The sequence below is a fragment of the Malus domestica genome, chromosome 05 (genome assembly GCF_042453785.1).
Source record: "Malus domestica chromosome 05, GDT2T_hap1".
In the NCBI taxonomy this organism is placed as follows: Eukaryota; Viridiplantae; Streptophyta; class Magnoliopsida; order Rosales; family Rosaceae; genus Malus; species Malus domestica.
In genome coordinates, this window is record NC_091665.1 from 15,570,141 (window position 1) to 15,714,319 (window position 144,179).

The 144,179-nt window shown below is 37.7% G+C and overlaps 6 protein-coding genes, 2 long non-coding RNA genes and 2 pseudogenes across 16 annotated transcripts in view; 6 read left to right on the forward strand and 4 right to left on the reverse strand.

Moving 5' to 3' along the window:
- Positions 1 to 10, reverse strand: part of LOC139196085 (uncharacterized) — an 818-nt gene extending 808 nt beyond the window's left edge. Inside the window, exon 1 of the mRNA XM_070821748.1 lies at positions 1 to 10. This exon is cut by the window's left edge and continues 437 nt beyond it. Coding sequence (XP_070677849.1) covers positions 1 to 10 — 10 coding nt within the window.
- Positions 11 to 430: 420 nt separating this feature from the next.
- On the reverse strand, positions 431 to 1,750 carry LOC114825073 (uncharacterized). The gene has a single exon (XM_029103412.1). It carries the CDS (start codon positions 1,748 to 1,750, stop codon positions 431 to 433), a length of 1,320 nt encoding a protein of 439 aa, XP_028959245.1.
- Positions 1,751 to 15,806: 14,056 nt separating this feature from the next.
- LOC114825213 (methyl jasmonate esterase 1-like) lies at positions 15,807 to 17,976 on the forward strand. Its single transcript, XM_029103637.2, has 3 exons — positions 15,807 to 16,371; positions 17,349 to 17,480; positions 17,562 to 17,976. The coding sequence occupies exons 1-3, from the start codon at positions 15,916 to 15,918 to the stop codon at positions 17,844 to 17,846; spliced, it is 873 nt and encodes a 290-aa protein (XP_028959470.1). The 5' UTR covers positions 15,807 to 15,915; the 3' UTR covers positions 17,847 to 17,976.
- Positions 17,977 to 31,096: 13,120 nt separating this feature from the next.
- Positions 31,097 to 33,036, reverse strand: LOC103437335 (uncharacterized). 2 transcript variants are annotated; one of them, XR_011581287.1, is made up of 5 exons: positions 32,312 to 33,036; positions 31,827 to 31,930; positions 31,676 to 31,723; positions 31,452 to 31,578; positions 31,097 to 31,294 (listed from the first exon to the last, which is right to left on the reverse strand). It is a non-coding gene; the product is annotated as an uncharacterized lncRNA (long non-coding RNA). The 2 variants fall into 2 exon arrangements; XR_011581286.1 differs by lacking the exon at positions 31,097 to 31,294 and having other exon boundaries at positions 31,352 to 31,578; positions 32,312 to 32,452.
- A 21,923-nt stretch (positions 33,037 to 54,959) lies between these two features.
- Positions 54,960 to 62,655, forward strand: LOC114823310 (kinesin-like protein KIN-12D; annotated as a pseudogene).
- An 803-nt stretch (positions 62,656 to 63,458) lies between these two features.
- On the forward strand, positions 63,459 to 65,029 carry LOC139196086 (kinesin-like protein KIN-12D; annotated as a pseudogene).
- Positions 65,030 to 69,708: 4,679 nt separating this feature from the next.
- On the forward strand, positions 69,709 to 79,869 carry LOC114823311 (probable N-acetyl-gamma-glutamyl-phosphate reductase, chloroplastic). Of its 3 annotated transcripts, XR_011581290.1 has the most exons (15): positions 69,731 to 69,901; positions 70,069 to 70,209; positions 70,423 to 70,530; positions 70,666 to 70,752; positions 70,850 to 70,900; positions 71,013 to 71,084; positions 71,327 to 71,446; positions 71,628 to 71,688; positions 71,790 to 71,870; positions 72,167 to 72,246; positions 72,342 to 72,431; positions 77,952 to 78,269; positions 78,837 to 78,965; positions 79,087 to 79,239; positions 79,570 to 79,869. XR_011581290.1 is itself a non-coding variant. In XM_029098798.2 (14 exons), the coding sequence occupies exons 1-13, from the start codon at positions 69,848 to 69,850 to the stop codon at positions 79,192 to 79,194; spliced, it is 1,182 nt and encodes a 393-aa protein (XP_028954631.1). In that variant the 5' UTR covers positions 69,709 to 69,847; the 3' UTR covers positions 79,195 to 79,239; positions 79,570 to 79,869. The 3 variants fall into 3 exon arrangements, 2 of the variants coding, with proteins under 2 accessions (XP_028954631.1, XP_028954632.1); XM_029098798.2 differs by lacking the exon at positions 77,952 to 78,269 and having other exon boundaries at positions 69,709 to 69,901; XM_029098799.2 differs by lacking the exon at positions 77,952 to 78,269 and having other exon boundaries at positions 79,087 to 79,216.
- Positions 79,870 to 81,641: 1,772 nt separating this feature from the next.
- On the forward strand, positions 81,642 to 84,625 carry LOC114823309 (uncharacterized). 4 transcript variants are annotated; one of them, XM_070822294.1, is made up of 4 exons: positions 81,642 to 81,958; positions 82,913 to 83,344; positions 83,706 to 83,972; positions 84,283 to 84,625. In XM_070822294.1, the coding sequence occupies exons 1-3, from the start codon at positions 81,851 to 81,853 to the stop codon at positions 83,946 to 83,948; spliced, it is 783 nt and encodes a 260-aa protein (XP_070678395.1). In that variant the 5' UTR covers positions 81,642 to 81,850; the 3' UTR covers positions 83,949 to 83,972; positions 84,283 to 84,625. The 4 variants fall into 4 exon arrangements, with proteins under 4 accessions (XP_070678395.1, XP_070678396.1, XP_070678397.1 ...); XM_070822295.1 differs by having other exon boundaries at positions 81,644 to 81,958; positions 84,265 to 84,625; XM_070822296.1 differs by having other exon boundaries at positions 81,653 to 81,958; positions 82,955 to 83,344.
- Positions 84,626 to 115,086: 30,461 nt separating this feature from the next.
- Positions 115,087 to 121,510, forward strand: LOC114823308 (uncharacterized). The gene is made up of 7 exons (XM_070822298.1): positions 115,087 to 115,522; positions 116,384 to 116,457; positions 116,544 to 116,729; positions 116,834 to 116,929; positions 117,023 to 117,094; positions 118,168 to 118,284; positions 120,293 to 121,510. The coding sequence occupies exons 1-7, from the start codon at positions 115,312 to 115,314 to the stop codon at positions 121,157 to 121,159; spliced, it is 1,623 nt and encodes a 540-aa protein (XP_070678399.1). The 5' UTR covers positions 115,087 to 115,311; the 3' UTR covers positions 121,160 to 121,510.
- A 59-nt stretch (positions 121,511 to 121,569) lies between these two features.
- On the reverse strand, positions 121,570 to 130,138 carry LOC114823307 (uncharacterized). Of its 3 annotated transcripts, none has more exons than XR_011581293.1 (8): positions 129,751 to 130,138; positions 129,437 to 129,574; positions 128,760 to 128,818; positions 124,610 to 124,844; positions 124,486 to 124,538; positions 124,296 to 124,388; positions 122,913 to 123,403; positions 121,570 to 122,068 (listed from the first exon to the last, which is right to left on the reverse strand). It is a non-coding gene; the product is annotated as an uncharacterized lncRNA (long non-coding RNA). The 3 variants fall into 3 exon arrangements; XR_011581291.1 differs by having other exon boundaries at positions 122,913 to 123,796; XR_011581292.1 differs by lacking the exon at positions 128,760 to 128,818 and having other exon boundaries at positions 122,913 to 123,796.
- Between the last annotated feature and the right edge of the window lie 14,041 nt (positions 130,139 to 144,179).

Genomic DNA, 144,179 nt, shown 5'->3' on the forward strand with positions numbered 1-144,179 from the left:
TGCTCACCATGTTAATCTTCAACAAAATGTGATACCAAATAACCAAACTTAATACAAAATCAAAACTGGAAAGTTCTACTGATGCTAAACATCCTGCATCCCTACTCAATTGGGGATTCTCAGTAATTTCCACCAATGTAAACAAAGCATTTCTAACTTGGGCTACTTAGGATTTAATTGCTTTAACACTTTCAATGTGACTTTCCCATCGAGTAGTTGACAATGACTTCAAAGCTAAACCATCAATATGTTTAAGCAAAATATTCCAATGCTTTGTAGAGTTGGAAAACTCTGTATATATGTATTGACATGCTCCAAAAAAAGATTTTTCTTTAAGACATGAACTTGCCATATCACAAACTATTAAATTAAGACAATGAGAACCACATGGCATGTAAAAGGCTCTGGGATTTATGTCTAGTAATATTTTCTAGACACCTTGGTGTTTCCCTTTCATGTTAGATCCACTATCATAATCTTGTCCCCTCACATTATCAATATCAAGATCAAGAGACTTTAGGACATCTTGCAACTCATTAAAAAGTCTTTGTCCTGATGTATCTTCCACACTTAAAAACTCCATGAAATACTCCCTTATATTTATTGACCTACTTGACAAGTCAACACATCTCAAAATTAAAGTCATCTGTTCCACATAACTTGCATCAAAAGTACAATCAAGAATGACTAAAAAAAATTTGGCTTCTTTTACCTTTTTAATGATTGCGGTTTTGACTTTTGAAGCTAAAGTAGCTATAAACTCATTTTGGATTTTGTGGCTCAAATAGTGATGATGAATCTCTTTATTCTCAATGAGTTGAAAATGCTTTTGCATTATTGGATCAAACTCCACAATCATTTCAAGTAAACCTAAGAAGTTGCCATTAGAGTCTTCGTAAGGTCTTTCATTTGTTCCATGAAATGCTAAGCTACGTATGGGAAGACATTTCACAACAACAATAATTCTGAGCATCACTTGTTTCCAATGATTTGTCTCTTTCTTGATTCGCATTTGAAATTCTTTATCAATTGTCTGATTTTTTGTCAATCTACTTTTCAACTCAAACCAAGTTCTCGAATTAGTGAAATGCTCTTTACTCTTTTCATGTTGGTCAAGCTTCACACCAAGATGTCTCCAATCATTAATTCCATCTTTTGCTATCTCACTTTTTGAGGCAATTGTTTTAAACAATTTACAACAAAAGCAAAAGACTTTATCCAACTCTTTTGAGTACACGAGCCATTTCCTATCATAAATTTCACCTGTTAGTAATTTTCGATCATAGTAGTGTGAGGAAAATTTTCTAGAGAGTTTGTCCTTAGGATAAGTGAGATTAGTTTCTCGAATTGGTCCCTTTTCTACAAGTAAATCTCTCATTTCTTTATTAAGATCATCCCAAACTCTTGGATCATAAATATTTAAATGGATAATAGGTTCAGGAGATTCAATATTTTCCTCTACACCAATATGATCATCATCAACATTTAAATCCACATCACCACCATTTTCATGGTCTTGAGACTCATCACCAACATTTTCTTCCAAATCACTACCATTTTCATGGTCATGAGACTCTCCAACAACATTTTGTGACTCTTCACCAACATCATTTTCTCTCAAATTTTTAACTAACTCATTCTTTGTAGAGAAAAATTTATTAAGAGATCCGTTTAAACTTATGGCAATTTCGTTATCCTTTGCCTTTTTTTTCCTTTTCATATTACCAGAGAGTTGTTTCCTAAAAGACATGGCTTCGATAATTTGTTTACAAAAATTACCTACACATGATATAACAAAAATATCCTATCAAAATTATCATTCCAACACATATTATATATTTTAAAAACACTAACACAAAGTCTAACATATTATAAAAAATTGGGTTTGAAATAAAATCAAATAATTCAATTAGTCAAGAATTCAATTCATCAACAACAATTCTATATCACTTGCAAAATTTTATATTAAATTATGAATTGATAATTCAAATTTTAAAAATTAATTTACCTCAAAACTCAAAGGGGTTGGTGGTGAGTGAATGCTCTTGCACTTGAGCAACCAATGCCCAATGTTCTGTGACTGCTGTCTGCCTGCGTGCAACAGCTTGCTATTGAACTTTTGAAAAGGGAGTCAGGAACTGAGGAACGGCAGGGAGGAAGTGGGAGAAGTGGGGAACAAAGGGAGGGGTGGCTTGGGTGGGAATTAGGGTTGTAAGGTTATAGGAAATCGGGAAAGGGTTGTAAAATGGGGACCAAGTGGTCCCTCTAATAGTCAAATGTTTGATTGTTTTTTTTTTTTTTTTTGGCTATAACTCCCAAAACCTGGACCTAGTGGTCCCAAATCCCAAAACCTGGACCGAATGGTCCCAAAACCTGGGCCCTTTTTAAAAATTTCTTGGGCTCTTGCCCTCCAGCCCCTATTTGGGCTCTGGACTTTTTTTTATATTTTTAATTTATATATATGTATACACCTAGTTATTTGGGGTTTTTTTTTTTTGGTGCCCCCTTCAATTTGGGGGCCTAGACAGCTGCCACTGTGGCACTGGGCCTGGGCCGGCCCTGACCATCACTCATGGAAAAGATTTGTGGTTAATGTTGGTGATCTAATGAATGTCTAATTTTAGGGTTGTTGACCCTAAATTGAACAGTCTTACCGTTGAATTACAACGATTGTTGACCTTACTGTTGACCTTTGACTAAGGGTTGACTTTTAATTAACACGTCCCGAATCTATCTAGAATGTTGTAGTTGAAGTGTACAACCTAGAATTATGCGTTTTTTATTGGTAGAATTCAAACACGAGACTTGTGCTTTGTTTTAGGCAGTAATTGTAGGTATTGCCTTGATCTTTGTGCTAGGGTGTTGTATATTTGAAATGTTTATGAAACGTGAGGGCTAGTAGAGGATTGTTAACACATTGTAATGGGGAGTTGTGACGTCACACTTGTATTATGTCTAGTTCCTTTGAGTTGTTCTAAACTAAGTTCTTATAATTTTACACATTTTCGTTAAGTTGGTCAGGAATCGGGTTTCGTTTAGGTTTCGTTGAGTTGGTCCAGAACCCAACCATGCTCTGTTAGGATTCCGTTGAGTTGGCTCAGAATCTCGCTCCCTATTCGGTTCCGTTGCGTTGGCCTGGAATTCCATTCCCTATTCAGTTCTGTTGAGTTGGTCTGAAACCCTACTTCGTTCAGATTTCATTGAGTTATTTCAAAATCTTGTTTCCAATCTGTTTCTGTTGAGTTGGTCCGGAACCCTCCTCCATTTGGATTCTATTGGACTACTTCGGAATTCTGCTTCCGATTCAGTTCCATTCAAAATTGTTGAGAACTTTACATCTTATGGATTCCATTAAGTTGGTCTAGAATCCCACTCCCTACTTTCTAGCTTCATTAAGTTGGTCTAGAGCTAGATCCCTAGAAATATTTAGGTTCCTTTGAGTCAATCCAGAATGCATAACTTAAATATTTAAAATTTCCACCATTTATATAAAAACACGTGGTGAACCACTTATGTTCCAGTCACAATGAAAATTTTCTCCTTTTGGTGACACATCACTTAGTTTGCAAATTTTGTCTCCTAGCATTACCCCTTTTTATTATAGGAAAATTAACAAAAAGGGTTTTAAAATTTAAATCTTTACTAAAAGCATCATAACAACTTTATTTAATAGTTAGAATGAAATCTATTATCAAATCAGCCCAATTAAATTAGCCAGAAAAAAAAAAAGTAAACTATCTAGTTTCTGCTTTAGCCAAACAACAAACCTTGACCCCATTTAATCTCTCTCTCTCTCTCTCCGCCTGATCTTAGTTTAGTCTTTGTTTCCAATTCAATTCCAATTCCACCATTTTTGGCACGTCCCAATCCCAACATATGTCCAAGATCGACACGTCACTTCACCACATCCCTGTTTATTTATCATGTCTCACCTTCGAGACAAGACCAATACACAAACAATGACTCACAAGCAGTCCTTTTCTTTTATTTCATGGTTGCATCTAACATTTGCATTAGACTGCCTGCATACTATAAGAAGGGATAAAGTCATTCGTAGTTCACCATTCATTACACTCCGATGTTTATCACAATACATTCTAACAGAAAGGCATAACATTCCTCAATCAATTATTGGAACTTGACAAGCATGAACTACTAGATTCAGGCTACATAACAAACCTATATGACATTCAAGATTTCCATTTCATCAATCATATAATCACTATGTTTTCAACATAATACCGCAATCCATAGCACATAACATATCAAAGAACCAACGAAGTGCAATATTATTCTCTAGCCAAATTGATCAACTAATCTGATCATAATAATAACAATCATATCCAATATCATTCAACAATCACGTCAATTAATCAATTCCATGAATAAAAAAAAATGAACGATATAAACATTTAACTACGTCAATCAATCAACAAGATCACATATCATTTCACGAAATTTAATTAGGAAATCTACATAATTCCCTACCTGGATTCCAAGTAATAACATGGTAAATCTAATTTATAATCATAATGTCTATTGTGAGCAAGGACGGGGATTGCGGATCACTTAATGGAATCCAACTAAAATATGGTCACCTATTGAAATGTACCAAGTACAACTAATCCTCATAAACCTAAATAGGCAGTATCACCCATCACAGATATACCAAGTACGACCACCCCTAGAATGTGTATGGTTCTCCATTGCGGATATACCAAGCCGAACCATAAGCATAATCTAATCATGCAGGCAGTGATCACCCATTGTGGATATACCAAGCATGATCAACCCTAAAATACATATGGTCCCCCATCACGGATATACCAAGCAGAACCATATCCTAACTCTAGGTAGTGATCACCCATCGTGGATATACCAAGAATGATCACTCCTAGAATGCGTATGGTCCCCTATAGCGGATAAACCAAGCAGAACCATATGCATAGTCTAATAACGTAAGCACTGATCACCCATCGCGGATATACCAAGCAGGACTGTATCCTGTAACTCTAGGTAGTGATCACCTATTAATGATATACCAAGCATGATCACTCCTGTAATGTGTATGGTCCTCCATTGTGGATAAATCAAACAAAATCATAGGCATATCTAATTGTGTAGGTAGTAATCACCCATCGCAGATATATCAAGCATGATCACCCCTGAAATATGTATGGTACCCTATCGCGAATATACCAAGCAGGACCATCCATGTACCACTGCTACATAGTGCAGTCAATTCAACACACAACCTATCCATACCTCAACCCCTATGATTTACAATGTAGACACATGCACAAACAATTTCTCATGACCACTATCTTGTCATATAAGCATATAAGTTCTACAAATTACTTTTAATAAGATTCCAGGCCTGCACTTCTATACCAACAATTGTACATTTCATTCATATCATCTAGAAATTCAATAAACATGTATAACACAATAAGGTATTACTTGCACATAAATAGAGGTTCACATGTATCGTACGTACAAATTTTTTTTATAACAACTCCTTAACATATTATCAACAAAAAGAATATATATCAACACCTTATTATTTATAGGATAAGTGTCAGTACATACGTACACATAAAGCCAGCTTGGAGCAAAAGCTATCAAAACGGGTGATTAGCGAAGGAAAGATAGGTCCATTCACAAACATTATTGGTTGGTTCACTCCTCTCGCGGGAACGACGACAACCTAATTATCAGCTGAACTACGTAATCAAAGAATCCACAAAGGCATGGAATTAGTAAAATTGCCCCTTGTTGTGTTGGGAATGGTCTGTTAGCTTCAAATCTAACTTGTCTTAACTCTTTAGTCTCTGTCCCGTTGCAATATGTACGAAGGTATGGAAGTGTGGGTATATACGTACACATAGGTACGAAGGCTTAAGTGTCCGTACACACACACACACACACACACACACACACACACACAGAGGCACATATATATATATATATATACACACACACACATACACACACACACTTAAACCTTCATACCTATATATATAAGAATGGTACGAAGGTTTAAGTGTCCGTACACACACACACACATATATATATACACACTTAAACCTTCATACCTATACACATAGGTGATACGAAAATTAACTTAACACACAAATTAAACCCTATTTTGACAATTGTAGTATATGTATAAGTAGGGATCGTTCTAGACCAGGGATTAGGAGGGCTTGCTAATAACCTCTAAACTGACTCAAAAACATAAAAACAAAGTTAAAAACGTTTGAATAGATTCAAGGGACTCAAAACAGGTTCAAAAGACTTAAAACAACTTAAAAACACTCAAAACTGCCTAAAAACACTTGTTGGGCAATTTCTGACTCTAAACACAACTTTGAACGAAAATTGGGTTTTGGCTTCACCTAAAACAATCAAAAACACAAACAAAACAAATTTGAAACAAGAAACTAAGAGGGAGGTTTTGATTTGGATGAAGTTGAAACAAACAAACAAGTATGAAAAACTAGACAAATTGTAAAACAAATTTGAGAAATAAGATGATGGATGGGATAGCTAGAGGCTTTTTCTCCACACATGACTTGTATGCAAACAACTCAATTTCCAGTTACTACTTCATTGAATTATGAACGACAATGCCCTAAATTAACTGTGACATCACTACTTAACCTTCAAAGTTTTCTTGTTTTATTGGATTGGATGACATCTTTCGACAACCCAAAACATTCGTCAAAAGTTCCCTCCATGACATCATAATAGAGATACAATCAAAGATCATTACGTTTAATGAAAATCATAACCATTGACAAAGTACTTGCAACTATGACATCATGTCACTCATGCTAGAATTAAACTTAACGCGATCGTTTATAAGCGACATTCACTACTTATGAATATAAGTTTGTAACGATTATGTGAAACTTTCTTATATTCTAGCATCGGATTTATGCATGCCAATTAAGTGTCGACCCTTAATCAACAAATACAAATAAGTTATCAATCAAATAGTTAAGCCAAATGCATTCATGATTCAAGAGTTCATAATTGGAATTTATCAAATCATATTGCACACATAATCAAGGCTTTGAAATCACCCCTAGCTAAGAGGGGTTTAGCCACTCATATTCACAACAAAAGGAAAGATAATGAATTTAAACATAGTAAATAAAGAACAAGTTACAACTAAAACGCTCCAATCTTCAAGCTTGAAACGCCAAGGACCTTCTTTTTCACCACCTTGTTACGGCTTAAGTGTCTAAGGATGTGTATGGATATATGGAAGGGAATGGCTGAATGTGTTTAGGTTGGATGGAGGTCATGGCAAGGAAAGGGAAATGAAAGTGCTTGAGAAAATGAATGGATGTTTATGGATGAAGGTTGTATTGAAATGGTGATGAATGATCAAGCAAAAACTAAACTCTATGGCTACCACTCACACTTCCTTTTATAGAGGAAGTGCACGGCAAGGAGGGGAAAATGATGGTGTGTGCAATGATTCAAGGGTGAAAATGAAGTAATGGTGCAAAGCATGGGGGGTAAAATGGAGTGGTGTTGCAGCAATGAGTGCATGGAGTGGTGTTGAAATGATTCAAAGGTGAAAGTTAAGTGATGATGCAAAGCATGGGGGATAAAATGGAGTGGTGTTGCAGCTATGAATGCAAGTAAGGAATATAATGGCACATATAATATTATACCTTTTTTAGTCATTTCACATAGTCACAGCTGTTTTACATAAAAGTTTACCAAACACTATAATACTGTTTTTTTTCTTTCCAAAAGCACTTTTACAAAAAAAATTTACCAAACACTCTGTTGCTTTATTTTACAGCTGCTTATTCTCACAACACAATAGAAACAGCACAGCAATACCAAACCAGCCCTTAGTTGTATATTGTATTTTGTGTTCTTACAAATACCTCTTTTTATGAACCAGAAGTTGATAAGTAAATTCGAACATGCAGTTTTGAATTTAGTGCCTTTGAAACCCGAAGTTTTCATAAAACAATACACCTATGAAAACCCAAATTTTCCTGTAAATCATGTCTCAGGACTCGAATGTTCTAACTTTGATGCTTTTGGATATTTTATTTTCCATAGCACCAATCACAATCTTGTTCCCTCCATTCAGTGGATTGTCGAACTAGTTTGATTTCATTAATTTGTACGATTCTTGACAGAAATGTGGGTACAAGACGTGAATCTCCACTTGACTATCAAGAAGCTGAGAAACAATTGAAGCCAATAATGGCATGGAAGAGCTGAATAAGCCTCCGCCATGATCTTCACTCGAAGACTTATGCCCAAAGCATTACAAACAGAAATAGCTCCTAAACGAGGATTTCATGGCTCTTTGGCTTGCTTATACGGACCGTCTAATCATGAAAGACATTGCCTAAAGTACATCATGATTACGTCCATGAATGAGTACAATTCTAAAGTTTATAAATCCGATCGAATTTTGACTGGAGAATATTTTTCTCGTCCTTCCTTGTTTCTAACTCGCTCTCAAAGCAACAATGTAGAGAACGGAAGTTTACCAAAATTCTAGGATCTGATTACTACCACACTTGTGAGAGAAAGTTACCCCATCAATTTAGCTGGGAGGTACCGAATGGTAGAGACCTAGTTTCGGTTGGAGTCTACCGAATGGCAGGGATGCATCGACATGCTTGCTCTGCTTCAGCAAAGTAGCATCGAACGGTATTGCTATGCTTTGGTAGAGGCCTACCGAACAAACCCCTCCAGCTTCGACTAGAACCCATGTATGGGTCTGTCTCTCTCACAATCCAATTTAAAGTTTGTTTTCGCAACATATGTTAGAATCAGGGCCTACCAAGGTGTGGCATCATGCTCGAAACGTGATCCTTGGCACCTAAGACCTAAAACTTCAAGAATAAGGGATATTGTTACTGAACCTCAACCCTGTAGAATCTACTTTTGTCTTGATGGAAGAGATCATTGGTTATGCACCTGTTCGTGCCCCTACCAATGCTGTTAAGGAGTACCATTCTCGTAGTCAATATGTGACACTAATTTTGCTCCACCAAACATCGTTGGAAGAACAGAATGTTGACATAAATGACCTTGTTGGCCGAATCCCTTTAGTAACTTTGGTTTACTTGGTGAACAATTTTCCATGTTATTGGATTCAAGTTTGGTGTTTGTTTTAGTTATGGATAATCTTATGGATATTGTCCTCAAATATGAGTTAATTGAATCATGTTTCCAATGCATGTGATCAAATTCAATTAAACACATGATTAGGTACGAATATGGGAAAGTTAGTTGTCTGGATGAATGCAACACTACGCACTCTAACTTTATACCTAAATCACATCTCTATCAACGACTTCAAGTCTATCTAACTTGATTAAGGGCATTGGCAGGCTCCTCGTTGTATGAATGATACTACATCACCGTTTAAGAGACCTTATATTCTCCTTGTTCTGGAAGAACATTGTTGAGTTTTGAGGATATTTGAGAGAACAATAATCATGAATGAAACCACTAAAGAAAATAGAGTGAAATATCTTTGTACCACCTCTAAAAATGAACCTGAAGCTTTATTTTGGGGCTAATGGGCTGCTTCCCAACTTGGACGTGCCACATGGTGTTAGCCTAGTGCTTGGTGATTCGAGCAGTTTACTTGCCTTGACATGACCGTTTGAGACACTTAGGTTGAACAATGATACCACAACACATCTCCTTACCTGAAGTAAGGATCTTGTGCTGACATGCACATTTTGCAAAGCCTGCTCGTGGGGAAAATTGATTTTCTAAATCATCCCTCGCAATGATATGAACGACCCTCTTTTCACAATGGATTCAAGGGAATAATGTGGACTAATCCAACCAAAATGAGGACCATATAAATACTTATGGTTTTGATTGATGAATCAACAAACTGGTCACATGTTTGTCCACACACATTGCTGCTAAACCTTCTAGTCGATTTTAAGGGTTCACCACCTTAATTATCCTATAAAGTATGAAAGACTGGATAATGCTGAAGAGTTTATATCAATAGTTTTCGATAAAGTATTGCGCATGTCTTTTGAGTTTATAATTGAACATCAAATTCTCATGTTCACCTCAATACAGCCTCGTAGAGTGATCATAAAGCGCAATTTCATTGATCGCCCAAACCTTGGTAAACTCACCAAGCTTTCAGTTTTTACCTAAAGTTATGCAATCTTGTATGCAACTATGTTAGTCTACCTTGAGGCTTATTGCCACCCAACAATTTTCAACATTATAATTGGTTATTGGGTATGAACCCGACGTTTCGTACTTACACATTTTGGGTGTGCATTCCATGTGCCAAGTTGCTCGCCGCAACGTACCAATATGGGTCCTCAAAGAAGGATGTGAATCTTTGTCGATTATGATTCTTCTTCACACTAGCTATCTTAAAGCCCTTGCAAGTGATCTCTTTACCCGCTCATTTGTGGATTGTCACTTCAATGAGACACTATTCATGCCGTTAAGGAGAGATAAGAACGTCAACGTTCCTGTAAAATGGTGCAAATTTGCATGGATGTTGCCCATTATGTCTCATATTGATTCTCGTACCGTACAACTATGATAAACAAGTGTGATGTATTATAGCTTTCAGAATGTTACTCCAAACACATTCCTTTGATCTAACTAAAGTGACGAGATCATATACCAGCTACAAACATGCTTGTAAGGATAAACATATTTAATAGACGTCAAGTCAACGTCCCTGAAGGGTGTGCCACCCATGTTGGACGGTTTGGCCGCCCATGTTAGATGGTTCGGTACCCGGCGAATAGCCAATCAATCTGTCTCGACCTGAAGCATGACAGATCACTTGGTTCATAGGATTTACTTCCCTAGAAGTGGAAGATCATGACAAAACATGAATATATACTCGATCGTTATCTCAAATCATTTTCATCTCATGAGATTAATTTGGATTACTCCCGAGACTTGAAGTTCTTGGTCCAATATACTAGTTTGGATGAGTTAATGGAATTGTAAAGAGATTATCATCGATGATGTTTTCACTTATATGGGAGCTATCGACATAAATGAAAAATGACAATATCAAACCGCGTTTCGTTGATTAGTGACAACGTAGAACTGATTGGACAACCGAAATCATAATCCTAGTTAAATTCCTTACCAAAGTGTGTCTAGACTTGTAGTTCCTACACTGCCCGAGGTAACTCTATTGTGTTACTAGTGTAAAAGAAAGTGTAATACGATGAATGAAATAGTGCAATATGATGCATGCCTTATGGCACAAGGTTTCTCTCAAACGTCATATGATTGTTTGCAGCGTTATGAAATGTGGTTAGTGTTTATCCATGGAGATATTGATACAGAAATTGACATGTAAGTTCCCGAAGAGTTACATGGATCGGTTCAAATAGTTCCAAACCACGGAACACCCTATCAATTCTTTTGAGGCGTTTACTTACGGACTGAAGCAATCTGGCAAATATGGTATATCCGTCTAAGTGATTATTTGATTAGTTAGGGATATGAATTATGCTCTTGTGTGTTAAACTATGAATTCTTATTCTGAATTGCTAGAGTTACCATTTATTTCATTGCCATGAATCTCACTAAGACTTTGAAAGAGCTTAAGAAAACTACCTCGCACCTAAAGATGGAATTTGAGGTGAAGGATCTTGGGAAAACTCGTTTATGCCTTGACGTGAAGTTCAAGTGTTGTTTTGACAGTACTTTGGTCTGCTAGTCGAACTTTACCCCGAAAGTGTTACCTTTAAGTATACCTGTAATCTTTCATACGCTATATGCAAATGAGACCCTTGAAGAGGTTATGAAACCCAAAATTCCATAGTTCAACTTTGCGCTGTGTTGTACTTAGCTCATTGTGTTAGACAAGACATGTCATTCGCAGTTGATCTATTGGTAATGGTGCAGCATCGCGCCTACACGTAGCCACTAAATTGGTATTAAGGACATATTATCATTACCCTGAAAGGTGCGACAGATTTGGGCTAATCTCAATGCATCATGAGCGGATCTGACCCCATTGATCCTCGAAATGATGTGATAGGATTTTTACTACTTATGTGAACGGGCTTAAATCTCCTATTTTACTTGCAAGAATCACAAGGTTATTGTAGTATAAACGGATTTTGCAAGGTCATCTCCACAGGGATTATTAAATAATTCGAACTAATCAGATTCCATTTAATTATTGTAAAGTAGAAATTGAAGTGATTGATTTTATAACCTAATTAAAATAAAAACGAATTTAATGAATTAAAATAAACAATCTGCAATATTAGGACTAGAGAGAAGAAAACAGTTCTGAGAAAATCAAATTAAGAAAGCACTAGGGTTTCACCATCACCTAGCAATCCTACGAATTTTTACCCATTACTTATGATCTATACATGCTACTTTGAAGGTTAGATTTTCCTAATTCATATTCTACTTGGAACCTCCAACATAGAACGTATATCTAACATGCAACCCGTCCAGACGTTCGGATCAAATCTAAACATGAAATACTCATTATGCTTTATGAAAATCCTTTGAAAAACCATGCAATCCTTAAGACGTGATATTCATCTTAAGAGATTACAATTATTAATCACAAGAAGCCAGTGTCAATTTCAGGGAACCTTCCGACCAAAATTGCATCAAATTACTTTTCTAAAAATCCTAATGGTGATCAGGCATTAAAACAATTAGATAGTTTTTATCTTGGTGATTAACAATTCAAGGTACGCATGCAATCAATCATAAGCAATTAAATAAAAATCACATATTCATGTTAAGGCTCAAGGCTTCGCCCTAGCAATAGAAATTAGTTCCGCATATTCATAATTGAAATCATAGAAAATATATTCAAGAAAAGGATTGAAAGCACCTTCAAGTAAAAAGTCTTCAAAACCCTAACAATTCTCTCTGTCTCCAAAATTGCATAAAAGAAAGCGTAGTCTAAAACTGTAGACGGCTCAGCAATATATTTTCCAAGCCACCCCCCAAAAACCCTAGGAAACATAACCCTAAATTAAATGATAAAATTCGTCTAAAATCTGAACAGCCACGTTTTGGCCCATAAGCTGCTCCAAAACTGGCCCAATATAGCTGGATTTAATGTTTGGAATATTCTGAACACTTTTCCAGAAGGCCACGAACCCATCCGAGGTCATTTTGGGCTCCAAAAACGCAATTTAAGCCCAAAAACGTCACTTTCCAGCACTGCGCACTGCTTCTTTATTTCATCGCCAGAAAATAACCGCTTGGTGGAAAATTCCCAAATTTTGATACGATCAAGCTAAGTGACTCACGAACGTCCTCCAACTGGAATTACTCCAAAATTCGTCCATTTGGTCCTGTTTTGCTCCAGAGGAAGTTGAAAGTCCTATATTGAAAATACAATTCAAAGTATCAAAATTCTTCCAATATATTAACCAAAATATACTAAGATTAGGGTAAAATATATAATATAAAATATACTCATCATGATGCATTCCTTGTTTGTTATGCTGACGCAGGTTACTTATCAAACCCACACAAGGTACGTCCCCGAATGATTATATCTTTACCATTAAGTATATCACAATATCTTGGAGGTCCATGCTATGACTTTAGTTGTGAAATGTTCGAATCGTTCCAAGACTCACCTTACTTCACTATGCTACACGTGAGACATGGTTGAGAGCTCTTGTTGAGCATATTCGAAGAACGTACTGTTTTCATTCATCGTTAAGTCCTAACAATGATCCCTAAAGACTATACAGCATTTATCCACCTGACCAAGACATGATAGATCAACGAAGTCAACATCAAGAAGCATCGTGTCTACACCACATTAGCAAAGCATCAGGATATTGAAGTCATGCAAGCCAATCCCAGATAACCTTGTTGACCTCTACACGACGTCACTGTCGAGGTCCACCTTCCGAAAGCTTGTCCAAGGAATTGGTATGCCTAACTATTCATATGCAATGCTTGTAGTTCTCATTTGGAAGTTTTGTCAAACTCATGGGGAGTATCTAGAAGTATACTCACTTGATCTTAATGTATTATTTTTCCCTACATAATATTAATGTACTATTTTTCCCTACAATTAGGAGCACTTTTCCTACTATTTTTTTGCTACCTAACTAGGTTTTGACGAGGTACCCATCTTAGACTGATCATACCCTTGTGAGCTTTTCTACTTGCGTCCAAAAGACGTATAGTTTTGATTACATGCAACTTCTCACTTTTCTCCTTAGTCTATGCATTTTTATCCCACTTGGGTTTTACCATAGTAAGGTCTTGTGAGTTTTACCATTTATGCATTCTTCCATTGTTTTGAGACTCACATTCGTTCATTATGCCGACGACTTCATCAACTGAACTTACTTTATCGTTGAAGACCTGATGCACCATTTGTTTGAATATTTACACACTCAAGGGGGAGTGTTGTAGTCCTATTAAATTAGGAATGTGATCGTGTAAATCCTAAAGTATTTGGGATATCTTTAGAAGGTTCTCTAGGGTTAGATATTATCCTATTAGAGTTGTAATCCTATTAGGGTAAGGAATTTACCTTCCATACTACTATAAATAAAGGCACAATGGGGTGAGATAACACGCACCTCACAATTACACATCTCTCTTTCTCTCTATTGCCGCCGCACCCCCTCTCTCTGTCCTTTTTATTGTTCAATAAATTAGGCCTACAACAATAAGAGAAATTAAATCTGGCATTCATTATAAATATTGACCTGGACATAGTCAAAAGACTTATCTTAGATAAGGTTTTAGTCTAAAAGTAAAGTTTTTCAAGGCTTAAAATCTAGTTTCAGGTGAGAGAAAATCAATGGAGATCGAATCCGCACCACAGTGCATAGGCTAAAAGGTTGTGTGAAAATTATCTCCCTATGAAAATATCAAATGTATCAACGGGGTGGTTTTGTGCTGATTTATTTTGCTGACCTAGGCTTAACTAAATTGGGTAGAGAAGTGTGTTCTCATTCTAGTGTAAAAAAGTGCTTGTATTAAAACAAAACGTGAACGGCTGGCTTTCAAAGTTTTTTTCACAAATAAAATCCTTTTGAAATCCTTTCATAGATATCATCTATAAAGAATAAGACTTCCTCCTACAGGTAAATGAACGTATTCCCATTTTTTGTGAATAACTTATCTTCAATGTATAAATTTTATAATTGGAACACAGTTGATGGCAGTGACCGAAAGGTTTTACATTCCGTACTACCTCAATCAAACCCTATCAAGCCCTTCTAAGTATAGGCCATACAACTGCGGCCGGAAGGCTCTGTAATTTCAGTGTTGAAACATCCATGATTCATCACTTCAGGATTTTAATTGAATAACAGAAGCAATATTTTATTTGGACTACCTTGTGTTCCAAGCATGAAAGGATACAAAAATACGGATTTGGATCCCATTCGGATCTTCTTTGTGAGGATCTCATCATATCTGTTAATTGTACATCGTATGGCCCGATATCATTTTGAATTTTTTTTTTAAAAAAATTAGACACAAACAATACCTAATGATATGTGGCCACATAATGTATGATAAACGGATATGATGTGAGAATCCTTACAAAGAGAATATGGAAAGGATCGTCATCCCAAAAATACTACACATAAGCGCGGATCAATTATTTGACCATCCTACGAGATATGGCATTGAAATTTTGCTCTCACCATCTTCCACATTTTCAAGCTTTTGGCATCAGCAACATTAACAATTACAAGACCAAATGCTTGTTTATTCAAGTAGTAACCTCTAAGTCTCGGGAGATGCAATTTTAAATTTATCAGTCAAATTCAACAGAAGTTTTTGGTCCAACCCAAACTCTCTTTACTTTTTGAACTTAATAATATAAATACACAACAATGAATCTGTTTGTCAATCAATTTGGTGGTGACCAAACCAGCAACACAAACACATATGGATCAACGAAAGCCAAATTTGATTACATCAATCTCTACTTTTCTCATCGTTCTTCTTCTCTGTGTAGCAAATGAAATCGAGTCGGCACCTACAAATCCAAGCAAGCAGCAGCACTTTGTGTTAGTTCATGGGTCATGCTTCGGTGCTTGGTCTTGGTACAAGCTTGTAACCCTAGTTAGATCATCCGGTCACAACGTCACTGCCCTAGACCTAGCTGCTTCCGGGGTCGACCCACTGCAGGCAAAGAATCTGCGATCGATTTCCGACTACTTGAAGCCCTTGAGGGATTTCATGGAAGCTATTGATGGAAAGGTGATTCTTGTTGGTCACAGTCTTGGTGGGTTGGCCATTTCTCAAGCCATGGAAAGATTTCCAGGTAAGATATCTGTAGCTGTTTTTGTCACTGCCCTGATGCCAGGCCCGGCCCTCAACATTTCCAGCCTTAATAAAGAGGTACCTACCTGCACATTTTTATAACAAAAAGCCCCATCATATAACACTATTGTCTTCTGTAATATTATTTATCTCCACTTATAAGTGAGAAAGTTTTGAAGTTCCAATATCATAAATAATGAGTTCAAATTAAATTATTATGACAAACACATTGTGTGAATTAGCCCAAATCTCGTACTCATTATAATATATCGTTATCTTAAAACATAATAATAAAAGATAATATCTCTAGATTGATTGACATAATTAAACATAGATCTACAAAAGTACATCTTCATTTTTTGTATAAATACTTTTGATATTCTTTATACTAGGAGATAAGAGACTGGCTAAACTTCATAAAAGGGTATTTATAATAATTTGGTTTGAATTCACTTTTAGCGAGAATCAAACATACACCTCAACCATGTGTTGGTGGTCTAGTGGTAAAGGGCAGCTTGCGATGCTTCATTCAAACTAAAAGATGGAGGTCTCATGTTCCAAAACCCGTTGTTTGTGTGGAAGCTAGACTTGTGGCCAGAGAGAAACTGAAATGCATCTGTGAGTCTTCACGGCCCCCGAAGAGGATGGATAATCGTGACTTACCACAAGTTCTCCCTCTTTTTAAGAAAAATAAGAACATAAACCTCTCACTTACAAGTAAAAAAGAATATACCATAGTACTAAGTGACAAAATTGAAATAAGAACAATAAGATATTTTGGGAAAGGAATCATCTCTGGATCCATTCCTCCTAATCCACCAAATCAGAGAATCGGTGTCATTGAAATTTGATCAAACGGCTACAAACAGGGCCCACTTTAAAAGTTATAATAATTTCAACGGTTGGATTAATTTTCAATGATACGGATTCTCTGATTTAGTGGATTAGGAGGAAGGGATCCGGAAATGATTACTTTTCGATATTTTGTATTTTAAACCTAAATGGGAGACTCATTGTCTTTTAATTTTTTTTTATTATATGTTGGAATTATAAAGTCTTTCAGGAGACAAGATTCTCTATTAGACAGTCGATACACATACGACCAAGGCCCAAGCAATCCTCCGACCACTCTCATATTTGGCCCGTTGTATTTGGTATCAAGAGTGTACCAACTTAGCCCAATTGAGGTAAGTGGAATCTCAACTGTTCAATCATTGTCAAACCTATAAGATCTGACCGTTCATGTAATGTACTATAATTTGCTGCAGGATGTTGCTTTAGGCAGCATGCTAATGAGACCAATACGTTTGTTCAGTGAAGAGGACTTGTCCAAGAAACTCAAGCTAACCAACGAGAATTACGGGTCGGTCAATCGGGTTTACGTAATATCGGAAGGAGATTTAGTCGGAAAGAAGGACTTTCAACGGTGGATGATCAAGAAAAATCGGCCAAACAATGTGGTGGAAATCACAGGATCTGATCACATGGTCATGATATCCAAGCCATTGGAACTTTGGCTGCATCTCCAAATAATTATTAAAAAGTATACCTAATAGCTTAAATTATCTCTAAATAATATGTCAAATTTTAAACATGAAATTTAAATTTGAAGATGTATATTATAACATCTCACATCGCCTATGTGAGTGGATCTTGTAAGTCTTATATGTATATTCTCATCTCTACCTAGCACGAGACCTTTTGGGAGCTCACTGACTTCGGGTTCCGTAGGAATTCCGAAGTTAAGTAAGTTCGCACGAGAGCAATCCCATGATGGGTGACCCACTGAGAAGTTCTCGTGTGAGTTCCCATAAGCAAAACCGTGAGGGCGTGGTTAGGGCCTAAAGCGGACAATATCGTGCTACGACGGAGTCGAGCCAGGATGTGGTGGGGGCCCGGACCAGGATGTGACATATATGACACTTTGATTTTTTTTTTTTTTTAATTTTGTTATCCACCTGATATGTCAAGTTTAAACTGTTATTTATTTTTCATAATTTTAATAAGTATTTAAAAAATAATTAAAATTATGAAAAACATTTACTAATCACCAAAAATAGATTTGAAGTTGCTGTCAAATTTGGTAGCAACCACCTTTACTGTTAATCCATATCATACCACATAGAAATTGACATTTCGGTTGGAATCACTAATGCTGTCTTTTTTTACTGTTATTGCTGATGTAGACTTTTTTACTTCTAATATTAGAGAATTGTTATTAGCATTCCAAATATCTCATTCTACACTCCTCACAAGTGTATTTTTCTTTCTAATGATAGAAAGTATGAAATGTAAAATGAGATTTTTGGAGTGCCAATAACAATTCCATAATATTATTGTAAAAATAAAGATTAAGTATGAATAACTACCCAACCATCTAAGGTGATTCCAAATTAAACCCAACCTTTTAAAACGTTCCAAATAACTACTTAACGTCTAGAAAAACAAACACTCGTTTGGTCACCAAGGTTAAGTGATGATGTTATTACCGTTAATTGATAATGTCCTTAATGTTAAGTGATGTTGTGAACAAATATTGAAGTAGATTTTCCCTAACACATCATTTTTGGAGTTTTAAATCCCAAAATGTGTCCTTCTTAGCCAGAATAAACATTAAGTTTGTCTACTTAAAAGGGATCAGTTTAGGGATCAAAGATTTTATAGATGATATGAGAGTGAAACTCGCTTCAGTACTTGTCCATGTTATAACTTAATGTTGGTGGTCTAATGAATGTCTAATTTTCAACACTTTAGTAATTATTTGAAATGTTTTAAAAGGTTGAAACCAATTTGGAATTACCTCTTAAGATTAATTAACCCTAAAAATAAAAAACTTAGGGAAGTGGGTTAGGCCTTTTCTCTTCAACACACTATTCCCGAGTTCAAGCTATTCATTTTCTTAGTGTATAACACTTCAAAAAATTAAAATAAAAACCATAGAAATCGGCTTCCACTTGTGCATTGCACAATTGCATAATGGTTGATAAAAGCAGAAGCTTTTTGGGTTCTTTTTTACTTTTTTTTTCTTGAAAAGAACGTCTCGTAATGTATTGGAGAGTATAATTTAGAGTAAATTATAGTAACGATCCTTAACTTTAATTCAATTGGAGCAATAGTCCCTCAATTAAAAATTCATTATCATTGGTCCCTCAACTCATCAAAACGTGCAGCTATGATCCCTCAACTAAAAATCTATTACCATTGGTCCCTCAACTTTAATCCAACTAGAGAAATGGTCCCTCAACTTTAACTCAATTGAAACAATGATCCCTGAAACTTTAACACAATTGTAGCAATGGTCTTTCCAACGTCACTCATTTTGACAAAATTTTGACGAAGTTGATGAAAATGGCCACAGCTACAAGTTTTGATTAGTTGAGGGACCCCGATTGTAGCAATGGTCTTTCCAATATAACTTATTTTGACAAAATTCTGACAAAGTTGACGAAATGGACCATAACTACACATTTTGATGAGTTGAGGGACCATTGCTCCAATTTGATTAAAGTTGAGAGACCATTGCTACAATTTACTCTATAATTTATGCCTAAAATTTTCAATTCTACAAATTATGGGTTTTGTTTAAAATCTCATTAATATAAACAACTATAATTTTTAATTTTTAATTTAAAAAATATAATAACTTACATATAAATACATTATTACATTAATGTCAGGGAATTCAATAAAAAAACTTACAACCAACAAGATTTTTGTCAAAGAACATTGATATCTAGGAACCTTATCTAAAGTCTCTCATAAAACCTAGTCCATGATTATTATTTTTTATTTGTTATTAGTACATATAAAAAAAAGTGACAAGAGACCTCTACCACATTAAAAAAGATGAATACCTCTAAATTTATAGTATTTAATTTATAATAGTATTTTTTCTTTGTCAAACGATAGATTTTATTAGATTAAATATTATATTAGCCACCGATGAGATTCGAACTCATAATTTATAATAGTACTTTACATGTGTGATTTGTGAGTAGTATGTATTTAGAGTTTATCAATTTAAGCAATTAGACGCTGAGTATTTTCTTAGAAAAGTTGAGAAATGCTAAGGAGACTCTTTTAAAAGTGAGACTCTCCGCCACCTTATATTTTTGGCACAGTTTCCGTGCTAAAATATAAAACATTATGCCAAAAATATGAGATGTCAGAGAGTTTATGAAAAGTTTCATTTGAGAGAGTTTCCTAAGCATTTCTCTAGTAAGTTTGTTAGGAATCCAAAACGTGTAAAGTCATTCGGAAGACTTGATACATGCCTTAACGTGGCTTCTCAATGTATATGTATGTGTATAATCCCAGTAAGTGAAACCCTCAGGAAATAATAATTTGGATTAATATTCTGATTAGACTTGTCAATTTTTTACAAAATTTGTTAACTCGACTTGAAATGACACGAAATTAACAGGTTTTAAGTTGATAAGATAACGAATCGGATCGTTATCGAGTAACCAATAAACACCTGTAAAGATAACGGATCAGTCCAGGTATGCACGCGGGTAATCCGAAACATGAAAAGAAAAATATTAATTTTATAATTTTATACCACTAAAAAAATACTATAATTAAGAGCACTAGGATTAATCTCACTTTTGTGAGGTTAAATCCCTACCACTGAATTATGAATTCCAATTACAACAGCAATCAGTAGTATAGACACAAAACTTAATTCTCAATCGCAATTTCACAAAACGTAATATATTTTTTAAGTGATAAGTACTATTATTTATTCCTTTTTCATAATTATTTTTGGTAAACTTCTCATAATTTGAATGGTTTATAGTGTTTGGTTTTTCTATACTTGGTTTATGCGGAAGAGACTTCTAATGTGGAAAACATTACTGAAAACGTTATCAATATAATTCTTGAAGACAATAGAACAAGCCAAAGTTCCTATACCATTTCTCCATGATGAATGATGAAAATTGAAGGATTTTGTAAAAAGAACAACATGCAAGCTTTGAGTTTTTTTTTTTTGGTTTAAGGCAAGCTTTGAGTTTCATTGGCAAGGTTTTAATTTTTTGAAAAATGTTCATAACCTTGAAAAGAAAAACCCCTTCATTTTGCATATCCTTGCACATTTGATATTTTGTAGTAGTGTAGTGATACTTTTTTATTAGGCACTTATGTTGGAGTATGTAGTACTTAACGACAAATGTGTTTTTATGTTTTGAAGAAATATTTATATGGCAATGTGTTGTGTGCAAATTAATTTTTTTTTAACGGGTTAAACGGGTCAGGTTATTTTACCTGTTAATTTTAACGGGTAAAGTAACCCGACCTGTTAAGAACCCATTAAGATAATGGCTGTGACACGATACGACATATTAAGATAACATATGTTACACAAAAACAAAATGAACACAACAAACACAACCTGTTTACCAGACCTAATCCTAATTAAGCCAAACAAATATCTTGATATATATCCTGATTAAGCCAAACATATTAGCCAAATGTCATCCTTATCAATTTGAGTATATGACTGTATGTGACAGGATAATCTGTGAATGTGATCAAATCAAATGGTCAATGATGGAAATAGGTTAGTTCACAAGATCAGTCAATGTCGCTTAGACTATCGATCACAATATGGTGTGAAGGACATGAATTTAAGAGGGAGAATGGAATTGAATGAATATGTCTTGACCCTAAAAACTACCAAGCCTACGTGGTGCGTAGGCCGAATAACTAATGAGCTAACTACGTCATTCAATTGATGCAAGGCGTGCCAACACGTTGGCCGAGCTCGGCCGAGGAGTAAAATATGTTGATGTTGCGTTGAGCGCACGGCTGACTTCTCGATCTTACAACTACGGCCGAGAAAGGAACACGTCTCGGCTTTTGGGTTCTAGAGCCTGAAGACAAGGCTGCTAGTTCTACGAAGTTCACAAATCGTCTACGTCGGATTCAATCACGATGATTATGTTTGTAAGAATATAAGCACGCCGAATTAACACGAGACTATATGGACACAAGTATTCAAAGCAGATGAACATTTTAATCGTAAATCTGGTTCGGCCGTCAGAATGTCGAACTCTAAATCTAACTTATGAGTATCCAATCATAAAACAACTCGACCTTCAATGTGCCGAGCCCTAGTAAACTGTAACACCTCACCTCGCCAAAAAGGCTAATGAGATTACCTCTGCCAATAAAGACCCGAAAGTTTTTCTCGACCGAGACTTGGATAGATAACTAGTCGGCCTTGACACAGTATTGTTTATCCAAACTGAAGGTGTTTCGCGATAGGCTGATTCTACGGCGACAATGCTAGTTATCCAAACTGAAGATGTTCGCCAGTTGCCTTCACCGTGATATTTATCCAAACTGAAGATGTGTTGGCGGAAAAAGAAAATAAAAATCTCAAAGTTGTTGAGAGGTTTCGCGAAGAGCGAGAGTTTGCGCAAGGCAGTTTGTGTGTTGAATATTGTGAAAATCATGTTAATCATAATCATATTCCAACAGATATGGGTCCAATGCAGTCTAGAAAATAGAATATGTACGTAGTATAGCATCTTCTTTTTTAGTCGTCTACAATATTATGGCATCTTTGAACGTGTAATGGAATAATAGTAGCGAGTAATGCAAATTGTAAAGAATGGAAATGTTGACCATGGTCTTTGAAATTATTATATTATGGGGCTAACTACAATTTATACTCTCAAATATTTTTAGTGTGTTCAGAATATAAGTACACTACATATCATAATACAAGTGAATAGACACTAAAAAATATCTCTTCTCTTATATATGACACCTAGTGTACCGTCTTAGATTTTGCGTACATGAAAAAATTCTCTCACCTTTGAGGTGATTTTATCGAGGTTCTAGTTTTCTCATACTACTTTCTGAGGTTTTGAAATTATATTAGTGTACACTTTTTGTTCTTTTCAAATTAAAAATCTTCCATTAAATTGATAATTTTTTTTTGTCTATGTGGTGCAAATGTAGCTTACGCGTTTTCCCATACAAGGATCTAGGCTCACTATGCCATAAGTTTTATGAAGCATATCAAACAATCCATCCGACCAAAAACATAAATTGATACAATTTTAATACCTTTGTAAAATGGAAAAATTTATACTTTATATTAGTAAAGTATACAACTTTGTTCTTAATTATTCTCATTTGTGTGATATACATTTTAATACATAAGTGATTGTGTAAATCCTAAGTAGAGATAAATTAGAACTCATACCGGACTAGAAAATCTTTCCTATTAAACTTTTATTACTTGGAGAGCAAGTTTCTCTCGTCCTTATTACTATAAATAAAGGTACAGAGTATGGGGATAACATATAGAATTCCTCAAGCCTATTTTCCATCTATCTTTCTCTCCATGACGTGCGCTCTCTCTAAACTCCTCTCTCAATTCTTTAAAATAGTTCATAACATGTTATCAGCACGATTTTGACGCTACGCTAAAGAGAATTCATCCATCTTTAATCAAGGAGTATTATGTTTCAATTATTCTTAATTGATTAATTTTGAGTCTATTGAATTCATATACTTTTTTTAATTCAATTTATTATTCTCGTGCTGAACATGATTGATAACACAATATTTATACATTTATATTGCCCATATTTCCTAAGTTTTATGCTATGTTTTCTTATGAAATTGGTTGTTTAATGTGTTTAGTGCATATTGTATAGATAATGGACCGCAGAGAAGACTTTGGAGTCTTTTGGTGATTTCAAGACTAAAAAGGATCAAAACTGAGAAGAATTGAAGTTAAGAAGTGGAGTCCAGTTTGAATGAGGAAACATGTTGGGATTCTTGTTTGGGCTGGGATTCAACAATTGCAGCAAAGCAAAGCCTAACCTAAACCTAACTATATATTCCTTGGATGATTGTAAAAAGAAGAAAAAATGAGCAGCAACTTGGAAAGAAAAAGAGGAGTCACACTTCATCATATGGTTTTAGCGAATTGACCTAAGGAAGATGACAACGCCAAGGGGTCCTCCAAGGGTTCTCCTTTACATATTTTCAGACTTTGTTTCATGATTATGTTTTGTTATAATTTGATGGTCGTGATGAACTAACTCCTTTATTAGGGATCCGATGTAGCCTTTATGATAATTCTATGTCTTAATTAACTTTACTCTTTTATCAATTCAAGGTTTTCTAGTTTCATTCATTATGCTTAAATCATTCTTTATGTTCATGTTATTGATTAGCTACCTTTAATATGAATTTTTAGATGTATGAGACAAGGTTATAGTAGACGCCATATGCTTAGCCTTGAGATAGCTCTCTTGAATGAATGAATTGATGTTGATGCAAACGCCATGCTAAGACACTTTTTGGTTTTCTTTGTTCTTCTTGCACTTAATGGATTTTTGATTATTGACTTAGACTAGATGCCATGGTTATGTTGATGATTAAGAATACTTGGTTACACCTGGATGCCTAACAGATAATCATAATAAAGAGAGAACGAACCCTAGAACCTGAATTGAATTGTTCTTACTAAGTTATCTAATGACATAGAATTGGATTGATATGGTGAAGTCGGATACCTAGTGTTTCAACCATTGTTTTCAAAAATTATTTACATAAATTCTCTTTAATTTACTGCACTTAAGATTACTTGTTCAACTTCTCTTTGGTTAATTATTTGAATTTCGTAGTTTAGTTGTTTTCGTTATTTTAATTCTAGTGGGTACTACAAAATTGGATTTAGTTTGGTGACTTTACAAATCCTTGTGGGTGCGACACTCGTATTTGTTTGCTATACTATCATATCGATTCGTACTTTCATACCTCACGTACTATTTTATTTCAAAATAATACCTCTATTAGATTTTCCATCTATTAATCCGTTAAATGCTGACGTGGCTGCCATATTTGTGCCACATGACTGCCAAATGTGTGCCACGTTAAAAGGTTTTTTTTTGAACAACCCAAATCTTCTAAAATAAAAAAAAATTAAAAAAAACTGAAAAACGCAGAACCCACACCCCACCTTCCCCATAACCCCTCCCCACCCATCTTCTTCCCTGCAACCCAAACACCCATTCCCACCTTAACCCCACCTCCCCCGCCAGCCCCCCAACCTCACCTCCCCTCCCATCCAAAAACCCACCCAATCTCATCCAAACAAACGCTCAAATCTCCTTCTCCCCCACATTTCTCTGATTCGGATTTGACTTTCCTCGTTTCAGATCCGCCGAGATCATCCCCTACCTCTTCATCACCGCCCATCATGCTCCTCTTCAACGACGACACGATCCGACGAGATCGACTCCAAGGGGAAGGTCCACGATCTCCTGCAGCCCCACAATCCGACGACTCACCTTTCTCCTCGCTTGCCTCACCGCGGGTATCGAGTCCAGCTTCAGCAGCAACTGCATCAGGGATTTGGTGGTCGGTGTCCATTTGGAGGCGGGAATCGGGGCCGAACACCTAATACTTTTCGAGGAAGCCATAGTTGAAGGATCTGGGGAGGTCTGCTAGGCAAACTTTGAGGGAATTTTGGGGAGAAAGATGGGCGTTTTGGGAAATGAAAGATGAGCAAGAAGGATGAGAGGAAGAAGGAGAAGGATTGGAGAGGAAGAAGAGAGAACGAGAGAGAGAGCGCAGAGGAGAGTGGGAAAGAGCAACAGGGAATATGAGTGAGTTTTTTTTTCTTTTTTTTTAATTGGATAAATTATTATAATATTTTAAAAGAATAAAAAATTATTATTTTTTGCCACGTGGCACAAATGTGGCAGTCACGTCAGCATTTAACGGATCAATGGATGGAAAATCTAACGGATGTATTATTTTGAAATAAAATAGTACGTGAGGTATGAAAGTGAAATGTTTTAAAGATGTTGTTTGGGGTTGTAATAGACCTCAAACCTGAGGGGTTACTATGTAATTTACCCTAACAAAAAAAGTACAATAAGTAAATTAAAGCAATAGGTGGTAATTTCAACCATAGTGAATAAATTGCATTTAAGTAAATAAAGTTTGTGACAAGGGCTTTAATTCAGTATCATTCTCATAAATAAAAACTTAAAGCAGTAGACGGTAAAACCGTCCATGATAAATAAATTGCTTTAAAGTAAATAGAACTTGTGAAAATATTTTAAGCTAACATCATTCACATAAATAAAAAGTATCAGAACCTTTTATTTTGCCACTTCCTTTTGTCCCTTTTATTTGTTAATTAATTTTTTTTTCTATTGGCACCAAACTTCAAAACCTTTTCTCACTGCACAATTCCTTTGCTTTTTACTTTTTTTCAAGCTCATCAGTTCTCTTTCCTTATCACCTGAGGATGCACCATCTCCTTTTTTTTTATTTTATTATTATTGTCCTTATGGTGCCACGCATGTTCCATAAATTTTTAGTGCATGTCAGCATCATACTTTTGTCTGAACCTTTTTCAAAACATCCATCTTTTACTATTGACTGAAGTCCTCTGGTTCTGGCTCTGCCTCATGACTTGGCCGTTCTCGTAGCAGCTCCATGATATCGTCTTCATGGATCAGCAACTTCTGCAAAACATAGAGAAACAAAAACTAAAGCCAAGAAAGATCAAAGAAAAGTTTTATACCATCCTCCCTGCTCTTAGCAGAAAGAGAAGTTGCAACCCACCACCCCCAGCACTAGATCACATGAAGCTTTTTGCTGCCACCATGTCTGAAGAGGATCGCAACAGGAAGCAGCTCTAGTCCATCAGTGCCTCATTGGATTGCAGGAGCTCGATGTCAAGCTTGCCAATGTAGACGAAGCCGCAGTCCCTTCTTATCAGGGCTGGTCTAGAGATTTTTAAGGACCAGAATGATGCTAAAAAATGTGCCCCACTTTATGTAAGAAAATTATTTGTTTTGACACATAAGACATCGATAAAATTATACTTGGAAAATCACTTCAAACTTAATAATTTAGAAATACAGAAAAATTAATTTATTATCGTGAGAAGGAAACAAAAATAACTTTAGGTTTATAAGTAGATAGATATGAGTTTTGTTTTCCATCAGAACTTTTAAAGTGTTTTTGTATAAATCATGAGGTGTTTTTTCTTATTTATTAACCTTGTCAATACGCAATTAAAAAAATAAGGCCTAATCGATAAATGGTCCCCATGGTCATAAGGTATTCGGAAGATAGCCCATGTGGTAAAAAAATTTGGATTTAAACCCCTGTAGTCTAAGTTTGTTAGGATTTATGCTTGAAATTAGAACTTCTGTCATTCCTCCTTTAGTAGCTTGCAGGTGGATCTCACGGGTAAGACTAAGATGGTCATTTCATCCCTTCCATTTATCTCCTTTCAGAACGATGATGATGGCCACAACCGCACCGCCAAACTTGTTGTCTATGTCTTATCTTCCTCGCCACAAAAACAAATCAAAATCTTTCAGACCCTCAAATGGTTACATCTTCCTCAAACCCTCTTCAAAAACCCCTATGTTATCTCCAAATTCGGGTGTTTCTCGTGCCCGATTTCGCGTCTCCGACTTTCTCGCCACACCCACCATCACCAAAGTTGCAGACAAGAACACCAAGATTAACAAGTACTAAAAATGGGTAATCTGAAATCCGCAATGGAAATGGTGTCGGGGGCTCAAAAATTCGAGCTTGACCTTGATAGAAGCATATTTATGCGACTTAGTTAGCTTGTTTTCTTGCATTTTCATAGCGAGTTTGTGTTTATTATAGTGTGTTAAGCTATTTTCATGTGTTTGTAGGTCCTAATGGCAAAGTTGGCAAGAAAGTGCATTTTGAAGCATTTTAAAGCACTTTTGGGCTGAATTGGATTGCATGCATATAGAGCACAAGGAATGGACGTTTTTGAAGATCAAGTGAAGCTAGGAATGTGCTACAAATCTGGAGAAATTATTTCAAGACTTGGAAGATAAGGAATCAGCAAGAAAGAAGGAACATTATCCAAACCTTATCCAAACTGCCTTATCTTATCCAAACTGTAACTAACCTTATCTCATCCTATCCTAATCTTTTCCTAACTTAATTCCTGCTACAAGGGGGAGTTAATTTCTGATTTAAATCATCTAGAAACCTTTCTAGAAGGCCTTATCTGTTCCTACATTGGTGCTGCATGTTTTTAGGCCTTGTTCTTCTAGAAATCAGCCACATAACATTGTTTCTAGAATTCCCTACAAAAGTGGCGCCCCAAACCCTTCTAGAAACCCTAAAATCTGTACAAACCCTAGTTCTTTTCCCCCTTGGATTGAGGCCTAAGCCTTTGTCGAAAATCCTAAGCCTTTTCCCATCAGAATTTGTCAAAACCCTAGGCTATAAATATGTGTTTTCAGCCATAATTTTGCACCCCCACCACCCCCCATATAGTTCTACACCCCTTTCAGCCGTAAAAACACCACCCACCACACCATAATTCGTTCTACACCACCATCCATTCAGAAATCCATATTTTACCGCATAAGAAAGAGGACAAGACCTGGTCGTGGCTTCCATTGGAGAATGAGGAGTGTGCCGCAAGCCTACATGCATCCTTTGGAGTTTCTAGAGTTCTTTCTTCCCTTGTTTTGTTTCCATGTTTATTTCAGATTGCTTTTCAATTGTTATGAACATGAAGAACTAAATTCTTTTTAGTTAGAGGTGAATTCGAAGCCATGATTATATGTTTTTTATAAATTGATTACCTTCAATTTTTGTTTCGTAAAACATGAATGTGGTTTACTTATCTGATTGATTGAAAACTTATTTGTGTATGTTGATTGAGGGTGCACACTTAATTTGCATGCATGAATCTGATGCTAAAATATAAGGGAGTTTCACCTAATCGTTATGAACTTATATTTACAAGTAGTGAAGGTTGCTAGTCACAATCGTGTTAGGTAAATCCATGGCAGGAGTATCATGCTGTTCATAGTTACGAATGTCATGTCAATGTTTATGATTTTCATATAACTTAATGATCTTTGATTGTATATTTATCATGCTGTTCATATAGGGAACTTGAGAAGAATAATTTGATTGCCAATGCATATTCCATCCAATTCAATGAACTTAGGAACATCTGAAAGTTAATTTGTGCTTTTCACGATTAATTTGGGGCATTGTCGTTTATAGTTTAAAGAAACAATACTGGAAATCAATTTATGTTGCATATGTTTCATGTGTGGAGCTATGTGCTCGAATGATGTCGCTGCAAGACGGAAAAATGGTTCACTCAATTATCTGTGACAATGGTATGGAAGCTGATGGGCAACTGGGTGCCAAACTTGTGTTTATGTATGTAAGGGATGAAATGGAAATGATGAAATGATCATCTTAGTCTTACCCGTGAAACCCACCTGCAAACTACTAACTGAGGAATGACATAATTTCGAGCATAAATCCTAACAGACTTAGACCACAAGGGTTTAAATCCGATTTTTTTTTACCATAGGGGCTATCTTTCGAATACCTTATGATCACATGGACCATTTATCTGATTAGGCCAAAAAAATAATGATGTTTTGAATATTTAATTGATATGTATAAGTAATAAATGGGTATTAAATTAAACTTTTTGATGACACGTCATATAATTTGCAAATTTGGTCAACACATTACTTTTTGTTGAAGATTAGACTTGAATTGGAACAAATGTCTAAAAATAACAACCTACATAGCTACTAGCTACTAATTAAAAATAAATTAACAACCAAACAAAAATTCATAAAAATCGAAAAAAATAAACATGCATTTAGCATTTCGAACTTATGACCCCTAGTTAATTTTAAACAACAAAAACCATTAATTAAACTTCTTGATTATTTAGCCAAATTTTATATATTTATAATCTTATGAAAAGAAATTTGTAAAAATTGAAAGGTAAATAACCACACATGGTATTTTGAACCCAAGACATCCTCATTAATTTCAAATAACAAAACCACCAATTCTAGTTAAATTTCTTTATAATTGAACCAAGTTTTATAAATTTATACTCTTATGAAAACATATATAAATATATCACCCTAATAATTTTAGTGCTCCCAATTATTTTGGACCCCGAACGATCACCCTACCATCACTGGGCTTGGACGGGGCCCGCTCCTTATGAGGAGGTAGTCTGGGCTTGGACGGGGCCTGCTCCTTATGAGGAGGTAGTCGTGGCTGAGAGCGAAGATGAACCCAACCACGAAGGTGTGGCCGAAGACAGTGTTGACGGTGGGCATCGTGAGGGAGATGAGATCGGCAGTGGGCCTTCTGTCAACTCCAGCAGATCTGAGGGAAGGCCATTATTTCTTGTTTCTTTCCACTGGCACGAAAGCAACTCGTGTTGATAATGTATTGTAAAATCGACGGTGTTTGTGCTGATAACATTTCTTCCCACTTGTAGCTTAGTGGATTAGTGGCCAGCGCGAACATCCACCATTTTACAACAATTTGTAAACGTGGTCTGCTTTTGATATGGAGATTTAGAAATAGTTGGCATGCATATATTACAAAATAGTTACGTGTGCTTGTTGAATTTATTTGATTTTTTATTTACACTTTTTTCGTGTCTCGGATGTTTTATGTATGGCATTTTCAGATAAATACTGTATACAGTGGTGATTAAGAATCTGTGTATGGTCATCTCCCCAAAAGCATAACTTACGTAATTTTAACATCTCTAATTTTTTAAAATAAAAAATAAATAAAAAAGATAAAAAAGAAGATCTTCCATTTCTGTTTAATTTTTTAAAATGAAGATGATCATCGGGAGAAGATCTTCCATTTCTGTTTAAGTTTTCCTTCAAATACTTTTTCCCTATCCTCCTACACAACAACATTAGTAAACTCAATTATTTAATGATTACAGTAATGTAAAACAAGATAATTACATAAGAATAGAACCTCCAACAGTATGCAATTGAAATATATAAGTTTTTCCACTATAAGAACATCACCGTACCTTGCTACTTACAACGACAAAAGTGGATAAGTAAGACAAAAGTTGATACTTCTTTGTAGTAAATTGCTACTTACAACGACAAAAGTTGATAATTATCCTAAATATAAATAATGTCATTTTGGCCTACAAGAGAGATCGCAGACCAAGTCACATTTTCACCAAGGATGGGAAGTTCAACAGTTGGAGGGCAAACATATTTCACAGTGGTCAGAGAAAGTAAACTTTAAAAAGAACAAGAAATGTGCAAGGTTTTGAGAGGATAGATGTACATAAGTCTCACCTGGCTTGCAACAAGGAGAACTGCATTGGCATTTTCTTTCTAGGAAAACACTGATCAACTATCACCAGAGAACTGAAACGCCCTTTATTGCAAGAGCATTAAAGGCTAACAAGCTGATGTGCAGAATCTGCAAGTAGATGCCAATTCATTCAACCCATCAAGTTATTAAGACGCTATCCAGAGACTACTAAATTCAAATTCATCAAATGAATTTTGCTTCTCACCCATAATATAAGTCTGGCTCTTCTTAAGACGAAGAATGTCCATCAAATCTACTCAGTTTGAATACACCATGGGATTTAAGATATTGGATACGAAGGCAATCAAAAGATCACATAATAACTTTTGGATTATTATTTTTGCGAAGAGACAAACCTTTTGTTTATGTAACAAAAATTACATAAATGGGGGTAAGGCTAGCCGACATTCACCTCTCCCAGACCCTGCATCAAGCGGGAGCCTTGTGCACTGGGTACGACCTTTTTAACAAAAATTACACATCATTGGACAAGGAGTGCACCCTAAGAACATATAAAATACATCATTACTTTTATATCAATTCTACTATCTGTCTTTGAGTTCATGTTTGAGAAATCATCTGACTTGCCTATAAAAATTCATTACCAAGTTTAGCTACTTGCAGAGTATGTGAAGTGGGGTCACTTACAAACTGTATAAAAAAACTCAACTCCCCAACAAGTAAATATAAAGTCCTAGAACTGGAAGCATGCTAATTGTTAATCTAAAAGTGACTTAATTGAAATAAACTAAAGGAGCATAAATTCCCATTTCTACTATGGTATTAAAGCATTAATCTCGTGATAACAGAAAAACACAACGAAATAGGGCGAATTTCATACCTTCCCATTCCAACAACCACAAGGAAAACTGGAGGCTTAACCATTAACAGCAATGACAGGGACCTGCTAACTTGTATCCATAGCACCTGAACAACCAACACATGTTACAAGTATACAATCGTACTTTAAAAATGACAGGGACCTCCTCTTCCTCTTCTCCCACTGCTCTTTCTCTCCCTCCTCCCTCCATATCGCCGACTCCCAATTCGAAGGTTACGGCGACGAAATAAATGAGGACAATGACGACTACTCCTCACTCCCTCTTCCGACTCGCACCCGCCCTTTCCTCACCTCCGCATCCCAACCCGACTCACCTTCCATGATCCATCCCTACCAGACCCGGATCCCAACCCGATTCCCGATTCCCGATTCGGACTCACCATGCATCCATCTTCCCAAACCTTCCTTCACCAGCTTCGAGTATTGGGATGAAGACGAGTTCGAATGCCTCCTAATCCAACCCTAGAAACTGCCCCTCCATGACCCTGCATTTATCAAAACTGCGAATACCTCCTCCAATTCCGATTCCAAACTCTCTGCCGATCCCAACCCTCCACCGCTCCGAGATCCTTTTTTGTGGAGATCGTGTGTGGAGGGTTCCTACCAAGGTTTTCTGGCGACGATGGAACTCAGGAGCCTCCACGATTTGATCTGATGAAGGTAGTGAGACAAAGGGGGTTGGAGAGAGACGGGTGAGAATGAATCTGAGGAAGGAGAGTTTGAATAGGCTGAGTGAGTGTGGGTGAGGCTGCTTTTGAAACCGAGTGGGTTGTGCGATCGATAAAAACTAATACTTAAATATGACTTTGTGTCCAGACTTCAAGGGAAGACAGAACATTGTGTCTTTAACATTAGAGATTGGCAGGGTAATCGTGGTTACACGTTCATTTAAATTAAATGGTTACGGTTATGGGTAACTGTTTAGATAAATAAACGGTTATGAGTATTAACTGCGGTTATAAATGAGTAACCGTTTACCCATTTATTTTATATATGTAAAATTAACTCAAAATATGTTCTCTATTGGACAAAACTTAGATCAATGCTATTGATTATAATGTGATTTATATAGCAGTGTTTTAAATTAAGACCAAATGATTTAAATAATACTAAATCAAGGGGCACAAAATACTTTTCGTGTGTTTGTAACTTAAGAAAAAAAAATATGATTACTGATATTTATACTAGAATAAAGGCACAAATCCATAATTGTGCCAACATATCTTTTGCTATAAAGTGATTTATTATTATTAATATTTATTAGACACAATTTCTAGCTTAGTGTGATAAAAAAAAATTATAATTATTAACTCATTTGTCTATCTGAAGACCCATTACACTTTTGCACGAAGACCGATGACCTTAAGAACATAATTGTTGGTTATGTGTCACTGCATGAAGGACTTTCTAATACAGTAAAAAAAAGTTGCTGACAAACAATTTTTATAGACACAAAATGTTTTTTGTACCCATCTTGAGTAAAAAAGTTGTCATCTGACCCTACTCGGCACGGTTTCCGTGCCCATAACTGTTTTGTGTCTTCTTTTTTTTACATTGGGCACTATAGTTGGTGCCCTCTATGGAATGGGAATTGTTTCAGCCTTTGAGTGGTCAAACAAACACAAAATTCTTAATTGTGTCCTTAGCATGGAAGAAAATATCGATAATATCGGCGATATATCGCCGATATTATCCGGTTGTTCCCCAAACCGATATTTTAAGTGGTATCCAAGGGGGTTTCGTCAAAATTTCACGATAATATCGATAATAGCGATAATATCGTGAAATTTCGGAACTGTGCAAGTCGGAGACGAACGCCGGAGCTTCTATAGCTCCGGCCGACTGTAAAAGACCTCCTCCATCAGAACCTTGAAGGGGAACTGTGGATCGGCGGCGACTCGGGATCTCCACCCATTAAGAAACATACCCAGAACTCCAAATCCCGAAACCGACGACGACGAGAGACATTGAAATGGTGGTGGTGCGGAGCACCCGAGCCGATGAGAACACCGGATCTCAACGCACCCTCTCGAAATACCGCAGCAAAACGCGGTTTGAAAGCAGCTGCATGCCGGATCTGAAAGATGAAGGAGGATGATCGCTGCTGGGGGTGGGTAGGAGGACATGGCCAGATCGGGAAAGGACGCAGGGGGAAAAGAAAAAACACAGGAGAAAGCAAAAAGAAAAACAGAAGAAGAAGAGAAAGAAGAAAAGACAGAGGAACAGACCGAGAAGGGAAAAACAAGAGAAAAACAGGAGGAGGAAGGGGGAAAAGGCGACCGACTCCAGCCGAAGCCAGAGTCGACGCCGGAGAAAATGGGTACAAAGAAACCCTCACCAACACGGGAGGGAAGATACTCTCACAGAAGGAGAGAAAAAGGAACATATGATTTTGTTTGGCTGAGAAAGAGAGTGATGTGGGCAAGAGAGAGAGACACACACACACGGGTAGATGATAGAAATTTGTGTGGTGTGGGTGCGTTTAGGGAAGAGAGAAAGATGAGTGTGGATGTCGACATAAGTCTTTGAAAAGTAATAAAATACTAATATAATTGTGTTTTTTTTTTTTTGGAAACTAATATAATTTTGTCTTTAAAACACCAAGGGGATTCGAACCCTTCCCCTTTTACTCCTTCAACACCTTGACCACTATATCACTTATATTTTTGTGAAAATATGCTAAAATACACCTACTCTACACATAAAGATGTTTTGAACCTCATAAGAACTCTATGTGGTACTAAGTCACTCATGTATCTTACCATGCAATGTATAAAGTGTAAAATATTGTACTAATTCATTATATATAAATGATTATGGTGTGTTTAGACTTCTTTTATTAATTACTACATATTTTCTACACTCACAATGTTTGTTAGCTCGCTATATAATCAACTTGATAATGTTAAATCCATCATGCAATGCATTTCCTTCCAATTTTTTGTGATAAACTAATAGATAATTGACTAAATAAACATCCTGCAAAGTTTCAATAAAAATTTCCAAGTTTTTCTTACAATTTCCGTGGTTTCCATGTAATTTTTATCGATATCGATATTATCCCGATATTTCCATAGATATTTCCGTGTTTTCGGACTACCGATATTTTCGATATTACCGATATTTTCTTCCTTGGTCCTTAGTTTTGTACCTAAAGCTCATTTTTCTTGTAGTGCACTCTCTTCTTCTCTCCTTCAATTTTAAAAACAAAAATAATACAAATTCACACTCTGTGTGCGTGGGCATATACTAATTTTTAATTATATGACAATATTTAATTAGATTTGTAGGACTCAGTTATGTGTCACATGAGTACATAACAGAATTTTGACAAAATTGTGATGAGAGAACCACATTGATTTGCGACACTCATTTTTAGGGACTACATTGATCGATTTTCAATTTCAATTTACTATCTTGATAGGGTAGGTTTGAGATAAAAACCTACTTAAAGTGAAGGATACTTCATGATTTTCACTTGCACCTAAGAAGTGAAAAGTGTGGAGTGAGTAGAAACTGTAAGAAGTATGTTAGAGTGTTGGATAGGGTAGGTTTGAGATAAAAACCTACTTAAAGTGAAGGATACTTCATGATTTTTCACTTGCACCTAAGAAGTGAAAAGTGTGGAGTGAGTAGAAACTGTAAGAAGTATGTTAGAGTGTTGGGAGTCAGGATATTATGGGCAAGTATGTAGGGGCGTATTAACATGAATTTTAATTGAAAAATAATTGTATGATGTATTAAGTATGTGAGGGGTAATCAATAATATGTGGGATGTTAATATAATAAGCTTTATAAAATCAGTAATACTTTACTCACCAAATTTATTCATCAAATTTGTTCATTATATAATATAAAATTTTACTTGTTAGAAATAATTGAGATCTAAAGTGGGTCTACATTTGAAACAACGCAAACTGTTCTGGCATTTGGTATAATGTACACCAACTGTTATGCCACTTGGTAAATGTAGGCAAACATTATAGTTTGTCTACTGTTGATATTCATTTGCTAAGGGCTGGTTTGGTATTGTTGTGCTTTGAAAAAAAAGCTGTTGTGAGAATAAGCGGCTGTGCTGTGAGAATAAGCGGTTGTGAAAAAAAATCAGCAGAGAGTTTGGTAAACTTTTTTGTAAAAGTGCTTTTAAAAAAAAAACAGTCTGATAGTGGGTCTTTGCACTGTAGCTCCGTGTGCTTTGAAAAAAAGCCAGTTTTCCAAAGCTACAAATAGCAGCTTCAGCTTTTTCCTTTGATTTCAGCTTATTCTCACAGCAGCTTCCAAAATAAGCCTTTTTTTTTCAGTTTACCAAACACTTAAAGCCCTCACAGTTTTTTTTCATAGGTGTTTTTTTTTAAGCACCTCACTCCCAAACCACCCCTAAATAAAATTGGTTATTCTGGTGGCACTCTTACAAGTAGCTCATCTACATGGACATCAACAACACAAAATATAATGTCGTCTTCCAATCATCAGCCACAATGAACCAACAAAAACCAAAAAGCTAGTAGGTACTACGTACTGGTTTAGTATTGAAGTGCTTTTATAAAAAGTGTGTATTAAAAAAAGCTAAGCTCAAAAAGGTATTTGGTAAACACTTAAAATAGCTTATTTTCATAGTTTTGGGTGAAAAAAAGTTGAAAACGTGAAGTGTTGTAAACTGAAATAGAAAGAAAAGAAGTTACCCGAAAAATATAAAAGCCTTGAGTGGTGAATGATTCTTGGGATGAGTCGCGGACTAAGTCGCTCTCTTTAAGACGTTTCGCAACTCTGCCCAAAATGTGCAAGCAGTTCACAAACACCATGTCGTCCCTAGGATAAAACAGCCCATAACCTTCTTCTTCTGATAAAGTTCTTCCTTGCATAGTGGAAGAACCTTCGAACTCACACCCTCTCAATATATTGCTTTTAAATCAATATATGTAAAACTTTTTTTTCTTGTTTTTTTACTACTAATCCGCATGACTTACAAATATATATATATATATATATATATATATATATATATATATATATTTGTTGGTGTGTATCCTGGTATCCGTTGAGATGGCGATTTTTATAAAATTATGATTGCATGTGTGTACGTATGTATATATTATCATAATAAAAAAAATATGTTGAGATTACAAACTATAGGAATCAATGCAATTGGAAGCCAAAACGCCAGGAATAATGGCAATCAAAACGGACAAAAAATCACAACGGGACAAAACATAGTCAATTCAAACTGAAAAAGAAAACAAAACAGTTTGAAAATTAACATTGGTAATAAAGGAAAATATTAAAATGTCGTACCCAGTGCACAAGGCTCCCGCTTTACGCAGGGTCTGGGAGAGGTAAATGTCGGCTAGCCTTACCCCCATTTATGGAGAGGCTGCTCCCAAGTCTCGAACCCGAGACCTACCGCTCATGGGCGAAGGCACTTGCCATCGCACCAAGTGCGACCTCTAATAAAGGAAAATATTATGTATATAATATTGGTAATAAAACAAAATATAAATATATTTAAATATTTAAATAAAAACATAACTGCTCCAGCAATCCCCCACTTGTTTTTATTTAAAAACTATATATCAAGCAACATATCATAAAGCTATGCATAAATAAAGGTGTTTCTCAACTTGAACTTGTACATAGTGTTAGTGATCCAGATTATACTAGAGTAACTTATAGTTTTGAACTCTATCTCTGACAATACCACCCACATAACTTTATTAAGGTGAAGTTCAAAAAGCCAGCACATTAAGGCTATGTGCTTGTATCCCAGTATAGTGAACGCTCTAGAAACTTACCCAAGATTTTATAGGAAGCGGCCTCACTTCCACATTCACATAGGTAAGACTATCAAGGATATTCCTGTAGCTAGATATCCCACTCAACATAGAGTATATACCTTACTAAGAGAACAAATCTCAACCTAAAAACGCTTCACGATGCCATGCTTTTTAGGGATGGACATGAAATAATATTCCCAATTAAAATTAGCATTACTTCACTCATATCACTTGTGACTTTTTATTACCCTTTGAACCTATTTCTTGGGATCTCCAATCTATAGGTTGGGTTGCTATCACAAATGACTCAAATTTCTACGGGCTTTAGTCCCATCCCTTTCGAGGTTTTCCAAACCTTTTCTCATGTTAGTCCTTTCGTCAAATGATTTTTCCAAACTTTTTCTCATGTTAGTCCTTTCGTCAAAGAATCAACTAAATTTTCTTCAGATCATATATGACTGGAATCGTTTTCTCCCATAAGGGGGTATCTAACAGTAGGTTTCTCAACCATCCTGCTTCTTCTCCCATAAAGGGGTATCTGACAATAGTTTCATAAATTTTAGAAGAATTAATACCCCCACTATTTCGAAGATTAAAAGGAAATTTATTTTCATAATAATCAGAATCAAGATTTTTACACACAAATATTTGATCAATACAGATCACATACTAAAAATCATAGATTTGATTTTATATACATGCATAAAGAATTAAATCACCGCATATCATTTAGGTAGTTTCTGTAACTTATGTAGTACCTATTTACAAAAAATTACGAACCACTGGCCTATATACATGCAAAATATATTAGGGGTTTTGTTTCATTTACATTGATAAAGATGACAAAAGTTGTTCAACATCATTTTGTGATTTAAATCAGAACCAACCAGAAATTAGAGTTGGAACCAAGAGAATACCATTTCAAAATAAAAAGAAGGAATAAAAACTTGTACAAAAAAATAAATAAATAAAGAGGAGAGAGGAGAGAAAATAAAAATTTGATGTTTATAACTTATTTCTTAACCATCCAAAAGCCATAGCTGACCTGAGCAGCACATCAAGTGACTCAATTATGATATTTTATCAACATTCAATTTAAACATTCCATCGGTAGCATATCCCTTTCCCACAAAAACCCTATTTTTAGTAAGAGTATACGTATATGCTCCAATAGTTTGAGTAAATCTAGCCTTGTTGAGAAGAAAGCCCGAGACCAAATTCTTCCTCATCGCTGAAGTGTGCATCACATCTTTCAGTATCATGGTTTTTCCAGAGGTGAATCTCAACTCCACCTCTCCATTACCAGCAACATTAGTTGAGTGCGAATCACCCAACAACATCTTCCTTCCCTCAGCCACAAAATAGGTCTTGAAAAGGGAATGATCATAGCAAACATGGCGAGAAGCGCCAGTGTCCACCCACCACCCCTCGGATCCATCAACTAAGTTGATTTTTGATATCATTGCAATCAGTTGCTCTTCAACAAGATTTGCCTGTGGAGCAGGGCTTTTCTTATTTCTGCAATTATGGGCAAGATGGCCCAGCTTGTGACAGTTATAGCATTCAAACTGTCTCGAATCAAAAGCAGCACTTAGGGGGGTTGGTACCTATTCTGAGGATGAGAGGGATTTCGATTCTGAACTTTGTTTGTGTTGTTGTTGAGGCGCTTGTTGTGATTATTGCTCTGAATCTTCATGTTCTTCCCATTTGGCTTCAGCACAACTAGAGTCTGGTTCCGGTTGAAGTTGGTAGCCTTCTGGTTGCTTGACACGACCATAATTTCCTCCTTCAATTCTTGTTTCCTGGTCTCTTCCTTAATGCGAAGTCGAGTGATCAAGCTTTCCAGGGAGAACTCTTTTGTCTTGTGGCGGAGTGAGTTCTTGAAAATTTTCCAAGTAGGTGGCAATTTATCAATGATGACAGCAACCTAAAATTGATCATCTAAAACCATGCCTTCAGAAATAATTTCATGAGCAATTTTCTGTAATTCATGAGATTGTGCTTCAACAGATTTATCATCAGCCATCTGATATTTCAAATATCGACTAACAGCAAATTTCTTAGCCCCAGCTTCCTCGGTGTCATATTTTTTCTTAAGTGCCTCCCATAAATCTTTAGCAGTGCCATAATCAGAATAGTAATCATAAAGGTCATCAGACAATCCATTAAGAATATAATTCTTAGCAAGAAAATCATTTTTAATCCAAGTTTGTGAAGCTTTGGTCTGTGCAATAGTGGGCTCTTCAGGGAGAGTTGGTTTGACAGTGGGGCAAAATGAAGCCAATTTTTTTGTGGTGAGAAAAAATAACATCTTCTGCCTCCAACGCTTAAAGTGGAGACCCTCAAACTTGGAAGGCTTGTTAAGGTCGGGTGTGGTGTTGTTTTCAGATTCCATGGCAGATTAATCTCGTCTTAAAATTGTTGTAAACTGAAATAGAAAGGAACGAAGTTACCCGAAAATTGTAGAAGCCTTGAGTGGTGAATGATTCTTGGGATGAGTCGCGGACTAAGTCGCTCTCTTTAAGACGTTTCACGGCTCTGCCCAAGTGTGCAAGCAGTTCACAAACACCACGTCGTCCCTAGGATAAAACAACCCAGAACCTTCTTCTTCTGATAAAGTTCTTCCTTGCACAGTTGAAGAACCTTCAAACTCACACCCTCTCAATATGTTGCTTTTAAATCAATATATGTAAAAAAAAAATTCTTGTTTTTTTACTACTAATCCGCATGACCCAAAATTACAAATATATATATATATATATATATGTTGGTGTGTATCCTGGTATCCGTTGAGATAATGATTTTTATAAAATCATGATTGCATGTGTGTACGTATGTATATATTATCATAATAAAAAAATATGTTGAGATTGCAAACTATAGGAATCAATGCAATTGAAAGCCAAAATGCCAGGAATCATGGCAATCAAAACGGACAAAAAATCACAACGGGACAAAACGTAGTCAATTCAAACTGAAAAAGAAAACAAAATAGTTTGAAAATTAACATTGGTAATAAAGGAAAATATTATGTATATAATATTGGTAATAAAACAAAATATAAATATATTTAAATATTTAAATAAAAATATAACTGCTCCAACATGAAACAGCAAAAATAAGCTTATTCTCACAGCACATCAAAAATATTTTTTTTTAAAGCACAGCAATACCAAACCAACCCTAAGTGACACACTCCGGCCGAGATCAAGACATGTTGGCCGTCACGTGAGAGTAACGTAGTCATGTGCACAGTGCGAAAGCAACATATATAAGAAATATACAAATAATTAAAAATTGAATTACTAGAGTGCACTACTAAACAGGAAGTGATAGGCAGTGGCGAAGCCAGAAATTACCAAGAGGAGGGGCAAAATATAAAAAAGTAAACGTTTTTCATTTTAATTATGTACTGCATTTTAGCCAAAACAATGAACAAGAATTAGTAAGATCCATTCTACTTTCAGGTTCCTTATCCATTACATATGTGACAATGTATAATACGAAAACACAAAACAATTAAAACTCCGTGACAATTCTCATTACACCATATTGCAGAGAAGAAGACGAAGGGGTCTAGCATTCATTCAAATTTTTTTGAAGGAAAAATTAATAAAACATAAAACACAAAATAATACAAAATAAACAATGTCTGCACCGCCCCCAATGGATTATTATCTGCTTGATTACAGCTGATTTGGTATGCAGAAAGAATGCCATAGACTAAGTAAACAATCCTAGAGAGAGAAGAAAGAAAAAAGGGAATGCCTGAGAAATAGAAAGAGATGGAAACGCTTCCAAGTTTGCAACCCAAAGAAGGAAGCAAAGTCTCAGGCTTTTATTCAGTAAGACACGTCGTTTCACATTATTTTTACCCCCAGGTCCAAAACGGCGTTGTATGACGTAGGCATTTGAAAAAAAAGAACAACCCTAGCAGCCCCTCACAGTCGCTGCAGAACCAGATTCTCCGACGAGCAAAGACAAACCAGAGGGGCGGTTTCTCAATTTTCAGTGTTGATTTCCAGCGACCGGAGGGGCGGCCGCCCCTCCTTGCTCCTACGTGGCTTCGCCACTGGTGATAGGAGTTAGTTACAAAAGTAAACACTCCTAATCAGAGCATAATAAGTCTAGGTGCAGTCTAGTAGGATAAGTACTAATTATACAGTACCATGAATGTCCTACTATTATTTAGATAGGTCAGAACTGTCGATGCCCTCAAGCCACCAACAATAAGCTTACTTAAAACTTGGAGGGGCGTAAAAACATAAAATGTGAGTGAGCAAAAACAAATGTTTTACAAAATCATTTCATTTATCAACATATCTAACCCCTCGCTGTAAAACATGAATAATTTTTTCCAAAATCAAGATATAATTGTAGACATCGAAATTTCGGTAAATAAATGTTGACCGAAAAATCAAAGTTTCAACGCTCATGTATTACACAAATTTTACACGTAGCGTATGTCTAAACAAAAAATCGAAATAAGTTGGAAAAGTCATCAAACAGGACACATGTCAACACCTGGCAGAAACGACTTATTTCATCTGGAATATTATATTCAAAATTAGGCCATGGAAAATTCTATAAATAGAAGCCAATTTCATTCATTTGAAGGAACCAAAATCATTAGGCAAAATTCTTGAAGCTCTGAAGCTCTGAAACTCCGAAGCTCTCAAGCATCCAGGTTCCCGAAGAATCAAGAAAGCTCTATTCGTTCTTCGTTCTTCGTTCATCATTCATCCTAAGATCAAGCCCAAACGGCCCTTTGGATCAACAATCATCCACCAATTCAAGATCAACCTCGACGGCCCTTGAAGAAAGTGTTATTCGTTCTTCGTTCATCGTTCTTCCAAGATCAAGCCCCAACGGCCCTTTGGATCAACAATCATCCACCAAGTCAAGATCAAGCCCCGACGGCCCTTGAAGAAAGCGTTATTTGTTCTTCCAAGATCAAGCCCCGACAGCCCTTGGATCAACAAGCCACCGTTCTTCAAGATCAAGCCCAAAAGCCCTTGAAGATCCGTTCATCACTGTTCTTCAAGATCAAGCCCAAAAGCCCTTGAAGATCCGCTCATCACCGTTATTCAAGATCAAGCCTCAACGGCCCTTGAAGAAACACTCATCCTCAAGATCAAACCCCAACGGCTCCTTGAAGATCCACTCAAATCCACCTTCAAAGATCAAGACCACTGCCCTTAAAGAACGTTCATCCAAGATCAAGCCTCGACAGCCCTTGGATCAATCACACATCCACAAATACACACCTTACGAAGATCGAATCAGATGATCAAATTTGAGAGATATTGTAACCCAAAATCATCAAATACAAATATTTATTTTGTGCACGTCGTTCTTGTCTCTTGCCTTTCAGGAAATTTTTGTGTTCACAATTTGGCACGCCCGGTGGGACAATCTCTACCTCTCATTTCTTTCTCCGTTCAAGGAATCCAAACACACCTCAAAGTCAATGACATCAAGCAAGGGACAAGCCGTTCTCACAACCACCAAGGGAAAGATCCTGAGCTCTTCTGCCGTAGACGGATAATCCATTAGTGCCACAACCGCTTCTCAACATGCCGCTTCAAAGTTAATGCTGTTAAAGGAGCAAGGGGAGTATCAAAAGCACGAGTCCGTCATCAACCTGACCTCGCTGGGGGCACCGAAGCATGATGCTGAGGCACACAAGATGACATCCCAAAGCAGCCAACGACGTTCTTCATCAGCATCCTGGATGTCTAAAGGAAAGTCACGTCTATTGGTCGCACAAGTCATGACTATCGGCGTTACTTCCATTGAAGAACAACTGGCTCAAATAAATGAAGCGATTGCAAGGCTAACACAGATTGTGGAAGGAAAAGACTTACAAATCGCTGCACTCGTCAGCCGACTGGAGCCACAGGACGGCGAGAACCCTAACCCAGAAGATGAGCCTACGGTGGAGAGAATCGATGTGAAGCGAAGCCAGACCAAGCAGCGGCACTCATGGGATCTTTTTCTATCCAGCAGCTACAGGAGATGATCACCAACACCATCAAGGCACAGTACGAAGGGAGCTCAAATACCTCCGGGTTGTACTCAAAGCCGTATTCAAAGAAGATTGACGCCTTAAGGATGCCAATGGGTTATCAACCACCAAAGTTCATGCAGTTTGATGGAAAAGGAAACCCAAAGCAGCACGTTGCACATTTCGTCGAAACTTGCAACAACGCAGGGACCGAAGGGGACTACCTCGCCAAGCAGTTTGTGCGCTCGCTGAAAGGAAACGCCTTTGAGTGGTACACGGACCTAGAGCCTGAGTCCATCAACAGCTGGGAGTAATTGGAGTGGGAATTCCTCAACCGCTTCTACAGCACTCGCCGCACTGTGAGCATGCTAGAGCTAATGAGCACAAATCAGTGGAATGACGAGCCAGTCATTGACTATATCAACAGATGGTGCACTCTAAGCCTCGACTGTAAAGACAGGCTCTCGGAAACCTCTTTAATTGAGATGTGCATCCAAGGCATGCAATGAGGTTTGCAATACATCCTTCAAGGCATCAAACCACGAACCTTCGAAGAGTTAGCCACTCGCGCCCATGACATGGAGTTAAGCATCGCCCATCATGGGAAGAAGGAATCGATCGCCGACTACAAGAACGACAAAGTTCTTGAGACAAAGGTGAAGAAGGCTGCGTGGAAATCCACCAAGGAAGCAATGACGGTCAACATAGCTCCCTTCAAAATCCCTACACGAGGCAATGCGATTCAAACCGAAGCTTTTCGTGATCAAGAGATGCGTAGACGCACTTTGAATGAGCTTGAGGAGAAGACTTATCCATTCCCCGACTCTGATGTGGTTGCCATGCTGGATGACCTGTTGGATAAGAAGGTGATCGGTTTGCCTGAGTGCAGATGGCCGGAAGAGATAAATCGTACCGACAGTCCAAGATACTGTAAATTCTACCGTTTCATCAGTCATCCAACTGAAAAGTGTTTCGTACTGAAATATCTCATCCTGAAGCTAGCATAACAAGGGAAAATCGAGCTTGACCTCGAAGACACGGTTGCGGCACACACTACTACTATCGTGTTTGGATCACTTGATCATGTGCCTCTCCGAAGCATGCATGACCATTCCCGTCAATGTTCAAGTCACAAGACACCTCCTACACAACCATCACCGGGGGCAAGCAACCAAGATGCATCTACTGGTGATAAGAAATGGTGGACATCGGTGACCTACAAAAAAACGAGGAAGCCAAGACCACAAGCCACAAGGCCAAAAGAGGAGCCTAAACCCGCCCCTCGAACTTCAGTCTTCGAAAGGCTGAATTATTCAAAACCTAGAATTTCGGCACTTGATCGTATCAGTGGTCGAGACCAAACTTCCGTCTTCAAAAGGCTTGAGACGCCAACACCGCAAAGATCTGTCTTTGAAAGGTTATCAAAACCCAAGAAACAAAGCGGCACAGCTAGATCTCTTCCGCAACGGTCGGCTTTGGACAGACTTGAAGAAACTAAAAAGCCTTCTAGAAACAGGAAGACAACGCCAAAGGGAGAAAAGCTCGACAGTCTAGCAGGAAAAGACGATGTTCAAAGCTTGATTCCTTCAAGGATGAAGCGCCAAGCAACTTTGGAAGTCGACATAAAAGGACCACTGAAGGTAAGGAGGGGCACCATCATCTACACTGGCCAATCTTCATGGCAACAAACCCAAGAGGACCGCATTGAAGAGGAGGCCCAAGAAGACAAAGAAGACGAAATCCTGGAAGAAGACGTCACTTCCAGCTCTGTCAACTCAAAATCTTCACCTCAATCACTGGGGGCATGCTCCAAAACCATGCCAGTCAAGCCGAGTGAAGTTGAAGGATGGACTTATGTCACTCCGAAGAAATTGCACAAGAAGCATATGTCTTCTCCACAAGTTCACCAATGGGAAAGGGGGCAAAGCAGCTCCTGTCCACCTCCAGAACAATGTGAAAGTGTTGGAGATAATGAAACTTTGACAAGAAGATCATCCATCCCCATCACGATGCGTGACATCTTCCCAGAAGACTTCTTCAACTACTCAGTTAAGGCTCATTGCTATGAAGATTGCGAGGAACGACTCTCTCAAATCGCTTGACGGACCAACAAAGCTCCTTGTTCGCACGAGCCTAAACTGCACGAACCAACGCTCCTGGTTCGCACGAGCATAAAAGGTGACAACAAACGCTCCTTGCCTGCATGAGTTGAAACTGCAAACGGCACCAAAAGCTCCTCGTTCGCACGAGCCTAAAAGGTGACACCAATGCTCTTTGTTCGCACTAGCCTAAACTGCATGAACCAAAGCTCCTGGCCCGCAAGAGCATAAACTGTGTACGGCACACCAAAAAAAAAATTATTTAAACTACGTTATGACTTGATCTCTTCTTTGGAGGAGCATGTAGGCAGCTCGAACATTCAACTTCAAGTTCAGTCACATTAGAATAAAAAAAAAAAGAAAATTTAAAATTAAAAAAAAAAAAGTTTTTATTAAAGGCTTGACTAATGAAAGTCAACTTCATTACAGAGGCAATACCATTATTTTGTAAAAAAAAAAAATTCACTCTGTAAAGTTGGTCGACGACAAGTAGGTTCCTTTTGACATAATGAAGAACAGTGCGTCAAACCCAGACTTAGAAGCTTCAGGGTGCCAGGCTGTGATAGAGATAAACATCAGCAACCCAATTGTCAAGCTTCAAGACAAGCTGCAAGGACTTCAAGAGATCACAGCGTTGCAGCCACCACCGTTCCGCCGCCTGCTCGCATCGACAAGTGCAGCTTCGTCGCCGACGAGACCAGAAAGGTCTTTAAAAGCTTCGACTCCAATGGCGATGGCAAGATCTCCATCAAACAACGTCCTCACGGCTTTCGAACTCAAAGTCAGGACTCACACTCCATTTCCTAGCTCATCCGCCAAAGGTCACGACAACAAGGAACCATCATCATCATCGTTGAGTTCTACGCGCCGCGGTGTGCCCACTGCAAGAAGCTCGCTCCCTAGACTATTCCAGCAGACGACGAAATATGGCACTGATGGCATAGTGAATATGCTGAACGAGACTCAGACCGACGGGAAGAGGGGGTTCATCGAGGGCACCACCTCCAAGCTCAACTCTAGCTCTCCCAAGTCCTCACCGTCTTCAAGCAACAAGGACGACGGTAGCAGCAGTTCGGCTTCTTCCCCAACGAGCAGCTCCAAGCTCCTCCGCCTTTCGTCTCATGCAGAAACGTGCAGTGGCTTCCATGCAGCGACGAAGCAGCAAGAAGCGCGTGAAGTGCAGCCGCTGCTCCAGCTCCGCTAAGACCCCTTTGTGCTCTGCATCCTCTATCAAGCTTCTTCTTCCCTCTGCCATGTGATGGTTAGTGAATAGGCTGACGTGGCGGCAGAGTCGAAGCCTGAGCTGCAACCATTGTCGACGACTCTGCTTGTTACGGACCGTTTCATGTACAAGATCTGCAGCTCGACCGACGGGGCACAACCTGCCATGGAAGCTAGAAGAGTGGACGAGCAAAGAAGTATGGAAGCAAGAGCTACGTCTTCCTCGAGACCTTCCTCTGCGACAGATCTTCCCTCTCGGCACCAACCCTTCCTCTAGCTTCACCACACCTACCTCCTCTGTGCTCCTCCTTCTTCCTCCTCCAAGCTCATATCCCGCACCCTATATATATATGTATATGTATGTACGTATGTATGTATGTATGTGTGTGCATGAAAAAAAAATTAATATAAAAAAAGGGGAAAAGAGAAGACATGGTGCACCCGGCATCGAAAGCGAAAAAAATAAAATATAAAAAAATATTAAAAAAATGATGGTGTCAGCCACCACCCTAAAATATATATAATGGATGGTACATCTGGCACCATGTGAAAGAAAAGAAACAAAAAAAATATATATATAAAAAGTTTTGGAGTGGTGGGCAACACCATGATAAAAGGAAAAATATATATATATGTAATAAAAAGGATGATGGTGGACGACACCATGAAAAAAAAAACATAAAAAAAAGAAGAAAGAAAGTCCTTTGGTGCTTCTGGCACCATGTGAAAGAAAAGAAAGAAAAAGCATATATAAAGAGTGATGGTCCATCTGGCACCACGTGAAAAGAAAAAAAAGGAATGGTGGATCAGTACCATGTGAAAGAAAAGAAAAGAAGAAAAAATAAATAAATAAATGTTGGGCCATATTAGACACAGAACCTGCACACTGCACACTGAAAGCCAGAGAATCCTTAATAGCCAACTCATCAGACCGTTTGGAAAGTAGTCAGTTATCTCTGGGAGTGACAAGGTTTCGGGCCACTACTGCAGCGGTCATATCATTCTTCATCACCGAATCCCCAACGGTAAGAAGACCAGTAGGAGATATGAAGGATGAGCGCCATATGTTGTCTGGAGAAGGCGGGACTGCCTCTTTACCAAGGTTCAAATCAAAACGATGGTCGGAGGGTCCAGACATTTTCAAAGGTGTTGAAGAAAGAAGAGGTCGGACAAATCAAGATCTTAGAAGTGCAAGAATGGAGTTTTTACAAGCGAAAATTCAAGTGACCTTTGAAACGAACTGCATGCCTCTATAAAAATCAGCATTCGACGAGATTTCAGAGATCGAAGAGGCGAGCTCAGAATTCGAAGATGCCAATTCAAAAAATCGAAAAGGCAAGCTCAGAAATCAGAGAGGCATCTTGCTTTTCAAAACGCGTCAGCACCCGTCACACGCAAACTCAGCTTTGCGGAAATCACGGGTAATTTGTCGAAGCGCCGATCCCAGATATCGAAGAGGCGCTAGTCTTTTCCAGACGCGTCAGCACCCGTCACACGCAAACTCAGCTTTGCAGAAATCACGGGTAATTTGTCGAAGCGCCGATCCCAGATATCGAAGAGGCGCTAGTCTTTTCCAGACGCATCAGCACCCATCACACGCAAACTCAACTTTGCGGAAATCACGGGTAATTTGTCGAAACGCAGATCTCAGATATCGAAGAAGCGCCAGTTTTTTTCAGCCTCGTCAACACCTGTCACATGCACACTCAGCTTGGCAGAAATTACAGACAATTTTTCGAAGATTTCTGATGAAGAAGAAAGCATGTGAAGCCATACTGATCAATCACTCAATAGTTGCCGACACGAGTGAAAGAATAGTACCTCTACAGGTATTAAAGAACTTCCTATAACTGTCCACATTCACCCTCCATAGAAAGGCAGACATACAGAACCTTTCTTCATCTCCGAGAATGCTTTCCCAACGAAGCCTCTGGAGTCACTCAGTGTTCCTTATTCCTTGGGGTACCTCTGCAAGCAAATGACACCAAAGCAAAAGTATCTCATATCACCAGGGTAGAAAGCAAGAATATCTCATATCATGATTTCTCCATGTCATTTCCTTTGTCCTTGTTCTTACCTACAAAGACAAGGATAAAGAAAACAATATGCCGGAACCTCCACTCAAACTCGGGTAAGGAACCGACTGCTTGGAACCCTTCCCTGATTGCCTACATAACACTACTCTCGAGTACTCGTCTTCCATTGCTGCTGTACTTCCAAAGAAGCTGCCATATCTGCCTGGAGAACAGATAAGGCAAGTGAAAATGATACCTTGCAGCATGTGGAGACAACGTGCAGAAGAAACAAGCAGAGAAGAATGCAGCCTGCACAGTCAACTCAGCAGAAGGAGTCTAAGCTGAAAAACTCGAGAATATGCCATATTCTGCCAGAAGAATAAATAAGACAAGGGAAAATGATACATTGAAGCATGTGGAGACAAGCACAACAAAGCACGTGCCGATTCATCTGCTACTTCTTCAAAATCAAAAGTATCTCATATCATTAGGGTTGCAATCACTCTGGGTGGAGGAATCGTTTTGACCCTCAAATTCTTGGGTCGACTTGCTAGGCGTTGTGGGCTGCACGTGTCGATTCACCACCCTTGAATCAAATCCTTAAAGATCAAGTCACCAACTGGAAGAAGAGCCCATCAATCTTGAAGATCATACCGTTGACCAAACTGCTCAGGTGTGAATTAGAAGGATTGAACAAAGCAACAAGTCGTCACCTTCACCTCGTACCTGCTTACCATATGTTCGAGTCAACCTTCAAGAATCAAGCCTCAACGGCCCTTGAAGAAGCTTCCAGCCAAATTCAAGATCAAGCCTCGACGGCCCTTGAGGAAATCACAAGTCCGATTCAAGATCAAGTGTCTACCACCTTTGAATCAAATCCGGTTCAATAATAAGCTGTGGAAAGTCAACAATTGGAGGAAACCAGAAAATCCTCCAACCTAGTTCAAGAATAAGCCTATGGAAAGTCAACAATTGGAGGAATCCAGAAAATCCTCCAACCCAGTTCAAGATCAAAGCTGTGGAAAGTCAACAAGCGCAACAAAATAGGTGTCGATTCATCCACTACCAAAGACAAAGATCATCTACCACATGAAGCTCCTTGTGGTCCAATTTCAACCTTCAAGATCAAGCCTCAATAGCCCTTAAAGAAATTTCAAACAAAGTTCAAGAACAAGCCTCAATGGCCCTTGAAGAAACTTTCAGCCCAATTCAAGATCAAGCCTCAACGGCCCTTGAAGAAATCTCCAGCCTAATTCAAGATCAAGCCTCGATGACCCTTGGATCGACATCTACAGTAAGGGACTTCAAAACACATCTCCTACACGTGACAAGCACATGTATACGACGCGCCTTGAAGTGGGGGCATTTGTAGACATCGAAATTTCGGTAAATAAATGTTGATTGATAAATCAAAGTTTCAACGCTCGTGTATTACATAAATTTTACACGTAGTGTATGTCTAAACAAAAAATCAAAATAAGTTGGAAAAGTCATCAAACAAGACACATGTCAACACCTGGCAGAAACGACTTATTTCATCTGGAATATTATATTCAAAATTAGGCCGTGGAAAATTCTATAAATAGAAGCCAATTTCATTTATTTGAAGGAACCAAAATCATTAGGCAAAATTCTTGAAGCTCTGAAGCTTTGAAACTCCGAAGCTCTCAAGCATTCAGGTTCCCGAAGAATCAAGAAAGCTCTCTTCGTTCTTCGTTCTTCGTTCATCATTCATCCTAAGATCAAGCCCAAACGGGCCTTTGGATCAACAATCATCCACTAATTTAAGATCAAGCTCCGACGGCCCTTGAAGAAAGTGTTCTTCGTTCTTCGTTCATCGTTCTTCCAAGATCAAGCCCCAACGGCCCTTTGGATCAACAATCATCCACCAAGTCAAGATCAAGCCCCAACGACCCTTGAAGAAAGCGTTCTTCGTTCTTCGTTCTTCGTTCATCGTTCTTCCAAGATCAAGCCCCGACGACCCTTGGATCAACAAGCCACCGTTCTTCAAGATTAAGCCCAAAAGCCCTTGAAGATCCGTTCATCACTGTTCTTCAAGATCAAGCCCAAGGGAGTCCTTGAAGATCCGTTCATCACTGTTCTTCAAGATCAAGCCCAAAAGCCCTTAAAGATCCGCTCATCACCGTTATTCAAGATCAAGCCTCAATGGCCCTTGAAGAAACACTAATCCTCAAGATCAAGCCCCAACGGCTCCTTGAAGATCCGCTCAAATCCACCTTCAAAGATCAAGACCACGGCCCTTAAAGAACATTCATCCAAGATCAAGCCTCGACGGCCCTTGGATCAATCACACATCCACAAATACACACCTTATGGAGATCGAATCAGATGATCAAATTTGAGAGAGATTGTAACCCAAAATCATCAAATACAAATATTTATTTTGTGCACGTTGTTCTTGTCTCTTTCCTTTCAGGAAATTTTCGTGTTCACAATAATCATATACATAAATATATATGAAATCATATCAATTCAATTCATGCTTCACGTAATCATATTTATATATATGCCATGCCAAGATATAATAGAGTAAGCAATTCAGGTAAGAATAATTTCATAGAAATATAACATGTGAGCCGAAACCCCTATGGTAATCTGTACGACTGAATTCATAGCTCCAAAAGTCACTCAAGTCGGAGTCACTACCATGACCTATATGGCAATATACTGCACAAGAGTCGGAACCAAACAAAAAGGTCTATACGACAACAATGGGTGTAATACAATCATGCTCAATACTACTCTCACATAATAGTTGGGCGATAAATCGCTAGTCACCTATGAGTCGGAACCATAAATAAGGTATGTACGACAAGACTATGCACCTAAATTGGATCAAATATGAGCATATGATGCGGGAGGTGACATAATAAACAAGCTTGTGCCATATCTATGGTTAAATCACAATCACCCTAAGTGCAGTTTTATGAGCTCAACATTATTCAATCACATATCGCATCATCGATGATTCACATAACCAAACATAACTTACCTGAGCTTACCTGAGCATCCACAGCACCACATTTATATATATAAAGTACTACATACCAAATCATGTATGAATTATAAACTTATATGCATGGCATTTATGGCATATTATTATATAAACACATATTTCTGGGAAAATATCAAGTATATAATATATACTGAAAATCAAAAGCCCACTCACTGATAAGTCGAAGGGTCGTAGCCCCCGAGTCGCCCTTGGATATGCTCGTCCTCAGGATAAGTCTCACATATATGCGAATTAACTATAAAAACGCTATTTTAAAGCACATAGGCAAAACTAGCTAGTAACTTCTCATACATAGCTCAAAATGGGTATATGAATATACCACAGTGACCTACACAACCTTAGGATCATCCCCAAATTTTCAGATTAATTTTTGAACCCCTCACGCGCCGCCACGCGCCGGCGAGTGCACGGCAAGACGCGCCGCCACGTGTAGGGAATCCTGACAGATTCCCTAACTGCCATTAGGAATATTCCCCGAAATATTCTGTTAAAACCCAACGGTAACTGTCCAACTAATTAACGGCGTCGGAATATTCCGTCATCTTCTACCTCAGAACTCCGGCGACCGTCGTCGTCGCCGAAAACTGGGAAAACTTATAACCGTCTATTCTCACTCATCTTTCAACCATTTTCTTCGAAATTTGAACCAAATGAAAGCTTAGAGGAGAAGAATGGCGTTATACCTATTTGAAGCTTGAAATCTCACAAAATCATGTCGGAGCAAGCTCAAAAATCCGGTGACCTCTGCAACTCTTTGTATCTAAGCTTCCCGACGTCCAAATTTATCCAATGAACCACTTCGAGCCTCCTTAGGACCACTTAAAGCTCTCTATGAGCTTAAAAACTCCTAAAAACCATGCATTAATTAATGCATGAACAATACTCAAGATCGGGGTTATGGTTTCTCAGGTTCTCAACGTCCAAATCACCTCAAAACTTCTGAAAAACTTAAATAGAGTTATTTAGAACCTTTCTTAAGCATTAAAACACGTTAAAATAACCACGATCAAAATCAAGGTATTGTACCTCACACCGGAGCTTCTGGTTCCTCGAGTTCCCGTGAACTTCTCCTCGAACTAAAGGTACCATTCGACTCGTGGAGTCACCAGGAAGACGATAGTGACTTTAAATTCCTCGATCTGTGAATGGTAGATGGTGCTTGGGAGTTGTCCGTACAAGAGAGAAGAGAGAGAGAGAGAGAGCATGGGAAGGAGAGAGAAGGTAGGTGGGTGTGTGTGGTCCAAAAGCCACCAATCACAACTAAGAGAACACTTAGTTCTAATTGGGTCCAATAATAGAGGAATATAGCTAATTGGTCCACAATGTTAAGTCTAAACCACAATATCCCATAATAATTCTCAACTTCCAAGGGTATTTAGGTAATTTCACGCCGTCGTTAAATAAATAACACACATCTCTAGGACGGGCTGTGACACTAAGCATCATAAAAAAAAATTAAAAAAATTAAAATACATGTCCTCACAAGGATAGACTACAAACGCACTCAAAATACTTGTCCTCACAAGAAGAGACTACAATCTCATGCGACAAACATAAGTTGAGGTGAAGATAATCCCACATCTAAGGATAAGTGCTTAAAAGATTTTAAAGTATAGGGCTAGAACGTGAGGATCTTGAAACGCTGACACATTTTGAAATTAAACTTACTTTTTCTTATTTGTTAAATATTGACACTAAATCTTGCTGGTGTAAAGTTTACTCAGCCTTAACTTTTTACATTTTGACATTTTATCCCATTCAAGGAGCATAATTTCTTGATCACATTATTATGTAATTGTGCGTTAAGACGTGTCTAAAATATTTGTGATGATTATATTTTGTTAGCATAAATCACGATGCGTCGCATGATGTTACTCGAGTCTCCTCAATGTTCATATTTATTTTAAGAATAAGGTAATTTAGGATCTTTTGATATGGTGATTAGGGTAATTTTCATCAAAACCAGTTGTAATTTTCTTTGTATTTCGTGTTTTGGTACTTTTCCATTTCCAAACCATAAACTATATACGCCGTTGAAATTTGAACGTTACCCCGCTCATATTTCCCGTTTTACCAAAAAGCCCTCGCAATTCAAATCCGAAAACCGCGACCGTGCCCAATTTCAAACGAAGATCAAATCTCAGCCGTTCCCTCCAAACCTACGAATCCTTTCAGCTTTTTGAACTCGGCTAAAAAAATCTCAAAACACCTTTCAAACTATCACTGTAGAGATAGAGAGAAAAAGATGCTCGATTTCAAAACCAAATGAGCTATTGAATCAAGTTCCACTTGTTTTTCCCTCCAAAGATTCGTCAGTTTAATCAATTTTTACAATTCGGAAGCTTCAGATTTTGTTTTTCAATTCGTCTTTCAGGTAAATATTTGCATAATTTCAGCAATAAATTCAAATACATATATATATATATATATGTATGTATGTATAGATCTGTTTATCTTACGAAACCCATCTTGTATTTGTTGAATTTCTGGGCATTAGGATGTTAAGGGATTTCAAATTCCTGCGTTCGAATTCCGGGAAGAAAGAAGAGGCCGAGAACGTGCCGGTAAAACTGAAGGACTTATCGGCGATCCGAGTCCGCTCATAGTCTTCGAGAACTCCATTTAACCCGATTCAAGATCCGGCCCAGCTACCCAAGCCGGAACAAGAAGTGGGTATTCGGAGCAGGGTTGAAAAGACTCCGACCAAGGCTTCCAAGGCCAAAGTTTCCGATCCGGCGTTGCCTCTTCGAACCCCCGATAAGTATGGTACCCCGAAGCAATTTGGGTGGGCCCAAAAGACGGAACCCAGTAGTACGATCGCCGGTGATCGCATGAGGACGGGGCTAATTGTTCGACCCAAGTGAGCAGAGAAGGTGGCGGTGCTGGAAATGGAGGTTTGGAAAATGTGACTCCTCGGGTAATAAGGACAGTTGGTAGAGCTGCTTCGAGTTATTCGGGGAGTAATTCAACGCAGACAACACCGTCCAAGAGTGTGTCGAAGCCTCCGAATTTGGGTTTTCAGAATAAGGCTGATGGAAGTGTTGGTCCTCGAGTAGGGAACTTTGCTGCATTGTATAAAGGGATTCCCATTTCTTACAGTCCGTATACGGTGGTTAATACAGTGGAAGTGCCTCACTTTGATCTCAAGGAAGATCCATCTTTCTGGATAGATCACAATGTACAGGTAAAAAACTCAGTTTTTATCCAATTTTGACATATATTTAGCGGTTTTCGTTTAATGTTTCCACAGTTCAATGCTCATTTGGCTTTGATGATTGAAGGAAGTGAACTGGACATGTCGAGTTTGTGAATTTTTAGCCGTTTGCAAGTTATGCTAATGGTATTGTAAATTTGATTTAGGTTCTCATTCGTGTTCGTCCTCTCAATAGCATGGAGCGAAGTTTACATGGTAACAGCAGGTGTTTGAAGCAAGAAAGTACTCAGACAATTTCCTGGATTGGGCAACCAGAAAGTCGATTTACATTTGATCATGTAGCCTGTGAAACAGTTGACCAGGTGTGATTTGCGACCAAATTATAGTATTACATGGTATCTTCTTTTTCTTGCTCTTCTACTCATTCACTCTGGTTACCTGTGGTTTTAACTTTTTGAGTTCTGCAGCAGATGCTTTTCAGGATGGCTGGTCTACCCATGGTAGAGAATTGCTTGTCGGGATATAATAGTTGTATGTTTGCCTACGGTCAGGTAATCTCAAGGAGCTGTTTAATCATGAAAACTGTTAGCATTAGTAATGTGAAGTTAATGCAACCATGAAAACCACGCTTATAATCTGCTGAATTTGACTGTTATTATGTTCAATTTACATAAACACTGGCTGAACTATGCAAAATCCTGTATTAGTAAAATTAAGAAGGCTTAAAATTCTCACTTCAATGTTTGAACTTTTATTTGTCATGCTACTAGAGGGAGGTGGAGATATCTCTTTGATGCTTACCTAGTCCTATTTGTTTAATCCAATTTCTCTATTCAGTCATTCTGCCTTGTATATAATTCCTGTTCTTGCTTCAAATGGTCAAAATAGAATGAATTATATCATATGATAGAATTTTTCTGACCAAGAGGTCGCACTTGGTGCGATGGCAAGTGCCTTCGCCCATGAGCAGTAGGTCTCGGGTTCGAGACTTGGGAGCAGCCTCTCCATAAATGGGGGTAAGGCTAGCCGACATTCACCTCTCCCAGACCCTGCGTAAAGCGGGAGCCTTGTGCACTGGGTACGACCTTTTTTTATAGAATTTTTCTGACCATGATGACGTAGGAGGATTGAGTCTGCAATAGCATGTCATATAATTCTCATAACTTAATGATTGTTCTTATTCAGTTGAAACATGTTACGCCTATGATAATCAATTTCCTATTATTCCAGTGTTTTTTTTGTAATAATTGGGCTTTGATTTGCAGACAGGAAGTGGTAAAACACATACAATGCTTGGGGAGATTGACGATTTAGAAACGAAGCCCGGTCCAAATCGTGGAATGACACCCCAAATTTTCGAGTTTTTATTAGCAAGGATCCAAGCTGTAATATCATTTAATTGTTACTTTCTTATTTCTACTTTATCTTTTTGGTTATATGTGAGAAATGCTTAAATTTCTCACTATCAGCCTTTACTTCCATCATCAGGAAGAGGAAATCCGGAGGGATGAGAAACTAAAATACAATTGCAAGTGCTCTTTCTTAGAAATTTACAATGAACAAATTACGGATCTCCTTGATCCGTCATCTACCAATTTGCTTGTAAGCTGATTCTTTTAGAAGTGCATGGCCTATGGTTATCTTGAAGTATTTCTTATTATTTTATTATATTTATTTTTTGTTTTAAGCTGCGAGAAGATGTTAAGAAGGGTGTTTATGTAGAAAATCTCTCTGAATTTGAAGTCTATATTGTGAGCGATATCCTCAGGCTTCTCATTCAGGTTCCACTAATTGATCATTATCTTGCTAAGTTAGAGGCAGAGTTTTTTTTCTGCATAAATGCACAGATGCATGCACGTCTGAATTAAAATGTAATCTGTTCCACAGGGTTCTTCAAATAGGAAAGTTGCTGCAACAAATATGAATAGAGAAAGCAGTCGTTCGCACAGTGTCTTTACTTGTGTAATTGAGAGTAGGTGGGAAAAAGATTCCACAACTAACCTACGGTTTGCTAGACTAAACCTAGTTGATCTGGCTGGTTCAGAAAGGTGCGGTATCAGGCTCAAACTTGATATATGTGTTTCTGTGTGTATAAAATTACGTATTATATCCTTCCACCAACCCCTTTTTTCTTGAATTAATCCCAACCCAATAATATTTTGCAGGCAGAAAACTTCTGGTGCGGAGGGTGAGCGGTTGAAGGAAGCTGCTAACATTAATAAATCACTATCTACACTAGGGTAATTTTTTTCAGTTATTCCCTTGGTTCTATCTGTATTCATGTGTTTCTTGATCTCGCCTTCGCAATGATAATGGTAAATATGTCCTTTGTAGTCATGTTATAATGGTTCTAGTGGATATGGCACATGGGAAGCTGAAGCATGTACCTTACAGAGACTCTAGGCTAACCTTCCTACCACAGGTTGATTGTAATTCCATCTTCTCTGCCTCAATCAAGTGTTAAATTTCTTAGCATAATGTTACTCGTCATACCAAATAAATGCAGGACTCACTTGGGGGAAACTCAAAAACAATGATCATTGCAAATGTCAGCCCATCTATCTGGTTCGTTCTTACCTCAATTTTATTTTGGTTAGTGTTAAAATCATTTCAAGCCACAAAACTTAGAAGAAACATTTTTGTACATATTACCAATATTATGTTTTTTTTTTGTCACAGTTGTGCCGCTGAAACACTGAGTACCCTTAAGTTTGCTCAGAGAGCAAAACTTATTCAAAACAATGTAAGCTTCATACCGTAAGCAGTGCAGACTGAGTGGTATTATTTAATGGAATCATGCGTCAATTTGTTGACCAATATATTTCTTTCTGTTTCATTGTGCAGGCTGTGGTGAATGAGGATGCCACAGGCGACATCATGGCCCTACAACACCAAATACGGCTCCTCAAGGTGGTAATGATTTCTGTTTTCACTTATATCAAATAACTAATAGTTAAAATCATGACATGATTTCTGGAACAGGAGCAAATTTCCGTTCTTAAGCGTCATAATGTCTCCCGACCTTTGTCGTTTTGTTCTACCAATTTTGAAGACACACAAAGAGTCCGAAAAATTGATTGTGGTGAAAACGTGTGTGATATGGACCTAGAGTGTGATGATGATTTTCTTGAAAATCAATCAAAAGGAGCTGTGAGACTTTCCACCAAAAAGGTATGCTTCCTCTTAATTGTCTAGAATATGACCACGCTAGTTTGTTTGGGTATTGACTGGAAAAGTTGATTGGACCTATGTTTGTTGTACGGATGTTTCATCTCTAATATCATTTTAAGGTGCTGGTGCTTCAAATTAATGACATAACAGGGTGCTCATACTATACAAATACTTCATATACAAGCATCCCTGACAAAAAGAAAAACACTTAATCACCGTTAGATTCAATTTTTCCCATTTTAGTTGTGACTTCTGAGACTGGCGTACTACTGTTTCGTTTACCATGAGCTGTGCCACTAATTTTCTTTTGTATTGCAAATCATCACATTGGCTGAAAATTATGGTAAATCAGTTAAAATATTTGGAGACAACGCTTGCGGGTGCCTTGAGAAGACAGCAGATGGCAGAAGCTACCATCAAGCAACTTGAAGCTGAAAATGAGCAGCTGAACCGTTTGGTATTTGAGGAGTCTTTTCTTAAGATTATTATTTTTTTCTTTATTTTTCACTCTTGTAAATTGTGGCGAACTCCTTAGCTTTCATTGCTCACAGGTTTGTCAAATTGAGGCAGACACCAGGGGCACTGAAATGATGCTAAGGTTTCGAGAAGACAAAATTCAGACAATGGAGTCACTTCTTAGTGGTTCTATTCCCGTTGAGTCTTATTTACTGGATGAGAACAGAGCACTCTCTGAAGAGATTCAGCTAATTCAAGCAAAACTTGATAAGAATCCTGAAGTCACTCGGTTTGCATTGGAGAACATAAGGCTTTTGGACCAACTTAGAAGGTAGTTTTTGTCATAATCAATCAATTTTTAACCATCCTATCAATTGAGATAACCTCTTCACTGTGGAATTCATAGATTTGAAGAATTTTATGAAGGAGAGAGAGAGAGCTCTTGTACGAGGTATCTAAACTGCGAGATCAGGTACTTATATCCAACAAAGACTTGTTTTCCTCCCATTTGAGATGTTGCTTATAGCCAATATCACAAAATAAAACAATTTTTATTTTTCAGTTGCTTCAATTTCTTGATGGACACTCTAAGCAGCATGGCAACCCAAATTTTAGTATGAAAACTCAGGTTGGTTACTTTAATTCTATATTGTGGTTCCTTATGGTTCCAGTTTCATTCATTTTGGCATATACTGTAACATCCCACATCGTCCAGGGGTGTAGATCCTGTAAGCCTTATCTGTATATTCCCATCTCTACCTAGCACGAGGCTTTTTGAGAGCTCACTGGTTTCGGGTTCCATCGGAACTCCGAAGTTAAGCGAGTTCGGACGAGAGCATTGAGTTCCTAGAAACAAAACCATGAGGGCGTGGTCGGGGCCCAAAGCAGATAATATCGTGCTACGGTGGAATCGAGCCCGGGATGTGACATATATGGTGGCAATGTCTTTCCGTTTGTGGATTCGCCATGCATTCCTTAAGGAAGGGCTAGATATTAATATATGTATGTTTGGTTTATTATATCTTATTTCTAATTATGTATCCTTTATGAAACAGGAAACCGTATGCACCGACAGAGATAGTGATTCTTTCAATACGGAGGTTGAACTCAGTCATGCCTTACTAGACATCCAAATAGCCCCTTCTTTATTTTACTCACACTTACATGTTCATTTTCTTGGTTTCAGTTGAAAAATACTGTCCATGAGTTAGAGGAATGCAGGCGCAGCTTAAATACTTGTTTGAAGGAAAATGAAAAACTCAACAGGTTAGAAAAGTTGGCCTTCCTGTTTTCTCCTTTTATATTGGCATCCTTAACTATTAAAGTAATATCTTATTTCCAACGTGATTTTGTTCTTTTTCACATTTTGCAGGGAAATTGATGATCTGCAGACAATGCTTAACAAGCTTAAGTGTACACCCATTGACCAAAATGATTGTGTAGCTTTAAAGGTATTCCTTTTTTTTTTTTTTTTTTTGAAATAATATTTGACTTGGGTTCCTTAACGGTATGGAAAAGAAAAGGGAAGCAGTAAATTTACTTTAAGGGTTCACTAATCCACCCTTTAATTTCAGGTGCATAATGCTGTTCCCATTGGGGAGATGGAACCGAAGCTTGACCCTCAAATAAAACATGCGCAAGAAATTTTAAATTTACAGCTGGAACTGGATATAGTGAATATCATTTTGAAAGAAGAGAGGACTTCTCAAGAGGAGAGGGTACATTTCTTAAATAAGGATCTTCAGCTGGCAAATGAAGAACTTTTTGTGATAAGCAAACAGCGTAATGATGCAAGCAGCCAATTGGAGGAGGCTAAATCTGTTATTGAAGCTCTCGAGTCTCAGCAACTTCTGTCAATCAATGAGCTTGAGGACCTGAGCAAGCTTTTGAGTGAACGGGAGCTTGAATTGAGGGCTCTAAAGGAGCAACAGACGTTTAAGGAGTTTAGGGATTTATCACCTTTGAACTGCTCAAACAACCAAGACTTACCATTACAGGGAAATTTGAAGAGGATGCTTGATTCCCTTGAAAACGCCAAGAGACTGAATACGTCCCTAAGTGATCGTGCATTTCAAGTGTCAAATGAAGAAGAAATGGATGAAGTGCATAAGCAGGTTGAGATTGAAACTGCAGAGGTGATTGTCTGTATGCAGGAAGAACTTGGCATGCTTCAGCAGCAAGTTCAAAATGGCCATTTAAAAGAATTGGAGATGAACAAGAATGTAATGATCTTGGAAACAGAATTGAAGGAGGTGCAAGAAAAGTTTTACATGTTGAATGAAGATAATGAACGGTTAAGTAAAGAGCTTGAGGAGAAAGATGGGGAAGTAAGAATGTTGTCGCAAGAATGGACATTATTGTCCAGTGAGATTGAAGAGGTTCTGTCTGATGGGTGTGAGGAACTAGATGATGCCTCTGATCAACTTAACCTTATATCCGATTCCTTTCCACAGAAAAGGATTTGGATCTCCGAACAAGTTGGAAGAATCATGCGAATCATCTCTGAAAAGGAATTTTTGATTAATGAACTGAGGAAGTGTTTGAAGGATGCAACCAACAAGAAATGTGATGTGGAGTGCATGCTGAATTCTATGAGAGGAGCAACATTGGCTATAACTGAAGCACGTGAACAGGAGTGTTGTGAAAAGGAGAAAGAAATGATCATGTTGACAACGCAGTTGAATGCAGAGTCATCCATAGTGGAAAAGCTTGAGAATCGAGTGAAGGTACTAGAAAAGCAGATCAGGAAAACATCAGTCTGTGCAACAGTTGCTTTCGTTGTTGTGGACAGATTAGCAAAGATGAATCTTAGTAATGAAGATGCATTAAAGTGTAAGAGTATTCAGCTTAGTGAATCAGAAGACTTGATCTCAACGAAGGTTGCCATTCTCAGTGATCGGGAGTCTGTGATAGCAGAAGCAGAGATAAAAGTTCAGTCTTTAAATGCGGAAGTTGAAGAGTTGAAGAGAACCTGTGCCAATCTAAGATGGGTGCTTTCTGAGGAGCGGGAACATGCATTCATTATAGAACAAAAGCTAGAAGATGTCGAAGAGAAAAACATTTTGATGACAAAGGAGAAACTAGCTGAGCTAAAAACTGGCTTATCCACATTTATGTCATGCATGAACACAAATGTGGAGCATCATACAAGCTCTGAAGGGAAGGATTCACAAGTAGCTTCTAAGTCTCCAAAGGAGAGGGTGGTGGATGGGTAAGTTAACATTTAGCTTTCTGATAGCTTGATCTTGGGTTTTGGGTCTATGTTGTAAAGGAAGAGTGTTCTGTTTTGTAATTGCTATACCTAAATATTGTTGCAGATAGCAACGGAAAACATTCTAGGCCAGAACGGAAATGAACAGTTTGTTGAAGACCTGATAACTGATAAGCCTAATATGTCCGAGTGTTCTCTGGAAGTGGAGAAGAGTATTTGTGCCAATATTACTTGAGAAAATTTGAAGTCTGAAAGACCTTCCAAGGCTGTGAGTGGTAGAGATGTTATCATTTTACTTCTGAAAAAGGAAATAGTAACTACTTTTGATAGCTTAAAAGAGGTACACACTGAGATGGACAAACTACGTGAAGAGAACAAACTGATGTGCAAGTCCAAGCAACAGAATCGCGAAAGCATGAAACATCTCAGAACTCAGGTCATTAATCTGCATTCAACTATGAACAACTTAGAGAAGCAATTGAAAGTGAAGTTGGAAGCTAAGATCATAAACTGGAGGCATGTTAACAGATTGTGCAAGAAGCTGGGTCTCATGGTGCCAAACAAAAGAGGTAATCCATTGGATTTCCAAATTCAAATAATTGTTGTTTCTTGGTTAAGCTTTACCCTATTATCTGACTAAGACTTCTGTTTATCATGTGTACCAGAAAAACAATAACAACCTTATGAGATAGTGAAAATATATGTTGATTCCTGAATCCAGTGTCCTTGTCCAACCTCTTTTGCTTTCACATGTTGTTCATAATCGTAAATTTATGGGTTTAACTCACTCGTATGTATATGTTTCCATTCAAGGACTTTACCATCTTCTTTTTTTTCCTGTCTCACAGATGATGGAAATAGAATTTGATGATGCCAAGTTAGTTGTAGCCCAGACAACTGCTCAGTCCTCTTGCATTCTTCTTAAGTTTGAGGAGATTGAACTGCTTGGAGATGGAAAATGAGTCCTTTAAAACTGAGATAGAGAAGTTAAATACAGAACACAGCATGGCTTTTAGAAACTTGGAGAATAATTCTGAGTTTTCATCCTCATTAAGTGGTATAAATGTCTTTGATAAAGAAAACTAGCGGTTGCAAGATGAAATTTTGTCTTTGGAGACTCACATTGCTAGTCTAGAAACTCATTTAAGGGCAAAAAGTGCTGAACTGGATGAACTTAAACAATCAGAGTCTTCTATTATGGAAGAACTCTGCTCAAAAAGCCAGGGATGCAAATATTTGTTAGTAGTACTAACAAACTGAAGGAAGAGAATGTTCTTTTCGGGGAAAAAGTTGTCTCTCGAGAAAAGCAAGAAGGAACTCCTCACCATTTCGAGTGCGAAAGCTAAGAATTGTATTGATTCAGTGGAAACTGTGAACTCAGCGAATAAAAGATTACAAAATATTTTAAAGGAAGAATGTTCGTTATTGTCAACAAATTGTCTCAAGAACTATGTGAAGTTGGAGAGAGAATATCTGAGTTTATACAGCAGGTCGACTGCTTAGAGTGCCATGCTAAGGAAAATTTGTCTCTTCAGGCTGAGTTAGTGAGGAAGGAAGATGTTCTTAAAGGAATGTTATTTGATCAGAGTTTGTTGCAGGAATCAGCATCTAATAACAAGGATCACCAAGATGAAATTGTGGAAATGGAATATTCTTTGGAGACTTTAGAGGATAAGCTTTCAGCAAAATGAAAGAAAGCGAGTTTCTAAAATGTCTGTCTAGTGAAAACCCTTTTTGCCGATTTTGATCAGGAGCAACGATTGGATGCAAAACTAAAGGTTTGTGTTGTCTTTTGTGGGTGTGTGTGAGTGAGAGACAGAGAGAGGGTTGCAATCAAACTCGTAGTTTGATGCTTAACAATGCAATTGATTCTGCTACAGGAAACTAAGGAGGAGAAGTTGCAACTAGTACAGAAATTGTTAGGCCTCTGTACTTAGCGTTTTGAAGGTAATGTTAAAGGTCACTTGGTACTTAATAATCATTCACTCTCGAAAAATCACAAAATCAATCAGGATCGCTTCTTATATTTCCTTTTGAGCCAACTTTCAGGATGCTGGAGTAACAAAACCATCTACACAAATAAACCCGTCTGCTGCTGAAGAGGCACCCGAGCAACTCAAGAACAAGATTACTTTAATGGATAGAGAATGGCAGGATTTGAAGTTTACGGTATATAAAAATTTTATCTTTGAGCTTGTTTTTCACTGTGCTTCCAATGTTTTGGATCCACAAGAATTTTATGCATGATCCAATTTTTTATTTTCTGCAGAACAAAATAAGCAGTGAAAGAATTCGATTGTCGGAGCTCATGCCACAAACTTCACCATTAAGGTCAAGGAAGGATGAGAATTGTCAAACTCGGAAAAGAATGTCCTGATAAGCTCCGTAAATTTCTGCTTTAGATCGATTATTTTGTTGTTCATGTAAAAAACCAGAGTCTGGTTAGCTTTCTGGTAACAATTCTAGGACTAGAAAGTACAAAAAAGCAGCCTTTTGTAAATAAAACAGCCGTGAATATATGAGTTAATACAAGTTCGGTTTTTCCCTTTGAAGCCGGATACAAATTCTCACTGAAATGTGGAAGAAATCAAATTATCATCCTTGGGAATCACTCAAGTGGTGAGGTAGGTGTTGCATGAGTTAAGATTAAGATAAGTTAAGCATTTTGAATTTTTTTTACTTTCAACAGAAAAACCAAACCTGTAATAAAAAACAAAAGACCAAACCTATCGTGAAAACCATTAAAAATATAGAAGAGAAATTGAGTCAAATTTAACTTTTGACTTCACTTAAAACCAAACCTTTTGAGTGGGTTGAAGGAGGGGTTACATTAAATTAGTATATGAAATTCGAACGAAAATAAAAATAATATAAACATAAAAACTAATATCACAATAATTCTTTCCCTCCAATCTCCTCCTCCTTGTTGTATAACGCATGTGAGGGTTGTAGAACAAATTGATGATAACGATGACACAATTCAAGAACTTTCTCCTACTTTCCCAACAACTTTGAGACCTTCGAAATAGATTACAATGTCAAGATCAACTTGAGAAGGCAACCATGGCTACGCGTAGAAGAATGAGGATAAATGTTGGCATGGACATAAGTAGAGAAGAGGAAGGATTGTTGAACAAAAGCAGTAAAAGAAATAAAATGAAGCTCATTAAATATGCGGTAGAACTTTAAGCCATCAAATTTCTTTTAAACGATTTAAATGAAAAGTTTGAGATGAGATATGAGAGAAATAAGAGGGAGATAATCCAAGTCCTTAAAAAAGAGGGTTTAAGGTCATCTCCAACCGAAGGGTCCAGAGGGCCAAAGGGTTGAAAATAGCCCGAAAACCGTCTCCAACCAAGGGTTAGGCCATAGTGCTGTGGAATGTGAGAAGGCCCCATGGAATCGGAAAAGGCCAAAGGGCTAGAGGGTTGGCCACTTCCGACCAGCCCCAGGTTGGCCAGAATTTTTTTAAATGTGTTTTATATTAAGTAATATAATGTATTCCTGTCGCCTATATTCGACAGGAATTCTTAAGAATAAATTCAAATGCAACGGCTAGTTGACTAGCCGTTGCATTTGAATTTTTTTTTTTTATAGTTTTATTATTATTTTTTATTTACAAAATTTTTCATATAACTTCTATTTTTTCCTGTAACTTTTATTTTACAAAATTTGTTTCTTATTTGTTTTAATTTCATTTTTTCATATAACTTCTATTTCACAAAATTTGTTTCATTTTATTTTAAATTCTTTTTTTTCCTATAACTTCTATTTCACAAAATTTGTTTCATATTTTTTTTAAATTATATTTTTTTCCTATAACTTCTTAAGCCATTATAGAACATTAAATTAAATTAAGTAACTGAAACAACATTAAACAATATGAAACAACATTAAATAACATTAACCAATATACAAATTATACAACATAAAAAAACATTTATCAACATGAAACTTAAACAACATTTTTAAAAACGTTAAATAACATAAAACTTAAACGCCTTCTCCACGCTTCTTTTAGCCCAAAGATGTGCAAGGCATGAGAACATATCATTCTATAGCGCCTCATGTACTCATTTATAGAGATACTACCAGTTCTTGAATTGAAAGGCAAAATAAGCCCATCATATATTTTTGCACGAGCCCTTCTTGACCTATTTGAATCTTCTTGGTCGTCATCGTACTCTCCATCAATATACCAATCTCGCTCATACTCCACTATCATATTGTGTAATATGATGCAAGACGTCATGATGGAGTCCAAATTTTCTCGACTTCACCCTCTTGCCAGTTCGCTAATGATCTTCCACCGTGCTTGTAGAATACCGAAAGCTCTCAACATTTTTCCGGTATGCCTCTTGGTGTAAGGTAAACAACTTTTCTGCATCATTCCTAGGGTTTGGAATTGCTTGGACAAGTGTCGCCCACTTTGGGTAGATGCCATCTGCCAAGTAATACCCCATATTATATTGACTATCGTTGATGTAGTAGTCAAGTTGAGGTGCTTTACCTTCCGTCAAGTTATTGAAGAGGGATGAGCGCCCAAGAACTGTAATGTCATTTTGGGATCCAGGGACTTCAAAGAAAGCATGCCAGATCCATGTGTCATATAAGGCAACTACTTCTAACACAACAGTTGGCTTTCTCGACCTTCCGCTAAAGCCTCATTGTCATCCAGTGGGACAGTTCTTCCAATCCCAATGCATGCAGTCTAATGACCCTATCATGCCCAGAAACCCACGGTCTTCAGCTTTGCGAAGGAGCTGATTCAGATCTTCTTGATTTGGCTCACGGAGGTACTCGTCTTTGTAAACCTGAACAATTATGTCACAAAATTGTTCAAGAGTATCAAGGCATGTAGACTCAGACATGCCATGGGTTTCATCATTCGAATCAGTTGGGGAGCCATAGGCCATCATTCGGAGTGCAATAGTAACCTTCTGATGAGGTGAGAAACCAAGGCGGCCTGCTCTGTCCCGCTTCTATCCAAAGTACAGATTGACCTGCTGGACATCACGAAGTAAACGCTCGAAGACATGACGCCTCATCCGGAAGCAATGTTTGAAATCCTCTTCTGTGTACACTGAGTTGGGTTGAAGTAGTTGTTCATCAGATTGGCATACGTCATCGCTCTGTTTCGTGGTTTGTAAAAACGACCAGCAATAGAGCCACCCAATCGAGGTTGTTTCTTAATTGGCTGACACACCATGGCCGCAACTATGGCTGCTGCTATGTTTTGTTTGTTGCGCCTTACTTGAACTTCTTCATCAGACTCCTCATCTTCTCGTCTCATTTGTGCACATTTTGCTTCTCTTTTGGAATTGGATGAGGACCCCCAGTTGGAATTTGAAGAGGATCCAAAGTTGGAATTCATTGCAAACTTGAATTGAAAGAGATTGAATTGAAATATATTGAATTCAAAGTTGTGTGAATTATATCACAATATCCACCCTATTTATAGCAAAAAAAATTCAAATCCAACGGCTAGCTGACGTCACTTAGCCGTTGGATTTAAATTTAAGTTGTAGTTTTAAAATAATAAATTATGTTTGGCTTTATGGCCATTTGAGCCTTTGTTGGAGACGGTTTTTTGTGACAGGGTTAAAACGAGCCCTCTGACCCTCTGGCCCTCTGGCCCTTGGTTAGAGACGGAGGCAAATATGGCCCTATACTGTTCATTAAAATATTAATATCTTGGAGGAGCTTGGAGGGCTAGAGGGCTAAAATGAGCCCTCTGGCCAGCCATCGATTAGAGATGGCTTAAGATTCATTTTCAGCTTTCTTTGGGCTCGTTTGGAAGTGTTTTTAAAATAACTGAAAATGCTTTTGATGAAAGTGTTTTTGAAATCAATGGTTAATAAAAATGCAAGTGAACCTTAAAAACACTTCGAAGTGCTTTTGAAACCTAAAAATAATTTAGATATATTGCTAAAATGGTCCCTGAGATTTGCATAACTCATCACTTTGGTCCCTGAGATTCCAAATCGATAAAAGTGGTCCCTGAGATTGTCCACCATCCATCATTTTGGTCATTCCGTTAAAAACTCCGTTAAGTGTCCCAGAGCTCTTGGCCGGAAGTTTGGGTAATTTTCAAACCTTCGTAACTCAATCGTTTCTTAACCAAATTCGACCCATAATATATTAAAATGAAAATAGGAAAGTGTAGAATACGATTATACCTATTTCAAAGCCCAATGGTTGCCGGAGATGGTCGGAAAATAGCCTCAAAGTTGACTGGTCTGAGTGAAAACTTGAAAACTCGCCGGAAACTGGGTAAACTTTAAACGTTCATAACTTCTTCAATACTTAACGAAATCAAGTGATTCAATAGTTCTCGACGAGACAAAGAGAATGGTATTTTTTTTTTACTGCTAACTCTCCGTGGTTTGGCCAGAAAACGGCTCGAAAGTGGCTGTCTTGGTCTTAAGTTAGCCACTTTCGAGCTGCTTTCCGGTCAAACCATGACGAGTTAGCCATAAAAAAAGGTACCATTATCTTCGCTTCGTTTTTGAATCACTTGATTTCGTTGAGTATTGAAGAAGTTATGAATGTTTAAAGTTTACCCAGTTTCCAGCGAGTTTTCAAGTTTTCACTAAGACCAGTCAACTTTGAGGCTATTTTCCGGAAATCTTTAGCAACCATTGGGCTTTGAAATAGGTATAATCTTATTCTACACTTTTCTATCTTCATTTTGATAAATTATGGGTCGAATTTGGTTAAGAAACGATTGAGTTACGAAGATTTGAAATTGCCCAAACTTCCGGCCAAGAGCTCCGGGACACTTAACGGAGTTTTTAACGTAAGGACCAAAATGATGGATGGTGGACAATCTAAGGGACCACTTTTATTGGTTTTGAAAAGGACCAAAATGATGGATGGTGGACAATCTAAGGGACCACTTTTATTGGTTTTGAATCTCAAGGACCAAAGTGATGAGTTATGCAAATCTCAGGAACAATTTTGGCGAAAAAGAAAGGCTTTTAAGTTATTTAAAAGGAAACTTTAATAAAAAACTCCCGGTACTGTTCACTTTAACGAAAAACCACATTTTTACATTAAAAATTCAATCATAATACTATTTACTTTATCCTTTATTTTGTCTTGATCGTTAAAACTCAAAGTTTTCAAACACTGTCATTAGTTTTCCTTATTTTAAAACCCTTCCAAACTCACACCATCTTTGTGCTGGATGTTTGGGTACTTTTCTTTTGTCCTCCTTTTGTATAGCCACTGATAAAATAAATATATTAAAAAAAAAAAAAAAAAAAAAAAAAAAAAACTACTTTCTTTTGGCTGCCGATAAAAGAAAAGAGAAAGCCCCTTTTGGTGGTTTCGCATTCCTTTGATCATCTAATCCTTCAAGGCTGCTGCTTTTGCAAGTTTGTGATAGAAGAATGACCTCTGCGACTTTCAGCTCCATTTTTTCCCGAACCGGGTGCCTCCGCAAGGTCTGTACTCCTTATACTATTAGCTGTCTGTCTGTTTTCTCAGAAAATGCGGGAAAAAACCCATTTAAACCCTGCATTGTAAAATTTCAGTGAATTTAGAAACTTTGATTTGTTGGATTGAGTCTTCGAAGAAGTTGAAGTTTATTGATAAAGTTTCAAAATTGCAGGACGGGGTGAGCAGTTCGAAGGCCGATACGTGGAATGCGAAGAAGGTGTTTGTTAAATGTTCCGTGAGTACAAAGACCCAGAAAGCAGAAAAGGAAGTTCGCCTTGGTGTTCTTGGAGCCAGTGGTTACACTGGTTCTGAGGTATAAACCCTTTTCTTAATCAGTTCTTTCCTCTTCTTTTTTTTGAATAAATTCGATATTATCTACCAAGGAGTGGAAAGTTGGCTAAACCTCACAACATAAGAATACCACTAGATCCTAGTACTAATTTAATATATTGAATTGAACTGGGGAAGATAAGGAGATACTTTTTACTGCCCTGCAATGAACTGAGATTATCTTTCATTTTGGAAGATTGTTCGGCTCCTTGCAAACCATCCTCACTTTGGCATTACCTTGATGACTGCTGATAGAAAAGCGGGACAGTCAATAGGGTCGGTGTTTCCGCATCTAGTTTCTCAAGTAAGTTTTTGTTATGATTATTGTGTTTTCTCTTAGGACCAAAGACTTAAATTAAGATATGATTGGCATATTGAATGGAGCCTTAATGGCTGGGGCAATTCTTTAGTAGCTATCATTCTCTTTTTGTGTTTGCAGGATCTACCAAAAATGGTTGCTATCAAGGATGCTGATTTTTCTGATGTGGATGCTGTTTTTTGTTGTTTACCACACGGAACCACACAAGTTGTTTTTGCTTTCCTCTGTAGTGTCAATCCTTTCTCATTTTACTGCATCCGCTCCTCAATTCCTAACATGCACATGTTTATTGTTTCAATTGCAGGAAATTATCAAAGGCCTTCCCAGGAGTTTAAAGATTGTTGACCTGTCTGCTGTATGCATGGGATAACCTTGCATTGCTTTTGGAATTTGTTTGTTGGCATTCTACTGTACCTTAAAAGCTTCCATACGTTCTCATTTTAATGTTTACGTGATGCTGTTTTCAGGACTTCCGTCTACGAGACATCTCGGAGTATGAAGAATGGTATGGTCAGGTACACAGAGCGCCAGAGTTGCAGGTAAGATAGTCTCCTCTTCATATCAAAACTTGTATGGAATTATTAAGTCCACCATCTTCTAAAAAAAAAAAAAAATTAAATTAAAAAAAAAAAAATCTGATATGATTAATTTGTTGTCATAAAGTGCATTTTGGATTTGTAGAAACTGTATATACCTATAAAACGCAGGCACCATCTTGCTCTTATTTATTGGAACTTATTGCTCTGCTAATTTTAAAAAGTGGCTATCTTCTTGGATTCAGAAAGAAGTTGTCTATGGTTTGACAGAGATTTTGAGGGAGGAGATAAAAGGTGCACGCCTAGTTGCTAACCCTGGTTGTTATCCAACTTCTGTTCAACTTCCACTTGTTCCATTGATAAAGGTGTGTGTTATATATTTAAGTTCACAGAAAATTACATGTTCTTATGAAATATTTGCTCGAGGTCAATTCACTCCCTGTTTAAGATGTAACAACCTATATACAGACAGGAGAGTGTCACTCTCTGAAATAGAAACCATAATCAAGTATGCCTTATCATTCTCCTAATGCATTTTTCTCGCAGGCCAATCTCATTGAACCTAAAAATATTATTATTGACTCAAAGTCTGGTGTTAGCGGAGCAGGTTAGGATTTGATTGTAGTTTATAACATTTCCATGCAAAATTTTACCCTATATACTCTTAGTGCTCCATTGTTGACTTGTACAACCTGCTTAATCGTGCAGGGCGTGGTGCCAAGGAGGCAAACTTGTACACTGAAATAGCCGAGGGCATATATTCTTATGGTGTTACTCGTCACCGTCATGGTAAGATTTTGAATTTATACAAATTTTATATTTTAACTTGTCTGACAGAAGAAAAACAATCACGAGATATTCTTGGTACTTACAACAACAACAACAACAACAACAAAGCCTTTTCCCACTAAGTGGGGTCGGCTAACGAGATATTCTTGGTACTTATATAAAGTTATTTATTTGTGGAAGGATTGCCATGAATTTATGAAGAGGTAGAAACTTTAAACACTAGAGGTCATATGTGTGTTTTTATTTAATTACTTACATTAGGTAGTGACCTGGATCATCATTTTTGTGAAATTCAGTTCCGGAAATTGAGCAGGGACTATCTGATGCTGCAAGTTCAAAAGTAACCGTTAGTTTTACTCCACATCTAATGCCAATGGTAACTACTAGCCCCATATGCATTTAGAGAATCCATATTTTCCAATTCATTCTTTGCTAACAAAGGACTAAGCACTATTATATTTTGTCATTTAGAGTCGTGGTATGCAATCCACTATCTATGTGGAACTGGCTCCGGGGCTAAATTTCAAGGACTTGCACCAACACCTCAAGTTATCCTACGAGGTATACTGCTTTACTTTTTCTTTTGCTGCTTGGCTCCTTATCTCATCCATCTCTAATAATCAGTGTGAATAAAAGCGTTTGTATCGCATTTGGTCCCTGAAACTGAACTTTCAATTAAAATGGTTGTTGAAATTTAAAATCGATCAATTTGGTCCCTTAAAATGCATGTTGCACATCAATTTGGTCCTTCCGTTACGATTCTGTTATTTATTCTGTTAGTGTACTGGCGTGGCATACATGTGGGGCCCACAAGTCAACAACAACAACAACAACAACAACAAAGCCTTTTCCCACTAAGTGGGGTCGGCTATATGAATCCTAGAACGCCATTGCGCTCGGTTTTGTGTCATGTCCTCCGTTAGATCCAAGTACTCTAAGTCTTTTCTTAGAGTCTCTTCCAAAGTTTTCCTAGGTCTTCCTCTACCCCTTCGGCCCTAAACCTCTGTCCCGTAGTCACATCTTCGAACCGGAGCGTCAGTCGGCCTTCTTTGCACATGTCCAAATCACCGGAGCCGATTTTCTCTCATCTTTCCTACAATTTCGGCTACTCCTACTTTACCTCGGATATCCTCATTCCCAATCTTATCCTTTCTCGTGTGCCCACACATCCCACGAAGCATCCTCATCTCCGCTACACCCATTTTGTGTACGTGTTGATGCTTCACCGCCCAACATTCTGTGCCATACAACATCGCTGGCCTTATTGCCGTCCTATAAAATTTTCCCTTGAGCTTCAGTGGCCTACGACGGTCACACAACACGCCGGATGCATTCTTACACTTCATCCATCCAGCTCGTATTCTATGGTTGAGATCTCCATCTAATTCTCCGTTCTCTTGCAAGATAGATCCTAGGTAGCGAACAAGTACATAGGTTCAAGCTTTCCTTTAGTGAGTACAAGTGAATGATTTAGTACAAATGACATTAGGAAATATTGTGGGAGAATGATCTCGTAATCACGAAACTTCTAAGTATCGGAGTGTGGTGTCGTCTTGACTTGCCTTATCTGTCTCATAGGTAGATGTGGCATCTTCTCTGGAAGTACTCTTCCTCCATCCAGGGGTGGTATCTTTAACTGGTGGAGATGCACAAGGTAATGTATCAATTTCACTTGAAGCTTACTTGTAGTTTCAGGCTTGGTCAAGCGCGATACAAACCATGTAGTAGGAGTCCCCCAAGTCGCCGAGCTAGGGGGTCTGCTGAAAGAGGTGACAGACAAGGTAAGCAATCAGAGCTCCGACTGATTGTTCACCTTTTCCCCATCTTGCAGCAGCATGAAGGATAAAGAGAAGAAAAATGAGAAGAGATGATATGAGATACTTTTGCTTTTGAAGAAGTAACTTTCCACAGGCTTATTCTTGAACTGAGCTGGAGGGTTTTCTGGTTTCCTCCAGAGTATAAGGCCGACTGAAGAATTTGAGGGTCAAAACAAGTCCATCAAATCTAGAGTACGTTCCACCCTGCTGATATGGGATACTTTTGCTTTTGACAGAGTAATGGATGTATCGGCACGTGTGCTGTTACGCTTGTCTCCACATGCTTCCTTGTATCCTTCGCACTTGCCCTATCTGTTCCTCAAGCAGATGCGGAATCTTCCCTGGAAACATAAGATGTTGAAGATGAGTACTCGAGAGCAATGCCAGGTAAGTAATCAGGTAAGGGGTTCCAGGCAGTCAGTTCCTGGCTGGAAGCTTGATTCCAAGTGCTGACTGATTGCTCTCTTTCTCCTTGTCTTGCAGGTAAAAACAAGGCCAAAGGAAAAAACAGGGAAAAAGCATGATATGGGATACTCTTGCTTTTAACCCTGATGATATGAGATATTCTTGCTCTAGTATAGCTTGTTTGCAGAGGTATTATCGGGGGGAAAGAAAGCTGAATATTTCGAAAGGCTTCGTTGGGAGTGCCCTCTCAGATATGATGAAGGGTTGAGCATTTTTGCAGGTCTGCCTGTCCGTTGGGGATGGAGGTCGACATATATAGGAGTCTCCCTAACAACAAGTAGTAATGCTATTCCTTTACCCTGCTTGGTCATAGCACGGTAGTGGGAGCTGCCAGTTTCACATGTTTTAACTCTGTCAGAGCACTTTGAAAAAGTGGTCTGTGGTATTTGGCTCTCGAGATTCGGAGAACGATGCCTCTTCGATTTTTGAGAAAGCAATCATGTTGGGGGTCTGACTCTCGAGATTCGGAGAGCAATGTCTCTTCAATTTTTGAGGAAGTAATCATGTTGGGAGTCTGGCTCTCGAGATTCGAAGGGCGGTGCCTCTTCGATTTTGGAGCAAGCAATCTTGTTGGGAGTGTTGTCTCGAATGTGAGTAAAGGTTGGGCATGTTTGCTAGTCTACCTTGCCACGAAGCACAAAGGTTGACACACAGGGACTTTCCAATTATCCAGCAATGGTACTGTTCCTTTACCCTCTCTTCGATTTTGAGAAAGTAGTCATGTTGGGAGTCTGGCTCTCGAGATTCGGAGGACGGTGCCTCTTCGATTTTGGAGCAAGCAATCTTGTTGGGAGTGTTTTCTCGAATGTGAGTAAAGGTTGGGCATGTTTGCCAGTCTACCTTGCCACGAAGCACAGAGGTTGACACACAGGGACTTTCCAATTATCCAGCAGTGGTACTGTTCCTTTACCCTTGTGGGTAATAATATGGTAGCTAGACCTTCAAAATTTATGTGTCTAAACTTTGTTAGTGCTGTTTCTTTGCTATTCTTTTACCTTTCTTGGTCAGAGCGATGTAGTGGGAGCTGCAAGCTTCACGTGCTCAACTTTGGCAGAGAACTTTGGCAAAGTTATATGTGGTACCCATGAGCTATTGTTGCGTGTGGGAAGTGGGTGATTGAACAGTAAGATTCATGTGCTTTCTACTTCACCAGAAGTCTTCGACAGAATGCCCATAATTTCTGCAAAGCTGAGTGTGCGTGTGACAGGTGCTGACAAGGCTAGAAAAGTAGGTGCCTCTTCGATTTCTGAGATTGGCCCTCGTGGTCTCTGAGCAGCCCAGCTTTTGAGAAAGCGAGCGCCTCTTCGATTGATTCGGAGAACGATGCCTCATCGATTTTTGAGAAAGCAACCATGCTGGCGGTCTGGCTCTCGAAGATTCGGGGAGCAGTGTCTCTTCGATTTTTGAGAAAGTAATCATGTTAGGAGTCTGGCTCTCGAGATTCGGAGGGCGGTGCCTCTTCGATTTTGGAGCAAGCAATCTTGTTGGGAGTGTTTTCTCGAATGTGAGTAAAGGTTGGGCATGTTTGCTAGTCTACCTTGCCACGAAGCTTCTCTTCGATTTTTAAGAAAGTAGTCATGTTGGGAGTCTGGCTCTCGAGATTCGGAGGACGGTGCCTCTTCGATTTTGGAGCAAGCAATCTTATTGGGAGTGTTTTCTCGAATGTGAGTAAAGGTTGGGCATGTTTGCTAGTCTACCTTGCCACGAAGCACAGAGGTTGACACACAGGGACTTTCCAATTATCCAGCAGTGGTACTGTTCCTTTACCCTTGTGGGTAATAATATGGTAGCTAGACCTTCAAAATTTATGGGTTTAAACTTTGTCAGTGCTGTTTATTTGCTATTCTTTTACCCTTCTTGGTCAGAGCGATGTAGTGGGAGCTGCAAGCTTCACGTGCTCAACTTTGGCAGAGAACTTTAGCAAAGTTTTCTGTGGTACCCATGAGCTATTGTTGCGTGTGGCAAGTGGGTGATTGAACAGTAAGATTCATGTGTTTTCTACTTCCCCAGAAGTCTTCGATAGAATGCCCATAATTTCCGCAAAGCTGAGTGTGCGTGTGACAGGTGCTGACAAGGCTGGAAAAGTAGGTGCCTCTTCGATTTCTGAGATCGGCCCTCGTGGTCTCTGGGGAGCCCAGCTTTTGAGAAAGCGAGCGCCTCTTCAATTTCTGAGATCGGCCTTTGTGGTCTTTGAGCAGCCCAACTTTTGAGAAAGCAAACGCCTCTTCGATTTCTGAGATCAACCCTCGTGATCTCTAAGCAGCCCAGCTTTTGAGAAAGCAAACGCCTCTTCGATTTCTGAGCAGGCGCCTCTTCGATTTCTGAAGCTCCGTCGAGTGCAGATTTTTATAGGGGCTGGCATTAAGTTCCAAAGCACACTTGAATCTCCACCAGTAGAAGCTTCATTTTTGCACTTCTAAGATCTTGATTTGTCCGATCTCTTCTCTCTTCAACACCTTTGAAAATGTCTGGCCCCTCCGACCGTCGTTTTGACTTGAACCTTGTTGAAGAGGCAGCCCCGCCTTCTCCAGACAACATATGGCGCCCATCCTTCGTCTCCCCTACTGGTCCTCTTACCGTTGGGGATTCCGTGATGAAGAATGATATGACCGCTGCGGTGGTGGCCAGGAACCTTCTCACTCCCAAAGATAACAGACTACTTTCCAAACGGTCTGATGAGTTAGCTGTTAAGGATTCGCTGGCTCTCAGTGTTCAGTGTGCAGGTTCTGTGTCTAATATGGCCCAACGCCTATTTGCTCGAACCCGCCAAGTTGAATCATTGGCGGCTGAAGTGATGAGTCTCAAACAGGAGATTAGAGGGCTCAAGCATGAGAATAAACAGTTGCACCGGCTCGCACATGACTATGCTACAAACATGAAGAGGAAGCTTGACCAGATGAAGGAAACTGATGGTCAGGTTTTACTTGATCATCAGAGATTTGTGGGTTTGTTCCAAAGGCATTTATTGCCTTCGTCTTCTGGGGCTGTACCGCGTAATGAAGCTCCAAATGATCAACCTCTGATGCCTCCTCCTTCTAGGGTTCTGTCCAGTACTGAGGCTCCAAATGATCCCCCTCCGGTGCCTTCTCTTTCTGGGGCTCTACCGACTGCTGAGACTTCTCCTAAGCAACCTTTGTGAAGGCTCCCTCTTGTGTGTTTATTTTGACTCATGTATATGTACATATTTGTAGCTTATCGGGGATATCAATAAATAAGCTTTCCTTCATTTCAACGTATTGTGTTAAATACACCAAAGCCTTATTCGCTAAGTTCTTTGAATTTTCTTTTGTTGAAGCTTGTATGTTGAAGCTTTCTGAGTGGAGCATGTAGGTTGGGGTAGTGTTCCCTTAATTTTCCGAGTGAGGAAAACTTCTCGGTTGGAGACTTGGAAAATCCAAGTCACTGGGTGGGATCGGCTATATGAATCTTAGAACGCCATTGTGCTCGATCCTGTGTCATGTCCTTCGTTAGATCCAAGTACTCTAAGTCTTTTCTTAGAGTCTCTTCCAAAGTTTTCCTAGGTCTTCCTCTACCCCTTCGGCCCTGAACCTCTGTCCCATAGTCGCATCTTCTAATCGGAGCGTCAGTAGGCCTTCTTTGCACATGTCCAAACCACCGTAACCGATTTTCTCTCATCTTTCCTTCAATTTCGGCTACTCCTACTTTACCCCGGATATCCTCATTTAAAAAAAAAAGTGTTTCAAAAGTTAAAAAACAAAGCCGAAAGTTTGACCTCATCTTCTTCGTTCTCTGAATCTGCCATCATGTATCTTTCTAAGCTCTCCTCAATATGTGCCAGGAGCCAAAATGTGGTCTTGTTCTTCAAACACACAACCTTCATTCTCATTCCAAAAACTCTCTCGGCTTCCTCTCTTTCCCTAAAAGATTCATCACTTTCCAAAGAATCCCTACCATATCCCGATCACCACCATCTGCATCCTCATAAATTCCATGTTGATTGGCCCTGGTTAGGCCAGCCGATTGAGGTTTCGGCTGAGGCGGTGGTGGTGGTGAGCTGTCTTCTAATTCAGAGTTGATGACAACAGAAGACAATGAATCAAAGACTAGTGGTGTTGCACTGCTGCTTCTGCAACTTCTTGTTTATATTGAGATGCAGGTCAGATGGAGCAGTTCATGTTTATTATGTCAATTTGATTTGAATTTCATTGCACCTACATTGCTTCAGCAACCACTCATTTTTCTTTTTTCATTTTTTTCTTTCTGTTTTTATAGATTTAGAAGTTTAAAAAATACAAATGATTTATGATTATTTTTATATAATCTAGTTGGAATCATACTTTTAGACTTGTGGGCCCCACACGTATGACACATCAGAACACTAACATAATAAATAACAGAATGGTAAGGGAGGACCAAATTGATGTGCATGTGCAACACCCATTTTCAAGTACCAAATTGATCGATTTTCAGTTTCAGGTACTATTTTGATTGAAAAGTTCAATTTGAGGGACCAAATGTGATAAAACCCTTTAATAAAACATGTCATATATATCTTGTGGCCCTTAATCTCCCTGCAGTGTAGCATTGGCAGTGGGAAGCACATTATTCTTGCGTTCATATTGCTTAGATGCCTATATCATATGTGTTTTTCTATACTCGTGTTGGTGCGATGGATGAAACTGTTGTTATCCTTAATCTTAACAAACCTATTTCCCTTTTTCAGGATGAAGAATTTGTAGTTGTGTTGGAGGAAGGAGCTGTTCCTCGCACTCATAATACTCGAGGATCCAACTATTGTTTCGTCAATGTCTTTCCTGATAGAATTCCTGGGAGAGCAATAATAATTTCTGTTGTATGTTTTATGTTCCCTGTCTTTGTTTTGAAAATTTCTGCTTCCAAGTTCCATGTGAGTCTCTGGACATATTTTGTTATCGGTTGACATGACAGCCAAGCTTTTGAATTTGTTGTTGCAGATTGATAATCTTGTGAAGGGAGCTTCAGGTCAAGCCTTACAGAATCTTAATGTGATGATGGGATTTCCAGAAAACACAGGGCTTCTTTATCAGCCCTTGTTTCCTTAGCATATAAGTTCATCGCACATGAGTAAGCAGATGAGTCTAAACTAGGTACTTTAGCTCTTGTGCCATTTTGGTTGCTGTTATCGTAGTAGCTTCTCTTTTGCATAAATACGATCGATCAACTTTATAATATGATCACCATTTTCGCTTGCTCCCTCGTGACATCTTTATTGTATAAGACCATCACAACATCGGGCAGGCTCTGTTGTTTATCGTTCATTGTCAGTCCAAAAAAAAATACATCTCACTGAGAATATCTTGACCTTCATTTCCTCATTCATATAACCCGAGATGCAATGTTTATCTGTTTTTCTTAAGATTGTATTTGGGCTTCTACATTACCTTGGCTGATAAGTTGCATTCCATTGATTGTTGCAGGTAGAAAAGCTGTTTGCAGGAGCTGCATGACTATTTCTAGGGCTTTGCTTTGGTTACCTCTAGTTTACAGATTTCAATTTCAAATTTTATTTTTTCTGATTCAGTTTTTAATGCTGATTTTCATTTAATTTCTGGGTTTAATTAAAAAAGCGATTGGCTTGTAATCTAGAGCATCCTGTACTCCGAAGAACTATAGAGTTTTTCGTAAATGGTATGCTTTCGATTTCTCCTGCTGTAGCCCTGGTGGGATTCTGATTTTAGGCTTATTTATCTAAGCACCTTATGTGCATTTTGTACCTATATTTTACCGTGTCTTACTTTCCTTACGCTTCATCTTTGTGTCTCACTCTCGCATTACCAATTTTAGTAATGAAAAATGAAAATAGTTAACGAAAAAGTAACTTTTATTTTTATTTTTAAATAAGAGTTATTCCCTTCATCCATTGATGACAGACTAATCTTTCTCTTCATGGATTCTCGGTATCACTTGAGACAGCGCCGTACTTCCCTAGTAATATGGTAGGTCAAAGAAAAGCTGGTTGGTGGCCCCAAGAAATGCGTTTGTAGAAGTTTGATTGGGTTTTCCAACCTTTGCTTGCTTTCCATTCGACCAACCCTTTAGTACAAAGAAGAAAAAGTATCAGCTACTTAGTACTATGGTATAATAGTATTTCTCTAATGGTAAGTGAGAGATCTTAGATTTGATTATCGTCGAAGACGAATTTAAATAACATTATTGCTAGTCCATTATAAGGTCTAATCTACTCCGCCAACTCCAACCCTTGGAGTAAGTCCTAAAATTTCCCTTCTATTCCCCCAAAACACTCCAACCCTTGTTCTAAAATGGGGTTCAGTGTTAGAACTCAAAAAAAACCCAAATTTCAGCCATGATTTAGCCCCAAATTAGTGGTGGAGCGCACATGTGAGAGTGAGAAGGCGCAATTAAAGCTCACCTACCAGGCAAGGACGCACGCATGTGCGACACGCGCCTCACCCACTAGGTCTCCTGACCCCACCCATGTGGCCATGTCGGCTACTTGTCTGTAAGAAGAAGGAGCCTAACGATTCTATTGCCTATTCCCATGGCTCTAATTCAAATGGACCAACGGTCTAGATTTATATTTGTTTTATATTTATAATTTCATTGAATCCAATGACTAATATTTAATATGATCAAATTCAACTGTATAAAAAAATATCTAACTACCCAAATTTAAATCAAAACAGCTAAAATAATTTTAAAAAATTATTTAACTCAAATTTCACCCAAAAACTCTATAAATACCTATGTATTTGTTCAAACATCCACACAAAACTCACTTTTCTCCTACAATTCTTCCAATTTTTCTTTTCTACCATCTTCCAAAATATTTCTTCCCATTTTTGTTTCATGTGTTTTGTGTTTATACATCTCTATCATATGTTTCATATTCTTCTGTAGTGTTTCATGTGTCGATTTAGTGAGTTTTCAATATTTATCGGAATTTAAATATTTTTAGGTTAAAATGTTCATAAAATTAATTTAGGATAGTCTACATTTTTTTTTAAAAAAAGTTAATTTAAAAAAAAATATAGCCTAAATTCATTTTTTAATAATCTAGGGCTAAAATTTTAGGGCAGAAATGTTGGAGCAAAAAACCTATTTCTGGGTTAAAACCTAAATTTTCAAGGCTAATAATTTTACGTTTTTCTCCAAAGGTTAGAGATGGTCTTAGTGTGGATAATATTTTTTTTTTAACACACGATATTATCTACACTAAGGAGGAGGGTGGGTTTAGTCTTATAATGAACTAGCAATAATGTGGTTTAAATTTACCTTTGGTGAGAATCAAACCTAAGACCTCTCACTTACAAGTGAAGAGGAATACCACTAGATCGTAATACTACGTGGCAGATAATATCGTTTGTTAAAAAAAAATATCAAAGACTTTGTAAAAGTCCATTTAAAGGGATGTGGGTAAAAAGTCCATGATAAACTCACTCATAGCTTGCAAACTGGGCCCGTGAGAGGCCCATTAACTGCCGGCCTCGAACTCGAAGGCATAATAGGCGCCACGCTTACAATGTGGCGCCAGTACCGGATCCTGGCTTTATCCCTCTTAAACCCTTCCTCACCCAAGAGACTGTCTGCAAATCGCTCTAACATCGAAGCGTTTCTTCAGCATCTTATCCTCCTTCACCAAACCATCCATGGCGTTTCGAATCAAAGAAATTTTCACCGAGTTGTAATTTTATTTATGTTTTAGTTCTTCTGGAAATTGCTCGAGCATTGGAAGCAGCAATGGCGACCCTTTATCCTTCTCACTTGTTATCTGCGTCCTCCCACCTCCAATCCTCCACTAAAATGGCGTTCAGGCCTCACCCTTCTCCTTCTTCCCATGCGCTCAAGGTAGGTTTTGTAATTTCTCTTCCCTTTCTGCCCCTTCTTAAAAATGAAATATTCTTGATTTTGAATATTAGGAAATGGGTTTCTAGAATTTGTATGCGATTTTTTTTTCATTCTCTTAGTTTGTGTTGATATAACCGAGTGCAATGACGTTCTAGGATTTATATAGCCGACCCCACTTAGTGGTATAAGGGCTTTGCTGTTGTTGTTGTTGTTGTTAGTTTGTGTTGATATGTTTGGTCAATTGGGGTAAAGAATTGTATAAAATGGGTCTATTTTTCACAAGGGGTTTGTAGCGCCGTTGGTTAAGAGCATTTATCCTTGCACATGAGTTCGAGCTTGCTTTTCCCCTCACCTAATATTGCATGTATAAACAAACCCAAAGCATTAACCCTCACACATGAGCTCCTGAGCTCGATTCCCTCCTCCTCTAGTATCGATTGTATACAAATCTGAAGCATTCACCCTTGCACATGAGGTCCTGAGCTCGATATCCTCCCCCCCCCCCCCCCCCCCAGTATCACTTGTATAAAAAAAGCGAAGCATTCACCCTGGCACACGTGGTCCTGAGCTCGATTCCCTCCTCCATAGTATTGCTTGTATAAAGAAACCCGAAACATTCACCCTCGCACATGAGGTCCTGAGCTTGATATCCTCCTTAGTCCTCAGCCCTCCCCTAATATTGCTTGTATAAAAAAATGTTTCCACTTTGTCAGCACAAGCATGTTATGATCTAAGAGAGACGTTTTGTGCTTGCTAATGGAATAAATTCAGAAACCTCCAAACATCTGATGTATCAAAATTAGGAATTATTAAATTTGGCAATACATTGTTTCTAGTCATTATCCTTCCCTAATGAATGTTGAAACTAGTTTGGTGTATAGATTTTTGTTAGATGGAGTTTAGTTGGATTAGGTCGAGTAGCATTTTCAGTTAACAAGTTTCATTTCATTGTAGATGGGTGTGGCACAGTGTAATGAAATACATGTCTTTGGTCAGAGTTTTAAGCCTTATGGGCTGCGTACAAATTCTCGGCACAATATCTTGCATGCGATAAATATGACTGCAGGACAGCCGGATGACTCGGGGAAGATGAAATTTGATCAGCTGATTGATAAAGCGAGACAAGTGTGGGAAAGTTCTCCACAGCCTGTCAAGAGCTTCCCTTGGAAAAGAGCAGCACAAAACTTTGTTCAACTCATCATTGACCTTATACTAGCAGTTGTCAAGTACTTGTGTGTACCTCTATTTGCAGTTTCCTTGCTTAGTGAAATGTCTTACTGTGCTCATGAAAGGAAGTTGTTTTTCATTCCTATTCCTGTCCTCTTTGGAATGACTATTGCCGAAGTCTTTAAACTGGCAGCACTGGATGCTTCTCCACGTCTTAAGGTAAAGTTACCTTGCTTAAATCTCCTACGCATGGTAGAAAGATTTGAACAAGTACAAAGTTGGGGTGGGTTTTTTCAGGAATGTGGTTTACTCTGTTGATTAAATCTTATTCAGAAGATCATTAGAAATTTTTTATATAAAGAAAAAAGGCGATCTTTAGAAATGATTGGTGACTACAACATACTTTTCCTGACTCGCATTTCTATACCCTCGCTTAGAATTGCTGCATATCTTGATAGTGGAGTAAAGCACTTGGAGGGTTTCTTCATTTTTCAATATTAGTTGTCTTAGGCGTCCTGCAATTTTCTTCTGTGAGTTCATTCTATTGGAACAGTTCTTATTGTCTGGTTTTAATTGTCAGGATGCAGAAGTTCCCTGGCATCTGATTCTTATGGCAATTTTCTTCACACTGCTCAAATTGCCGGGTCCATATTACCCATTTTGTGGGAGAATATTAGTCCCACACTTTGCTAATGGGGGTTTGTTGAGGACATTATGGCTTGCGTTTTTGTGGTACAGAAGACCTCAAAAGGCATTGAGAATGGCACCATCACAACATGCTGAAAGTGACAGTCAGTCTGAAGTTGAGCCAAATAAGCTCTAGCTCGTGCGTCCAAAACTGCACCAGGTATTTGTTAACTTTTTCTCTGTTTTCTTTTTTGAGTCTTTACTCTGCTCACTGTTCATAATAGTCTATACCATACCATATAGAGTAGGTGTTCTCCTCCATATAATAGTTATACATCTCCCACATTTCCTCGAGGCTTTCTTCTTTTGTTTAGTTGGTAAAGTGATTTAACTCTTCATGTAATCATTAATTCACCACCTTCCAGTTAAATGTTTTTTTCACGTCACTGAGCCGTATGTGTTTGCTTCCTTGCTTTGTGACCCTTTAATTTTTTTTTTCCAATATAATATAGATGAAATTTTCTCCGCAGAAAGAAATTACTCAAAGGGTGAAGCAGCATCGATTTGGAGATATAATGAGCGGTTCTTGGGATGCCTTTGGTGGTCTAGGTAACTGCTACACATTTTGCCTAGTTAGGAAACCTTTTTAACTCTCATTTCTATTTGTTTTGTTTGGTTGGGAGAGGAAGGCGTGCAGGTTTCGAGTAGCTAAGGAGAAATTTAATATTAAGTATGTCGGAAAATTATTGATACACGATATACAGATTCTTGAAGCTCTGTGTTGTGATTGTTTGTCTTCATACAAGTGTACCCTAGAGAAGGACATATTTAAACAGAAATCATCGACTTTACAATATACCATTGATTCCAAAATTATGGAAATTGTTAGAAGTTGGGTCGTAGTATAGGATCTTACACATGCTTCAGACCTATAGAAGTCATGCATGACCGAGTAAAAAGCAATTTATGCCCAACTATACTCCTTTAATTATACACGCAATGTATTGGGCAGGATATAGCAATTTTATACCACAATTCGATATGTGTTTAATGTATTCTTGGCTATACAAAAAACCGTAACTGGGTAAAAAACTAGAGGAACTCCAGAGAGCTCCATCCGCTGGCAGAGAAGCAATTTGTACCCCTTGTGCAACATGAAATTTTTCAAGGGGATCCATGTTGCGTCTTCACAGGAACGGCAACTCAAGGTTGAGTTTCTTCACTTGTGGCACTAACACAACAAATGTGACTCAAATGATATGTAGCTTGAGGGTTCAATTATAGCACAAATATTCTCAATCACACTTTTACAGATTGAGAGACTCTGGGCTATAACCTCAGTTACTTTTCTAAAACCTTCTCAATCGAACATCAATAGCTTGAAAAGATTTGGAATGAATCGAAACCTCAACTCCTAGTAATGCAAGCTATATGTTTAGTTGCTGAATGAATGGATCAATGCAACTTTTCCAATATCTTCTAGTTCAATATAGGAGTCTCTGTTAAAGGATTTCCTCAACCTCTATTTCGCACCTCTACGGGCTCTACGTTTTGGCGACTTGGGTCTGTTAAACGCACCTATTTTTAATTCACAAAACCTAAAAATGATGAGCTTGTTGATATACAAAATTAGTGAGACTTTGGAACAACGTAAAGTGTTAAAGGTTTTTACCCTTGCACAGTTGCTCCGGTCACGAAGTGTAGGTGAATATGTAAAGAGAGAGGTAGGGAAGCAAACATAGGATGTATGTGATTCATTCTAAGTTGGGCTACATCCACGGGGTGAAAGAGTTCTCATTAATAGTGAATAGTTGACACAATACATAAATTCATGCATAATCACCATTCGTCAGTTCTAATGACGAGTTTAAGTACAATTATGACATTATGGATTAAAATCAAAACACTCTAAAACACAAACATAATATATTTTAAACACTTTGGAACAAGAAAGTAAAATGGGGGTTTTGATTTGGATGAATTTGAAATAAACAAGCAAGTTATAAAATTAGGCAGATTATAAAATGAATTTGAGAAATAAAATGATGGATGTATTAGTTAGAGGTCCGTTCTTCACACATGACACACTTGTACATGAATCGATTTCCAATTGCTTTTCAATAAACTATGATACTCAACACACCAGATTAACCGTGATGCACAAATTAACCCTCAGATTTTCCTTTACTCATTGAATTGGATGAATGCATGCTACAGCCCAAATCATTCTCTAAAAGTCCCCTATATGAATGCATAATAGAGATACAATCAGAGATCATTACATTCAATGAAAATCATAAGTGTTGACGAGACAATTATAACTATGAATGCATGATACAATTGCCAAGAATTCAATTAACACGATTGTGATAGACAACCTTCACTACTCATGAATATAAACTTGTAACGATTAGGTGAAACTCATTTATATTCTAGCATCTAATTCATGCATGAAAACTAAGTATGCATCCTTAATAAACATACAAGAATCAGTTATGAATAAAATAGATAATTGAATTGCAATCACAACTTATCAAATCACAATTGGAAGAAATCAATTCAAATCTCAAGCATGTTCATGGCTTCAAACTTCCCCCTAACTAAATAGGGGTTTAGCCACTCATAATTGCAACAAAATTAGAAAATAACAAAGTAGACATTGAAAGCAAGAATGGAATACACCTAAAATGAAGGGAAATCTATGAGATTCATATGGGATTTCTAGTGACTAGCATGCATATACAATTCAAAATTTATATACGAAAGCAACGGAAGCATGTTATCATATAATATCAAAGCAATAGTCACATAAATCCCCTTCAAGATTCATAGGTTTATGTAAGATGCATAAAAAACAAATTAGTGAAGAACAAAGTTTAGGAGTAGTTTTATACCTCTTGATCTAGATCTTAGACCAAGGATGGACCACCTCCAAGCCCTTTGCTCCTTGAACTCCTTGAGCCTAGCCTCCTTCCTTGCCTCCTCCACTTTGTTTACAAATGAGTGCTCCTAGGTTCTCTTCAAGTCTCCAAAGTTGAAGACCTCTAAAGATCCTCACCCACTAGTGTAGTGAGAATGATGAAGGAATAACCAAAGGGAGAAAAAGATGATAAGCTAAAATGTCCCTATGGTGGCCGGCCTTTGGTGTTGAAGAGAGAGTTATTTTCTTTTTCTCTTTTGTTGTTTTGAACACCCAAAAACCCTAATGAAAAATATCTCTATAAAGTTCCTTTTATAGAACAAAGAAACCTAGTCAACCACTTGACTTCCTCTCTCTCCCTTTATGTGGCCGGCCTCCTTAGTGTTGTTTGGGCTTTTATCATTTCAAGTCATCTTATGCTTGAATAAAAGCCCAATGGGTTTAGGCCCAATGGGCCCAATTAAACTCGAACGTTTCTTTAAGCCCAAAACGATCTTATATCGTTTTTATGATTTCTTTAGACTTTCTAATTAATCACAACACTTAATTAATCCAATTAATTATTTCCATCATCCATTAATTACTCACTACAATAGTGTATTGGTGAACAATCGTTTTAGGTTCTAATTAGCAAGGCAGTGAGGTGATTGGCACCAATCCAATTGATTATATTTAATCCAATCACTTAGTGAATTAAAACTTACTTTTAATTCACCTTCTTCTTTGACGATTACATTTAATCATCTAGAAGAACTCACAAGCCATGAGTGACATCTAATCATATATCATGGCTACCCAAGCTAATGTAGAAGTTGTTCGGAGAACCTATTCAGTTGGAATTACAATGTAATTCGATCCTTCTCTAAAACAATACTCTCAATCACATTACTAGGGTATGGATTTATTATGTCAAACCCCTAATGTGATTATTCCTTCTTATATGATTCTATTGAGTCGTATAGGAACGCTTTCCTTTATTACGCTCGATACTTCGGCCGAAGATTCCCGAATCATATCTTAGAGTATTCATCATCTCTTAACGAGGATTAGAGATTCCTTGTTGCGCATTCACCTGCCTTCATGACTAAGTGGCTTAACCCCAACTATGCCGTGGACACCCGCGGTTGGAGTGACTTTGACATAATCAAAGATCAAGTACTTAACCACAAGACAACGATGATGCCTCAGGTCAAAGGACTACTTACATTATTCCAACCATTAGAGTTACTTGCTTGACATGTGAGTGGACCTCCATGCAAGTACTCTCGTTCGATTGTGTTCAGTGAACTCATTCCCTTAATGAGCACCTACATACTTGTCTTAGTGTCAATACACGAATGGGATGAGACTTTCCATCCTTCTTATTGAAGCGGACATAGTATGTACCGGTCTATGCATTGTCAGTATCTCTCCGACAATCCTATGACCAGGAACCTTTTGGACATGATGGTTATGTGAAGAAGGTCTCTGTAGTCTAACTTTATTAGATTACTTCTTCAATCGATCCATTGTCCATGGATTCACTATTTAGGACATATATCGTTTATAGAGATAGTCCTAATTAGTATCTTTGCCATTTGATGTATAAGAGTCATCTATAAATCCATTCATTGTCCTGAAAGGTTTCTTCCAAAGATTGACTTTCAGGGCATATTTCCAACATAAAACGCTCCAAAGTTCCAAGCTTGAAACGCCAAGGACCTTTGTTTTCACCACCTTGTTGTAGCACAAATGTCTAGGATATGTATGGATATATGGATGGAATGGATTTGCACGGCTAAGAGATGAAAGTGTATGGATTGGTGAGATGTAGTATGGCTAGATGAATGGATGGAGGTCACGGCAAGGAAATTGTGTTTGTGAATGAAGTTGTGAGATGTGAAATGTAGTGTCTTTGGATGATGGCCCCCCAAATTATGGTGAAGGGTGGATGTATTTATAGGCTAGGGAGAGGAGTGTATGGAGTTGTAATGAGTAGATGTAATGGGTGTAGTGGGTGAATGTTGTGGTAATGAGTGTAGTGGGTGGATGTTTGGTAATGAGTGGATGTAATGGGTGTAGTGGGTTGTGGTAATGAGTGGATGTAATGGGTGTAGTGGGTGTTAATGAGTGGATGTAATGGGTGTAGTGGATGAGTGTTTGGTAATGAGTGGATGTAATGGGTGTAGTGGGTGGATGTTTGGTAATGAGTGGATGTAATGGGTGTAGTGGATGAATGTTTGGTAATGAGTAGTGTTTGGTAATGAGTGGATGTAATGGGTGTAGTGGGTGGATGTTTGGTAATGAGTGGATGTAATGGGTGTAGTGGGTTGTGGTAATGAGTGGATGTAATGGGTGTAGTGGTAGGTGAATGTGTTGGGTGAAATGAGTGGATGTAGTGGTAGGTGAATTGATGTGTTGGGTGAAATGAGTGTGCTAAAATGGTTATTTATAAGGAGAGGATGATGCACAAACTTCAAATTTCGTCCATTCCTTTTGCTCCAAGCATATGCCATCCATTCCATGCCAAAAAATGCTCAAAAATGCACTTCTTTGCCACATTAACCTTTTGGACCTACAAACACACGAAAATAGCTTAAAATACTAAAATAACTACGAACTAACAACATAAATGCCAAGAAACAAGCTAACTAAGTCGCATAAATATGCTCCTATCAGTCTTGTTGTGATTGGCCTCCTGGTTGAAGATAAACTTTTGTGCTTCGACAGGGGTGCCTTAACACGAATCCTTCTATGGGAACCTGAAGGTATGAAGCGGGGTGCTCGCAGTGGTGAAGCCAGGAATTGTCGAGGGGAGTGGTGAACTTAAAAGATTGCAATGTTCAAAAGAATGGCAACAACCAAATCCTTTTATGTAGTAATGTCTTCCATAATTTATCAATACAAACCAATTACAATTGTCCTCGGTTGGAGATGGTTTTTAGTGACAAGGCTAAAACGAGCCCTATGACCCTTTAGCCCTCAGTTGGAGATGGTAAGAAATATGGTCATGCACTGTTCATTAAAATATTAATTTTTTGGAGGGCCAGAGGGCTAAAACGAGCCCTCTGGCCAACCTTCGATTGGAGATAGCCTAAGAAATATGATTATGCACTATTCATTAAAATATTAATTTCTTGGAGGACCAGAGGGCTAAAACGAGTCATCTGGCTCTTCTTCGGTTGGAGATGGCATGAGCTACTTGGGGCCTTTATAACTTCAACCCCTTCTTTTGACTTTTTTGTATTTGAAACAGAGCATTAATAACGTTTACTAACCTAAGTCTGTTATGAATTGTGCAAGGGTTGTTAGATCAAAGGGTTAAGATTGTGCAGGGTTGTTAGATCGAAAGGATAAGATTGTGTAAGGGAGTTGGAAAAAATAAATAGTATCTTTCTTTGGTTTCTCTCTTCTTCCTCTCGCTCTCTATTCGTTAGAGTCGACATCGCCATTGCAGGTTGAGACCTTGTTGGTTTGGTTTGTATCATTCATCAAGCTTTGAAAAGTAGCAGGAGCATTGGTAAGACCAAAAGGCATCACCAAGAACTCGTAGTGTCCTTCATGAGTTCTAAATGCTATTTTTTCCACATCATTAGCACTCATCAGAATCTGGTGGTATCCAGATCGTAAATCAAGTTTAGTGAAATACCATGCCCCATACAATTCGTCCAATAGATCATCAATAAGTGGAATAGGGTATTTGTCCTTGATGGTCAAAGCATTAAGCTCTCTATAGTCGATACACATTCACCAGCTGCCATCCTTCTTTTCACTAAAAGTACCGGAAATGAGAAGGGACTATGACTCTGGCGAATGAAACCTGTAGCCAATAACTCCTGAACATCATTCTCAATTTCAGCTTTCTGTAAAGGACCATAGTGATAAGGCCTAATATTTGGTGGTTTAGCTCCTTGTACTAGAGGAATGTAGTGATCATGGGCTCGACGAGGTGGTAGCTTGGTAGGAATCTGAAAAATATCTTTAAATTGTCCCAATAGTTGCTGAAGTTCATGTAACTGCTCCTTACTTAAGTCACAAGATTCTAATGTCTTCTTCTCCATAGAATATAGAAAAATGCCCAAGTTAGAGTTACACAACTCTTTATCAATGTGCTGAAGAGAAATCTCTCGGACTAACGGAGGTAGAGACACAGTGTGAGACAATTTGTATCAGTGGTTATCCTTCGTGAACTCCATTGTCAACAATTGAAAGTCCCACATAATTGGACTCATAGTTGATAGCCACTGTACACCTAAAACAACATCACAACCTCCCAATGGCAACGAGAATAGATCAACCTTACAACCATTGTATCAATTGACTCGAAAAGATAGGTTTCATTGGAATCAGGAAGCTACACAAGCTTTTGCAAACTTGAAAGCAATCATGGTATCTCCACAAGTCCTGGCTCTTCCTAATTTTCTCAACCTTTCGAATTAGAGTGTGATGCATCCGGTAGTGGTATCGGGGTTGTTCTTCAACAAGGGGGGAGACCAATAGCATTCACTAGCAAAGCACTTGGTCCTCGAAATCAAGCACTCTTCACTTATGAAAGAGAGTTAATTGCTATAGTGTATGCAGTCAAGAAGTGGCAGAATTACTTGCAAGGGAGACATTTTGTCATTCGCACGGACCACAACAACCTCAAATATTTTTGAAGTCAGAGAACAAGCACTCCATTCCAACAGAAATGGGTATCGAAACTTATGGGGTACGACTATGAGATTCAATATAAGCACGGGTCTCAAAATGTAGTAGCTGATGCATTGTCCAGGTTACAGGAAGCACCTTTATTACAAGAACAAGGCAGGGAGACTCCTATAAGCAGTGAATGTGTTGCTATCTCTTATCCTTATGCGGGGTGGATGGATGAGTTGAGAAGAAGTAGTGAAAAAGATGGATGGATTATGGACAAGAAGAACGAGTGGATACAAGCTCAGCAGGAAGAGTCTAGTAATTCGAAGATGAATCGGTATTCTTTTGACAATGGATTCCTCTGTTACAAGAAAAGAATATTAATAGGACCGGATTTATAAAGATTATTGAAGAGTATCATTCAACCCCTTCTGCCGGGCACCAAGGAGTACTCAAAACCTATCATAGAATTAAGAAAAGATTTTATTGGAAGGGAATTAAAAATGATATTCAAAAGTTCATAGCTGAATGTCCTATTTGCCAACGAAGTAAGGTTGATAACATTTCACCTCCGGGATTACTTCAACCACTTCCCATACCTCAAAGAGTTTGGAGTGATATCAGTATGGATTTTATTGTGGGTCTACCAAACTGTAAGGGCAAAACTGTGATTTGGGTGGTAGTAGACAAAGTTTCCAAGTATGCTCATTTCGTTCCAATGTCACATCCATATACTGCATCTACTGTAGCATAGCTTTTTATAGAACATATATTCAAGCTTCATGGAATGCCCAATTCTATTGTGAGTGATCGAGATCCGGTTTTTATAAGTGCCTTCTGGAGAGAACTTTTCAAGTTACAAAATTCAAAGTTGTGTATGAGTTCAGGGTATCACCCCGAGAGTGATAGGCAATCAGAAGTAATGAACAGGTGTTTAGAGACTTATCTACGGTGGTTTGTAGGGAGACAACCTAAAAAATGGTGTCAGTGGTTACCATGGGCTGAGTGGTGTTTTAATACCTCATTTCACACTTCCACCAAGCATACTCCCTTTGAAATAGTATACAGATACTCTCCACCTCAAATAATTCCTTATGAGTCAGGGACTGCAAAAGTAGCACCTGTGGAACATGAATTAATGGACAGGGACAAAGTGTTATCAGTGTTGAAGAGTAATTTAGAAGTAGCACAGAATTGAATGAAGCAGTACAGTGATAGGAAACGAACTGAAAGGCATTTCGAAGTGGGTGAGTTTGTGTACTTGAAATTGGTGTCTTATCAGTTGCAAGCTTTAGCACCACATAGCTACCACAAGTTGCAGCTAAGATACTATGGACCCTATGAAATCGTGGCAAAGGTAGGATTGGTTGCCTACAAGTTAAAGTTACCTCTTGAAACCAAAAGACACAGACCTCCCCACCCTCAGATCCTCACAAACCCTCAAAACACCAATACGATTGTGGAGTTGCAAGCTCTGAAAATCCAGAAATACAACTATTTAGCAGGCCCGGCCCAGGCCCAGTGCCACAGGGGCAACTGTATAGGGCCCAAAACTGAAGGGGGTACCAAAAAAATATAACCCAAATAACTAGGTATAAAAAAAATGAAAAAATAAAAAAAAGTCCAGAGCCCAAATAGGGCAAGAGCCTAGGAAAGATGAAAAAAAGGTCCAGGTTTTGGGCGTTACAAAAAAAAATGACATTAGAGGGACCACTCGATGGTCCAGGTTTTGGGCATTATAATCAACCAAAAAAAAAAAAAGAACAAAACAACATTAAAGGGACCACTCGGTCCCCACTAACCCTAACTCCCATAAATCCCCATTTCCCCAACTTCTCCCTGCCGTCCTGACCCCTGACTCCCTTTCACCAGCAAGCTGTTGCAGCACACGAGGTCCCTGTCCGGCTGTCCTCAGCTTAGCGCCAAGCCCATTGGTTACTGCAAGTGCAAGAGCACTCACTCACCACTAACCCTTCCTTTTGAGTTTTGAGGTAAATTAATTTTTAAAATTTGAGTTATCAATTCATAATTTCATATAAAATTTTGCAAGTGACATATAATTATATGATAATTGATGTATAGAATTGTTGTTGTTGATGAATTGAATTCTTGACTAATTGAATTATTTGATTTCATTTCAAACCCAATTTTTAGGTTCAATTTTTATAATATGTTAAACTATGTGTTAGTGCTTTTATAATATATAATATGTGTTGGAATGATAATTTTGATAGGAAATTTTTGTTATATCATGTGTAGGTAATTTTTGTAAACAAATTATCGAAACCATGTCTTTTAGGAAACAATTCTGTAGTAATATGAAAAGGAAAAAAAAAACAAAGGATAACGAAATTTCAAGAAGCTTCACTAGGAATGGTTGTATATGATTGTATTTTTTATTGTCGGGGTTTAAGTACTATGTCCCTTCCCGTTATATATTTTCTCAAGTAATATAATTTGGACGTGAGTGCCAAGCCCCAGCTTTGACTGGTTCCAGTCCTCGTTAAATAAATTTTTTTTAAACATATGTAAGTTTGTTATGTGTATTTGTGTAAAAGTAGGTCTCGGGTTCGAGACTTGGGAGCAGCCTCTCCATAAAATGGGGGTAAGGCTAGCCGACATTCACCTCTCCCAGACCCTGCGTAAAGCGGGAGCCTTGTGCACTGGGTACGACATTTTTTTATGTTTTCGTATTGAAAAATGGCACATTTTGAACTTTCGCATTGGGCACCAAAAAACCCAGAACAGGCCCTGCTATTTAGTGTTCAAGGAAGTTGGGTTTTGCTGGGCTCCTTCGACTTGGTGTTGAAGTTCTAAAATTGCACAGGTTGCAGACTGAAGGTAGAAGCTTCAACGGTGAGAGCTAGTGAAGGTTGTGGCGTGTTAACTCGGCGTTTTTGTTGAAGACAGATCGGTCAATTTTTGGGACGACAAAGTCTTGGGCATGGCCTGAGCATGAAAGAGTGAAGCGTATACCCTTGTGGGTGTGTAAGCTCGTGGTGTTTTACTGTGTAAGTGGATAAATGAAGAAAGTGGGCTGCGGTTGAAGCTGCGTGTTTGAAGGTCTGCGAGTTGCATGTTGCGATTGGGTTGTGCTTTGCGGGTTGCAGAAGCTAAATAAGGTCTTCATGTGTGTCTGAATGAGGCAAAAGCTAGAGTAATTAGCTTCATTGGTGGCACAAGGAGAAACATTGGACTAGACTTGAAGCTTATGTTGCAGTTGCGGAGGGAGAGCCACTAGTCGTGGGCTCAAGGCGCAGGCTGCAGAAGTGGGTCTGCAAAGTGCTGCTGCGGGTTGAAGAAATAAAGAGAGACAGAGTACCCATCTTCAATTTATGTAACAGAAACTCCTTTTTTTTTTTCAATGGGGAAATTAATCTTCCTCCATTTTTGGTGGCGGGTAGGAGCTTCATCCTAACTTAGAGGTAAGGTTGACGCCTCATCTGTGACTTCACTAGAAAATCCTACAAGCAGGCTGGTTCAGAGCATCTGCCCATGCCTATCCCACTTCAAATCAACAAACCACCACACCTGTGAGGCATCAGTGAGATCAAGCGCTTGCAGAAACACGACGAGTTGTTGCACAGACCAGTCGTGAATTTGTTGTTGTCTGATTTTGATTTTGATGAGAGCAGTAGCAGAGGGATTATGCAGAGATGGAGACAAAGCTCCCATTACTATTTTTGTTTGATGAGGATTGTAGCTGAATAATAAAAACTGAAAATTTGGTATTACCCCTTGAAACTATATTTTCCTCTACTAAAACCCATCTTTTTTTGTTTTCTTGAATAAAGCTCATTGACTAGTTTTCAACTAAACAAATTCTCTAATTAAGTTTGACTTTTCAAATTGTGTATTTTTCAAATGCCTAAACTACCCCTATTAATACTTGGATGGGTTTTTGAATCAGTTACTTGTTATATCCGTTTAATTAATTTTATATATTTTACAAAATAATTCATGTCATTCATTGTATATTCAATGTATTAAATTGTTATAACGTGCCAATTAAAAAATAATAATACTAATTCATAATTTTGTGCATTAAGGGTGCGTTTGTTGCACCGAACTATCTCGGACTAGACTAGCTTAAAGGACTAAGCTGGATTGGCTTAGACTAGACTAATTTGGACTAACTTAATAAAACGTTTGTTGCAATGTCGGACTAAGAAGTTGGACTAACAATAAATTATTATTATTATATTTTAATTTCTTTTCTATTAAAAATATCAATATGTAAAAAATGGCATCTTCTTCGCAAATTGTTGGTGCTCCTTTGCACCTTGGAAATTGCAGAACTTCCAATAACAAATGCTTAACCCAAACTCCTGATAAGTAAAAAATCATTCAATTTGGTATCCTAGAAAAATCATAACTAATTGAAATCATTCAAAACTTGATCAACCAGTCCATTCGTAGAATCCAGAAATCGTTCAATTTGATCAGAACGAAATGGTATCCCAAAAAACTCACAAATCCAACCTCCCTTCACAAACCAAAAGCAATGAATTCACATAATCTATCAAATGTTCCGAAACTTTAAAGAACAGAACAAATAAAAAATAAAAAAATAAAAACATATAAAAGAGAGGAAGAAAGCAAAGCACCCAGCCCAGAACCCAATCAACTTCTGGAAACCCTCCATAGTTATTTTTGATGCACAAAACTGGAGGTCTTGGAACAACGTAAATCCGACCGTGAATCTGCAATAAATGTAAATAACACAAGATGTATCATGGTTCACCCCAAGGTTTGGGCTACGTCCACACTGATTATGTATTTATCTAAGGGAGAGAGAGCTCTGAGAGTGAGAGCCTTGAGAGGGGGTGAGAGGGCCTAGGAATTGGCCTCTCCTAATTATGAGGGTGAGGGGTCATTTTATAGAATAAGGACTCCTTACTTATTACATATTTTCCCCTTCCTTTATCACATAATTACATTTAAGTCCCCCGAGTATTTGTACGAGATCTAAATACGAGGCCCTAAATATGGTATAAACAGTTATAATCCTTCGTAAGGAAAATTAAATCCTAGAAAAATTAAATCATTCAAGCTCACTTGTTTATGCAGGACCAGAAATTCGATCTGAAACCTTAAATCGACGGAGTTCTCTTGAATTGTAAATGGAGAACGTGGGTTCTCTGATTAAAGGTCGAATATGAGGCCTCGTTCATGATCTAGCCTCAGGGTGAGGAGAGAGAGAGAGATTGGTGGTGGTTTGGACATGCGGTGTGATCTTGCTATAGTTTGGTGAGTGTAGGACGCGATGCTAAGAAGAAAGCAGAGAAGGACGCGACGCGAAGAAGAAGAACGCAACGAGGGTCTTAGCTATCCCATGGTATTTAGGGGGTCTCGCTAAGACCCTTTAGTGAGAGAGTTAGTGAATACGAGTCCCCTTTAATCCCATTAAACTTAGTCCCACTATGTAACAAACACATGACTGCACTGATGAGTAGTCCAGTCTAGTCCAGTGAAGGCTAATGAAGCCAAACAAATGCCCCCTAAATATATAAGTTAATTTACCTACCCACACAACAATAAACCTAAAACAACTTTGGCTAATACTCCAATCCCTTATACACAAAACAAAAGTTATATGTTCCGCTCAATTTTTACCTACAAAATAGTCTAATTTACCTATTCCATCAAACCAAAATTTAAAGGGTCTAATTTACTTCCAAAATGGTCTAATTTACCTACATGATTTATGTGCATTAGATTAAAAGTTTATTTAATTGCCTACAAGCACAAACCCACAACATTCGAACATTATCTAATATCACTAATTTTTTTAAGCTAACCATATGACCTCATAAATTGATTTTGCTTAAACACTCTTGAGCAAGAATGTGGGAGGCAATTTACGTGTTGTAGTTGTTGAAGGTTTGTAAAATCATATAATATGATTTTGTTTTCCCACTCTTGTCAGACCCCAATAATTTATTAGCAAAGAAGAGAAGTATTTGGAAACATTTATCGAAAAGGTCTTTGTATGAAGGAACCAAAAATTATTATGAGCTCGTAGCATTTTTGAAATACATTTCGGAGTTCGCATGAATTTAGAATTTACAGCTGGACCAATGAATTGATGACACATGGCAGCAATTGAGAGGCTAAGTTTGCCACGTGGGATTAGCCAACATGCCAGTACAAAGACATTCGTCATGTTAGTAGTATACTGGGTGGCAAGTGATTGGATAAGGTAGCCAAATTCTAAACAAATATAAGCTGGAGGTGGCATTGAAATTGCATACAATGGACACGTGTGTATGACTCATGAAATTTTAGCAAGAGCTGTTGATATAAGGACTTTGGTTATCCAATTAGAGCCAAAGCTGTCATGGGCCACCCATTTGAACCAATCAGAGTACTCTTTTGGCCGCCATATTACTAGCATAAGTAGGAGCAGCTCCTCTTGTTTTAGGGAGAACCGCAGCATGCAATGAGAAGTATGTTGTGCATGCAATAAGAGTTAATGTAGAGATTATATATATAGGGAGATTAGGAAAGAAAAGAGAGTGGAAGAAATATATGGTGATTAGGCTTGATCAAGGAGCTTGCTCAAGTATGTGAAACTCAGTTATTTTGGTAGTGACGTGAATAAGTACGTGGAGCTTAGCTATTCCGGTAGTGACGTAGATCTTTGTTTTATCTTTGGAATCCAGGTAGGAGAAATACGGCAGACCTTTACGGAATTTTATTTTATTAAATTTCGTGAAGTGTTATAATATTTTTGATCTTTTTGGTTGATTAATGTGGTTGGATTTTAATTGGCTAATTATTTCAGTTAAGTGTTTACTTGTTATTGGTTATGGAATTATTGCTGGAATGCTATTCATTGAGAATATACTGTGATATATGTGAAAGATGAAATGACATTATTTGTGCATCACTCATATTGTGAGATGTGGTTGGAATTTTAGTGTTGAGATTGGAATTCGGGAAATGAGGGTAGTTAGAAATGATCTTTTGTGTAGTTGAATCTATTCATTGTGAAACTAGTTCCAAGTGAGCCCGATGTGCACATTAGAATAGGATATCGGCGAGATAATTGTCGATGTGGGTGGTTTGGGTTAGAGATCAATGAATTAGATAAGATGACTAGCAAAATGGGTTTATGAACTTGGGATATCGTATGAGGGTTAGTTTCTATAATAGAATATTCGAACCACCACTCCATTGGTAAAATGCATGGTATGAGACGTGCAGGTTTGCGTGTTTTATTATATAAATTTATGGGGATAGCCGAAGAGGTTGGACTGCATTCATGCATTGTTATCAATAATAATTTGATATATGGCTATATGATTTCATGACACTTTATTTAACATTGTTAATTTATTGTGGTAAGGTTATGTCCCTATTGAGCTATTGAAGCTCACCCTTCTATTGTTATGCAGGTTTACAAACTAGATATTCAAGAGGGTAGGCATGATGAGATCAGATTAGATATGAGAATAGAATGTGGGAAGTGTTATTGGCACTCCAAAAATCTCATTCTACACTCCTCACAAGTGTATTTTTCTTTCCAAATGTAGAAAGTTTGGAATGTAGAATGAGATTTTTGGAGTGCCAATAACAATTCCCTAGAATGTTTATTCATCTATTTATTGTAGGTTGTAGATAATTCTTGATTTCTTTAAGAATCATGAATTATTTTTATAAGAAGAAATATATTTTCCAGGCGATTTCAATTTCTTTTTATTTATTGAGCTTTTAACTCACGTTTCGGATTTGGGTTCGAGTTTTTATTGCTGACCTGGGTCTAGGCCTGGCAAACGGGTCGTGTCAGTCGTGTTCGTGTAACACCTATTATCTTAACGGGTCGTGTCGTGTCACACCTGTTATCTTAACGGGTCCTTAACAGGTCGTGTCACTTTACCCAACGGGTAAAGTGACCCGACCCGTTATGACCCGTTAAGAAAAATATTTTTTTTTCTTAAATTTGCACATACCACACATTGCCACATAAATATTACTTCAAAACATTAAAACACATTTGTCGTTTAAGTACTACGTCTACACTCGAAAATAAGAGCCTAATAAAAAAATAATACATACACTACTAATCTATTACAAATTTTAAATGTGCAAGGATATGCAAAATGAAACAGTTTTTGTTTTCAAGGTTGTGAAATCTTTCTCAAAAGTTTAAACCTCAATTTACAAAATCCTCGATTTACATCGATCATCATGAAATTGCATTGGAACTTTGGCTTGATCTATTGCCTTCAAGAGTTATGTTGATGATGTTTCAGTAAGGTTTTCCACGTCATAACTATCTTCTGCATAAACTAAGCATAGAAAAACCAAACATTAAAAATCATTCAAATTATGAGAAGTTTACCAAAATAATTATGAAAAAAAATAAAACAATAGTACTATACCATACTTTTATTAAGTATAAATATAAGATTTTGTGGTATCCACTAGTGAAAATATTTTAAATTGAAGATCGAATTCAATCATTGTATTCATATAAGGTCAAAGAGTGTAGTTGTAAAAAATCATCAAAATCGGAGTTAAATTAACCGTTAAATCGTGATTTTTCGTTTATAACCGTCGAAAAGTTTTGTCCCGTTACGTGCTCTCTGAATGTTTGTTTTTTGCAATTTTTGGCGTATGCGATCTCGAAATATATACAAACATGTTTGACGGTTGGATCATTGAAACTAGTTTCGTAGAATGAGTATCCCATCAAAACAATAGATTCACTAATACTTAAAAGTTTATTCATACTTTTATTAAGTATAACATAAGATTTTGTGGTTTCCACTAGTGTAAATATTTTAAATTGAAGATCGAATTCAATCATTGTATTCTTATAGGGTCAAGGAGTGTAGTTGTAAAAAATCATCAAAATCGGAGTTAAAATGACCGTTAAATCATGATTTTTCGTTTATAACCGTTGAAAAGTTTTGTCCCATTACTTGATCTCTGAATGTTTGTTTTTTGCAATTTTTGGCGTATGCAATCTCGAAGTATATATAAACATGTTTGACGGTTGGATCATTGAAACTAGTTTCGTAGAATGAGTATCCCATCAAAACAATAGATTCACTAATACTTAATAGTTTATTCATACTTTTATTAAGTATAGTATAAGATTTTGTGGTATCCACTAGTGTAAATATTTTAAATTGAAGATCAAATTCAATCATTGTATTCATATAGGGTCAAGGAGTGTGGTTGTAAAAAAACATCAAAATCGGAGTTAAAATAACCGTTAAATCGTGATTTTTCGTTTATAACCGTCGAAAAGTTTTGTCCCGTTACTTGATCTCTGAATGTTTGTTTTTTGTAATTTTTGACGTATGCGATCTTGAAGTATATACAAACATGTTTGACGGTTGGATCTTTGAAACTAGTTTTTTAGAATGAGTATCCCATCAAAACAATAGATTCACTAATACGTAATAGTTTATTCATACTTTTATTAAGTATAATATAAGATTTTGTGGTTTCCACTGGTGTAAATATTTTAAATTGAAGATCGAAATCAATCATTGTATTCATATAAGGTCAAGGAGTGTAGTGGCAAAAAATCATCAAAATCAGAGTTAAAATGACCGTTAAATCGTGATTTTTCTTTTTATAACCGTCGAAAAGTTTTGTCCCGTTACTTGATCTCTGAATGTTTGTTTTTTGTAATTTTTGACGTATGCGATCTTGAAGTATATACAAACATGTTTGACGGTTGGATCTTTGAAACTAGTTTTGTAGAATGAGTATCCCATCAAAACAATAGATTCACTAATACGTAATAGTTTATTCATACTTTTATTAAGTATAATATAAGATTTTGTGGTTTCCACTGGTGTAAATATTTTAAATTGAAGATCGAATTCAATCATTGTATTCATATAAGGTCAAGGAGTGTAGTTGCAAAAAATCATCAAAATCAAAGTTAAAATGACCGTTAAATCGTGATTTTTCTTTTTATAACCGTCGAAAAGTTTTGTCCCGTTAATTGATCTCTGAATGTTTGTTTTTTGTAATTTTTGACGTATGCGATCTCGAAGTATATACAAACATGTTTGATGGTTGGATCTTTGAAACTAGTTTCGTAGAATGAGTATCCCATCAAAACAATAGATTCACTAATACTTAATAGTTTATTCATACTTTTATTAAGTATAACATAAGATTTTGTGGTATCCACTAGTGTAAATATTTTAAATTGAAGATCGAATTCAATCATTGTATTCATATAAGGTCAAGGAGTGTAGTTGTAAAAAATCATCAAAATCGGAGTTAAATTAACCGTTAAATCGTGATTTTTCATTTATAACCGTCGAAAAGTTTTGTCCCGTTACTTGCTCTCTGAATGTTTTTTTTTTGCAATTTTTGGTGTATGCGATCTCGAAATATATACAAACATGTTTGACGGTTGGATCATTGAAACTAGTTTCGTAGAATGAGTATCCCATTAAAACAATAGATTCACTAATACTTAAGAGTTTATTCATACTTTTATTAAGTATAACATAAGATTTTGTGGTATCCACTAGTGTAAATATTTTAAATTGAAGATCGAATTCAATCATTGTATTCATATAAGGTCAAGGAGTGTAGTTGTAAAAAATCATCAAAATCGGAGTTAAATTAACCGTTAAATCATGATTTTTCGTTTATAACCGTTGAAAAGTTTTGTCCCGTTACTTGCTCTCTAAATGTTTGTTTTTTGCAATTTTTGGCGTATACGATCTCGAAATATATAAAAACATGTTTGACGGTTGGATCATTGAAACTAGTTTCGTAGAATGAGTATCCCATCAAAACAATAGATTCACTAATACTTAAGAGTTTATTCATACTTTTATTAAGTATAACATAAGATTTTGTGGTATCCACTAGTGTAAATATTTTAAATTGAAGATCGAATTCAATCATTGTATTCATATAGGGTCAAGGAGTGTAGTTGTAAAAAATCATCAAAATCGGAGTTAAAATGACCGTTAAATCGTGATTTTTCGTTTATAATCGTCAAAATGTTTTGTCCCGTTACTTGATCTCTGAATGTTTGTTTTTTTCAATTTTTGGCGTATGCGATCTCGAAGTATATACAAACATGTTTGACGGTTGGATCATTGAAACTAGTTTTGTAGAATGAGTATCCCATCAAAACAATAGATTCACTAATACTTAAGAGTTTATTCATACTTTTATTAAGTATAACATAAGATTTTGTGGTATCCACTAGTGTAAATATTTTAAATTGAAGATCGAATTCAATCATTGTATTCATATAGGGTCAAGGAGTGTGGTTGGAAAAAATCATCAAAATCGGAGTTAAAATGACCGTTAAATTGTGATTTTTCGTTTATAACCGTCAAAAAGTGTTGTCCCGTTACTTGCTCTCTGAATGTTTGTTTTTTGCAATTTTTGGTGTATGCGATCTCGAAGTATATACAAACATGTTTGACGGTTGGATCGTTGAAATTAGTTTCGTATAATTCGTATCCCATGAAGTTCAATGGTGTGTGTGTGTGTATATATATATTTATTTATTAAGTAGATTTAAATCTATTTATTTTGTATGTATAATTATTATAGTTTTTAGGGGTATAAAATTTCATATATATATATATATATTATTATTATAGTTAATATTTTGGGTATAATTATTATAGTATATATAATTATTATAATTATTATAGTTAATTTAATATATATATATATATATAATTATTATAGTTTTTAGGGGTATAAAATTGTTAAATTAATATATATATATATATATATAATTATTATAGTATTTTTAAGGGTTATAAATTATTAAATTAATATTCTGCTTATCGTGTATCGTGTTACCCACGTGTATACCCGAACAAACCCGTTATCTTAACAGGTGCTTATCGGGTTACCCGATAATGACCCTTTCGTTATCGTGTCGACCCGAACACCTGTTAATTTCGTGTCGTGTCGTGTCGGGTTATCGGGTCATGTCAGGAATTGCCAGGCCTACCTGGGTCTGGGGCATGACAACTCTTGAGGAAGAGTGTGGAAGAGAATGTACATGTTGTAGTTGTATCTGACATATCGAAGGTCTTATTGACTTCTTCCATATGCTGAAATCAATACTTGATTAATTAATAATTAGCAATTAATAAAATTAAAATTTTTCGCTGCTCTTTTATTTTAACTAGTAACAAAAATGTGGGAGAGACCACATAAATAGATTTTACTTCTACACTTTTAAGTAAGAGTGTGAAACACAATCTTTTGTTGGGTTATTCTCAAGTTGTTGAAGAGTTGGAGAATAGGCACAATATGATTTTCTTCGGATACTAGTTTGTATCACCACCCACCAAAGCTTCCAATTTATTATCATTAGTAAGTGAAGTTAAGATGTAATACTTGCATGTTGTCAAGTGTAGCTTCATAGGCTATCAAAGCTTGTGACTTCAGAGTTGTTGTAAATGTTGGAGTAAAATGCCTAGGTTTTTTAATAACACAAAATTAACTTCATTCAACCCATACCCTTGGGAGTCCAAATAGTTTGTTGAAACTACGATGTTTGACCTTCTAGTATAGTTGAAGGAAATGTCTAATAATGCTCCATACAGTCAAGCATGGTTATCTGAATACAAATTGATTTTTTATTATTTTTTTAAAGAGAATGTTTGTGGTCTATCATGCTATGTGACGGCTTTCATTAGGAATGGTAACCTCAATTCAAAATTCAAACAAAGGACTAATTTTTCATACATGCTGGGAAATTGCATGAACTAATTTTTCATATAGCACATATTTAAAGACTTGCCTGTGATGACCTGTACTTCATTGGGAAATATTGCACAACCTAAATCTGAAATCAACACAACATGGAGTCATCTACATAGCTCAAATTAAAAATCTACACTTATAAAAACAACATGCAGTCATCTACAAAGGTTTCAGAGCTTACCTAAGATGTTGTGGTGGAAGTGGAGGGGAAGGGCATGTGGTCAGATTGAAGTAATGGTCACGGTGAAGAGGAAGGTGACGGTGAACCCGCGCCTTTCCTTCGACTCACAGCTTCAATGGGATTGAGTTAATTGTTCGCTCGGATTTAATGAGATGGTTCGTTGGTTCATATTCAATGACAGAAAACAGAAAGATTATGATTATAAGTATCTACAACAAAAAATTAAGGGTAAATTGTATAAAATTGCCTCAACTATTAGGTCATTAACAATTTCATACATCGTCTTTAAAAAGTTTCAATGTCATACCTTATCTTCGAATTTGTTGTAATGTCATACATTCCGTTAGTTGTTCGTTAATTCCTCTGTTAAATGCTGACGTGGTTTGAGGCGGGACCCACTTTTTATTAAAAAAATTAATTAAATATTATTAAAAACTAAAAAAAAATCATTTAATAATTTTTAAATATTAAAATAATAATTAATCAAAGAAAAGTTAAAAAGAAAAAAGAAAAAACCCCATTTTGTCTCCCCCACCCCCTTCTCCCCCCCCCCCCCACTCGAGCCCACTCCCTCTCTCTCTAATCCCGCTTACAAACCCCTCTCACCTTCTTCCCCAGCCTACCCGTCCCCCCACCTCCCTCCTTCACCACAAAAACCAGAACCACTCACCCACCGCCGTCCTCTCCTCATCCATCTTCGATTTGAGCTCCATTTTCAAAAATTCCTCCTCGAATCGACCCAAACAACCACAAAAAGCACCCACTTTGCCCAAGTAGGTAAGAAATTAGGGATTTAGAAAATGGCGATCCCCAAATATGGGGCGATTTCTGCAACAACATCACCATTATTCTGAAACAAAAAATTAAGGTGTGATGGGATAACATAGCCTAAACCCTCACTTTCTCAAATTGGCGTATCTGAAATAATACAAATTAAGCGGGGACAAAATAGGAAGCACAATGCTTATGAACATTATTTTGAGTTGTAGTATAGGGTAATGCTAGAGAGACCAAACTTCTAAATTTTGTAAACCAAATGATGTAATTGTTAATGTTTGAATTATTAGTTAAGTGTTGATTAACATGCTTATTTTTATAAAAAAAAACTAATAAAAAAGGCTTCAAAACTTTGCTTTTTAACCAAAAACTATTTAATAACTTTATTTAATGATAAGAACTAGAGAATAAAAAAATAAAAGACATTGGCTTAGCGTCTCAGATATTATAGGATACAACCTTCCTCGGTAGGCAAGCTTTTGTTCCAACATCACGCGCGCTTGACCATCCAATATCCTTCAACAATAGTTGAAATTAACCTTAATCTTGCATTACAAACCATGTCACTTCCATTCACAAACTTAGCAAACAAAGAATTTGGATTTGGAGATCTGCCAGCGGGACATAGTAAAGCACCAAACTATGATTTGATTTAGATGGAACCTGGAGATTGAAGACTAGTACAACTTACAAATGGAAGCTTCCTTCCGGTTTCAACTGGACAAGGCACCTATTTATGAGTGCGAACCTATTTATGATTTTATCAAAACTTTGAACCCATCTACAACTATGAGCTTGAGAAGGGGATCTCCTCCCATTACCTTAGAATTGTGAATGTCTTTTGATAAAATGAAAAATTAATGAAAAAGGTTTTAAAATTTTGTTTTTAACCAAAAAATTATCTAATAACTTTATTTAATAAATAATAAAGACAATATATATATATATATATATATATATATATATATATATATATATATATATAAACATGTGTGCCCAGTGCGTGTACTAAATAAGAAAAAGTACATGAAAATACACATACGTATTATATTATGTAAGAATTAGCTAACTGTAACAACGACATTTGACAAAGTAAGATAACACAAACACACGTCTGGTACTATAATCTCGTAAGGTGTACTTTCATGTGTATAATAAATAATATATATATATATATTGTTGTGGTTTATTTTTATCTGACAAAATAGAGAGGGCCGGTGGCAGTGGGAGAGAGAAGAGAGATGTGTGTTTGTAGAATTGTAGGGGAATGTGTGTGTTGTTATCCCTCCTATGTTGTGCCTTTATTTATAGTAGTAAAGGGAGAGAAGATATTCCTTCTCCTCCAAGTAATACAAGTTGTAATAGGAAATGATAACTAGAATCAAATCTAATCTAGGATTTACACAATCATATTTATTATAGGAATGTTTACAACAATCCCCCTTGAGTGTGTAAATACTCAAGGTAGATTTAGCATCATGCAGAAGTTGAGGAAGTCGACTCGTCGGCACTGATTCCAAGGAACAACGCTTATTCTCAATAAGGTAGGAACTTGCATAAGTAGTAAGTCTCACTAAAAAACCCTAAGGCTATGGTAAAAACCCGAGTAGGGACAAAATCCATAGTCTAAGGAAAAATGCGTGAGAAATGCAACGTCAAAAGAAACGTCTACAAGACGTCATCGGGGATATGACCAGCCCAAGGTGGGTGCCTCGTTAAAACCTAGTTAGGTAGCAAAAATCCAGTGGGAAAAAATGCTCCTAATCGTAGGGAAAAAGAGTACATTAAGATCAAGCAAGTATCCAGAAGATACTCCCCCTGAGTTTGACATAATTCCAAAGAGAAATAGCAAAGTCACAACTCAGAAAGTTTACGCATACCAATTCCATGAACAAGCTTCTGAAACGTCGCCTTCGGTAGTGATTTGGTGAAGAGATCGGCTAGATTGTCTTGTGATCGGATTTGCGTGACTTCAATCTTCTGATGCTCTTGTTGTTGATGTGTAAAGAAGAACTTCGGCGCAATATGCTTGGTGTTGTCTCCTTTGATGTAACCCTTCTTGAGCTGTTCGATGCAAGCTGCGTTGTCTTCAAATATCGTCGTTGGGGCATTAACGGCGGGATGAAGATCACAGGAGCTTCGAATATGGCCTACTACTGCTCTCAACCAAAAGCATTCCCGAGTTGCTTCATGTAAGGCGAGAATTTCAGCATGGTTAGACGAAGTGGCAACTAAGGTTTGTTTAGTTGACCTTCAAGATATTGCGGTGCCTCCAACGGTAAAGACATAACCCGTTTGAGAACGCGCCTTGTGCGGATCAGATAAGTATCCAGCGTCGGCATAACCAACAAGGCGAGAATCAACCCGATGAGCATAAGGTGCGGCATCACTCGAGGATTCGTAGGGATAAAACAAGCCCAAATCCGTAGTACCCTTAAGGTAACGGAAGATGTCTTTCACGCCAGTCCAGTGTTTGCGTGTTGGTGCATTGTTGTATCTTGCCAAAAGATTAACAACGAAGGAGATGTCGGGTCTAGTGCATTGAGCTAAGTACAATAAAGCGCCTATCGCACTTAGATAAGGAACTTCAGGCTTCAAAATCTCTTCATCATCCTCCTTCGGACGGAAGGGATCTCGTTTTGCATCTAGCGTACGAACGACCATAGGAGTACTCGAAGACTTCGCTTTATCCTCATTAAAATGGCGCAACACCTTCTGGGTGTAGTTCGATTGATGTACTAAGATTCCATCCGAACAATGCTCTATCTCGAGACCGAGACAGTATCGAGTCTTTCCTAGATCTTTCATCTCAAATTCCGACTTCAGGTGCGAAGCAGTTCTCGCGAGCTCTTCAGGAGTTCCGATGAGATTCATGTCATCGACATATACTGCAACAATCGCAAATCCGGAATGTGACTTCTTAATGAACACACAAGGGCATAGTTCGTTGTTCACATATCCCTGACTAGTCAAATACTCACTCAGACGGTTATACCACATTCTTCCGGATTGTTTCAAACCGTATAGTGAACGCCTCAGCCGAATTGAGAGCGTGTTCCGGGGTTTGGAAATATTTGAACCAGTCAATGTAAGTCCTTTGGGAACTTTCATATAAATTTCCGTATCAAGATCCCCATAGAGATATGCGGTTACTACGTCCATCAGCTGCATATCCAGTTTTTCGGAAACTACCAAACTGATAAGGTATCGAAAAGTAATCACATCCATAACGGGTGAGTAAGTTTCGTCATAGTCAATCCCAAGGCGTTGTGATAAACCTTGTGCTACAAGACGAGCTTTGTAACGCACAATTTCGTTCTTCTCATTACGCTTCCGAACGAAAACCCACTTGTAGCCAACGGGCTTCACATGTGGAGGAGCAGGAACTACAGGTCCAAACACCTTACGTTTCGCAAGTGAATCAAGTTCGACTTGGATTGCTTGTTTCCAGTTTGACCAATCAGCTCTACGTTGACATTCATCAACGGAACGCGGTTCAATGTCATCGCTCAACATGATCTCAGTAGCTACTGCAAATGTTATGCATCGTCGACAATTATCTCATTTATACGCCACACATCATCTAAACTAGCATAATAGACCGAAATCTCACGATTCTCGGGAGGAGGATTCGTCTCTTCAAGGACGCTTCCATAATCTAGAATTTCCTCATGAGTTGGGTAAAATGAGTAAGCGATAGTCGGATTCACAGTAGGCTCTTCAGGACCTTGTGCCGTGGTTTTCCTCTTCCGGAGGTGTGAATCCTTTGAACCAAGGGGTCTGCCACGCTTTTGTGTAGGGGCAGATGATTGGCTAGCCGCTAATGTACGTGGATCACCAGAATTGGCGTCCCGGGCTTCTAGGAGGGTAGTTCGTCGTACATTTGGTACATCTATCTTTGCAGGCGTATTCGCAGCTGGAATATGTGATCTTGTCACGCGCGCTAGATCGGTGAAAGCATCTAGCATGCTCTGAGCTATGCTCTGGATATCTAATATGCGCTGCACTTCAGCTTCAGACTAAGCAGTGCAGGGATCTAAATGAGACAAAGTGGGAGTCGTCCACGATAATTCGCGTCGTTCATTAGGAACATTGACGTTCTTATCTCCCCCTAACGACGGGAAGACTGTCTCATAGAAGTGACAATCCGCGAAACGAGCGGTAAACAGATCGCCTGTCAAAGGTTCTAAGTAACGAATAATCGAAGGAGAATCATATCCGACATAGATTCCCATCCTTCGCTGAGGCCCCATTTTTGTACGTAAGGGCGGCGAAATCGGCACATAGACCGCACAACAAAAAACGCACAGATGCGATATGTCGGGTTCGCATCCAGTGACCAACTGAAGGGCACTAAATGGTTGTGTCGCAACAGGCCTCAGGCGGACCAACTTTGCTGCGTGCAATATTGCATGGCCCCAAGCAGCGATCGGGAGCTTGGTACGTATGACCAATGATCGAGCAATCATTTGTAAACGCTTAATGAAAGCCTCTGCCAGGCCGTTCTAGGTGTGAACATGGGGTACAGGATGATCAACTTCAACCCCAACAGACATGCAATAGTCATCAAAAGTTTTAGATGTGAATTCTCCAGCATTATCCAATCGAATAGATTTGATCGGATAATCAGGGTGGTGAGCCCTGAGCTTGATAACTTGAGCCAACAGTTTGGAGAATGCAGCGTTCCATGTGGACAACAAGCACACGTGTGACCAACGTGTAGAAGCGTCAACCAAAACCATAAAATATCTAAATGGTCCGCATGGAGGTTGAATCGGTCCACAAATGTCCCCCTAAATCCGTTGTAGAAAAATGAGAGGATTCGAACGAATCTTGTCATAAGAAGGCTTAGTAATAAGCTTTCCCATAGAACATGTTTGACATGCGATTTCATGGATCGAACCTAAGCTTCGGGTTAGTGGATGCCCGTGTGAAGTTTTGAGGATACGGCGCATTGCTATTCGTCCAGGATGTCCCAAACGATCATGCCAAAGTGTAATTTCGTGCGCGGTCCCTGTGGTAGGGCCGGCCACATAGTGGCATTGGATGGAGCGTATGGTCGTAGTATACAGACCACTCGGGTTACGCTCTATCTTCTCTAGAATACGTTTTTGGCCATATTCGTAGGAAGTTACGCATAGAAATTCAACTCCGTTTTCTACGTGGGTTTCAGCGTGGTAATTGTTATCTCTAATGTCCTTAAAACTTAGTAACGTTTTGCCGGAACGTGGAGAATAGAGTGCCTCAGCAATGGTCAAGATTGTACCATTGGACAACATTATACGTGCCTTACCGTATCCTTCTATCAGGTTGGATAGGCCTGAGAGGGTTGTCAGAGGTGCATTCTTAGGTACGAAGTTAGTGAAATAGATGCGTTCACGCAAAACAGTATGCGTGGTTGCACTATCTACCAGACAACTAACTTTCCCACTAGTCATACCTAGAATGAAAAATTAATTGGAATCGGTCACATGCATAAAAGTTTATAAAAAAACAAGTATCAATTCAAAATAATTTCATTTATTCAAGGATTAAAAACTTAATATCCAAAATAAATCGCCAACTAATAATCCAAAACATAAAGGAAAATTGTTCAAAATCAACCAAAAAAACAAGGTAGGGTTCGGCCACTTGGTGGAATTCGGCCCCAATTGTCTTATTTTAACTAAAAATAAGTCTATGTCTAAGATTCTAATCTTCTATAGGAGTGGTATCCTCCTGAAAGTCAGAAACCTCCATCTTTGTAGTCTCCGGTTCGTCCACTTGCATGAAGTTTGATTCAAACTTCTTACGACGATAATGATATTCATCTACAACCTTCTTGGGAGCACGGCAAATACGGGACCAATGGTCATTTGAACCACAACGATAACACATATCGTCATTCATTGTGGCAAGTGCTTTGCCCTTATTCTTGAAGTTCGGGGCCTTAGGAGCGAGGTTTGGGCGCTTCTGGGCTTTGTTTCCTCCCTTGGATGAGCCTTGACTCTGTTGACCTTGGTGGGATGGCTTCTGGCCGCCCTTACCACGCCTCTTTTGGCGTTTTGGGTGCTGATTAGTGCTATAATGTGTTTCAGGCACAGCAGTAGCCCCAGTAGGTCAAGCTTGATGATTCTTCATCAACAGCCGGTTCTGCTTTTCAGCAAGAAGTAAAACAGAGATCAAATCCGAGAACTTAGTGAACTTCTGAGCTATATATTGTTGCTGCAGGACAATATTAGAAGCAGAAAAGGTCGAGTAGGTCTTCTCCAGGAGATCCTCTTCAGTCAAAGTTTCATTGCAAAACTTGAGAAGTGATCAGATTCGACAAACTTCAGAATTATATTCATTCACAGACTTAAAGTCTTGGAAGCGCAAGTGCTGCCAGTCGTGTCTTGCTTCAGGCAAGAATATGTCCTTTTGGTGATCGAAACGATCAGCCAAAGCGACCCATAATGCACGTGGATCCTCCTCAGCAAGGTACTCAGTTTGCAGAGCGTCATGAATATATCTTCGGATGAAGATCATAGCAGTAGCCTTTTCAGCTTCGCCAACAGGTTCAGTTGTTGCTTCTTCAATAGCAGGACGCAAGTTCTTGGCAGTGAGGTGGAGCTTCACATCTTGAACCCACTTGAGGTAGTTCCTTCCAGAGACCTCCAAAGCGGTGAAGTCGAGTTTGTTTAAATGCGACATGTTCCTATCACAAATAGATGGACAAGATGTGGTTAGTGTAATGGAGAAAAATCAATCCATTCACATAGGAGTAGAACATACAGGTTCTAATAGACATGTATTGGTTTAATTTTGCATGAAAAACTTCGGGTTTTCATGGGTGATATGTGTAAGAGAAAACTTCAGGTTTTCAAACAAGGCATATTTATAAGAAACTTCGGGTTTCAAAGTAATTATGAACTTCAGGTTCATATATTCCTGCAGGCAAACACAAATATATATGCAACAAATATATGCAAAAATATTGTATAATGATAATTGAATTAATTTATTTGGTCTTTGGGGCCAAATTAAAGTGTGGGTGAAAATATAAAAACCCAAATTATTTAAAACTATTAAATAATAAAATCTCGGAGCCTAAAAATATAGGCCAAGAACCCTCGGGTGTAGGCTGCAGGCCCACGAGGTGAGAAGAGGGAATGGGCTGCTGTGTGCAACCCCAAAAAAATCTTTTGTTTCACAGATACGGGTTGCAATAAGCAGGCCTAGAAAAAAAACTAAAAAAATATTTTTTCGGTCTGGGCCGCTGCAGGCGCGCCCAGGAAATAAAAAAAAAATTCTTTTCTTTGCGGGCTGGGCCATTGCAAGCGAGCCCAGCAAAAAATTTGTTTATTTTTTTCTTGTCACACGGGCCAAGAGGCTGGAGCCCGTTAGGGCTTCGGGGTGCAGGACAAAACAAACCCAGCGGCACTGGGTGTGCGTGGCCGAGGAAGAAGGCCGGAAAAACTAGGACGGCGCCACTGCAGGTGGTTGTCCTTGGTGTGTGCAATCTCGACGTGATATCAAGACCCTAAAAATTGAAATCGAATTTTCAAAAAATTCCGACGAGATTCCGTTGAATCTCGGTTCAATTGTCGACATGGGACGACTTCAGGTCGTCGAGAATATGAACCAAAGGTTCAAGGCTGCGGCTGCAGGCCATGCCATGGTCGGGGGACACCAGGAAGGGTGTCGGGATTTTGGGTTTGGGGCTTGGCTTCGTGGGTTTTTTCTCTGGGAACAAGGAGAGCTGCATGCTCTCTGCTTGCGTGGAGACCCCATCTGCAGGATGGTGGTCACGGATTCTAAAGAACCCAGGTCCCAATCGCAAAAAAAATGTGTTTTTTTTTTCAATTCAATTATATTATATGCATGTATAATTTTAATGAATCACTTATTTATGTTGATGCATATGCAAATAATAGTTTCAATGCATGTACATATGTAAGATTCAATTCATGACAAATATCAAATTCACATAATTGTAGCAATTTTGATTATGAAGCATACACAATTTATGTAGAATCTAAAATACGTAAAACGTAAAGTTGGGTCATGCATCATGGTGAATGTTCATGCTATAAGGGCTTGCAAAATATCGAGTTAAAAATCGTTGTTTGGAAAGAACCTGATTGCGTGATGATATGGTTGAACTGGTTTGATGCAGAAAAATTCTTCAACGTCAGATTCCTAAGCGCAGCGGTAGGAGCGTGCTGATAACGTGTTGTGGTCTATTTTTATCTGACAAAATAGAGAGGGCCGGTGGCAGTGGGAGAGAGAAGAGAGATGTGTGTTTATAGAATTGTAGGGGAAAGTGTGTGTTGTTATCCCTCCTATGTTGTGCCTTTATTTATAGTAGTAAAGGGAGAGAAGATATTCCTTCTCCTCCAAGTAATACAAGTTGTAATAGGAAAGGATAACTAGAATCAAATATAATCTAGGATTTACACAATCATACTTATTCTAGGAATGTTTACAACATATATATATATATATATATATATATATATATATATATATATATATATATATATAAGTGATATATGTAGATTTCACTCATAGCTACTTAAGGCAAAAGAAATAATACACGTATAGACACAGTGTAGTACCGTTAAGTTTCATAAATAATGTAGTATCGTTAAGATTCATAAATAATGCAGTACCATTAAGTTTCATAAATAATATAGTAAGTTTCATAAACAGTGCAGTACTGTTAAATTTCATGAACAGTGTAGCAAATTTCATAAGTATGTGTGAGGATGCACATGTGCATCAATTTTTTTTATTCTTTTATGGCGTGTTTACGTGTCTGTAATCGGAATCAAAAGTCGGAGTGTGATTCCGATTACAGGTTATTCTTGTGTTTACTAAAATTTAGAGGAATCAAAATGAGTGGGGGCCCACACGAAAAATGGAATTGGATTCCTGTTTTTGGAAGAATTGTATTCCGGAGGTGGGAGGTGTCATTTGAATTTCGGGAGACAAGCAGAATCCGGAATACAACTTTTCTACCTATTATAACCCCAACTAATTCCTAAAACTCCAATTTGCCAGTGAAACCAACAAGCCTAGACCTCTCTGCTGCCTCCCTTTCACCTCCCTCTGCATTTACACCCTAATCAACCATTCCGAACCGTCTTCAGATATTGTAAAGCTGGTTCTTCTATAGTTGTGGCGTCGTGGTCGTGTGGGGATGGAGGAGCAGGAGACAGACGGAGCCGCAAGAAATGATAATGAAGGATGCACAGAAAATAAAATGTAGGGGATGGAGGGAGAGGGTGGTGGCGATGGCGGTGCCGGCTGGGGAAGACTAACGAATGATACTGGGAGCAGAGTAAAAGACGTGAAGGTTTGAAAAGGTCGAAAAATTGGGCTGCTTGGGAAGTTATGGGGGGTGTGTATAAAAATTAGGTTTAAAAAGGGTTAACAATTTAGTTTAGAAAGATCAGAGAGAAAATTTAATTATTTATGGGTTAATGTTGTTATGAAAATTAAATTTTATTAATTATCACATAAAATCACTCATTTAGACCAAGGGCAGTTTAGTAATCAAATGGTTTCGATTCTGATTCAGAAGTGAATTGGTAAACAATTTATATGGAATTGACATCATTCCTACTCCGTTTCCCGACAGTTTAGTAAACACCTTTCATAGGAATCTATTTCTGATTCCTCATCAATTCAATTCCTCCTCAGTTCAATTCCTCCTCAATTCAATTTCACCCGTTTTGATTACAGATTAGTAAACGAGCCATTAATATTACAATTTTGTATTTTTTCATTAAAATTTAAGTTCTTTTGTCATTTTTTATTAAAATTTAAGAATTTTTCATTAAAATTTAAGTATTTTTCATTAAATAACTTTGACTTTACAAGAGAAAGCCCGACAGAGAAAAAAAGTCTTTCCCATCCCAAACTTGTGATCATAAAGGCTGAAATGCCTATGTGAGTTTTCCCGATCTCCAAAGAGTTGGATAACCTTGACTTACCACAAGTTGTCCTTCTTAATTAAAAAAAAAAAAAAAAAAAAAAAAAAAAAAAAAAAAAAAAAACTTAGCCCAAGCCATTCTCATAAAAGTTTCATCATTGGTAACACATCATTTGATTTAAAATTTGAGCCTCACTAGCATTATCCTTTAGTATAAGATTGAACTTGGAAACCTGTGAAGCGGTGCGTTTTACCTGGAGAGGCAACAGTGGTGATCGCGAGGTGAACCGTGAACCAAACGACATCGTGCAGATTGATTTCATTACAATCAACCAGAGCCCTATGTAATCTGCTCTCCCAATTCCTTTCCTCCTTTCGTCGCTGCCCCCTCTCTCTAATTGGTCGACGAGTCACTCACTGAGTCACAGAGCGATTCCGCCATGAAAGAAGACCAAGACCAATACCAAGAAGCTGCCACCGGTGAGAAGCGGAAGCTGGAAGACAGCAGCATCAGCATCCTACTAGCCAAGCAGAAAGCTCAGGAAATCGCCGCCCGACTCGTAAGCGACGCCGAGTCAAAGCGTCCTCGACTCGAGGAGGAGCAGCCCTACCGCCAACCCAGCCCCGTCTACAACCCTCCTCCTTACCCTGGTACTGCTGCTTTTTCCCTTTGCTTTCTTCTTTCTAGGGTTTTAGAATTCTATTTTTTTTAATTATTCTATTTTTTAATTAATCTAGTATTTGTATTTGCTTCCTTTGTTAATTGAAAATTACAAAAAATTGGAAGGAAGATAATTGTAATCCCTAGCTTAAGATTTTTGGGGATTTTAGGATCGAATTAAGCGTGAATGTGAATTAGTATTATTTTGAATCTAGTTATAGGCTCAAAAACTTATTTTGATACAACCATATATTGCCCTAAGGGCGTGAGGTGGGGAAATAAATTGGTATAGAATTTGTTATCCACGAGATTTGAACATTAAGTACTCTCACTTACAAGTGAAAAGGATTACCACTAGAATGTAGTACTAAGTGGCAGGGTTGTTGAAACTTTAGGTTTGGGGAATTTCAGTGATAGTTGGCACTTTGGGTTCGGTTTTCGGGCTGCTTTCTGTGTCCCCTGTTATGAACCGAAAGCTTAAGTAGTTAACTACTCTGCTCCTTGAATGCTTGAGATTTTGAGGAGTATTGCTTGCTTCTCAATAATTCGCATTGGTTTCCACAAGTGCTCAATGTCCACTTGTTTACTTCTAGGATAAAAAAGGGACCGTTGTGCGTGAATCTGAATTGTTGTATTATTCTGTGTAAGGATATGCTTAGAGTTTTTATTTTTTATATTAAGAATAAGGTGTCTGGCTGTATTTCTTGTAATTCAAATGCATGTTTTTATCCAGGATCCCTTTCCGTTGGATTTGGAATTTGTGGTGTTATATTTTTATACAATTATCCCTTTTAAAGCACTGCATGAGACCTTTTCTCGTCTTCGGTTTTCTAACTAAAAGGTTGGTTCAGTTTTTACCCCGCAATCAGGACAGTCTTATGGTTCTCCAAGCACAAGCAAGAAAATAACCATACCAAATGGGAAGGTACTTTGTTGATTTCTTGCTGCTCGGAATTATTTCATGGCCCAACACTGATGATTTGTCATTTGTTTTGGTAATTCTGCCTTTAGGTTGGGGTAATCATTGGAAAACAAGGAGAAACGATAAAAAGTCTACAACTTCAGTCAGGGGCCAAAATTCAGATAACCCGGGATTCGGAAGCTGATCCTACTTCTCTTACGAGGGATGTGGACTTGACCGGTACACCTGAGCAGATCAGTAGGGCAGAACAACTTATCAGTGATGTCCTAGCAGAGGTAAAGCCTATGTTTATATTGGTTTTACATTGATGTTATCGCTGTTTCATGAATCCGAAAGGTATCAGTCTCTAAAAGGACGTTCTGATATTTTTGTTGTACAGGCAGATGCAGGGGTCTCTGCTCCGTCTACAAATCAGGGATTCAACTCAATGCAACCTGGATCAGAACAGTTTATCATGAAAGTACCCACTAATAAGGTTAGATCATTTAGTGGTTATTTTTTCTATATTTGAAGCACATGGTAATGTAGTAATGTATAATGTTCATATTTGCATTCATGATTGTTGTAGGTTGCTTTGATCATTGGCAAGGGAGGTGAGACGATCAGGACTATGCAAAGCAAGTCAGGAGCTCGTATTCAGGTGTGCACTTTCACTTTAAAGGAGGAGAGGGGGGAAGAAGTCATTGAATGTGATATTAATATGAACTTCCACTTATACTATCTCAGAAATCCATTGGCTTTGGCTTATATTGGTCACATTATATTTTCAAATTGAAACTACATCAGCATTCTTGAAATAGAAAATGCAATTATGAAACTTGGTTCATATTTGCATTCTTTCCTGTGTTAAGGCCCATTCGATTGGTTTGATGGTTTCGGAAAATTGAGGCTTTTTGGCCCCAATTCTATAAATTTGACACAGGGCCCAAAATTGCTGTTTTTCTGGGTGTGATATATTAGATTGCAGCACTCATTTCTTTTGTTATAGTAACTTCTCTATTTGAACCAATCCTGGAAAAGGTCGTATGTTGTTTTTAGAATGAACCTCCAACTATTTAGGGACAAGGTCCACTAAAGAAAAGCATGAAAACCATAATAAGAAATGTATCTTCTTTATCCGTGCGCACACACATATAACCTCTATGCAGAAACAGCTAAACCTAATGAACAAGAAATATGCAATACAAAAATGTGGATTGGATGTATACATAGTGATATTTTATACTCGAAAAGAAATACAAACTAGTTGAGTTAATTTACCCCAAATAACATATTCTCTTCAAAATCTTAATTTTTTAGAATTACAAAATATCTAATTTCATAAATTTTATCTTTAATATTGATGAGATAATTAAATAAAAAAAAATGTAATTGTTATGTTATTATAGCCACTGTATGACTGTGGTTGAACCTTTAACCTTGACCCTCTTTCTATCTTTGTTCAATGATTGGTCTATCTTTTCTAGCATTGCTTCTTTTAGTTGTGGTTTTTTCATCTAGATTAAATGTTTATCTGCTATTTTTATTCCTAAAGTTGTCAAATGACTCCAACCTTTCTGCATCATATTTGAGAATATGGCCCTGAATAAAAATAGCATAGACATTTTTGTAGGATGACAATCATCTCATACATGGAACAAGTTTTGCATGCTATTTGTCTCATGCATTCTTATATCTTATCTCCATTATATTTAAGACATAATTTTGGTTCAGGTGGTACCATTGCACCCTCCTCCTGGTGATATGTCAACTGAGAGATCAGTACATATAAATGGAACGACAGAGCAAATTGAGGCAGCCAAAGAATTGGTCAATGAAGTAATCAGCGGGGTGAGTCATCAGTGCTTGTTGGTACCTCTTTCATTATTCGACCTTTTCCTTTCCTGAGTTAAGTGAAAATGAAAATGTGCAAATTCTATAAAGAATTGGCATTTCTTTCTTTTCCAAACCTTTTAGTCTGATGAACAAAGTCTTGTTCGGGTTAGCATGGTTGGATTTCCAGGAGAACATTAATCTTGGTTTTATGCATTCTTGTCATGTTTGAAATGAGATTTGAATCTCTGTACTTAATCTAGCAACTTTTGCCAATGTTGTGGGAAAGAAGAAACATAGGGTTTCATAAGAGATGGATAATTGCACAGCTTGTCAAATAGGTTTAGGTGTGGCGAAAGATTGCGAACTAAATTATTATTGTGGGTGGACCCTAGAACTGATTTGGTTTGAGGTTTTTGAGTGATTGAGAGCTGATAAATTTTGTTGAAAGCACTCCTACGTATTGTCTGTCTTTGTTTCAAATACCAAAGAAAGTGGTGGTTAGAATTGAAATAATTGCAAGAAATAGCCTTTGGGAGGGAATGGGGAAGCCAAAAGGAACACTTGATAATTCGATGATTGTTTCTCAGGCCATACTGGGGTTATCTTTGGTTGGGCTACTCGTCATCTTTCCTCGCTTTGTACTTTCTTTTATTTTTTGGGAACTGTTAGTGTATGCTTTTAGCAGGTGATATAGTGCTGATAGATGCGAAGCTTAACCTCTAGCGGGAAGTGTTGAAAGCTAAAGGTCTTCGTGTAGGTAGGTCAAAGACAGAGTATATGGAGTGCAAGTTCAGTAGGAATGGGGGCCTAAATGAGATAAGGGTAAGGATTGGAGATCAAGAAGTACCAAAGAGGGAATGTTTTCATTATCTAGGATTTATCTTGCAAAATAACGTAGAATTAGAGGGAGATCTCAATCATAGAATACAAGCTGGATGGATGAAGTGAAAGAGTGCATTAGGTGTGTTGTGCGATCGTTGTATGCCACTAAAGCTCGGGATAATTATGTAGGAGCCGATAAACCCAATGATGCTTATGGCACGAAATGTTGGGGTGGTCAAAAAGCAACACGTGCAAAAATTGAGTGTAGCGGATATGAGAATGCTTCGTTGGATGTGTGGGCACACGATAAAGGATAGGATTAAGAACGAGGATATCGAGGTAAAATAGGAGTGGCTGCAATTGAAGATAAGATGAGAGAAAATCGATTAAGGTGGTTTAAACACGTGAACCAAGAATGACAAATGTTCTGTTAAAAAGATGTGACTATGATATGGAGGCTCTAGACAAAAGGGGTAGAGAAAGACCTAGGAAGACGTTGAACGAGACTATAAGAAAATATATGGAGTACTTGGAGCTAACGGAAGACTTGGCGCAAAATCAAGCGCAATGGCTTTCTAGGATTCATACAGCCGACCCCACTTTGTGGGACAAGGCTGGGTTGTTTTGTTGTTGTACTCGTTATTTACACTCCAAAAATCTTAGAACTCGTTTGGATGTGCTTTTAAAATGACTGAAAGCGCTTTTGATGAAAATGTTTTTAGAACCAATCTTTTGTAAAGATGCAAGTAAATCCTGGAAAAACACTTAAAGTGCTTCCTGGAAGAAGCACATAACTGGTGCTTCTTGCATTTGGAACCTAAAAACATTTTCTCTAAAAGCGTTTTCTGTCATTTTAAAAGCATATCTAAACGAGCCTTTATTTTGTACTCCTCACAATTGTAATTTTCTTTGTAAATATAGAAAGTTTGGAGTGCTAAATGAGAATTTTGGAGTGCTAATAACAATTCTCTATTTTTTCACTAATTTTTCTTTTATATACGTGAACATATAATAATGTTAGGTATCATGGCCTAAGTTCGGACTTGGGTTTCTGGTCAAATTCTGCTCATGCTTGTCTAGTACTCAGAAACATTCAGTTCCCATTACTGGATTCTTGCCTTTGCTCATCTTATATATATTTTCTTTCAAAACTATATCAAAGTAATATGTTTATTTCAACACCTTTGTTTCACTTCTGCAGAAGCGTATAGTAAATCCCTCTGGAACCAATAGCTATATGCAGCAGTCTTACCCCCCTCCTGGTGGTTGGGCCCCACCAGGACAAGCTCCAATTCAGCAACAGCAGCCCCATTATGGGTATGCACAACCAGGAAGTTATGCCCCTCCTGCCTCATACTACGGAAACTATCCTACACAGGTAGCAGGTTGGGATCATTCAAACCAAGTAGCCACGTCTCAGCCGCCTCAAGACAGTAGTGGATACAATTACTATGGACAACCACCTCAGCTGGGGTCAGCTCCCCAAAATCCTAACTACAACTACAATCAGACACCTCCCGTCGCCATCCATGGTTATGATCAGGGATATGCTCAGCAGCCAGCAAGTTATGGAGGCCAAGCTCCAGGATCTGATTACCAGCAACAGTACGCAACTACAGGATATGGACCACCTGCGGTGCCATCCAGTGCGGATGCAACTGCTTCTCAAAGTACCCAGCCTTCAGCTGCTTATCCAGTTCCGTACAGCCAGCCAACAGCCAACCCTCAGGCTGGGTATTGGACTCATCCAAGCAGCACAGGTCAAGCACATCCTGGTTATTACCAAACAGGTTATGGAGGGCAGCAGGGGGTTGAAGACCCTTCTGCAGCATCTCAGCCCGCAGCATATGGACACGGTGAGTACCATCAGCCAGAGCCTTCCCATTATGCCCCAGCAGTGAATCCGCCTACAAACAGCGAGTCACAGCATCAGCAGCAAGACCACTCACAGCTTCCAAGCAATGGATACGAAGAGCCATCAGGTTATGGTGGGGAAAGAACCGGCGACAAGAATTCAGATGGAGATGCGTCGGCCCCTGCAACAGAGACTGTTGGTTCTGAAAGTTGATATCGCTCTCACATATTTCCTTCTGTTCTTTCTCTTTTCTTTCTTGAAATGATTTTTGATATTGCTCTCACATACCATCTGTGTGGCTGCAGGACATTATATTTCTAGTCTTAACATGTAGGAATATCTTGCTAGACAGCCGTTTATTGTGTTCATATGTGATGATTAGCCGTCAACCGGCTGTCCAGGAGTCGCTGTTTTGGGGATCTCTAGTTGTATGTTAATTTAATTTCGTAATACTTTCAGTCCCAAGGTCCATGAAATATTTGTAATCGAATGGCGCCATAAGAGCACGAAGGTAATTTTTGTTGTTTGGTGAATGCATAAGACAGTTTGCCCGCGTTTGATGTATCGGTTACTGTTAAGCACTAGAGTCTTAAGCTACGAAATGCCCGGCTGTCTTCTGAAATATTTGAGTGTGTTGCCTTGGAAGAACAATACAGATGAACAGTAGCATGCCACTATAAAAGGAGAGACAGAAACACAGGCGGAGGGGGAACCCTCCAATGCGCCGTTGCCCCAATTTCACATCCGTACATTTGTGACTGAAGATAATGTCGAATTTCCTCGGTGGTGTTCTGAACTCCCGCTTGCACGCGAACCCCCACCGAAACAAAGCATTGTACCAACTAAATTGCATAGACTATCTCTTCCGCTGCTGTCGATGTCAATGTTGGGACCAGACGCCTTCTCGGGCTCAGCTACGAGAATCCTTGATATTAGATGGCAGCACTCTGGAGATATACGAGTGCTGGACATTCGTTATCCGCTGCAAAAGAGGAAAAACCTTCTACTTGAGTTAAGTATCGGTAGAAACGGTAAGTTTTTAGGCTCCCCGGGATCTTCAAACGGGTACGCACCCACCAACATGACGTACAAGGTCACCCCGCAAGACCATACGTCCGCAATCTGGAAAAGTAGATCAAAACGGAGATTAGTAGCACGATTTAATCGGTTTTATGAAAGCAGAAACACGGGGAAGAGTATCCTTCAGTGCAAAATATTGGATCAGTTATGCAGGAAATCGAGTTCCAACACTGAAACTTCATAAGCAACCCTTTCTTCTTAAAGGGAGGTAAGCAATCACATTGCCAGCATTAACTATTTTACTTTTTGCTTCCCTGAAATTGGAGTTCCCTCATTTACCCCCTGAACTTTATTAAAGCACTCGAAATGCAAAACTAATTCTCGTTGGTTTGGTAAATTGGGTACAAAGCCAATATTTTGCAGTTGCTAATTAGACTTTTATGGCTAATTCAAATAAAAAGTGTACAGAGTGAACTAGCGAAGAGAAAAGGAAGGGATAAAATTACTTTTTTGCCCTCAAACAATTTGCATGTGCTGTGCATGTGTCTGAGTTGAACGGAAAATTGGATGGAAAATCGGCAGCTCCTTACAAGTTCAAGAGGGAAATCGACAAATACCCCTAAGGAGCTGCCGATGGGGGGAAATCGGCATGCTCGCTTGGTTACTATTGACAGAGAAATAGAACAGCCTTATCATACTCAACTAAGCGATGAGGGGAGTATATAGTCAGACAAATCGATTAAAAAGTTATAAGCTAGATATTTTTCCAGAAAGTCATAAGCTAAGTTAAATAAATACAAATACAAACAAGTAACACGGTGACAAATGATTTTGTAAAGAATATAATCCAGAAATAACTTAAAGTGGAACAAATATAACCTAATAATCAAAGATTATTTAACATGTTAGTTTAACAAATAATCCTACCCGACTTTAAACGAATTACCTTTCCATCATATTCTTTCTTAAGTAACACTTCAGGTGCAATATATGCAGGGGTGCCGACGGTCGATTTTGGTTGTGAATGCATCATGTGAAATTTGGAAAAATAATCAAAATTTGAATACTATATAGAATTATAACCACATTTTTAAATTTATGATATGTATAACCAAAAGTTGATATAAAAGTACTAATGTACACTTAATGATTAAGACTTTTTACAAAACAAATTCAAGGCCTCACCTCAGCAACCTGACAATTCTAGCCCTCTCAAAAAACTTAAACCAATTTCTAATTATCAACCTCAAAAGCTAAATTTCCAACAAATACCTTGACCTCTTCATGTGGCTCGATATTCGAATCCTCCTCTCTCTCTCTCCTCAAAGACCCGGTTTCCTCGTTGCCGTCGCTCCGTCAATGGTGAGCATGTTGTCCTCTCCACCCCAGTCCAAGGTTTGGGCTACGAAGGCGACGGAGGAGAAACGGGTTTTGCTCCTGAGGGACAGCTAAATTTCACTCCTTTTTCTTCTTAAGAGATTATATTCACACAACCCAAACTACTTGTCCCACACTTATTTTTTAAATATTTTTTAGATATTGTACACATTACTAACACTTGATAAAAAAATATTAAAAAATTAAAAGGGTGTGTGAGAAGTAATTTAAGGTGTGTGAATATAATCTATATTGTTCTTTCCCTTTGATACACCAGAAAATCACTCAAATCCCACGCTTTTTCCGAACTCAGCAACCAAGATTCAAATATTCATAAGGAGTTTCAGTCAAATGAGGAAACCTTCAGTCAATTGAACCACATTCGCTTCACCCAAGAACCCACATTTACAAAACTCCAACTCTTTCCTTCTATTTTTTGGACTAAATTATATGCTGAAAAACAAGAACAATCAGGTGTGAAGGAAAACATTGAAGATCGAGAAGCTTAGAGCAGCAAAATCATTTGGGTTTTGAGAGTTGGATTTATTTTGTAAAAAGTTATAGTCATGAAGGGAATATTAGTACTTTCATATCAACTTTTGATTATAATTATCATAAATTTTAAAGATTTGCTATAATTGTATATGGAGTTCAAATTTTAGTTATTTTTCCAAATTTCCCATGCAGCACCGAGGACTGAGAAAAGAGACCGAGCCTAATTAGATGGATATGATAAATATAGACAGTACGAAATAGCAAGGTAGTAATACAGATAAGCAATGAAAGAATAGCTGACACTTATCTGTATTACTTCCTTGTTAGTAAGTACCATCTTATTAAAAACACATTTATGTTTGAGTTTAATCACCAGAGATATTTCATAATTTAGCACCGGACTCCAGCAAAATGAAGCCCGTCGTGCATGCCGAGAGAGAGAGAGTAGGAGTAGTACCTTTGAGTAGCCAAAGTTACATATTTTTAAACGAGGAGCTGGACTTCCATCTAACAATGTGTTCTCCAACTTCAAGTCCCGGTGGCACACTTGCTTCAGATATGAATACAAAACAATGTATCCACTCAGAAATCTAGTATTAGTTATCAGGAAAAAGCAGAAGAAGCAAAGATAGACAATGTATTCACACCTTGCGTGACAGTAACTGACTCCTGATATAAGTTGTTGGAACAAGAAGCGGGACTGTAAAACAAGTACATTAGAAATAGGTAGGACTCATTATTAGAAACAAAATCAATTTGGTGGATAAGAACCTCATCCTCACTGAAACGCCCAGCGTTGCATATCCGCTCAAATAGCTCTCCTCCAAATGCATATTCCATAACAATAGCCAGGTGAGTGGGTGTTAGCGTAGTACGAAACTGAGTTCTGCAGTGAATTTAGTTTGTGTTTAGATGTTAATATTTAACAGACCTCTTTGAATCGGACAATGTTCGGATCTCTCAATGACCTGTGGTTTATAATTTCTCTTTGTACATTTTCATCTATCTGTTAGAAGAAAAAAAAAAATACAGAAGTAGAGTAAATCAACAATAAAAGGAGAATATTAGAAGTGGAATCACCAAGCACAACACTGGCACGAAAGTAAAATCTTATGTTGCATGGATAAAAACCGATCAAACAGGAAACATGTCCTGCCTACATTACTATGTACAAATTCAAATTCAAGCTTCATTCACACTATTGATACTAAGATAAAATAAAATGGTTAATCGAGTGGTTTACAACAGAATGCACGCATTGTTAAAACCCATCAAGCCAATGTCTTTCCGCTTCTGATTTACTAGTGAGAACCATTAGTCCACAGTCCTCCAATGCCACGAATGCCAACATGATAGAATTCTGCGGAAATCTAACTAACTGTTCGCAGTTGTGTACTTATTGTTGGTTGCAAAGATTTCCGTGGGGAAGGGTCCTCGGCACCTCAGCACAGCTCCCCAAGGGATTGGCACTTTGGATGTGTGGTCAGACTCTTGCTAGCTGATGTGCTACAAGAATAGGACAAAGTTAGTCCTGAAAGGTGCCTTTGTGGGGACTTAGGTGTAGGCCTTGAGGCTTGCAATCAAAACTAACTAAGTGCCAGACGTGGCACTGTTATCTCAGTATAGCAAATGTAGAACAAGAGTGTATTTAGTCAATTACTTGCGCTCCAAGTTACTCAGACTTCTTGTTATCAAAGGATTGTCGTGGATGGGTTAAGTCAATGTTAAGTTCTTTTTCTTGCATTGTGAACAAAGACTTTTAGTTCATAGTCTTCTATGTTCGAATGAAGGGAGTCCAGATCCCCTTTAAGCCATTTAGTCGTTTGCTTGGTTCTTGATTAATTTTAATGATAACATATCCATTAAACTAACCAGATCCATATGCAAATGAGACTCTTAAAGTATGAAAACAGGTGAATATGACTTGAATACATACTGGAGAATGCATTACGTAATAGATCTACAAATTTAGAGAACAAACAAAGAGCTTCGGGCAAGATTTCACCTTGTTTGTCAAGGTTGAACCTCTTGCAGCCACTTCTCTTTGTGATTATAGGGGTTTGTATGCTAGAAAAGGGATGGATGGTAAACAAGTTTACACAAAGGAATCGATACTATGCCACTGAGGGGGATATCAGAGCTTTAAACTAGAGAAAGAGATAGTTTGTCGCTAAAAAGGACTGAATCTGGATTGATTTCAGCTTTTGGATGCAAATCTGGCTTGAGAGCAGAGTTTGTATGTTTGTTTGTGTGATTGGTTGAGTGTCCTTGTCCCTAGGGCCTCTTCTTCCTTTTATAGACCAATTGGCCTGACTGCTGTGACCTTGCTCTTGCCCGAAAACATTTGAAGGGAAGTGAATCATCAGCTTTTTACTTGGAATGCCACTAGAAAGTGTTATTTGGCTGATAGTAGGTTAGTCTCCATCACTTGTCACTTCAATAGTAAGTACGTGGATTATATTAGGCTGAGAAGGCTTTTAGGCTTGGCGCTGGGCTTTGGGCAAATCCCCTTTTATTTGGCACCATTGGGCTTTCCTTCTTCTAAGTTCAATGTTCAGATATTAACCCAAACACTTATTCTCCAAGTCAGTTGACAGAATGGGGAACTCAGATTTAGCTGCCAATTCTTTACAAGTTTCTACTATTCATGGTTTACCACATACATGGCCAAAGAATCGAAAAGCATGCTCATTTAATCCAATCACACCTAACTGAGGAGAAATTCATTCAAAAGAGAGATGATAGACCAACAAACAAGGAAAATGGAAGAAAATAAAGGCCTTGTTTGATATAGAGGATTGAACTGGAATGGATAAGCAACTATTTCAAGGTATGTTAAAAGGACGAAATGAAAAATTTGTAGCCAACTTGGAGGTAGAAGATGGATTACTCAACTAGAAAAGTTATCCTTCCATTCCTCTCCAAAATGGGAGGTTTAGAAGGGAGAAGTTTTCTTCATGTCTAATCTTCTTCTAATCGTCACTGAGTACTACGGTTTAGTGTTATTCTTCTTCACTTGTATATAAGAGGTCTTAGGTTCGAATCTCGTCATAGGTGAATTCGAATCACATTATTGCTAGCTCTCATTGTAAGGCTAAAGTCCACCTCCCTCCTCTTTAGTGTAGATAATATCATTTGTTCAAAAAAAAAAAAAAAAAAAAAAACCTCTTCTAATCCCCTCACAATGAAAAACCATTCCCTCTACCTTCAAAATACATAAACACTGAATTTAGAGAATTTTCCACATTCCAATCTAATCGTCCATACCAAACGAACCTAAATATGTGTAAACTTTTCAATTGATCATGGCCCGAACAGCTAAGTCCTCCCAATCCCACTCACCAGACGCTCTCCATAAAAAAAGGGAACTGCCTGGTCAATTTAAGGTAAACGTTGCAGTTCAAAATTCATTGGTTATTCATTTTCCTTAGCTTATTCAACAGTTTAGCAGAAGACGTGCTTTCTTTTCTTCTATCCTCCATTCAGCTTTCACCATACAAAATCCTCAGCACTTGGAATTTGAAACAAACGAAAAACAATTCGAAACAGGGACAAAGGGCAACTAAACAATCTACCATAAACTAAAAACACCTATCAATCTTCACATATAAAGAAATCAAATAGAGAAAAAAAATCCCAGAAAAAAAAAGAAAAAAAAAAATTTTTATCACAAATGATCAGTGAAATTGACCATCACTATCATGATGGTCTTTAAAATTGAAAATCAATCAATGTAGTCCCTGAAAATACGTGTCGCAAATCAATGTGGTCATTCCGTCACAATTCTGTTAAAAATTCTGTTAAGTGTTGATGCGGCACATAAATAGGCCCAACAGGATTTACGGGTTTTTATCATAAATGGTCTCTGGAATTGACCTACACTATCAAGATGATCCCTGAAATTGACCCACACTGACACACCCCGTCTCGAAAGAGGGCATGCTGGCCGTTACGTGAGAGTGACGTAACCATTTACACAGTTCGGAAGCTTTAAAAATACAATTACTAAGATGAAACACCCGAGGGTGAGTCCTACTTTTGTGAATTCTGTCAGAACACCGTTGGATTCCTCGTGGCCACCAAAGCTCTGCTATCTAGAACTTGGAGGAGCGCAAAACAAAATTGAGTGGGTCAGTAAAACAAAGTTTTTCGAAAACATTTCATTTAAAATATTTCTAACCCCTCACTGTAAAACCTGTATACTTTCCCAGAAAATAACACAATAGCATATACCTTCAAATATCTCAAATCATCAATCTTTATCAAAACCAGAAAGTATGCCATGTCATAATGTCAAAAACAGAATATGGATGCATCAATATAACGGGTGAAATAAGGAATCAACCGGAGACCCTGCAATTGGTCCTGTACGGTTAATTCTATAGCTCAAAATCCAATCCAACCGGAGTCACCACGGTGACCTGTACGGCGCTACTCTGCACATAAACCGGAACTACCTGAAGTAGTCTGTACGATAAGAATGGTGTAATAATACGCTCTAGTGCTTCTCTTATCAATCATCTGTGCACATAATCTAAGGTCACCTACCAGTCGGAATCACCTCTAGTGGTCTGTACGACTAGCATGTCGGAACCCTCTATCGGTCTGTACGACATGCACCTACTTGGATCCAAGGTGAGAGTGCGGTGCGGTGAATAATATAAGCACTAACACCATGGTGCAAGTTATGAGCTCTAAACACAATTCACATCATCAATGATTCACATGAATAACATAAAACTCACCTGATACTCACCTGTGCGTCCACAACACCAATTCACATATATATATGCATCAATTATCAATTCATATATCTCATAATATGCATGCATGGTATTTTAAAACGTACTTTCATTTAAACTCAATTTCTGGGAAAAATATCAATAGTATATAGGTATAAACAGAAATACTGCCCACTCACTTGGAGTTCACCCAACAACTCCCTAGCACAACACATCAAGGCGTCATGATGATCGGCGCCTAGAACAATAATCAAATCCAACATCAGAAATCATATCGATAGAATATATAACTTATATAAAACACGTCACTACATAGTTCGATCCGGAAGATCTGCAACTCAGATTTCAAATCCATAATTTCCAGAGGTCCACAATATACCTCTAGGACAACATCCTAAAATTTCATTACCATCCAACGGTCGGATCTACGTCAATTTCCAAAACCAAGTGGCGGTTAACATTCTATTTTATGAACTTACAACTCCAATTATGAAAGATCCGTACATTGGATTCCCGATCCGCAAGTTCCTATAATCCTCAAATATTACGTATTACAACGTATCAAAGTTTGGTGACAATCCGACGGTTGGATCGTCGATTCACCTTTTGGCCTAACCACGAATCGTAACGAACTTAGGTTCAATTACTCAATTTACGTCCATTAATTATCAAAACTGAACCTAGAACCTTAAACACATGCTAAGAATGACATTGGCGGGCCATTGGCCACGTGCCGCCGCACGGGCCGCCGCGGGTGGCGGTCGGCCGTCCCGGCTCGCCGGAAAATCCAACTATTTCCAAAAATTCTCAAAAAATACAGAATTGAAGATCTCAATGAGTAGAGTAAACTTTATACCTGAGGCCAAGGCCAAATTGGCCTGGAAACACTTCAATTTCACCAAAATCCGTGCCGAACCCTAGAATTGGGTGAGTTCCAATTCGTCTTCAAATCAACTCCGTCGTCCCAACCAATGCTTGGGCTTTGTTCTAGGTTCTAAGGGAATGCTAAAGGTGTTAGTAATTGAAAGAAAACATTTCAAGATTTGAAGAATTTGAACAAGAAAGTCGCGGGACCCACGGGTGAGTTCTTCACCAATTCACCATCAAATTTCATGATTTTTGGGGTGAAACATGAAGAGGGAAGGCCTAGGTGTTGATTGGAAGTGGTACCTTGATCCAATTTGTGAGAATTCCGGTGAAAATCGTCGGAATTTGGGTGTGGGTGTCGCGGGTCGAAACGGGTCGCGGGTGAAGACCTATTTTTCTTCCTTCTCTCCTCCGCTTCTCGCCCTCTCTCATTTCCTCCTTTCTCTGTTCCGATTGGCCGGCCTCCTCTTTCTCTTCTCCCCATTCGCCATCACTCTTTCCTTTCTCTCCCGGAGCTCCTGCTCTCTCTTCCTCTGGTTGGGCAGTTTTGCCCAATCTCTTCTTCTTCTTCTTCTTCTTCTTCTTCTTCTTCTTCTTACGCACACACACACACAAACCTTCTTTCTTCTCATCCCAGCCATCCATTTATTTCTTCATTAAATCTGGGCCGTCCACTTTCATAAAAGAAATTCCAGATTTTACTAAATTATAATTCCTAAAATGCCCAAATTTCAAATGTTAATAAATTCTTCGATATAACTCCAAATCACGCACCGTCTGCTCTCACGCGTCCGTAGCGACGAGTACTACAAGGATATGTCAAGAAAACAAATCTTAGATGGCACGACACAACGATTAACCTCGAATAATGCGCGTGCCTCAAAGGGAATTTTTTTTGTAAAATCCTTTATTAAAACTTTAAAACTCTTAAAATCAGGGACGGGCTGTCACACACACCATTAAGATAGTCATTGAAATAGAAATTGAAAATCAATCAATGTAGTCATTGAAAATAGGTATCGCAAATCCATATGTTCCTTCTGCCACAATTCTGTAAAAAAATTTCTTATGTAGTGATATGATTTTAATAATTAATTAAAAAAGTTGTCTAAATACCTTTTGCACTATGATTTTTTTTTCTTATAGCAGGGCCTACTCCGAAAGAGGGACTCCTTCCATAAATTCTCAAAGGCACAAGGCTTAACCAATTCGTAAGAGGGGGTGTGGAAATAGTTTTCAACCAACAATAGATGCACCTTAGTTATAACCTCATTATCTCAAAGCAGACCTCACCGTTCTTTGCATCACCAGACCACCAGGGAAGCGTTGAACAAGTTCTTCAAGATTAAAGTTGTGAAGATGTTGATCGCCTAAATGCTAACGACGATGTCCAAGAAATCATTTTCAATTGGCCAAGCCGTTATCAAATGTGATATCGATCTAGGTTCAATTCAGTGAAGGGTGTCAAAGTGTGTAAAGATGGGTGTATTGAGATTCTTTTTCTTAGAGAATAGAGAGTGAAGAAGGTAGAAAAATGTGGACTGGGATCGGAGGTGATTGTAGGACTGGATTTTTTTGTTGAGAACTTTTTTATTAACTATTAAATTATTAAGCCTATTTGTAATTTCTTTAATTTAATTAGACTTGTATGACTCATTTATATGTCACATTAGCACATAACATAATTTTTGACAAAATTGTGACGGAATAACTACATTGATTTAAGACACTTACTTGAGGGGCTATATTGATCAATTTTCAATTTCAATGACTATTTTGATATCGCGGGTCAATTTTAAGGACCATTTGTGAGAAAAAATTATTTATGAGGCCCATTTATATGCTACATCAGCACTTAACATAATTTTTAACAAAATTATGAAGAAAGTACTACATTGATTTGCGACACTTATTTTCAAGGACTGCATATATTGATTTTTAATTTTAGATACCATTTTGATGGAGAATGTCAATTTCAAGGATCATTTGTGATAAAAATTCAATAAAAAAAAATTCTCAAAAACCACATTAAAAAAAACCCAAAAAGAATAAAAGAGTAGAATTTAGAGACCAACCTTCTCACCTCTTCTCTATGTATTTAACAGCAACAAGCTCACCATTCTGCTTATCCCTCATATGCCTTGAAACCCCAAAATTTCCCGACCCAATATCCCGAACCAGCTCGTATCGATCGCTATCGTGCATGATCGGCAAGTCCATACCTGGCCCAACTGTGAGCACAGACCGATTCATCTCTCTCTTCTCTCCCTCCCTCTATATACACCAACACCCTCTGAAAAAAAAACCCACTTAAGTCCCTCCACAGGCTGAGCTTTCTCTGATTCTCTCTCTAATGTTAAGAGAGAGAGAGAGAGAAAGAAAGAGAGAAATGGCAAGGGGAAAGCAATGATCAAACCAACCGAAGGGGTGGTGGTGGAGGTGGGTGGCAGCGCCTGGACCACTGGATTGATGGGAAAAGCTGGTGAGTGAGGAAATAGACCGCGATGGGTTCGTCCCCGTGAAGCTCCCACCCATCTCAGGAATGGGGGTTCCTCTGATTTTTGTCGGAAAATCAAAGCTTTAATCTTTTTATAAATTTCTGGATTGTTTAGCACACTGATGACTGATTAGTGTTGCAGTGGCGTTAGGTGATACAGCTCGTGAACTACCATCCACCCCCTCTCTCCTCCATCCTCTCTCCTCTCTCCCTCCTCTCTGAGTCTCTGTGTGTGTTTCTTTCAGCTCTGTTCGTGATGTGTGTGAGGGTGAGATTGTTTTTGTAATTGTGTTGAATCAATGTATACTCAACTAAAAATCATTACAATTGGTACTTCAACTTATCAAAATGTGTAGTTATAGTCATTTTTATCAATTTCGTTTAAATTTTGTCAAAATAAATTAGGTTGGAATAATTATTTATATAATTAGAATCTCTCAACTCATCAAAATGTGTAATTATGGTCATTTTCATCAACTACGTCAAAAATTTTGTCAAAACAAGTTATATTGGAAGGACCATTACTACAATTAGATTAAAGTTAAGAGATTATTTCTCTAGTTGAATTAAAGTTGAGGAACCAATGGTAATGAATTTTTAGTTGAGGGGTCATAGTTACACGTTTTGATGAGTTGAGAGACCAATAATAATAGATTTTTAGTTGATGGATCATTGCTCCAATTGAGTAAAAGTTAAGGGACTATAGCTACAATTTACTCTTGTGTTGGTGTGTATTTTTATGATTCTATTTTGGGAAAACTTATTTTCTAATTTTGTGATATTTTTTTGTTTATGATTTTATCCACTCCAAAGCCCAAGACTAATAAAAAACTTGTGTGAAGCTTTATTTGTCATTGAGCTTTACTGTGTGATACTATAATTTAATCAAAACTTGTTAAGTGACAAATCTTAAATATTATCTTTTATTATTTCTTTATATTTAAAACTCTCATAATTATTTTTTCTACTAATTGATAAACACTAAAAGATTAATTTAAGATTTCATTTTTCCTCTGGTTTCCTCTGTCTCTGCTTTTTTCCCCCAAATATTCTCCGGCTTCTTCCCCACTATGTGCCCTTCTTTCTTCATAATAATAATGGGAAAAAAAATTAAACCATTTTCTCCATCTATCATGAAATGACAAAATATGAGATATATGTATTCCAACAGACTTCATGTTTAACAAAATTTGTCTGTTCCTTTTTTCATTTTTTTCCCTCCCATCTCTCTCTCATTTTTCTTCCCTAGTTTTCTCTGCCATATGCAGTCTTCTACCCCCTCTTTGTTTCCCTTCTTCATAAGAATATGGGGAAAAATCAATTAAGTCATCTTCTTCAACTATCATGAATCTCATTTTCACATATTGCATAAATCCAAACTCATACTTCATTTTTACATATTGCATAAATCTCATTTTCACAAGTACAACCTATTTGCATTTGACAGCTTGATTATCCATCTTTTGTTGGAATATATTAGTATTTTAGGTATTATTTTGTTTGAGTTTTCTTATAAATTTAGTTTGGGCCTAGCCTGTTAACATTAGGGTTAGAGTTAGTTTATTATAAATAGAGTACTTTGTTATTCATTAGAAATCAAGTTAGTCACAATGTAGCCTCTTAGGGTTTTGTAGTCGTTTTGTCATTCTCAGTTTGTTTAATAATATTTCTATTATTTTGTTAGTCTCGTTCGTTGCGCACTCTGATATTCAACTTGGTATCAGAGCAGGTTTCGTCCTTCGGGATTTAATCTGTTTTGGGTTGGTATCCGTTTGCTTGTAACTGTTGTCGTTCATGTTCAGATTATCTAGTTGTTGTTGACAGTTTGCAAGGAAAAAAAGTGTGTTAATTTTTTCAGTTTGTGTTTAGGCCACACGAGTTGTTGGCTTGTTTGAGATTGTTTTGTGACCGTCATTCGAGTGCTTGGAATTGTGACCACTTGAGTGATAGTATTTGTGTTTGTTTGTTTGTTGCTACAATTGAGATATGGAAATCTCGTCCATTTAGTGACGGGTTCTTTCCATACTCTCAAGTTTGCCAGCCAAAATCAAGAATCAAATCAAGTCAAGAATCAAGAATCAAGAATCAAGAACCAGTTTGCTAGTTTGCCAATTTGTTAGTCAAGTCAAGAATCAAGTCAAGTTTGCCAATCAAAGTCAAGTTTGCATGTCTGCCAGTCCGCCTAATGGAGCCAGTCCGCATCTGCTTGTTTGCAAACCCATGTTGTATACCACCATGAGTTTGACGGGGGTGTTGGAATATATTAGAATATATTAGTATTTTAGGTATTATTTTGTTTGAGTTTTCTTATAAGTTTAGTTTGGGCCTAGCCTGTTAGCATTAGGGTTAGAGTTAATTTATTATAAATAGAGTGTTTTGTTATTCATTAGAAATCAAGTTAGTCACAATGTAGCCTCTTAGGGTTTTGTAGCCATTTCGGCATTCTCAGTTTGTTTAATAATATTTCTATTATTTTGTTAGTCTCGTTCGTTGCGCACTTTGATATTCAACTTTTTAAACATGATTGCAAGTGGGAGAGAGTAGAAACTAAAGACTCCTACAACAAAAACATAAACATACCAAAGGAAAAATTAGCGAAGAAAAAACAAAGGGAAAAAAGAAAAAAAAAACCTTAAATTAATCTCATGGTGTATATAAATTAGTAGAAAAAATAATTATGAGAATTTTAAATATAAAAAAAATAATATTTAAGACTTGCCACGTAACAAGTTTTGATTGGATTGTAATGCCACTCAGCAAGATCCAGTGGCAAGCAAAGCTCCACACGATTTTTTCTCCAAGACTACATTACGAGACAAACTTGTTTGGATATGCTTTTCAAATGACTGAAACCGTTTTTAGAGAAAATATTTTTAGATTTCAAAAACACATCCAAACAAGCTCATATCTAATTTGGTCTTAAATTTAGTGAACTAAGAGCTGGTGAAATTACTGTTTTGTCACTAACACCCTCTAGGTACCAGATTTGTACGAATTGGGAGGATATTTGCAAATATATTTAGTCACTAATCATAATTTTCCATAAAAAATAAAAAAAATTTCATATAATTTTTATTGATTTTTTAATATAGCCCATCATATATTTAGTCACTAATCATAATTTTCTTGGTTTAAGTATATAAAATTATATAATACAGTTTACAAACCATCTCTTTTTGTTTCGTCATTTTTCTAATTGCTTCTTGTACATGTACAAGTTTGGACTAGTGACTTTTATTACTTTTGAATATAAGTTCATAAAGATTATGTGAAATTCCCTTATATCCTAGCATCAAAGTAGGCCTCCTTAATCAACACACAATAACAAGTTATCAATGAAATAGATAAGTAAATTGCATTCATGATTTACGAAACAATAAATGGATGTAATCAATTCATATTACATATATGTTCATGACTTTGAATTCACCTCTAACTAAAACGAAATTAGTTCCACATGTTCATCATAATTGAAAACCAAATTAAACTAAACATTTGACTAAAACTAAGGATAGAAAGAATCCAGAAATGATCCAGCACTCCAATGGCAGATTTGGCACAATCCTTAGCTGTAGGGCATAGCACAAGTCCTCATTCTCCTTGCAAGCACGACACAAATCTCTAAAAACCCTCATAAACCTGCATCACTCTTGTATATTTCTGATTTTTAGGCTCTTATGTGTGTGTTGCAAAATTATGGTCAGAGATATGTATTTATAGGCTAGGGTTTAGGCACAAAGGTTGTGGAGGAGAAGGATTACACAATCCTAGGGGAAAAGGACTAGGGAATTCGGCACAAAGCTTCTAGAAAGGGGTGTTCTGGCATATTTCTAGAAGAAAATGAATAAAAGTGTGCGGCACCAATTTAGGCAGAGGATAAGGCTTCTAGAACCAGGTATTTAGGTGATTTAATGTGAAATTGATTCTCCCTTGCAGCTGGAATTAAGGTATAATAAGATTAGCATAGGATAAGATAAGGTTAGTTTGGATAATGTTGGATAAGATAAGGTTTTGGATAATGTTCCTTCATTTTAGCTGATTCCTTATCTTCTTTGTGTTGACTTTATTTTCTTCATCTCATCAGCATATTCCTAGCTTCTTGAACTTCAAAAACGTCTCTCCACCCTGCTCCATGCATGTGTTATCCATTCTTGGCCCAAAATTGCTCCAAAACGCTCCAAATTGCACTTTCTTTCCAACTTTGTCATTTGAACCTAAAAACACACGAAAATAGCTTAAAACACTCTAATACATAGAAACTAGCTATGTAAATGCAAGAAAACAAGCTAACTAAGCCGCATAAATATGCTTCTATCATCTCCTTAGGACAAGTGTTTAATTTGTCTTTGCTCTTTCTCTCCTCCTTTAATTCTCCTTCCTTCTTCAAATTTTGCATGACTACTTTTCTTTCCAAATTCCTCTCTATTTTCTACGCTGAGTTGTGCCATCTCGTCCATGATTCTTCGTGCTTACAACAAGGTTTATCTTAGGTGAGGAAGTTCTTCCCTTGACCCTTTTGAATTTTTCTTCTTATTTATGCCTTCTTATTTCCTTAGGTGATGAAATTAGGCATGCATTTCTTCCTTTTGATTATGCGTTCCAAAGATTTTAGGGTTTCAGCATGGGTGCACAAGGGGTGCGGTTCTTTCCTTCGGGAAGTCAAACATAACTCTTTGGGTAGTCCTGCTGCTTCGAAATCATGTGCATTCGCCTTTTGTGATATCTTTCTTGCTTTTCATGTGTACTACGCAATTATCATCGAGCCTAGCTTGTTTTCATGTTGGTGTGTGCTTGAGTAGGATCAATTGGTTAATTGCATTGATCTGCTTGGCATGATTAGCTTGACTGCCTATATCATTTTTTTTTTTTTGCTTGGATATGGATGTATCATACTTTTCTTGGCTAGATCTTTTAGAGCTTTGATAGGATGGCATGTGTAGGGATGCATATGTTTTGCATGATAGCATGTTGGGAAAATAATCCCATGTTAAAGTCTTAGACTTTTGCATGAAAGACTTAGCATGGCATGTGTGGGGATGCATATGTTTTGCATGATAGCATGTTGGGAAAATAATCCCATGTTAAAGTCTTAGACTTTTGCATGAAAGACTTTTAATTTTATGAACGTACCACTTTTGTTGTCCTAGAGTGCACTTACTTGCTTTCCCTGGGTGGGCCTGCTTGCTTTCCCAGGGTAGATCCCTTGTCGTTCTTCGTTTTGTATACTTGTACATTTTTTCCTACATGTTGCACTAGCTTGTAGTATCTATGGTTTGACGCTTGCTTTCCATAGGTGCGTTATGGCTGTGGAATCACCAAAGTGTCTAACTGCGGTGGAAGGGTCCTTCACTACTGAGGACCGCCTTCAACGAGGTAGGCTGCCACCTCCTCTTGGTTCTCAGAACAAGGCTTTTAATGAGGAGGAGCCTTCCTTAAACTCGGTTCCTCCTATTGATCCCAAGCATATTTCTTGGTGTTGCATCGAGAGTGGGTTGTTCCCCGCCATACCAATCCACTTTGAGTTCTCCTGCGGTGAGCCCACCGGCTGGGTAGATTGGGTGGATACTGAACTTCACTCTACGAACTAGTGCGTGACCTTGATGAGGACCAAGGTTTTGGACGTCATTTTCATGACCAAGAAGCAAGTTGTTTGCCTTGAGCTCGAACTTCTTCGCCACGTGGTTAGGAGGTGAAGCTCAAAAACCCATACCTTTATTTGTGCCTAGGGAGAGTTTACCCCTACTCTAAAAGATGTTGCCAATATTATGCATCTTTCGGTTGCGGGTAATGTGGATCCCTTCTACTATGTTACTCCTCATGCTTCAAATTGAGTCACATGGATTTTTTTTATAGTTAGGGTAGTGTTATTGATGTGAAAATTAACTTAACACACAAATTAAACCCTATTGTTGACAATTGTAGTAAAGATGTAAGTAGGGATCGTTCTAAACTGGGGATTAACTAAGGATGCTAATCAACACAAATACGACTCAAAAACACAAAACTAGACTTAAAAACACTTAACTAGACTCAAAGAACTCAAAACAAACTAAAAAGACTCAAAACAGCACAAAACAATCAAATAGACTCAAACTAGACACTAGAGTGGTTTTGACGAAAATAAGACTTAACTTAATTCAAAAGACTAAAAGAAAACAAATTATGACTCAATTAACAAGACTTAATGAAAGGGGGATTGTTTTTTATGAATTTAAAACTTAAAAAAGAAACTTTGCATAAAACACTCTAAGAAAACGAATTTGGTGAATTAAAAAGGGTGAAAAGCTAGTTAGAGGGTCCTTCTCCACACATGACATATGCATATAAACCAATTTCCAGTATTGTTCCCTTAGACTATGAATGACAACACCCCAAGTTAACCGTGACAGCACAAATTAACCATAAGATTTTCCTTAAATCATTGAATTGGACTGGATACGCATCACAACCAAATTATCCTTATCAGTTCCTTAACTATGAAAAGCATGGGAGAGAGACATATCAAAGGTCATTAAGTTCCTTGAAAACCATAAGCATTGACGAGGCATTCGTAACTATGAAAAGCATGATACTCCTGCCAAGGATTCACTTAGCACGATCGTGACTAGCAACCTCCACTACTTGTGAATATAAGTTCATAACGATTAGGTGAAACTCCCTTATACTCTAGCATCAAGTTTATGCATGCAAACTAAGTATGCATCCTCAGTCAACATACATAAACAAGTTTTAATAACTCAGATAAGCAAATCACATTCAAGACTCAAGAAACAATAACTGGATGTAATCAATTCATATAAAGCATATAATCATGGCTTCGAATTCACCTCTAACTAAAAAGAAATTAGTTCCTCATGTCTTTAAAAACATCAAACCAAATTAAAACAAACATTGAACTAAAATTAAGGATAGAAATAACCAGGAACGTCCCAGCAACTCCAATGGCAGATTTAAACCCTCATTCTTCCTTCCTTGCTGCATTACTTGATAAATCTATGAGAAATTGACATGAATTGTGGTGTAGAATGAATATGGGGGTGGTGGTTTGAATTGTGGCAGAAAATATGTATTTATAGGGAGAAAAGGCACGGCCTAGGTAGCATTGGAAAAGGATTGGCACTCCAAAACCCAAGTGGAATGGGTTAAAACAATCAGAAACCAAGGGGAATTAGGATTACACATCAAAAACCATGAGGAACAAGGATATAGGGTGCGGCACAACTAGGAAAGGGGGTTCTAGAAGGGGTTGGGGCGCCACTTTTGTAAGGAGAGGAGATAAGGCTTCTAGAATCTAAAATATGTATTTTAAATGCATAATTATCCCTTATAAATGGCTGGAATTAAGGCACAAACTGATTTGGATAAGATAAGATTGGATAATGTTAGATTAGGAAAGGATAAGATAAGATAAAGTTAGTTTGGATAAGATAAGGTTGGATAAGGTTTTGGATAATGTTCCTTCTTTTGAGCTGATTCCTTATCTTCATTGTCTTGGATTTATTTTCTTCACCTTTTCAGCACATTCCTAGCCTCTTGAACTTCAAATTCGTCCATCCATCTTGAACCACTCATAAGCTATCCATTTGATGCCCAAAACTGCTCCAAATTGCACTTTCTTGCCAACTTTGTCATTTGAACCTACAAACATACGAAATTAACTTAAAACACTATAATAAGTAAGAACTATCTATGAAAATGCAAGAAAACAAGCTAACTAAGTCGCATAAATTTGCTCTTATCAGTTATCTACACATTCTTTTTTACTTTCCACACACCTCAATTTTCGTCCGTCAGATTGAATGAATTGAAGAAGACCAAATGATAGAAAATGGTAAAATTGTTCAAATACACTTCAAGGTTAAAACTGTCTAAGAAAGGGCAAAGGTTTTGGTGCGAAAGTTCCAAGGCCAATTGATTGTTCTTTATTGCAATTTATTTTCTCGTGTTGATCTCATTTGGTAGATAGGATTAGTAGCATGATTATTGAAGCTTAATTCAACCCCATGTTTGGTACTTCAAAAGTGAATTGAGAAAACCAATCATTCCAAAAGTTGAGATAATTTATTCAACAACTTCGACCTCATACCGACCTAAGATTTCATGCTTGAAATCTGGCTTGAGAATATTGTCACTCGAGACTCGGCTCAATAACCCTGGACTCCGAAACTCAATGCTTGTAACTTAAAACTTTGGCGTCAGGGACTTGAACCTGGCTTGGGGACCTTCTCTAGGGCCTAGACATAGTACCCCAAAACTGGAAACCGATGCTCGAAACCCTAGGGGTGCATCTAGTAAGGAAGTAAATTATACACTGCATTTCAAGAGAAAATTGTTAGTGTTATGCATAGTTACTAGCATGTGCTATAACACAAAATAGACGATAAGTTTGCAACATCGAAAACTTAGATTACAAGATTAATAAATAAATTTATATATTATTGTAGTCCAAATTAGGTTAGTAATACCTCAAGGGTCCTGATGAGATTGTGTATATCCTATTGGGATTCGGTTATATCTTTTAAGTAGTGTCCTGATTCAGTTGTAATACCTCAAGGGTAAGGAATTTACCTTCCCTACTATTATAAATAAAAGCATAATGGGGTGAGATAACACATATATCAAAATTCAATAAATCTCTCTATTGCTTTGTGTGTCGCACCCCTTTCTCGTGCTCTATAATTCTTCAGTTAAATAGGCATACAACACGTTATCAGCACACTCTTGTTGACAATCAGGAACTGATGGTTCATGGAGAAGGTTCTTCTACAAATTCAAAGGCTCATTTTTGTTTTCTACCAATCATGTTCTCCTAAAACACAGACTTGATATTTTACAAGCCTACTTTTTTCATGAAAACATTCCCCTTGATGCTTAAATCCCCAGTCTATTATTGCATAATGTTATTATTATTTGTATTGTACATTTCATATGAGCATGTTTATGCATACACAATTGGTATTTGTATATAGACCTGGCATTTTGGACCCAACCCGACCCGACCTGACTCATTAATATTAGTATTTGGTTGAATGCTTAATGGGTCGAGTCGCTAACAAGTGAACCCGTTAACAACCCGTTAAATAACGGCTCACTTTGGGTCAACTTGTTAGACTCATTAACATCCGTTAGCACCAGTTAGTTGAGGATGTTTGAGTAATTTCACTTTTGGGGTTGCTCGCATAAGGCGTACCCGGAAATGAGAGCAGTCCAAGATACAAGGTTTCTCCTGGGCATTCCATTAAACAGTTGGTGGGCATAGTCCAAGTGACCAAATTTGGCATACATATTGATGGAAGAATCGCCAACCAAAGATGGATTGTGTTTTTTTTCTTCAAAAAACTTATAAGTCCTTTATTATCCCCTCATTAATTCAGAGTTCATTCGACATCCGCTCCAACCATGGGCCTTAAGACCAAAAATGGGCATTGATCGATGAGCAAAATTTGACAAAAGGTTTTCCGCTGATGCTCATTTGTGTGAGGAAGACTAGCACACAGAAGCTCCACAGGCATTTCACGATGTATTGCCTTAGTAGCCTCTAAACCAATAACTTCTGCGCTTTGCTGACTCTGTGTAAATATTGATTATACTATAGTTTCATACTTACTCAGGCAATACTTGGTGAGCAGACCAAAAAATTTATCAAATGATGCCTACCAAAGGGCACAGTTAGAAATGATATCGCTTCCAGTAGCGTGAGGATCGCTTAAAAGTACAGTTGCATTGGAATGCAAAAAAAAAAAAAAAAAAAAAAAAAATATATATATATATATATGTTAACGAGTGTTAACAGGTGACCTGTTAGATTAACGGGTTGGATTCAGATGACCTGTTAGCTTAACGGGTCAGGTTTGGGTGACCCATTAGTTTAACGGGTTGGATTAAACCCAACTCAAACCTGATAAACCCAACTCGTTTACAGGTCTACTGGAAAAGCCTGCACGCCTGATCCATCTGTTGGGCTTCATTTCCCCATCACATGTGCCTTGCTGCAACTGCAGAACATGTTGGGTTGCCTTTTGCAACTTGGCTAAGCCCATTGCCTGTAGCCGCATAACATTGTTGGGCTGCCACGATTTTCTCGATCGAAAGCCATATTTTGGCTCCACTCTTCGTAACACACCCAATTATGTTGGGTTGTGCTCTGCTAAAGCCCAAGTTAGGCTATATTTTCTTAATTGCTTCACCCAATTATTGTTGTTTATGTCGACGACATAAATCTCATTAGGATTCCTTAAGAGCTTGAAAATTTGTCGTGCACTTAAATACGGAATTTGAGATGAAAGATCTTGGAAAAACTCAATACTGTCATAGCCTAGAGATCGAGCATTGTTCGGATGGAATTTTGGTTCATCAGTTAAACTATAATAGAAGGTATTGCATCATTTTAATGAGGATAAACTGAAGCCTTCGACTGCTTCTATGGTGATGCTAAATGCTAAACGAGATTTTTTTTCCTTTCTAAAGAGGATGAGGAAGAAGTTTTAGAGCTTGAAGTTCCACACCTGATTTTTTTTCCATTCTAAAGATGATGAGGAAGAAGTTGTGACTTCTTAGAAACCATGCTAAGATTTTCACCCTACATGAAGCTACGTGTGAATGCTTCTGGCTGAGAGCAGTAAAGGACCATATTCTAAGATAATGCAGCATGTATCAACCAAATTAAGAAGAGATACTTCAAAAGAGACAACACTAAGTACATTACACTGAAACTCTTTTGTTCACATTAGCAATAAGAGCATCAAAACATTAAAGTCAAGTAAATCCGTTCCAAGGACAACCTGGCCAGTCTCTTCATGAAGAATTGACAAGGTCTACTTTTCATAAGTGATGAGTAGATTTTATATTATATATTTTACCCTAATCTTAGTATATTTTGGTTAATATTTTGGAAGAATTTTGATACTTTGAATTGTATTTTCAATATAGGACTTTCGAATTCCTCTGGAGCAAAACAGGACCAAATGGACGAATTTTGGAGTAATTCCAGTTGGAGGACGTTCGTGAGTCACTTAGCTTGATCGTATCAAAATTTGGGATTTTTCTACCAAGCGGTTATTTTCTGGCGATAAAATAAAGGAGCAGTGCACAGTGCTAGAAAATGACGTTTTTGGGCTTAAATTGCGTTTTTTGAGCCCAAGATGACATCGGATGGGTTTGTGGCCTTCTGGAGAAGTGTTCAGAATAATCCAAACATTAAATCTAGCTATATTGGGCCAGTTTTGGAGCAGCTTATGGGTCCAAAACGTGGCTGTTCAGATTTTGGACGAATTTTACCATTTTAATTTAGGGTTATGTTTTTTTATGGGGGATTAGGGTTTGTGTGGTGGCTTAGCAAATATATTGCTTGGCCGTCTACAGTTTTTCACTACACTTTATTTTATGTAACTTTGGAGACAGAGAGAATTACTAGGGTTTTGGAGATTTTCTACTTGAAGGTGTTTTCAATCATTTTCTTAAGAATATTTTCTATGATTTCAATTATGAATATGCGGAACTAATTTCTTTTGCTAGGGCGAAGCCTTGAGCCTTAGCATGAATATGTGATTTTTATTTAATTGCTTATGATTGATTGCATGCATAATTTGAATTGTTAATCACCGAGATAAAAATTATCTAATTGTCTTAATGCCTGATCACCATTAGGATCTTTAGAAAAGTAATTTGATGCAATTTTGGTCGGAAGGTTCCCTAAAATTGACGCTGGCTTCTTGTGATTAATAATTGTAATTTCACTTAGGATGAATATCACGTCTTAAGGATTGCATGGTTTTTCAAAGGATTTTCATAAAGCATAATGAGTCTTTCATGTTCAGATTTGATCCGAACGTCCGGACGGGTTGCATGTTAGATATACGTTCTATGTTGGAGGTTCCAAGTAGAATATGAATTAGGAAAATCTAACCTTCAAAGTGGCATGTATAGATCATAAGTAATGGGTAAAAATTCATAGGATTGCTAGGTGATGGTGGAACCCTAGTGCTTTCTTAATTTTATTCTCCCAAAATTGTTTTCTTCTCTCTAGCTCTAATATTGTAGATTGTTTATTTTAATTCATTAATTTCGTTTTTATTTTAATTAGGTTATAAAATCAATCACCTCAACTTCTACCTTACAATAATTAAATGAAATCTGATTAGTTTCAAATTATTTAATAATCCCTGTGGAGACGATCTTGCGAGATCCGTTTATACTACAATAACCTTGTGATTCTTGCAAGTAAAATAAGAGATTT

Bases quoted from the DNA above. Each gene is read 5' to 3' on its own strand.
- LOC114825073 (XM_029103412.1), bottom strand. From the start codon at position 1,750: ATGTCTTTTAGGAAACAACTCTCTGGTAATATGAAAAGGAAAAAAAAG.
- LOC114825213 (XM_029103637.2), top strand. From the start codon at position 15,916: ATGGATCAACGAAAGCCAAATTTGATTACATCAATCTCTACTTTTCTC. The intron at 16,372-17,348 runs GTACCTACCTGC...GGAATTATAAAG, and splicing joins TTTCCAGCCTTAATAAAGAG to TCTTTCAGGAGACAAGATTC. The intron at 17,481-17,561 runs GTAAGTGGAATC...AATTTGCTGCAG, and splicing joins ACCAACTTAGCCCAATTGAG to GATGTTGCTTTAGGCAGCAT.
- LOC114823311 (XM_029098798.2), top strand. From the start codon at position 69,848: ATGACCTCTGCGACTTTCAGCTCCATTTTTTCCCGAACCGGGTGCCTC. The intron at 70,210-70,422 runs GTATAAACCCTT...TCATTTTGGAAG, and splicing joins GTGGTTACACTGGTTCTGAG to ATTGTTCGGCTCCTTGCAAA. The intron at 70,753-70,849 runs GTTGTTTTTGCT...TTTCAATTGCAG, and splicing joins TACCACACGGAACCACACAA to GAAATTATCAAAGGCCTTCC.
- LOC114823309 (XM_070822294.1), top strand. From the start codon at position 81,851: ATGGCGACCCTTTATCCTTCTCACTTGTTATCTGCGTCCTCCCACCTC. The intron at 81,959-82,912 runs GTAGGTTTTGTA...ATTTCATTGTAG, and splicing joins CTTCTTCCCATGCGCTCAAG to ATGGGTGTGGCACAGTGTAA. The intron at 83,345-83,705 runs GTAAAGTTACCT...TTTAATTGTCAG, and splicing joins ATGCTTCTCCACGTCTTAAG to GATGCAGAAGTTCCCTGGCA.
- LOC114823308 (XM_070822298.1), top strand. From the start codon at position 115,312: ATGAAAGAAGACCAAGACCAATACCAAGAAGCTGCCACCGGTGAGAAG. The intron at 115,523-116,383 runs GTACTGCTGCTT...AGGTTGGTTCAG, and splicing joins CAACCCTCCTCCTTACCCTG to TTTTTACCCCGCAATCAGGA. The intron at 116,930-117,022 runs GTTAGATCATTT...TGATTGTTGTAG, and splicing joins TGAAAGTACCCACTAATAAG to GTTGCTTTGATCATTGGCAA.